The 112971-nt window shown below is 40.1% G+C and overlaps 3 protein-coding genes and 1 long non-coding RNA gene across 6 annotated transcripts; 1 reads left to right on the plus strand and 3 right to left on the minus strand.

The window, feature by feature from the left end:
* Window positions 1-601: 601 nt before the first annotated feature.
* Window positions 602-48762, minus strand: PARP15 (poly(ADP-ribose) polymerase family member 15). The gene is made up of 12 exons (XM_047875613.1): window positions 48539-48762; window positions 29471-29587; window positions 25832-26068; window positions 24631-24852; window positions 23355-23433; window positions 20356-20505; window positions 17194-17256; window positions 13928-14095; window positions 10931-11137; window positions 6459-6592; window positions 3082-3256; window positions 602-2770 (listed from the first exon to the last, which is right to left on the minus strand). The coding sequence occupies exons 1-11, from the start codon at window positions 48539-48541 to the stop codon at window positions 3215-3217; spliced, it is 1422 nt and encodes a 473-aa protein (XP_047731569.1). The 5' UTR covers window positions 48542-48762; the 3' UTR covers window positions 602-2770; window positions 3082-3214.
* LOC125175234 (uncharacterized) lies at window positions 30028-41994 on the minus strand. The gene is made up of 3 exons (XR_007155711.1): window positions 40902-41994; window positions 39375-39607; window positions 30028-31932 (listed from the first exon to the last, which is right to left on the minus strand). It is a non-coding gene; the product is annotated as an uncharacterized LOC125175234 (long non-coding RNA).
* An 8370-nt stretch (window positions 48763-57132) lies between the features above and the next one.
* On the minus strand, window positions 57133-64638 carry DTX3L (deltex E3 ubiquitin ligase 3L). 3 transcript variants are annotated; one of them, XM_047874696.1, is made up of 4 exons: window positions 63860-64638; window positions 60530-62068; window positions 59888-60105; window positions 57133-57501 (listed from the first exon to the last, which is right to left on the minus strand). In XM_047874696.1, the coding sequence occupies exons 1-4, from the start codon at window positions 64097-64099 to the stop codon at window positions 57432-57434; spliced, it is 2067 nt and encodes a 688-aa protein (XP_047730652.1). In that variant the 5' UTR covers window positions 64100-64638; the 3' UTR covers window positions 57133-57431. The 3 variants fall into 3 exon arrangements, with proteins under 3 accessions (XP_047730652.1, XP_047730654.1, XP_047730653.1); XM_047874698.1 differs by having other exon boundaries at window positions 60530-62605; window positions 63860-64637; XM_047874697.1 differs by having other exon boundaries at window positions 60530-62694; window positions 63860-64637.
* A 675-nt stretch (window positions 64639-65313) lies between these two features.
* On the plus strand, window positions 65314-101095 carry PARP9 (poly(ADP-ribose) polymerase family member 9). The gene is given in 11 exon segments (XM_047874699.1): window positions 65314-65516; window positions 65518-65964; window positions 70786-70819; window positions 72649-73496; window positions 77116-77343; window positions 79456-79674; window positions 84543-84603; window positions 88538-88918; window positions 93000-93136; window positions 93753-93927; window positions 100268-101095. Coding segments are annotated over 11 exon segments (3003 nt in total). The 5' UTR covers window positions 65314-65423; the 3' UTR covers window positions 100648-101095.
* Window positions 101096-112971: the final 11876 nt, after the last annotated feature.

Raw genomic sequence — 112971 nt, forward strand, 5'->3', positions numbered from 1 at the left:
GCTGACAGCTTGGAGCCTGGAGCCTGCTTTGGATTCTGTTCCTCTCTCTCTCCGCCCCTCCCCTGCTGACACTTGGTTTCTCTCTCTGTTTCAAAAATATAATAACTATGTAATAATTGATTGGCCTATATTTTGTTTCTCAAGAAACGATCACAACTTTAATAGCATGGGTGTATTATATTCAAGACTTCTATGTCTTCTAGTGAAGTGGGAGTATAGCAAAATCAAGTGGGGAGTCCTTGAATATTGGAGGAAACAGAAGACAGCAGTTTACACTGCAAGTCAACTGCAATGTAGTTGCAGTACTACTACCTAACCTAAGTAAAAAGAGTCCTTCCATGTTTCAACCTGGCTTACTAGGATTCTACACTGGAGCTGGGAGCCAAGGCCCACGTAGTAGCAGAGCGTTATTTAACCTTGCTTTGTTCTCTAGGTCTTTATTTCCCTCAAGAAGTTCAGGAGGTGGTGTCTCATTGAAGGTAGATTATGGTCCTTTGCACCTCATAATCCAACCATATGTTTCTCTAGAAATATAGGGCACCCTACTTTGACCTGAGATTTATGTAGAAACATACAATGAAATACTATACAATCATCAAAATTATATGTAAGATATTTAATGACATGGGGGAAATAATACAGATATATTACAAAAGAAGAACTGGATTATTAAACTATAAGGAAAGACTATGACATTTTAAGACTTTATAATTATATATACATAGAAGGAAAATATATAGTGGAATAATTTGGCAATTAAGATTATGTTTATAGTGAAAATTAATAACATGAGAGTAATACAATGTTAAATGAAAAAAGGTAGATGCAATATTGTATAATTAAGTAATTGAATAAAGTGTGATTTTGACTTTGTTGAAGGTGGATGTAGAAGAAACTAGAAGGGAATGCATAAGAACGTTGGCAGTGGTTTCCTCTGAATGTTGCAGTTATGGGTGATAGAGTATGGTGAAGAGTGCTGTTTTCTTTATACGTCACTCTTTTTAATGTGCATGTGCTTATTTATGATATAAACCCATCTTAAAAGTCTTCAACTCTTAAAAAATGATGCTTCAGGATAAATAAGCTGCTAAACATTTCAAGAATTTGCCTAACTCCAATAGAAGGAAGAGATGAATCTGAAGGGCCACCATCTGTAAAAAGAATGAGATATGTACTGCGTCCTCCAGAAGGTGGAACAGTGATTAGCAGGCAATAGATTCAGAAGAACAGATATCAATTCAATGTAAACAAGAGTTTTCCAATAATTAGAACTGTCTCAAATGGAATATCCTTAAGATGTGGAGTGTTAGAAGCGGTCAAGCAGAGGCTAAAGGACTTTTGGCCCTGGGAGTAGGAGAAGGTGAGAGAGAAAGATGAGAGGACAGTGGGCCTAGATGGCCTCTAGAGTCCTTTTCACTGCTAACATTTTATCAAAGTATTAGTCATTCACTCATTTATACAGCCTCTAAGATGGTCCCCAATGATCCCTGCCTCCTGGTGTCCATACCCTTGGGTAATTCCCTCTTACACTGAATGAGCTGATCTATGTAACCAATAGGTTACTGTAGAAAAGATGGAGTATGACTTCAGAGGCTAGATCATAAAAGATATCATGGCTTCTTCTTTTCTCTCTCCTGAATTGCCGACTGTAGAGTAAGCCAGCTGCAAGCAGTCTAGAGAGGAGAGGACTCCTGCCAACAACCAGCAAAAGCTGTCTAGCTATTTGAGTGATTCACCATAGAAGCAGATCTTCCAGCCCCAGTCAAGCCTTCAGATGACTGCATCCCCTGCCAACATCTTGACTCAACTTCCTGAGTCAAGAGACCCTAAGTTAGAATGACCCAGCTAAGCCATGCCTGAATTCCTTACCCAAAAAGCCACTAAATTTTGTAGTAATTTGTTATGTAGCATTAGATAATGGTACAACACATTTTTGCCTGATTTGTTCCACAACAGATTTGAGGTAATACTCTTTGATTCTGTCATTAAAAGCTGAGCTATTGCTAATAAGCTATTAGCTAATAAGTATTCTTGCCTCTTAAGGAGGCAAAATTCACAGTTATTACAGATGCACAACAGCAGCCTATTCATTTAATAGTACAGTTGAGCTCAACACAGTTTGATGTCTTAACATGTTCTGTAAGGACAACAGCTTGGTTTTAAAGTGATTCATCTTAAGTCTTCTCTGCTAGAAAAAAGTAATGTGCTCTTTGTTTTCCTACAGACTTGCTGTCTGTAAATAGCTGTAGCTATAATTGTGTCATCTACATTTCTTAGCTTCCACCCATCAATGTGCTCTGAAGAGAGGTATGCTGCAAATTTCAATAGAGCATTTTTAAAAGGCTGTTTTCAGCATTTTAGCACCTGACAGATTTTTATCTATAAAAACAGGCCAAAGGCAAAGACAAAACCCCTATAAATTGTTTTTATGAATAGACGACTAAATCATCTCTTTGAGATTAAAAAAAAAAACCTATTTTTCAACACCTAAAAGTTATGAGATATTCTGGGTAAGCCTGATTATCAGAGAACACCACAAATAGGCTTGGATGTTGTACATTGTCTGTGACAGAGTCAAACAGATCTGTGGGATTGTGAGGGTTCTTTGATGGAGGGGTAACTAATCCTGCATATCCAAGTGTGTAGACTCCTGTAAGTACTCGCACAACATAAATATGCTTTCTCCCATTGCTGTCTGGTCTGGAGTACTTATCATTAGCAGAATAACTGGCATCAATAGCAAAATAAGTTCCCTTTCCATAGGCTGCAGCTGTAAAGAGAAACACAAAAGCCTTTCTAAGAACATAAAATTATCACAGTATGTAGAACAAAGCCCAAACCTGACACAAAAAATTTTTAATGTAGTTCTTGCCCACCAAAACCACTTTTCATCATTTCTAAAATTTACTCCATCTATCCTCAGAAGGTTGCCATCCTCCTTTCTGGTGACACACAATGAGCCTTATCCTGACAATGACAATATGGCTGCCATATATGGTTCTACACTGCTTGGGTGTGAATAGTCAACGCTAGAACTATCATTCACCTCATTCTGGTTGGCCAGATTACTCACTTCCTTACCATTCTTCCCAGCATAACTGCGATTGAAGCCATGCTGATTGACATATGGCACTGAGTCTGCAGCTGTCCCATGATATAGGACTCTCTCATTATCTGTATGGCCATTCTTGATGTCCATATGCTTTTTCTTTATCTAGTAGCTCTTCCAGAGCCATATATTCTGTATCCTCTCTATCTGCAAATGACAAAAAAGCAGAACATTTTGAAAATGACTTTAGAGCTCAGTATATTGTGTTTGTTGTGGATTTTTAAAAAAGCAATTTGGAGGAGAAGCAGGAGGACTGGAGGAAGGAAATGAGAAGGAAAAGAAAAATAAAATGCAAATAAACAGCAAATTCAGAGAATAGGTAGCTTTCCACCTTTAGAAAAAGGCTAGGTTAAGAGTACCTATACTTTGTAATAGTGCTGATTATTATCTACTTTATATAACAGAACTTATAACTTACATAAAAATGTTTACCTGGAATTCCTGGAGATTTACTAACATTCAAATTCCTACTAAAAAATTTGTCAAGTAATGATTTCCTTAACACCCTCTGATCTCTAAACCCATTCCATTGGCTTCTTCCAGTAACAGTTTTCTTGTATTGCTCTGATTATGGTCACAAATGACCTCATAACTGCCTAATCTAATGACTATTTCTTTCTAGACCTTCAATAACATTTCAAACCATAAATCATCCCCTCCTTGAAATTTTGTCTTTCTTGAAAATTTTTTAAAAATATCATTCCCTACAGTTCTATTTCCTTCTAGAAAATGAACTTATTAACATACATTCAGTAATCATCTATTGAACATCTACTATGGATCAAGCACTGTGTTGGATCTCTGCCCTCAGTCTAGTGGGGGAGAAACACAAGAAAAAAAAATCACTACCTCCCAGAGTGATAGGGATGGGTTAGGAGAATACACATGGAGTATGAAAGCATAAGAAAAGGATCCAGATAATCTAGGTCTAGGGAGAGAGGAGGGAATCTGAAAGAATGATGTTCTAGAAACAAAAGAAGAAGAGAGTTCAAGAAGAATCGAGTGCACCCCCATGTTCACTTCAGCATTATTCCCAACAGTCAAGATATGGGATCAACCTAAGTGTCCATTGATAGATGAATGGATAATGAAGATGTGATATATATATATTTTTTTCCATAATAGCATTCCATTATATATATAATTCCATTATATATATGTATATAATTCTATTATATATATAATTCCATTATATATGTATATTCTATATATAGGAATATACTATATATATATATATATATATTCATACTATAGGAATATAGGATCCCTATATTCATACTATAGGAATTCATACTATAGGAATTCATACTATAGGAATTCATACTATAGGAATAGGAATACTATTCAGCCATTAAAAAGCATGAAATCTTGCCATAGACCTTGAGGGCATTATGCTAGGTGAAATAAGTCAGACAGAGAAAGACAAATACCATATGGTTTCACTTACATGTGGAATCTAAAACAAACAAAACCCACAAAAAACAAACCAAAGCTCACAGATACAGAAAATAGATTGATGGTTGTCAGAGGCAGGGGCTGGGGGGGTAGACAACATGAGTGAAGAGGGCCAAAATTTACAAATTTCTAGTTATAAAAGAAATAAGTATGGGGATGAAATGCTCAGAATGGTGACTATGTTAATAATACTGAATTGCATATTTGGAAGTTGCTAAGAGAGTAGATCTGAAAAGTCCTCATCACAAGAAAAAAAAATTTTCATAACTATGTATAATGATGGATGGTAACTAGACTTATTGTAGTAATCATTTTGCAATATATACAAATATCAAATCATGTTATATACTTGAAACTAATATATTTCAGTTATTCCTCAATTTCAGTAAATAATTAAAAACAAATACATAAATAAGAAGAATGGAGTGGTAACGTGTAGCAGATGTTGAGGAGAAGCCAAGTAATAAAAGCAGGAGGGAAAGTTTTTTTTTGAGACAGATGAAGACCTCAAGGAGAGTGTTGAAATTTTGCAATGGAGAATGCGTGAGGGAGTTGACTGGAGGAAGCAATAAAAATTTCAGGCACCCGGACAGTGCTGCAGAGGTTGGGGACCATGAATTAATAATGATTTTATCCAGGGGCAGCAGGAGAGAAAGTAGGCTATGGAATTAATCCAAAGTTGAGGTGTTTCAAAATGGATATGATAGAAGGATAAGAGCCAAGAAAGTTGGAGATATTGGGTAAACACAATTGAACGAGGTTCTTGTACTCTCAACATCTTTTAACATCAATGAAGCATCTCTTCCTTTAAATTCTCTCCTTTCTGCAAGAGTCTCCCTCTTTTGATTCTCTTTCTTTCTCAGGAATTAAGTTCATTTAGTAGGTACTGTGTCCTACAATATGCTAGCTACCGTGCGATGTACTAGGAATGCAACTCCTACCTTAAGAAGCCCACTGTCTAATGGAGCAATCAGGCATGTGAAAGCTTATGAAAGCACAATTTCTTAAGTGCTATAATATGGTTAAGTACGCTGTTGTATGGAAGTAGCAGCTAGATTTTTAAATGACTAGGATGGAAATATCAATTTCCATACCCTGCTCTGACATACATGGTATGATAATGACCTAATAAATTCCTGTACTGGCTAAAATTTTTATGCAGCATAGTGGATGTTGTGAGAATCTGAACATCCATTCCACTTCATTCCCGTTGTACAGCAACTCCTGATTGGGTGGAGATGGCCTCACTTACAGCTCCCAGGTGCAGCCTAATTGGGTTTAACTAATCTGGATAATCTCATGATGGGATCACACAATGATGGCATCTGATAGCCCAGGTATAAGCCAGTCAGCACATAGCACTCTCCCAACACAGACTAGCTGTAGTGGTACATTCAACACAAAGCCTGGGACTCTTATCCAGTGGCTGTATCCCTTCCATGGTATGTGAATGGAGGACATAGAGACCCCCTGATTGCCACCAGCAGCCATCCCACAATTATGAAGGGAGTCCAGCCTTCGGATGAAGGTGACAAAGCCAGAGAAACTGGATCCAAGACATCACTGAGTCACTGGATTCAACTGTTCCAAAGACCATCCTACTTCTGGACTTTCCATTAATTTCAAATACATTTCTTCTTGTTCAATCAGTTTGAGTGAGTTTGTTTGTAAATTGTTAAGTGAAAGGATCCAAACATATATATGTCGTTTTTGGGAATCTTCTTCATTACTGCTAAGGAAGGAACCATGAGATTTGAAGTCTAGGAGCTTGAGTGAGTCAAATTAAAATAAATCTAGTAAGGCATAAAGGAAGGAAGAGTGTTATTGTAAAAAGATATCTTTGATGTTAGTTCTTCAATATTTGAAGGAAGTAATTTTTTAGGCGCAATATTACCTTCTCTATTTTGTAGGAAAGACAAGTCTCGGAGAACTTGTCCTTTACGGTGTCGTATTCTGACTGTCCGGGTTGTAGTTCGATCACACAGGACAGCTGCTGATTCATGTCAGTCCAGTGTTCAGGAATATTATCTGGAAAGTTAACATTTGGTGAAAACACAATATCCATTTCCAGGGACCATTGAAAATCAGGGCACTTCCTATGCTCTTTTTTCTCATTCATCTAATCCTGGTCTTTGAGAAAAAACAAAACAAAACAAAACAAAACAAAAAGCTACACATTTCATCGTTGCTTCTTTTATCATCCTCAATTTGTCAAACACAGATGAAATGAATGGTTCTGACGCTAACATGACATATATTAATGCCTAGCTAAAATATTTAGGTAAACTTAGGTTCACTATAGCTTAAAATTATAATTTTCCTAGACAGCGCTGTGTAATTAATTCCATAAGAAACTGATTATAAACATGAAACCCGATTTATTGATGTCTTCATATTTATCAATTTAGCATGGTCCTTTATTATTTTTATTTTGAAACATGTACCTTGCCAAAGTTATTTAAAATACATTGTTTTGTACCCTATCTTCTACACGAAATAGAGAAAGCACTATATAAAGAAAACAGTGGAAATTCTAAGTGAAAGCTTTCATATAAGATGATGATGCTCAAAATTTTCCTTTGCTTTCCAATGGCTTCCGGAACCTTCTAACACATTGAGGCTACACACCAAGTTGCTGAGATGGCTTGATGAATAGAAATATGGACAGACTGTAGTAGAGAATAAAATGCCAGAAAATGGCACAATACCACAGATAAAGGCCAAAGGATTTCTCCTTACAAACAAAGCCAGAATTTGCTCATTGTTAGTGAAAGATATAATAATCCAGGAACTCTTCCTGTTTAGCGAGTCCATCCAGGGAATGAAGTTCTGATGACAAAAGGAAACATCAAACCCTAATCTCGAAGCTCTTTTCAAATTCTGCTTTAAATACTTAAGCAACAGAGTGTGTTGTTTCTGCAAATTAAATTCTTTCCTTTCTCCCACTGTCCACTCCCTCCAGATCTTTTGGCCTCATCATGTCTAGTCCTAGGTCTTAGAGTCCTCTTGGACCTGCTACATTCTTTTCTCTGAATACAGCAAGCAAGACTGGGAAGTAAATAAAGTTTTTCTTTGGGCTCTCTCTTCTTTCATGTCATGAGTTTGCAGAGCAGAAAATACCAGTGCTTGGAATCAGAAGACCTGATCAGCCTCAACCTGTGACCAGCCATAAGACATGGAACAAGTAATACCACTTCTGAGTGAATTTTCATGATCTCTTTTGCAAAATGGAACTGATACAATCTGCTCTATCACCTCATGGGATTGTTTCAAATTTAAAACATAATGAAGGGTGTGAAAGCACTTTTAGGGAATGCCAAGTCCTTTATTAACATGGTTATTATTCTCAAAAAAACAATTAATCTTGATCTTTCCTACATCCCAGAGGTATATTAAAGAGGGAGTAAAGCTTATGGAGAGCTACAGCTTAAGTCACACACTTAAACCACACCAAACCGTGCTACCTTACTCTGTGGACAAAAGATGACTGTGGTTGGACAATTTAGAGATGAGAAAACCTAGTCCCAGGAAGCCTGAATATTCACACATCCATTGTTACATGGAAGGCCTCCATCCAAAGAAGGAACAGAATTGTGTTCTATTGACTTGCAGCCCAGTGCTTCATGGGAAATAACACGATGGCTCTTTTTCTTTTTTTTTTTTAATTTTTTTTTTCAACGTTTATTTATTTTTGGGACAGAGAGAGACAGAGCATGAACGGGGGAGGGGCAGAGAGAGAGGGAGACACAGAATCGGAAACAGGCTCCAGGCTCTGAGCCATCAGCCCAGAGCCCGATGCGGGGCTCGAACTCACGGACCGCGAGATCGTGACCTGGCTGAAGTCGGACGCTTAACCAACTGCGCTACCCAGGCGCCCCTCTTTTTCTTTAAGTGTTTACCATGCACCAGTCACTTTCCCAAGTGCTTTTCCTATAAATCTCTTTTAAAAGATAAATGTCACTCTACTTTCCCATTCCTGATGTTTGGGATAAATGCCCCCCTGCACCTCTCCTTGTGCACCCTGCCTCAGTTTCCTCTCCACAGGTGGAGGTGGAATTATACACCAAGAATCCTGGCTCTGCTTTCAGCCTTTACTCTCTCCACCTTCACAGCCTCCATGGATAATCCAGTCCACACTCAATGGCTTCAACTCCCACCTACTTACATGACTCTCAAGTCCATGTCTCTAGTGTCTGATATTCAGCTGGTGCTCAGTAAAAGCTCTCTGAATCAATCAAAGCTTTAATGTGTATTGGAAAAGCAATTGTGGACCATCGGCTCAAATGCAACTCAAAGTTGTCCTCTGTAAATTCTTTTTTAAAGAAGTCCACATGATAAATTCTTACTAAAATTCAAGTTTGTGTGTCTGCCAACAAACTTCCTTTTATCTGACATTTTATCTGCATTATTACTTTCATCTAAAGATTATGTGAGGCAGTTTTGTTGTTTGTTTTTGCTCCAAGTGCCATAGGGTCACTGGTCTACTCATTTTAGTTAGCTTTTATTTGCTTGTCTCTTTAACTTTCATGTCTATTTTGTAAATTTCATAAGTCAATTTAAATTCTCGGTGTAAGCAGGGAATGGATGAACCAGTTTCTCTTAATTTTTTACTTTACTGATAATGACTTATTGCTCTTGTATTTAAATGCAAATTTTCCTCTACAAAGACCAAAGTGGGGGGCATGTTAATTTATAAATCCCTAGATACTCTAGTAGGTATTATAATTTTTAACTATCCAGCAGCCTTTTCCCCTTCTTCTGATAAAAGCATCCTGAATTTCCTTTGGTGAACAACCCTTCCCCATTGCTTCGGAGAGTGATCCCTTTCAGTTCAAGTATAGAGCATATAGACTCTGTATTGCTAATTAGTGTAATTCCAGTTCCCTCGCTGCAATCATTACCTAAGCTGATTCAATCAGAATTTCAGCTATATGTGAACACCTCTGTTCCCAGGCATCATGTTCCTGATGATAAGTATATATTGCCACAGGATATACTCTTTCCTGTTGGACCTGACCATACAGGGATATGAGCCTGAAGCTGCTAGCAGCCATCTTTCACCATGTGAAACCTAAGCCTAAAGACAACACAGCTGACAAGAGAGTGAGAGATGAAGAAAGTCAGGGTCTAGATTATATAATATGAGCACCTGGATCAAACTGGACCTGAAGCCAGGTATGAGTCAACTTTATAGTCATGTGAGCCAATTAATTCCATTTTTTTGCATAAGCCAGTTTAAATTGGATTTTCTATTATTTGCTATTACAAGAGTATTAACAGATCCAACTATTATTTTCATTTCTGTTTAGTGCATGCGTGTGTGTGTGTGTGTGTGTGTGTGTAACTCTTACATATGCTGTATGTGGAGGCACATTGAGAAGAACAGTTGTCAGAAAATAGGTGTAGGGGTGCCTGGGTGGCTCAGTCGGTTAAGTGTCCGACTTTGGCTCAAGTCATGATCTCACCGTTTCCAGTTCCCAAGTTCGAGCCCCGCATTGGGATCTGTGCTGACAGCTCAGAGCCTGGAGCCTGTTTCAGATTCTGTGTCTCTCTCTCTGTCTCTGCCCCTCCCCCACTAGTGCTCTGTCTCTCTCTCAAAAATAAATAAACATTTAAAAATTAAAAAAAAAATAGGTGTAGAGAGAACTGAAATTCCTACTGGTAGTGTCAGACAACAATTTCCAGTTTAGGGAGGCTCCTGATGACAGGTACATTTCATCACTAGTGAAACTCACAGTGCTCTATGAGTGAGTGCTCCAAATAAACAAAAACAGTGATCTCAAGAGGAAGCTCTTTTTCTAGGCAGTACAGAAGCCATAAAATGGGGGACAGAAGGGCAGGTCAACACAGATGCTTAAGCATAATGCATACACACACACCTTACAGAGAAGCAGCTGGGAATCTGCCTGCTCATGAAGTAGCACAACCAAATGACCCTGACCACTCTCTTCTTGCATCTGCTTCTATTCCCAGGCTAACTTGTCTGGTGGTGGATAATCAATAAACCAGTACTGGTCCACTTGTTCACAGCTACAAGGGACACTGAGAGTAACACTAATCAATAAGTATATAATGAGACAACTAGCTAGGATTTTCAAAGCCCATCCTCCTCCTCTTCCTGCTTTCTCACTTCTATCCTCTTCCTGTTCCTTTGCTATTCCTGTTTCCCCAGGAGTAATTTTGCCCCGCAGAAGAATAATCAGCTGACAGGAGGCTGCGTTCCATAGTTCGTGCACTTTTCCCATATATTATAGGAGGCTGTCTGTAAAATCCTAAAACTGATAAAACACTGAGCATTAATATCTAAACATTTGCTAAGTGATATGAGAGAGAACCACATGATCTTTTTAAAGAAGAACATCTTACATGCAGTCTCGAAGAATGTGGACTGAAAGACGGGTGATGCAGAATTTTCTCTCTTTTTCATGTTGTCATAGAATACATTTAGCAGTTCAGACAGAAAGATGACAACTTTAACTTTTTTTAATGATGGCGTGGAATGTTTCCAGGCGAAGTCTACAATAGCACTGATCATGTCATCAGCAACTATGACTGGGTTTTTTCTGGCGTTGCCTGAAAAAGAAAAAAAATTTAGATGACAAAAAGAAGCTTTAGCTGGTGTTAGTCAAGTGATAATATTTGGCAGATGCAGTTTTTGGTGCCAAGAAAGAACGCAGCCCCTAAGAGCCAGAACAGATCTGGCGCTCATAGCTAGGTGTTGGCGTTCTCTGGCTGAACTCAAACAACTTCATAGAACAGCATCAAATGTAACCACTCTGTGGCTGTGATGAGTCAAGTCAAAAACCACCACTGAATAATCATGTCTGACCACAGATAAAAACATGAACACCAGCCAAATCACAAAAATGGCCAAACACTCTCCATCTTGACTAATATGAGCAAGTGCTGCCTCATTTATAATCATGGCTTCAGCCACACTTTCTCCTGTTCCAGGTAAGATACCCAGTCATAGAACTATGTCTGCTTCCTTCAAGTATCCAATCCAGAGCAAAAGCCCATTTACCCTAGACTGCCAGAAAGTCAACCAACACAAGCTCACATCCCTCAATGATTCCTTAACAACCCCTTGGTGAGATGCTGTGTGGTTCTTTACAGTGCGTGCTCCTGGTGGTCTCTGACTAAAGGGCTTTGGAAGCACAGAGAAAGGAACAGGTGATTTGGGTGCAGAAGATCTGGGTTTATGCCCTGGTTCTCCACTGATTAGCTGTGTGATCTTGTGGAAGTCATTTGATCCCTCTTACATTAGTTTGCTACGGATGCCATAACAAATTGCCATGACTGGTGGCTTAAGCAACAGAAATGTATTTTCTCACAATTCTGGAGGCTAGAAGTCTGATACCAAGGTGCTGGAAAGATTGGTTTCTTCTGAGGCTTCTCTCTCAGGCTTGTAGATGGTGGTCTTCTCCCTATGTCTTCACGTGGTCTTCCCTCTGTACCTATGGGTGCTCTAATCTCCTAACAAGGACACGAGTCGTATTGGATGAGGGAGAACCCTGATGACTTCACTTTAACTTAATTACCTCTTGAAAGACCCTATCTCCAAATACAGTCAGGTACAGAGGTTAGGGCTTCAACATATGAATTTGGCCAGGGGAACATAACTCAGCCCACAACACCTCCAAACTTCAGTTTGCTCATCTGTAAAATTGGGATGATAATGAAGGTAATAGCTAAGAGACATAAGGACGTGGCAGCTAAGAATATAGTAATAAAGGGCAAAATGGTAACAAAACCCACATAACATAAAAAAAATGTAATGGTTGCAATGTAAAGACCAGATTTCCTGGATTTGAACCTAGTTACACTGCTCACTAGCTATATGACCTTGTGCTTTAATACTTTAAGTTCTTATCTGCAAGATGGGAAAACTAGGAGTCAGGGGTGGGTCCAGGTTTTGTAGGATTTGAAACTTATACATCTTGGAAAACAAAACAAAACAAAATAAAAATATAAAATTATGCATATAAGTGAATATTTAGACTAAAAAAAAAGAAATCACAATAAAGTATAAATTTTAAAATGTTGAAAATCATATTCTCAAGTCAACTTTCCTTAACTATATTCCAAAAATGCTTGCAGCCTCTCCAATGCCCAGTGCCAGGAAAAGTCTGAGGAGTCAAAGTGGGAAGAAACGGTGATCCTAACCCACAGTGGTTAAAATGCCTTACTTCTGAAGCTTTACTAAATCATATAACCGTGTGATGGCTTCATTAGGGCCCTCTCAGTCCATTTTAAAAAGCCTGTGTAGGGGCACCTGGGTGGCTGGGTCAGTTAAGCTTCCGACTTCAGCTCAGGTCATGATCTCACAGTCCATGAGTCCAAGCCCCATGTCAGGCTCTGTGCTGACAGCTCAGAGCCTGGAGCCTGCCTAGGATTCTGTGTCTCCCTTGCTCTCTGCCTCTCTCTCTCTCTCTCTCTCTCTCTCTCAAAAATAAATAAATGTTGACAATTTTTTAAATAAATAAATAACCTGTGTAATTGAGCACGAATGAATCATGGGGTGGGTCATTAGCATCACCTTCAACTGAGAAGAAATTACTGTATGCTATGATAGAGATGGGGGAGGAAAGTGTTCCTCAAAACTGTGAGCAAGACAGACCTGAACTTGTTGCTTAAAGGATGGCGACTGCATCCTATTCACTGATTTTATCCCTAGGAATTTGCAGTGGGCCTGGGAAAGAGCATTGCAATCTAGTGAATGTGCCAATGAGGAGCCAGTGAGAGATGCTGCTGTAAACCCAATGGGGGAGGTATTAAGGCTTTGGAAATAAACAGGAAGGCTGAAACAGAACAACCCCTGGAAGATTTAGTAGAATGTGCTGACTGTGCAGTCTGGGGGCACAAAGAAGCAGGGTACAGAACAGCTGGGGGCATCATGGCACCCCTGCAGGAGGAAACCAGGAAATTATGCAACTCAAGAAAAGTGGCTGTTTGCAAGGGATGATGATGTTGAATCTGGATTCTGATATAAAGTTTCCGGTAACAGAAATCTCCCAGAGGAGATCTGGGAGAAGGAGAAACGCTGATCTGAGAGTCAGTGCAGAAAAGGCAACTGATATAATAAGAACAAATAAATCCCCCAAAGGAAAAAAAATGAACAATAAGAAAACCATGAAGTTAAGGACCAAACATGGAAAGATACTTAGGGAACATACAATTAAGGACAAAGATGTATGAGAGAGGCATAGGCCCCATAGATGGCCCTCAGGGTCTGAAAGTTTGCCTACTCTGGTTTAATATCACTATCACTGCCTGGACTCAGCATGGAGTTCATAAACAGTGAGCCTAAGTCTAAAGGAATCTGGATTATTCAGAATCTCTGAGTGATGAGAGGCTGCAAACCTGTTCCGATGGCTGGAAAGGAAACAGAAGTGTACTTCCTCTGCTCACACTCTTCCAGAACAGTGGAAACCGTTTTTCTGACATCATTTTCCCCAAGAACATGAATTATTATCTTGCACATTAAGTATCCACCTTGTGTAATTATAAAATCTCTGTGAGGCTGTACAGCTGGAACAAAAGAAAGAAGGAAACACATAGCACATTACTTACAGGAAGCAACACGATGACCACTGAGAAATGAAAACAGCTGAACTCAGAAAAGCCGTGACGATTCCTGACCAAGTCCAGCCTCCCTCCATCTAGCTAGTTTCCCTCACTGGGACTGTGACAGGCTCATTTTATTTACAATCAGGATTCTTCCCCCCCCCCCCTTATTATTATTATTTTTAAATTTATTTTTAGTCTTAAATTTACATCCAAGTTAGTTAACATATAGTGCAATAATGATTTCCCGTAGATTCCAGTGATTCATCCCCTGTGTATAACGCCCAGTGCTCATCCCAACAAGTGTCTTCCTTAATGCCCCTTACCCATTTAGCCCATCTCCCACCCACAACCCCTCCAGCAACCCTCAGTTTGTTCTCTGTATTTAAGAGTCTTCTATGTTTTGTCCCCAGCCCTGTTTTATATTATTTTTGCTTCTCTTCCCTTATGTTCATCTGTTTAGTATCTCAAATTCCTCATATGTGTGAAGTCATATGAAACTTGTCTTTTTCTGACTAATTTCACTTAGCATAATAACCTCCAGTTCCATCCACATTGTTGCAAATGGCAATATTTCTTTTTTTTTCTGATTGCTGAGTAATACTCCATTATATATATATATATATATATATATATGTATATATATATATATACATACATACACACACACCACATCTTTATCCATTCATCCGTTGATGGACATTTGGGCTCTTTCCATACTTTGGCTATTGTTGATAGCACTGCTATAAATATTGGAGTGCATGCGTCCCTTCAAAACAGCATACCTGTCTCCTTTGGATAAATACCTAGTAGTGCAATTGCTGGGTCGTAGGGTAGTTCTAGTTTTAATTTCTTGAGAAACCTCCATACTGGTTTCCAGAGTGGCTGCACCAGTTTGTATTCCCACCAGCAGTGCAAAAGAGTTCCCCTTTCTCTGCATTCTCGCCAACATCTGTTGTTGCCTGAGTTGTTAACTTTAGCCATTCTGACTGATGTGCAGGATTATTTTACTCAACAACTATATTGTTGATATTTGGGGTGCTTTTCAAAAGCACTGTACCTGCATTAATCCACTCAGTCCTCAAAACAAGGCTATCAGGTGGGTACTGTTTTCTCCATTTCACAGGTTAAACAGAGGCTCAGAGAAGTAAGGTCCATAGCAAAGGTTGCCTGGGATTTGAACCTAAGCAGTCAGTGTCCAGAGCTCTTAACCCCCAAGCTCCTGTCCAGAAGAGCAATTTATGTGCTCATTTAGCTAGATTAATTTTTCTAGGAGACAAAAGCAATGTATTCATTGGTGTGGAGGTGTGAATGGATGAAAACTCCTCCCTCTCTCTCGACCCTGAGAGCTCTTGAACACATGGAAATCACCAGAGCTTGTTTTAAGGCACTGAGTAAGTACCTGAGGAAGGCGGGCCTCTGGCAAATACAGGAGGAGGAGAGTGGGCCCACCCCGCCCTGCCCAGGCACTCGCTGCTGCCCCTCGGGTGTCCCAATGGCTGTCCCATCCCAGGCAGCCTCAGTTTCCAGCTTGTTCGATACCCTGCTTCATTCTCTGCTTCTGCCTTCCAAGGTACAGCTAGCTTTTCCAACCCACAAATTCCTGCTAATATCCTCATGTTAGTGGTCAGTATTCCCTTCCTCTGACCCCTCTCCAGGAATACATTCATTCCAGAGAAAACGTCTTAATCAGAGGAGAGCTATCAAGATAGAACTTTGAGGCACAAAAGCAAGTCAGTTGTGGGACTGTTTGTCAAACATGAGACCTTGTGACTTTTTAAAATCACGCTCGTAGCTGATAGTCTCCTTGGCAAGACATGAGTCCTGACTTTGAAGGATAAATAGTTTAGCATCACTCTTACAGATTCCCCACTGTGGTATAATAAAAAACAAATATTTGATCTTTGTTCATGGTTCTTGGCTCAGAGTTCCTCAAACACTTTGGAATCTCCTGAGTAATAAGTCTTTTGTAAGTAAATGAGAGGACTCTTGAGGGTTGTGAGGCTAAATAGCTTCAGAATGGGGGCTGGTCTTCAGAAAGACCAAGCCATGGTCAGAGTCCCACCCTCTGACCTTTGCAGACCTCCATCAAAAACACAATGATTTAATTAATTGTGACCACATACGAAACCTCCATAAAACTGCTAAAAAACAGGATTGGGGAATTTCCGGGTTGGTAAACACATCTGGGTACCGGGAGGGTGGTGCATCTGGAGAGGGCAGGGAAGCTCTGCGTCCCTTCCCATATACTTTCCCCTTTGCATCTCTTCCATTTGGCTGTTCCTGAGTTGTATCCTTTATAATAAACTGGTAAATGTAAAAAAAAAAAAAAAAATTGTGTTTTCTTGAGTTCTATGAGTCATTCTAGGGTACCGCCAGACCTGAGAAGGGGGTTTTGTGAATGCGTGAATTTATAGAGGATGAGTGAGAAGTACAGGTAGCCCCTAGGACTGGCGACTGGTGTCTGAAGTGGGGGAGTCTTGTGGGACTGAGCCCTTTACCCTGAGGGATCCAATGCTAACTCTACAGGTACATAGTGTTAGAATTGGAGAATTGGTTGGGGTCAGAAAACACCTCAGACCCACCCAAGCTCCACATTTCTTCACAGCAAGTAGATGTGGCGCTATAGGAAGTAGAACAGGGTTGGGAAAACTGAAAGATAATTTATACAGCACTTACAGTTTACGTAACTTTTCACACTCATTGTCCTGATCCTCACAACCACGTGTGAGCCAGCCATTACCATACCCCTCCTTAGTAGAGTCATCTTACAGATGAGAGAAACAAAGCTCTGACAGATTAGATGGCATGCCCAGGAGCCCTCAGTAAACGGTTGAGCCTGGACCGTTGGGACCCAGTTCTTTTTAATAGTCAGGAAGAGACAGGTGAGATGGTGGGAGAAAGGACGTCTTCCACACGGCCACAGTTACACCACCTGTATCTGCTCTCCCAGGGAATCGACCTTTTTCCAAAGCACTCAACACTCCTCCCGTAGGTCCTATTAGAGTACTCAGCCCTCTAATTTGCAGTAGATTGTAGCCAAAAGTAACATGTGACCATACCTTGTACAGCACATTCACTTTCCACAGCTGGTCCGGCACCTTCCAAAACTGCTTTTGACACCCCTAAATAAGACATGTTAGTGGTAAAAAGCATTAGTTAAAATCCAATACAAGACTGTAGCTTTTGTACCTTAGACTTTTATTCAGCTCGCCCCTTAGTGTGTAATTCATGGATACCCCCCACAGAAAAACCCACCTTTTCAATAGCAACCTTCATTCAGTAGCTGATCAATAAACAATCTGAGCTGCAGCATGATGGCGCTGCCCAACAGCCGACAGTCTCCTGTGTCTGCAGCTTTACAGGCTCCATTTGTACAGGGATAGTTCTGCGGTTATGTGAAATTGTTTGCATTCTACCCTTACTATCTGATAAAATGAAAAAATATAAAAATGAAAGTTCTGATGCTAATGGGAAGCATGGATCTCAAAACTAAAATAAAACTGAGCATTTTGCATAAGCTTTTTGGTTTTAATTTTTTGTTTTGTTTAGCTTTGTTTTTCACAGGTAGGCAGCTGCCTTCAGGCCAGTGAATCTTCCAGTCAAGGTTGTGGCTTCACCGCTTTGGTCACCACTAATGACAGCCAAGTTGAATGGCTGAAAACACAGACTATGCATTTTGACAGACTGTTAGAGTTGCCTCCACCATTTACTGGCTAATATGTGACTAGTCACTTTCTCACCTGTTATACAGAGGCTAGCACAGTACTTCCCTCACAGGGTTATTTGAACATTAAAAGAGGCAATGCATACAAAATGCTTAGCTTGGAATCTGGTACACAGAAAGCATTGAATAATTATCAGTTATTTTATCATTTTAACAATCTATCTTCTATCCTCTATCTATCTACTGTGTCTCTTTGATTCTGTGTGTGCATTATAAATTGTCTCTTTTTTAAAAATTCCTTTTTTCTTAGTATGTGTGGGTCTCTGACTTTGCAATAATGGAGGTGTTCTTCAAATGTCAGATGATCTTCACTAGTCCATTCATGTTTAAGAGTGAGTTTGGGAGGACCATGTAAACGACGCTTGCTGACTAGTAGGCTTTAGTGTAAGGTAAGCAGGCAGTAAATACTAGGCTTTAAGGCAGCCGGTTTCTCCCCAGAAGGCTCCGCCGATCTCATGTCTTGGAGGGCAGAAGCCGGTGTGCTGTTCTGGGAGCCCCACAAGGACAGGGGCTGGGCACTCATGGTTCAGTACAGAAACTCACTTGAATACTATCCAGCTCCCCCTTTCATCTCACCTGTGCTTCCTGCTCTAAGTCCAGAATCTCTCTGGTTCTGTTTCTCCAGAGAATAAACCTCCCATCTCTGGCCAAGGAAGAGCAAGGGAAGTTACTGGTGCATCGGATGGATGGAGGATAGAATGAAGGATGTGAGTGCTACTCATACAGAATTACACCAATTCTTTTTTTTTTTAATTTTTTTTTTTTACATCTATTTATTTTTGAGAGATAGAGACAGAGTACAAGTGGGGGAGGGACAGAGAGAGAAGGAGACACAGAATCGGAAGCAGGCTCCAGGTTCTGAGCTGTTAGCACCGAGCCCGATGCGGGGCTCAAACCCACAAACCGTGATATCGTGACCTGAGCTGAAGTCAGACGTCCAACTGACTGAGCCACCCAGGCACCCCAGAATTGCATCAATTCTGTTTTCATGTCTTTACTTGTCCTCTGCCTTCCCAGGTACCTGCTGCCTCCAACTCCTGTGTCTCTAGGGTCTACCATTCTCTCCTGCTGATGCTAAGCTTTCACCACTCTGCTTCTCATATTCTAAAAGTACATTGTTGTCTCTTGTTCATTATTGGTCTCCCTCTGACTCTCCCTTTCCTTGTGGGTTTATGCCCTTTTATTTCCTTTACTGATGCTTTTTTTAAAGTTTATATTTATTTATTTTGAGAGAGAGAGAGAGAGAGAGAGAGAAAAGAGAAAGAGAATGTCCCAAGCAGGCTCCTCACTGTCAGCATAGAGCCCAACATGGGGTCCAGTCCCACGAACTGTGAGATCATGACCTGAGCCAAAATCAAGAGTCGGACGTTCAACCTACTGAGCCACCCAGGCGCCCCTCCTTTACTGTTGCTTCAATAGAATTTTCCAAGGAAGCAGGAACAAATGCATATGTTCAATTTACCATGTTTCACATAACTGAATGTTCTTTATGTCTACATTTTGAATGACCAATACATTGGATGGATATTCTACATATTCACTTCCACATAGTAAGTTCCATGATATTTTGCAGTTTCGAAAATGTTTAAACTTCTATTTCTATTTATGTATTATCTTACCCTTTTAATCTCAAATTTAATGCTTTGTATTAAAAATATATTAACATAAGCTTATATGTATGTAAGTTATAAACAAATAGACGTGGAGAGGGCATGCTCAGAGATGTTACATCAATGGAGGTGGTCAGATATTCCAGGAAAAATCAAGAAAAGGCTGAGTTTCATTTCTGGATCAGTGTGACATAGAGAAGGGAAGAGTTACAAGAGGTGAGATATGAGTGCCAACTGAGTTACATAAAAAGAGAAATAAAAGGGGCACCTGGGTGGCTCAGTCGGTTAAGCATCTGACTTTGGCTCAGGTCATGATCTCACAGTTCGTGAGTTCAAGCCCCGCGTCGGGCTCTGTGCTGACAGCTCAGAGCCTGAAGCCTGTTTCAGATTCTGTGTCTCCCTCTCTCACTATACCCTCACCCCCTGCTTGCACTCTGTCTCTCTCTGTCTCAGAAATAAACATTAAAAAAAATTAAAAAATAAATAAAACTTTCTTAAAAAGGGAAAATAAAAATAGAACTTAAGCTTATTAAATTAGAAGTGTGGCATTTTGATAGGGCTAAAGTGGGGATGAGAGCTAACAGAGACTAAATCTGACATGTCAGTTACACCTCACCTTTACATGGTTACACCCTGTCTAATCCTCCTGTGGGAAATCAACATCTGACAGGCAGAGAAACTGAGGCTCAGAGAGGTTAAATGATATTTCCAAGGCCACACAATGGTAAGAGGCATAGTAGGGATTCAAACCCAGGTTTTTCTAATTCCAGGGCTTACCTATGTTCTGCTATATGCTCCATCTACTGAGGCAACATTAGCCACAATTTCCCTCCCAGGCGCGAGTCATCTTAATAGTTACAGTCAACTACATTGCTTAAATAAAATACCTGATTTCAGATTAAATGTCCTTGTTGTTGAGTTTACAATCACATCTGCCTTTTCTTTGGTAATATCTCCAGTAGCAATCTGGAAAGTAACTGCACCAATTTTCATTTCATATGCTATGAACCCAGGGTCGGAGACAGTCTTGAAGATTCCTGAAAAGAAAGCAAGCAAATGAAAGAGTGGATGGAGAAAGAACAAAAAGAATGGGGCTTTATTCTCTTCCCAGTCCTCTTTCTTTCTCCTATATAAACCCAAACAGTAACATGCCTCCCAGCCTGTTAAGCTGCTGGGTTGTTTGTTTGTTTGTTTGTTTGTTTGTTTTGAGGAAATTAGAAAATAATGTTTTGTAGCAGTAGGAGTATCATTTTCTGAGTTAAATAGGATGAGGCAGAAACATCTGATTGGTCCATCTGCCAGTCTGCAAAAGTTGCTGTAACATTATAAGAAAGGCAAGAGGAAGGATAGAGGGCAAAATGCTCCCTCGTGTCATCCCTACACCTCTTGGGGACTTTTTTTCAGCTTTTTTTGAAGTATGATTGACAAATAAAAATTGTAAGTATTTAATGTGTACAATGTGATGTTTTGACATTCACATACATTGTGAGATGATTATCCAACTGAGCTGGTAACATACCCATTGCCTCACACTTTGTGTGTGTGGGTGAGTGTGTGCACATGCATGTGGGAGAGGTGAGAACACCTGAGATCTACTCTCTTAGTAAACTTCAAAAATATGAAACATTAGGGGCACCTGGGTGGTCCTGTTAAGTGGCCAACTCTTGGTTTTGGCTCAGGTCATGATCTCACCGTTCATGAGTCCAAGCCCTACATCAGGCTCCATGCTGTCAGCACAGAGCCTGCTTGGGATTCTCTCTCTCTCCCTGTCTGCCCCTCCCTCACTTGCTCTCTCTGTTTCTCAAAATAAATAAACTTAAAAAAATTGATTTAAAAGAGTATGAAACATTATTACTAACCTTAGTCCCATGCTACATATTCGGTCTCAAGAATTTATTCATCTCGTGACTGAAAGTGTGTACCTCCAATGATTCTTTTATTGCCATTTTATAGAAATGGAAATGGTCTCAGTGGCTAGGTCATTTGTCTCATGTTCAACAACAGCTCACTATCTCCAAATATGAGCTTTTCCTGTTGCCTCACATCTCCCTGGGGTAGCCATATCGAGGCTGCTTGGAGGAAATTACCTTGACTGTGTTGGCACATCACCGTCCACTCTACACTCTGAGGCTTTACAACTTAGCTGCGCCATTTATACCATTTATACTCATCCCTTAAGCTCTTCAGGTCTCCCCTTCAATATGACACAGTGGCAACAGAACCACCTGCCCAGGCAGCCATTGTGTAGATTAAATAATATATATGAAGGGGCACCAGGTGGCTGAGTTGGCTAAGCCTTTGACTCCTGATTTCAGCTCAGGTCATGATCTCACGGTTTGTGAGATCAAGCCCCACATCTGGCTCTGTGCTGACAGCACAGAACCTGCTTGGGATTCTCAATCTCTCTCTCTCTCTCTCTCTCTCTGCCCCTCTCCCCACTCCTCTCTCTCTCAAAATAAATAAATAAACATAAGAAAACTTTAAAAAAATATATGAAAGCAATCAGTGAAGTTTAGGGTGTCGTACGTATTTTAGTTATGTATGCGTGTGTGTGGTTCTTCAAAGGCCTTTACTGGATGAGTCCTTCAGAGTGGGAGGACACAGGCCCAGGAGGCTGTGGGCAGGTCCTGCTCCCAGCTACCCACACCTCAGTGGAATGAACTCTAGGCAAGGCAGGCTCCAGCACATTCACTTCTCCAGGGGCACGGCCTCTTATCACATACATGTGCGCCAACAGCACGTGGAGGCAAGAGCAGTGCTTCAGGCTAGCACGTCCAGGGCATCCCCCTCAGCGTACTATGCCTGCAGCAGCCCCAGGTAGGCCTCCCACTTGGTGTGAGGATTTTGCTGCGGGTGAAGCAGCACACAGGGATGATCAAGGAAGCCACGGAGTGGTCGCCGGTCCCACCCCTGGCCTCTGTCTTGCTCCTCCATCTTCAATTATCTTTAATTATCATACCTTAGAAACCCTGGCCTCATTACCAGGGATTTGGTTCGTATCCTTATGGTACATGCTGGATAGCTGGTTTGTGCAAGCATCCCCTGAATGGCCCTGTTAATCACTATCTTGAAAATGTAGAGGGGTGCCTGGGTGGCGCAGTCGGTTAAGCGTCCGACTTCAGCCAGGTCACGATCTCGCGGTCCGTGAGTTCGAGCCCCGCGTCAGGCTCTGGGCTGATGGCTCAGAGCCTGGAGCCTGTTTCCGATTCTGTGTGTCCCTCTCTCTCTGCCCCTCCCCCGTTCATGCTCTGTCTCTCTCTGTCCCAAAAATAAATAAACGTTGAAAAAAGAAAATGTAGAGATCCTGTCCTCCCTCTACATTCCCATCAGGCAGAATGTGCAGAAGAGCATGTTGTTCAGTGTTCAAGGCCAGGGGCTGGTTGTGGGGCGTTGGCCAACGCTGAATGTCCTCTTATAATGAAGAGTGTCCAAGTGTCAGGCCTTGATCTCCTTGGAAATGCTGGCCACACAAGGAGGGGAAGGGCCACTGATAGTTGCTAGGGTAAGTTGCTGTGATATGAAAACTTGCTGCATATAGATCCCAGCAGCAGAGCCTTTATCCCGTCAGCCACTCCCGGACTCCCTGTACATAAGTTTCCCCAGTAAAGCTATGTCTCAGTTGGTGTCTCTTTTCTTTGGCCTCACCGGACCAACACCCACCCTAGGCTTAGAGTTTGCTGGGGTGCAGTAGCACAGGGTCTGTGTGATTTATTCTTTGTGTGCTCAGACAACAGAACATGCTCTAACACATGCTCTAATACCCTCTCCATCACTGATTTGTTGCTCATGTGAATTAGCTTTGCCTCCTTCTGTTGGCCCTAAGCTACCACTGAAGAGCTACGAAGCAGAGGGAAGTAATTTCCTCAGCAGAACAACTTTGCCAGACCTTGGCCATCTCCAGCCATGAGAATCCTGTCCTTGTCAGGATTTCCTCTTGACCATTTAGTGAATTCATCTAAAAATGCCTGGAAATAGAAATATAGTTACCGACTACAACAATATTCTGTAAAAATATTAATCCAATTCTTTGGAGCATTGATCACCAAACATCATTTAGGAACAATAGTTCTCCCTAGATTTCCACTTACCCAGAGACTTTTTAATTAAAGGATTACAGTTCAACCTAGGAATTTTCACAGTATATATCAGTGCTGATTTAGTTTATTTCAAGGAAAGCCCACAATTCTATCTCAGATACCTGAGAATAACTAAGAACTTAGAAAAGAACACTATATTTGATATCTTTTTAAAGTACTCATGTTAGTAGTTTATAGCAATAGCCCTTAAAGTCAGGTAACGAAAAGATAATAATAACTACTTCTGCAACCAGTTTTGATGCTTGCTATATGCTAGACACCATGCAGAACATTTCAAATACATCTTCTCTTAATTCCCTCATCAACTCAAAAAGGCATTATTGTCATATTCACTCTACACATGATAAAACTGAGACTCAGAGAGGTTGCCTCACTCAACCTTTAAATGGCACAATTGAAATGCAAACCTAGCGGTATCTTTCTTCTTTATACTTTCATATTGTTTGCATTTTTGCTATAACTAAGCACAATTTATATAAAATCAATATAACTTTTTCAAGAGTGAAAAACAGATTTCAGTACTCAGAGTGGACCAATCAGCTAAGGAGTGCATCTCAAGGAATGTCACCTTACAAGGTCAGGTGTCAGGGGTTAAGTACTTACTAACTGTGCTTTGACTGCTTCTCTACTACTGAATACTCTACTGATGTTTCTAGCTTAAGACCCTCATAGATTTGGATAGACTGGCTATATTCTAGCCCAAAAGCAACAACACCAACAACACCCTAAATTCTTGAGGTTTCTCTCAGTTGGTCTTTTCCCTATAAATAAAGCCATGACTTAGCTTTCATTCAGTCAGTGTTAAAATGCCTTGGCCAATTTTATGCCAATAGCTTTCTGCTTTTTCCTAAGAATTTATTAAGTACAAATTATCTTGCCTCTTGCTAAACTATCTGGGAAGGATTGTATGAGTTCTCAGTGTTATAAGTCTTACGACAACTCCCTATCAGTAACCAACACTTATGGACAGGGAAGTGAAAACATTATTATTTATAGATCTACAAAGACATCTGACTGCACTTAGGTTCACTTGCCCGAATGACCAGAAGAGATACGTAACCGTACCTGATGGATTTCGTTATCACCTGGATGTATCAGAAAGTGAACTTCTTGTAAGGTTTTCAGCCATGCACTGCTACTAAATTTGAACACTTCTGAAAGGATTAGTTCAGCAAAAGTAGCTTTGGGAAAACTCAAATTTCCTGTTCCAATCATGGGAAATGTGATTGATGAAAAAGATAACTCTTCCATAGTTGTCAAACATTTCTTGATTATATTTGCCATGATCTGAAATGTACAAAATACATTTCTGTAAGTTAGGGCGTAAGCTGGTGAGAAATAGAGAGAGCTACAGCTCCAAAAACTCTGACTAGGGCTTCTCTGCTATTCTTGGCTTTGTCTGGGTCTAGGGTGTCAGAAAGGGAACCTAAGAGGGAAGAGGACATTCCAGGGAGATTCTAACTCATGCAGGAAGAAGGTTCCAATAGTATGGGAATGGTCACATAAACAATGGTGTCTTGTTGCAATTAAAAGCGATGTTTATGAAGAGTTTCTAACAACACGGGGAAATGTTTAAGTAAAAAAAAGCAGGACTAAAAAAATGTTTGGAAGGGAGTCTCAACTAAGAAATAAGTATGCATAAAATTGATTCAAAGGGATTGCAATAAAATGTTCACCAAAGTTATCTCTAGATGGCTGGATTATAATTTTTATTTTTGTCTTTGTACTTCCTATATTTTGTCCAATGTACATGTATTACTTTTATATTCTAAAAAAAAGAAAGTGGAAGTTAAACTGGGAATAGAGGTGAGAAGTCGTCAAAAGAAGGGCAATGACCCTTCATCCTTTACCACAGCTCTAGCTGCATCTCTGTTATACTGAAGGATCATTACACTAATTTTCAGATATCATTCTCAGAGAACCCCAAGGATTGTTACTACTTTCAAGGTCAGTTATACTGTAATAACTGGTAGCTGTGATGGACTGTTCATGGAATGTAATAAAGATTTCAGTAAATTGACAAGGCTCAGTCAATACCAGGGTTTCTCAACCTGGGCCAGAAAAGTCTGTGTTATGAAGGTTCATGTATGCTTTGTAGGAGGCTTAGCAGCATCCCTGGCCCCCACTTCCTAGCTATCAGTAGCCAGTGTAACAAGCCAAATGTCCCCTGGGGAATAAATTCACTTTGCTTGAGAACCACAGATTATATCCTGCCAGAAGATTACCAGAGCTATCAATGTAGCTGAGAACTAAGGATTTTCTCTACCTGCTGAGAAGACCCTGCTCCATTATCCCAGCCTGGTGCCACGACATGGAGCACAGCTTTGCAGTTCAGATTGCAGCCACTTGTCATGAATATGCTACCCACTTTCTCCTCTGTTCCCTGCCTGGTGGCATATAACTCTTCCTGGAGCTTTGGACCAGCTTTCTGCAAAAGAGACTGAGATAGTGGTCCTCCTCCAAGCTGAAGATTCATGGGAACAGTGTTGACAATGACATCGGCCTTAAGGAAAACAGCAACATGTTTGTTAGAGATCCAATCCATAGTTTTTAAGCACCTATGACTTGCCAAGTATTATGAGGTAATGCACAAGATACGTTTGTCTATCATACTGACCTCCCAGCCCTACCCTCAAGGGGCTTACAATCTGTTGTTAGTACTTAGATATTGTAATGGGGTGAGCCCCAAAACTTAGAAATTAAGGAAATATATCACCCACTACTGTTAAGTTAACATATGATAAGTCAGAGTAGGGCTACGAAAATGAGCAAACAGAAAGGAGAGTCAGAATGAAAGGTAGAAGCGGAAACAGAAAGATAGCTAGACAGATGGAAACAAAAACAGAACTCTGAAAGAGACCACTGAGGAAGAAAGAGTATGTTTTAGGCTGGCAGGAACTGAGAGTAATTGTTTTGACTTGATTAACATACCTAAAGAAAGAATGGGTCCATCTGAAGGGCGAGGGCAAGGAGGGGGTGCAGATTCTGGTCTAACAAAGGCCTAAAAAAGGTCTAACAAAGCCCTAAACAAAGGAAGGTCATTGAAGTGAAGGTAGGCAGTGTCCACTCAAGCCATTCCAGGGGTATGGAGATCTCCAAAGCTTGCTGAGGCCATCCCCTTGGTGAGATGGGGTCATGACCTGATGCCAACAGATGTTAAATATTCAATTCATCCAATTCTATTTATTCCTATTTTGTATTCAAATTTAGAGGGCAGAATGCTTTGCTCGTGTGGATTTTGAGTATTCTGGTTCCTTGGGAGCTCTTCTTCATTGTAAATTAAAAGGTGGATATGTCTTTGGGCCACATAACAGTTATATTTCTCACTATCATGGGTCCACCTCAGTCTTGTATGAGGTTAGTTAACATAAACTAATCTCAGGACCTGAGAAGCTTCCTGCAGGGAAAAGTCAGTGAGCCTTCCACAGGGCAGTTGGTTAAGCATCTGACTCTTGATTTCAGCTCAGGTCATGGTCTTACAGTCCATGGGATTGAGCCCTACATTGGGCTCTGCACTGCTTGGGTTTTCCTCTCTCCCTCTCTCTCTGCCTCTCTCTCTCTCAAAATAAATAAATAAACTAAAAAAAAAAAGTCAGTAAGCTTTCCAAAAAAACAAGATTCAGCCCATTTTCACCCTGCTCCCTGGTTACTGATTCCTACACAGTTTGGAGAAGCAATATATTAACATGTAAAACAGCAAAATAGTCTTAATGTTTGTATCAGTTCAAGATAATCAAAAGAAACTGTGTTAAAAATACAATTAGTAATTGCTATAGAATTTCAAAAAAAAAGCAGGAATCCTTTAGACTGGACTGGTTAGTAGAGTCTTTACAAAGAGGATAAGGGATGAATCTGGGACAGGGGAAAAGAAGGCAGTAAGCATTCTAGGTGGGTAAATATTTAAGAAAACACACAGAATTGCAAAAGGTCAGAAAGCAGTCCAATTTAGCGAACGGAGAGTGTTAATGGTAAGAAACAGGGCTGGAAAGAGATTTGGGGCCAGATGATGTAAGACTTCGTAAGCTCACACTTTTTTGGGCTTTATGCTGCAGGCAGTAGGGAGCACCTGCTAAATATGCATCAAACAGCTATGGAGAGAATAGACAGGAGGGTGAGAGGGGTGACTGGGGGTGCTGAAAGACGAGTTGACTGTGGGAATGAAAAGGAAAGGGCATGTACAAGAGACAGTGTGCAAGGAGGCTGGGAAACCAGTTGGATAGGGAAAGGAACTCAGAGAAGAAAGATTTAAAGGGCTCCAAAGTTTATATGGCACCATCCAACCATGAGAATAGGTATCCTGACAGGGTTGGCGAGAGTTTATCAACAGACTATGTCGTGAAAAGACCTCAGTTTCCTCATCTATAAGATGAGAGTATGTAATATCTGTCTCAGATTGTAGCACTGATTGGGTGAGGTAAACTTTCAAGTGGTCTGTCCTAAGTGGATAATGATGATAGCTATCATTTTTTGAGTCTTCACTATGTGCCAAGAAGGTGCTAAGTGCTTTGTGTGGATTATTTTACTTGACCTACTGCACAGGAACCCTAATATTGTCATCATCCATAATTACAGGTAAGGACACTGAGACATAAGGGGGAATGTTGACCAAGATCAATGGCTGGTCAGTGGTAAAGTGGGATTTGAACCCTGCCAGGACTAACTTTGGAGTTGGTCTGCATAACCACTACACTATGCCTTCTAGAGTGAAAAAGAAACTTCCTATACTTTTACATGAGCCAGATGTTTTCTGGTCTGAGTATGCTCACCAAACAATCTCATAATAGGCAGCTACAGAGCTCTCTATTACCCACAGCCATGGCAATTAGCTTCCTCTTTGCAAATTAAATAATTATAATTCCAGTTTTATAAATAAGTCTTCTGAACTTGATTAGTGCCACCTTTCTGAGTAAAATTATAAGATTCAAATTTTCACCTTGAAGCTCTGAGTCAAGGTCCTGAAACCATGTGACAAAGAGAAGGACTCTAGCTACTCTAGAGAACATGAAGAAACTGGCTGGCTGCCTCCCTGCTGCTATCTCATTAGATGCAGCAAAAGCAAAGACTATTTCCAATGGCTTATAATCCATGAGTCTCCAAATTTCTCAGAAGAATTCTCCTTTCATTAATCTTGAGTGTATGCCATCTGGTAAATATCAAGTGTCAAAATGGTGGAAACTACAGAATTCTGAAGAAGAATCCACATCAGTAAATCTCTTCATATTAGAATCACTTTGAATTCTTTTAAAAACTACTGATCCCTCCCCCCCACCACATACCTGACCAATTAAAATCAGAGTCTCTAGGGGTAAGTTCTTGGCATCTATAGTTTTAAAAGCTTCCCAGATGATTCTGATGTGCAGCCAGCACTGAGTATCATGGATGTCAACTACAGATGGGATATAGTGCCTGCACCTCCTGCTAATTGGTGATTCCAAGGGGAGGGGAGGGGGAGCAATAGAAGGGGAGGCAGCAAAAGCCAGGCTGAGCATTTAGTACCTGTACTGGTAATCTTTCTCCTTTCTCATTCTGCCTGTGTCTCAGAAAGTGCTCAGACAGGAGCAACAGGGTATTTGTGAAGGATATTATAATAGGATGTGTATATGTCCTCCCCATAAATGCCGATTGGAACAGGAGAGAAAAAACAGAACTGGGTTGAAAATAGGTAAAAATAAGTTATAGAGAAATAAAAGAGGTGCATATGCACAGCCTGGTTTGTGGTCAACTTGGATCTCTTCACATGAGAACACATGGAATGCAGGGGATGGTGAGTCTAATAGCCCTGCTTGAACCTCGGGTGGGTTTAACTTCCCAAATTTATATGGTCTTCATCTTTGACCTTAAATCACAGAACCAGTTAATTAGACGCCATTGTTTCTTGATGGATTTACTAAATAATACCACTTGCCTGGAAATAAATAACATCTCCACTTATCATCACAAGCTTTAGACCTTCTTTGGTTTGGGTTGAGGCTATCACATGTCTGTTGGAAAGATCATTTTTCCAGCTGGCTTGGTCTCTTGACTGTGGAGAAAACAGTAAAAATAATTACCAGGCAATGCTATCTGGAGACTTTCCTCATAGGTGTCCAAACAGAACCTATTAGATTCATCATCTCTCTGACTCAACTCATAACCCAACCCTAAGATTCAAAAGCAAATAATGTATTACCACAGTGTATTTAACACTTCAAATGTCAGTGAGCTCTTTTACTTATTCCCCCAAGAATTCTAGCTTAGGAGACCCTGCTCATATCCCCTGGCTCTTACTATTTAAGGGCACTTGGTTGGGTCTTATTTCCAGCTGTATTTCTTTTCTTTCTTTCTTTTTTATTTTTTTAATGTTATTTATTTATTTATTTATTTTTGAGAAAGAGAGCAGGTAGGAGAGGGGCAGAGAGAGAAAGAGAGATGGGGGGGGAGTGGGGGAGACACAGAACCTGAAGCAGGCTCCAGGCTCTGAGCACAGAGCCTGACACAGGGCTAGAACTCACGAAACTGTGAGATCACGACCTGAGCCGAAGTCAGACTGAGCCACCCAGCCACCCCTCCAGCTGTATTCCTTGTCAGAGGAGTTTCTGTAGTGCCAAAGCCTGCTTTGCTTGCAGGTGTAGCAGAGAGGAATTGCAGGTAAATTAACCAGCCCTCCCACCACCCCCTCTCAAGTCCTCATCCAATGATTGATAGGAGTTCCTGTAAAACCACCCCAGCAACCTTGCCTTCCAGGTAGGCCTCACTCTGAGTTTCCCCAGTGGGACTAGTGGTAATGGATTTGAAAACACACCATCAGTATCTTTTACTTCCCTATTTAGATCATTTGCACTTGAATCCTGTCTCAGGTTCTCTTCTGAGGGAACCCAAACTAAGACACACCCCTTAGTTCTCCACAACAACGCATTTATAACTTGACTATTCATCAGTCATAGAATTTTAGAATTTAAAGGGTCATCACAGATCATCCAGTACAGAAACTTCATGGGCTGGGAGGGGGAGACCAGTGTACAAAGAGATGAAACCACCTACTTAAAGTCAAATTATTAGCTGATAAAGGACACAATCCTTGAATCTGCTCTTCACAGAATCTGCAAGAGGAGCTGATCTGCCTGACAGTATTGTCACACTTACCAATGGTAAAAACATGGGATACATCACCACCCCATCCCATAAACCTTGTCATCCACATCTGTCACAGACATTAATTGGTATCAACACTCTTTCTCAATCAATGCAGATAGTTTCAGAATCCTGCTCAACGCAGAGCTCCAGGCAACAACTGTCGTTTGATCAGAGGTAACCCATGAAATGAAATGTATTTTCCATGTCTGATCTAACTCAGAAAGGATGTGACTTTTCTTTGCTTAAAATAATCTTAGAGAATTTTCCACACTCTACTTTCTATAACAAATAGGAAACTCCAGAAGGACTGGAAATGGGCTTGAACAGTCCCCTTCACTTGCTCAAGAATTTCATTTTTTATACTCTCCTGCATGTACTGTGGTATGTTTGCTGCAAGCATTATCAATGACCTCCCACCCTGGTGAGCAGTGGGATAAATGGGTATTAAGAAGGGCCCTTGTTGTGATTAGCAATAGATGTTATATGTAAGTGATGAATTGCCTAATTCTACTCCTGAAACCAACATTACATTCTGTTAACTAACTAGAATTTAAATAAAAACTTGAAACAAACAAACAAAAAAATGACCTCGATCTCCCACCCTGAGAATTCCTCGGGTATAGACTCTTTCAAAGCACTGATATGAAGACTAGAAAACCTTTCAGAAGAACCAGCCACATTCTCTATCAAATTTTGTTTTTTTCCTTTTCAATGTTATGATTGGTGTCTTGTGTTAAATTCTTTTCACATCCTCCAAACAACCTGTTATTATGACCACCTCCTTGACTATATCAGACTCAATCGAAGTCCTATCATCCTCTATGCTGTTTTTTATGTCTTCCCATACTGCTGGTTTCATATTCAACTCGGTGACTTTATATTTAAAGATGACATGGCAGAAGTTTTTAGAAATGTCCTCTTTCCAAGTCTTGATGACATTGATCTTTGTTCTTCTTTGAGTGAGTTCAGTGGTCGCAGACCTGAATGTTACCTCTAGCCTCTTACAGTTGACTTGGTGCCATGTTACCTCAGAGTGTCACCTTCCCCTTTTATAATTTATCATTCCAATCAGGCAATGCTTCTTCTGCATGATCTTCCATATGAGAGGATGCAGAGCCACCCAAAATGGTGCTAGCAACTTTCTCAGGGGCTTCTCCTTTCCATATAAGGCTACGCCCAAAGTCACATAATATGGAAACACAGTAATGGGCCTTTCATTGAAGACAAGCTTTTTGGCCAAGTAGGTGTCCACCACTAAAAAAAGAAAAAGCAAAAGGTAGGTATTCAGACAAAATCTTTGGCACAAAAAGAAATCCTGATACTAATGAGACTCTGCAATATAGTATATCTCCCTAAAATGGTACCACCACTGTCAGGCAGCTCAATGAAAGATGTGACATTCATGAATGCAATGGACCCAATTCGCACTGAATGAAATAGATCTATTCCATTCATGTTTACTTTGTAGTGAAGGTCTGTACAATTAATCTGGTATTCCCATTGACATTCATTACAATATTGGGGAGGTGATTTTTTTTCTGAAAAAACAAACAAACAAACAAACTTGGTTCTTAAAGATTCAATAAATACATACAATTATGCATGAGCAATTAAAAATGAACTGTTAGAAGTAAAGCCAATACCATTTTTAAAGGAATAGTTGTAATAGTCAAAAATAGTTAAAAACAATTGCATGCTGTAATAAAAAATTTTCATAAAATTCTTCAGATTCCCTAGAAGCAGAGCCTGAGATGAGGATTCATGTGAATTATTAAAGTTGTACCCTCAGGAGAAACCTGTAGGATGTGAGAGACAAAGACAGAGAATGTGGTTCAGGTTAAGCCTGGCTTCTGCTAATCCTGCAAGGAGCTCTGGAGTATATAAATTGCATCATGGTGTTATCCCAACCTTGAGACAGGGAGCTGGGTTTTAGAACCTCATACCAGTCAGTTATTGTCTACAGGTCATCCTGGTTGGGTGATGAATGTAAATTCCCAGATACCTCCAGTTCCCAGGCCTTTAGTCTCCTGAAGGCAATCCCTCTGGAGAAGGTTGTGAGTCCTTCACAGCAATACCTATAGCAGTTGAATTATGAAAGAACCTAATAAATAAAAGAGACCCCAGGACTTTTGGAGAAGCACCAAAAGAAAGGAAGGGCACTAAGAAAAGTCCAAAGAATAACTGCACAAGTTTGGGAGAAAGACAGTGTGGCTTAGCAGCTAGTATAAAAACATCTAAGGGATTTCGGTTGACAGTAAATTCTGTATAAATCAACAGTGATGTAGGTGTGTTTAAGAAGGAAAAAAGGGGGCGCCTGGGTGGCTCACTCGGTTAAACAACTGACTCTTGATTTCGGCTCAGGTCACGATCTCACAGTTTCATGAGTTCGAGCCCCGCATTAGGCTCCACGCTGACAGTGCAGAGCTTGCTTGGGATTCTGTCTCCCTCTCTCTGCTCCTCCCCAACTCGTGCTATCTCTGTCTCTCTCAAAGTAAAAATAAATGTAAAAAAAAAAAAAAAAAGAAAGAAAGAAGAAGAAAAAAAAGGTCACCAAATGCTGGGAAGCACATGGAGCAATAGGAACTCTCATCCATTGCTGATGGGAATGCAAAATGGTGCAGCCACTTTGGAGACAGTCTGGCAATTTCTTACAAAACTAAACATACTTTTACCATATGATCCAGCATTTGTACTTTATGGTATTTATCCAAATAACTTGAAAACTTATGTCCACACAAAACCTGTAAATGAATGTTTATAGTAGCAATATAGCTTTATTCATAATTGCCCAAACTTGGAAGTAACCAAGGTGTCCTTCAATAAATGAATGGATACATAATAGATATGATGCCTCCATAAAACAGAATATGATTCAGAGATAAAAGAAATGAGCTATGAAGCTACAAAAAGGCATAGAGGAAATATAATGCCTGTTGCTAAGCAAAGGAGCCCATCTGAAAGACTACATATTATATGATTCCAACTACATGACATTTTTGAAAAGACAAAACTGTGGAGACAGTAAAAATATCAGTGGCTGCTTGCAGTTTGGAGGAGGAAGGGAGGGGTGAATAGGTGAGCACAGGGGATTTTCAGGGCACTGAAATTATTCTGTATGAAACTATAATTGAGGACACATGACATTATGCATTTGTCAAAACCCAGAGAAGCATCCAACACTAAGAGTGAGCTCTAATGTGATGGAATTTAGTTAATAATAATGTAGCAATACGCTTTCATCAATTGTAGCAAATGTACCACACTAATGCAAGATGTTAATACTAGGGAAAACTAGGGGTAGGAGGCATTCTCCTTACTTTCTGCTTAATTTTTCTATAAACCTAAAATTGTTCTAAAAATAAAGTCCATTCATCTTAAAAAGGGTAGTAATGAGATTTGAGGCTATAATTAAAAAAAAAAAACATAGTAACAAGAATATGTATGGTGAATAAATAACCCTATTCTACTTTTGACTGGTAAAAATAGGCAATACCTGGGGTATGGTACTTAGTTTAAGGTGCCAAACATTGCAAAGGGATTATGAAAACTAGCTATGGTGTTCTGAAGAGGGAAACTGATGCTGTAAAAGGATTCAAAACCACATCACATGAGGATATATAAAAGGAACTGAATATATTTAACTTGCAGAAGTACAGATAATAAGTAGATGAAGGGAGCCGCACGTAATAGTTGTCATTAAACATTTGAAGGATTATCTTATAAAGGATTTATTTCTACAACTTTAAAAGGAATAACAAGGACTAATAAGTAAAACATATTTGGGCTTCATATGCTGCTAAATTTTTTTAATAATTAGAACTGTCCTAAGGAAGAATGGGTCAACTTGGGGACAATGAGTTCCTAGCCAAGCAGAAGATGGACCATCACTTAGGGATGTGATTTTACATCTAAGACAACCATTTTTCTTTTTGGGGGGGCAAGGGAGATTTTTCTCTAAATTAAATTCATTAGCCTATTTCTTTTTCTTCCTTCCTTCCTTCCTTCCTTCCTTCCTTCTGTCCTTCCTTCCTTCCTTCCTTTCTTCCTTTTTTTTTTTTAGAGAGAAAGAGAGCACACAGGTGTGCAGGAGCGATGGGGGGCAGAGAGAGAGGGAGAAAAAGAATTTGCTGTGGGGCTCCATCTCATGACCCTAAGATCTTGACCTGAGCCGAAATCAGGAGTTGTATGCTTAACCGACTCAGCCACCCAGGTGCCCCGACTAGCCTATTTTCAAATACATGTTACCCAGTAGAAATAGTTTATTACAGTACTTTTATGTCAGAGGTGATAACAGTATCAAAATGAAGGACACTGAACTATTCAAACATCACTTAATAATAGCACTTTATCCTGTAGCAGCTGAGACCTACATTTATCTAGAACACAATTCATATCTATTATTTCCCATCAAATTAGTAACTTATGCTTTCCATTCTTTCCTAATTTGATAGTTGTAATAACTTTATTTATTGAATACCTGGTTTGTGTCAGGCAGTGTACAAATATTATCCTACTTAATCTTCATAACGACCCTGTGAGATAGGTTTTATACCCACTTTAAATGAGGAAACAGAGTAAGGAAGTAACATTGCTATCACTATCCAGCTAGTAAATTTTAGAATTTAAATATGTATCTTTGGGATTCTAAAGGCCAGTGATGCTCTATTTCTATATAGAAGGCTTAGGAGTGACAATCTGGCTAGAAGTAGGGGGCAGTATGTGGAACTTGTCTTAAAGCTGTATTTCCGGGGCGCCTGGGTGGCACAGTCGGTTAAGCGTGCGACTTCAGCCAGGTCACGATCTTGCGGTCTGTGAGTTCGAGCCCCGCGTCGGGCTCTGGGCTGATGGCTCAGAGCCTGGAGCCTGTTTCTGATTCTGTGTCTCCCTCTCTCTCTGCTCTTCCCCCGTTCATGCTCTGTCTCTCTCTGTCCCAAAAATAAATAAACGTCGAAAAAAAAATTAAAAAAAAAAAAGCTGTATTTCCTTGGATTGTGTAAGTAAGATGGCACCAATGATCCCTGATAATCATGCCTTTCTATAATTTCCTTCCATCTTGTATCAAAGTTGGTCTCTGTGACCAACAGAATATGGCACAAGTGATGCTGTGTCACTTCTGACGCTAGATGACAAAAGGCACTATAGCCCTTGCCCCCTCCCCTGCCACCCTCTCTCTCTCAGATAACTCAGTCTGGGGGCAGCCAGCTGCCACATCATGAACAACCCTATGGAAAGGCCCTCAAGGCAGGGAAGTGAGGCCTCTGGCAGCAGTTATGTGAGTGAGCCTAGAAGAAACTCTCCAGTCCCCATCAAGCCTTCAGATAACTGCAGCCCCAAATAACAGGTTGATAGCAACCTCATCAGGAGTCCTTATCAGAATCACCCAGTTAAGCTGCTCCCAAATTCCTCGCCCTCAGAAAGTAGGATAATAAATGGTTGCTATGTAAAGCCACTAAATTTGGTATGGAGCAATAGAAAACTAACACAGACTGTATGCTTATTTAGGATGGCTTGAAGAGGCAGGCTGGTGGAGACAGAGGGGATAAGGTTAAACCCCCTACTCCCTAATCCTTTGTGTCAAAGTCATTGCTGAATGCCAACCTCTGATAACTATGCCAACAATATGAATTTTAAGGGTCTTAACAAAAAAATATAAACAACAACAAAAGCCTCAAAACCCAACCAAACAAAAACAAAACAGAATATAATAGAAAACAGAGTATAACAGTATAACAGCAAGAAATGCATGTTGCAGCAAAACTTTTTTTCCAAATTGCAACAAATGTTTTTGTTTTTACATAAGGTATGGGTTGGGATATAAAATACCTATTTTTATGGTGCCCCATGGTTTACAAAAAGTTTGTAAAATGCTGCACTACACCCTATATCACTCTGCCTCTCCTGATGGCTTCTTTAGCTCGCAATGGTTGGAGTGCAGACTCAGGCTTTTAGCTAACCCAACTTGCACATTATCTCCAGAGACACTGACTGTGCTTAGCCACTAACCATTTACCAGAGTATAACCATAATTAACTGTTAAAAAAAAAAAAAAAGCTCTTCAAATGTCAACACTAGCTAAGGACTAGGTGACAAGTATGCAAGAGAGATGGGACCTTCATATTTTGCAACTTTGGGAGGTTAGTATGAGTCCTAAGAATTATACCGTTTTAAATGTAGAAGTCTGCTAGGTGAGGGCTACCCACACTAAACATTTGTCTTCTGATAAAGTGTCAATTAAAAATGTCCAGTGGTATGGGGTGCCTGAGGCTCCAATGGTCAGGTGTCAGACTTCAGCTCAGGTCGTGATCTCATGGTTCGTGGGTTCAAGACCCATGTCGGGCTCTATGCTGACAGCTCGGAGCCTGGAGCCTGCTTCAGATTCTGTGTCTTCCTCTCTCTGCCCCTCCCACACTCGTGCTTTGTCTCTATCTCAAAAATAAATAACCATTAAAAACAATGTCCAGTGGTATCAATTCATTGCTATATGAAGAATCAGATATTATTTCAGTCTAGTCCTAAGACTATTAGCTTCTTAAACTACTATTGAAAGTTAAGCTCCTTTTCCTTCTAGAGAGGATCTCAATTTTTGGCTTTCCTGCTTGACTGGTTTCCTTCCAAGCTATGTGAGAAAGATCCTAATTTTTGCTTCTCTTCTCTTGACCTCATTCATTTCCATCCCCCAGCCTTCTATCTCCACCTACAGTTTCAGGGATATTTTTTTGCTTTAGCAACTCTTCCTAAGGATCATAGTTAGGAGGGGATGTGCAGATGAAATATGGCCATTAATAATGGTATTTATTTAGTCATATTATCTAAAATATAAACTACTCTGTGGCATAAGCTCTTTGGGAGTTTGTTACTACCTTTAAAATGGTTCATTTAATTTTCCAAATTCTTATCATGCTCTTTGAGAAGTGATCAGATTATGAATACATCTTGAACCTAGAGTGAACAGGATTTCCTAAAAGACTAGGTGTGGGATATGAGAGACTCCCAGGTTTTGGCCTGAGCAAAAAATGATGAGTTTTTGAGGTTAAGTGCGGGGGCGGGGGGGGGGGTTGGGGAAGAGGGCTGGAGCCAATGACCAAGAAAGAATTCTTGAAGACGTCTTCAGTGCAAAAGGTGATGTTATTAAAGCACAGGGACAGGACCCATAGGCAGAAAGACCTGCACTGGGGTTGTGAAGAATGGCTGGTTTTATACTATTGAGTTGGGGACGTAAAGTCAAAAGGGAGGCCTCCAGAGGGACTTTGATAGGCTAAAGAGGACTCCTAAGATACCTGAGGCCTTGGTATTGTCAAGCTGTGTTTTCCCTCTACTAAGGCATTAACATTAGGATGGTAGGGGGTTCCAGGAGAAATGCTACACTCTGTATTTGCCTTAAGTATTTGTCAATGGGCTGCTGGTTATAAGGATATTCAATTTTACCTGCCATTTTCTTCTTGCCTTTGTTTCCCATATCACTATTGAGGGGTGATGCTGGGGCTCCAGGAAACAGAGTTTATAGGTTTCTGGAGATTAGTCTATTGACAAGATTGCCTTTTTCTTATAATTTACCAAGACATTTGTAAACTGATGGAGACCCATGTCCTATATGACTGTGATCTCTATCAGTTAGTCATTTGTTTTCTTTCCTCTCCTTTGTCCTAGGGTAGCCAGGAGTGCCTGAGGAATATCACACATGTCCCACCTAGGGTGTGTGTGTGGTGTGTGCTAGTCTGTATTTTGCCCTCAGCCTGCCTCAAGCTCCCTCATCACTAGGAGGATGGAACTGCTATCAACTGAGATGGGAAAGCCTGTGCATAATGCAGGTTGGTGGCATAAGGTGAGAAGGACTAGGAGTTTTGTCTTGGACATGTTATATTTATGTCATATACTTTTAGGCAACCAGGTGAATAGGTCTACTAGCAGTGAAAATTGACATTGGAGTTTATGAGAGAGTCTTGACTGGAGACATGAATTGAAAGTCATGGATACATAGACAGTATTTAAAGCCACTAGATCTCCAAGGAACTGAGTGTAGACAAAAAGAAGTAAAGAACTGAGCTCTAAATTAAAAGTTGAAGAAAAGGTAAAATGAAGGAAGAATGAGAATTAGCAGCTACCGAGGTAGGAGAACAAAGTGTGGCATCCTAGCAGCAAGTGAACAAAGTGCACTTAGAAGGAGAGAGTTATTTATCATTGAGTCAAATGCTATGAAGAGATCAAGTAAAATTAAGCCTGAAAACTGGTTCGTAAATTTAGTTTAGGAGGTCATTGCTGAACTTGACGAGAGCAATTTTGATGGAATGGTGGGGGTAAAGCCTCCTCTCAGATGGATTTGAGAAAGAGTAAGAGGAGAGAAAATGGGGATAAGTAATGACAAACTCACCTGAGAAATTTTTCTGCAAAGGGAAACAAAAAAATGAAGCAGTAACTGCAGAGAAATTGAGGTCAAGAGAAGTTTCTGTTTTCTGGGGTTTTTTTTGTTGTTGTTTTTTGTTTTTTTGGGTTTTTTTTACTGCACAAAAAACAATTCTTTTATCTAGGTCTTCACAAAGACCTATTCAAAGCCTTGAGTTAATTCATGGCATATTCCAGTAAGAATGGGTGGCTTTGATGGTTTTCCTAACCACTTGTGTGGCTTCTAATTTGACTTCATTTGTGCATGAAATGGTTAATAATAACTGTAAAGATTTAGAAAGAAGAGAATCAATTACCTTGGTAGTCAGAAAACTCAACCAGGGCTGAACTCTTCTCTGGGAAAAGCTGTGCATTGGTTACTCCTTCTCCATTTGTGGGGTTTTCCAAGAAAATTGTTATGTAATTTTATCAACATGAGGTGGCAGATTTTCAACCCTAATGGTTCTTGTCAGTTCCAGAAGTCTTGGGAAAATCTGAAATTGCTGAATTCTATAGTGTCTGACACAAACATTAACAAATGCCTTGTCATCTACAAATAAAAATCAGTTTATTGGTACTATAATCTCATTTCATGGCAAAAGAAAACAGATTTTAAATAGTAACTTGATTTAGAGGCCATAACTAAGAATTAAAATTTAGATACTATATTTCTACATAAAGTTAAATTTCACAGTATCAACTTCAACCTATCCCATGTTGCTTACCGAGAATGCATGAGTGCACACTGGCCTCCACTTAAGACCGTTTTGGGAACATGTATCAACAGCTGTCTCTCTAAATGAAATCAAGTATGTGCAGCCATTGTGTAAGCTGATAATAATAATGATTATAATATGATATTGTTTCCTCACTCTAATTTCTCTCTGCCCCCCCCCCCCACCAATTTCACCATATCTTGGTCTCTATTTGGACATGTCATTGTCATAAAAATAAATTTGTTTATGCTCATAGGAAATTTGAGGGCATAGTCACAGTGGTTAAGAAAATACACTCAGGGGGTGCCTGGATGACTCAGTTGCGTGTCCAACTCTTGATTTTGCCTCAGGTCATGATCCCAGTGTCAAGGGATCGAGCCCTGTGTCAGACTCTGTGCTGAGCATGGAGCCTACTTGGAATTCCCTCTCTCTTTCTCACTCTCTCTCTCCTTCTGCCCCTCTCCCCTGTTCATGGTCTCTCTCTAAAGTAAAAAAAGGAAAGAAAAAAAAAAAATACACTCAGAAGTCAGAATGTTACTAGCGGTGTGACTGTGACCAAATCATTTAATTCTCTCTAAACCTAGATTTCTTTATCTGTAAAATGGCGGTAATAACAGTACCTATCTCATAGTGCTATATGTTTTAAGAAGAAGCAAGTAAAAATTTAGCACAGTGCTTAGCATAGAGCAAAGCACTTGATAAATGCTAGTTATTAGGAGTACCGGAAATAATAATACATAATCCTTTGCAATTGTCTTACTGGGAGTTAGAAAGAGCACAACTTTTTTTTTTTTTTTTTTAATTTTTTTTTTTTCTTCAACGTTTATTTTTTTTGGGGGGACAGAGAGAGACAGAGCATGAACGGGGGAGGGGCAGAGAGAGAGGGAGACACAGAATCCGAAGCAGACTCCAGGATCCGAGCCATCAGCCCAGAGCCTGACGCGGGGCTCGAACTCACGGACCGCGAGATCGTGACCTGGCTGAAGTCGGACGCTTAACCGACTGCGCCACCCAGGCGCCCCAAGAGCACAACTTTTAAACAAAACCCACTGTGAGATGTCTAGAATCTCAAAGTAAGATACAAACGCAATTCGCAAATGAAAGGTTAAAAGATATTGTCTGTCTTACCAGCATTTTTGAGAAAAGTCATGACAGCAACTTTAATATTGGGCATTATTTCCACCCTGAAGTCACCATTGGCTTCTGACCGGCCACTAATCAACTCCACAAGCAAGGAGAGCACATTCTCAGGCATGGTGTCTTAGATATTGTGAAATGCAATCAAAATGGAGGCTTGTAAAGGGTATTTTGAAAACTCCTCTATTTCATCCTCTTCCATTTCATCCATTTTATCCACTCTTCTGAAAAGTATTACTTTTATACTGAGGTCTTCCAACTTAGCAATTTTTAAGGAGACAGAAATGTTTAAGATGTTAGAAAGGCTTTGGCCTTTATATTACTTTCTGATGTTTCGGAAGAAAATAGATTTCACTCATTGCCTTATAGGAAGGAAGGAAGGAAGGAAGGAAGGAAGGAAGGAAGGAAAAAGAAAGAAAGAAAGAAAGAAAGAGGAAGGAAGGAAGGAAGGAAGGAAGGAAGGAAGGAAAGGCAAGGAAAGAAGAAAGAAAGGAAGGAGGAAGTAAAGGAAAAGAAAATAGTAACTCTGGCTAAATGATCATGTAAAATTAAATATTATTCTTTGTAAGGTCAGATCTTCTCACCAAATCACAAGGAAAAAAAAAAACCACACAAACATGACAATAAATGATGGTGCTCATCCGCTGACATAAATTACTAGAGCTATAACTTGTTACTGAAAAGAAAGAAGTTCCTGTTACTGCATAATGAAAGGGCAATCTACAGATAACCAAAGTACAAAAATACTACATATTCACAAAGAAGACTGGGTATGGGGTAGACATTTATGGGGAGAATAGAGACTATTGCTTTCATTTTTCACTGTTTTTAACCCTTGAAAGAGAAATAAAGGAATTTTAAGCATGATAAAGAGGCTTACTCTGAACTCAGAAGTTAACAGTATTCACAGTGAAGAAACATGACAGTCACTCTCCTTAGAAATGTGAAAACCAAAATAAAACAAAAACTAAAAATGTGCTCCGTTACCACTTCTATTTTTGATATATTTTTCAGAATTCTTCCTGGTCATCAAAATAAGGTAGTGAAAAGAAATGAGGATAAATATAGAAAGGAAAAGATATCCAAAACAGTCATTCTTTATAAATACTACAAACACATATTATGAAAAAATTTTAAAATCATCAACACCATGAAGACAATGAAAAGACAATCCATAAAATGGGAAAAAATATTTGTAAATAAGAGTTGATAAGGGACTCATATCTAGAATATATAAAGAACTCTTACAACTCAATAATAAAAAAGCAAATAATCCAATTTAAAAATAGGCAGAGGATTTGAACAGATACCTCTCCAAGAAAGATGTATATATGGCCAATAAAGACATAATAAAATGTTCAATCGTTAGTCATTAAGAAAAGGCAAATCAAAACTGCAATGAGGTACTACTCCACACCCACTAGAATAACTAAAATTTAAAAAGACAGACAATAACAAATGTTGGCAAGGATGTGAAGGAATTGGAACCCTCATACCCTGACATACCCTCATACCGTGGGACTATAAAATGACACAATCACTTAGGAAAATACTTTTGCAGTTCCTCGAAAAGTTAGAATTACCTTATGACCCAGACGTTTCACTCCCAGATAAGAATATACCCAAGAGACATGAAACCTATGCCCACACAAAAACTTGTTCACAAATGCTACGGAGAGAATGTGTGCCCCCAAAATTCAGGTGTTAAAAATCCTAAATCCTTGGGGCACCTGGGTGGCTCAGTTGGTTAAGCGTTCGACTTCAGCTCAGGTCATGATCTCACAGTCTGCAAGTTTGAGCCCTGCATCAGGCTCTGTACTGACAGCTCAGAGCCTGGAGCCTGCTTCGGATTCTGTGTCTCCCTCTCTCTCTGCCCCTCCCCTGCTCATGCTCTGTCTCCCTCTGTCTCAAAAATAAATAAAAACATTTTAAAAAAATTTAAAGATACCAACATGATAAATTATAAAATTTGACAAAATGAAAGCAAATATAACTTAAAAAACAAGATAATACCAAATGAAATGATAAGGGACTTTGGCCTGCTACACTTTAAAATGCATCTTTCCACAGCCTGGAACAAAATATTTGCAAAAGACAAAACTGATAAAAAAAAAAAAAGCTGTTATCCAAAAATATAAAGAACTCTTACAATTCAACAATAAGAAAACAACCTGATTTTAAAATGGGCAAATATTATCATCCAACAGTGTATCACTGGACATTTTAGGTAAATAATACTCCTCAAATATTAATCAATAGCCTCTTCCAGTGATGAGTGATTTACCATGTCTATGATCCTAGTTGCCTTCTTCTCTTCTAGGAGTAATTAATCTGAGTGTGACAACTTAGTTTAGGCCAGAACACTAAGACATTCAATCTAATGGACTTAAATTAATTAAAATAAGATTTTGACTCATCATCAGGGAAATACAAATCAAAACCACAATGAGATACCACTTTACACCTGTCAGAATGGCTAACATTAACAACTCAGGCAACAACAGATGTTGGCAGGGATGCGAAGAAAGAGGATCTCTTTTGCATTGTTGGTGGGAATGCAAGCTGGTGCAGCCATTCTGGAAAACAGTATGGAGGTTTCTCAAAAAACTAAAACTAGAACTACCCTACGACCCAGCAATTGCGCTACTAGGCATTTATCCAAGGGATACAGGTGTGCTGTTTCGAAAGGACACATGCACCCCCATGTTTATAGCAGCACTATTAACAATAGCCACAGTATGGAAAGAGCCCAAATGTCCATCGATGGATGAACGGATAAAGAAGATGTGGTATATATATACAATGGAGTATTACTCGGCAATCAAAAAGAAATAAATCTTGCCATTTGCAACTATGTGGATGGAACTGGAGGGTATTATGCTAAGTGAAATTAGTCAGTCAGAGAAAGACAAAAATCATATGACTTCACTCATATGAGGACTTTAAGAGACAAAACAGATGAACATAAGGGAAGGGAAACAAAAATAATATAAAACGGGGACAAAACATAAGAGACTCATAAATATGGAGAACAAACTGAAGGTTACTGGAGGGGTTGTGGGAGGGGGGATGGGCTAAGTGGGTAAGGGGCACTAAGGAATCTACTCCTGAAATCATTGTTGCACTATATGCTAACTAATTTGGATGTATATTAAAAAAATAATAAAAAATAAAATAAAAAAATAATAATATTATGGGGGGAAAAAAAGAATAGATGATGTTACGGGAAGTATACTAGAAATTCCGTATATACTAACTTTATTCATAACTGCCAAAACTTCGAGGCAAGTAAGATGTTCTTCTACAATAGGTAAGTGGATAAATAAACATTGGTACATCCAGACAATGGAATATTATTCAGTGCTAAAAATAAATGAGCTCTCAAGCCATGAAAAACATGGAGGAAACTTAAATGTATATTACTATGTGAAACAAGCCAAATCTGAAAAGGCTAACAAATGATTCCAACTAAATAACATTTTGGAAAAGGCAAAACTATGGAAACAGTAAAAAAAAAAAAAAAAAGCAGTGGGTACTAGAGATTAGAGGAGAGGGAAAGATGAATGGCAGAGTACAGAAGATTTTTAAGGCTGTGAAACTATTTTGTATGGTACCATAATGGTGGATATATGTTACTAAACATTTGTCAAAAATCATAGAATGTAGTATACCAAGAGTAAACTCTAATGTAAACTATGAACTTTGAGTGATAATAACATGTTAATGTAGACTCACCAATTGTAACAAGTGTACCACTCTGGTGTGAGATGTTGATAGTGGGGGAAATTGAGGGGGGCCAGGTGGTATATGGGAACTTTCTGTATCCTCTGCCCAATTTTTAAAAATGTATCTTTAAGTAGTAATTATAAAGCTAAACAGTTCTAAATTAATAATAGATGATGTGATGCAGGCAAAAATCTCTTTGATCTTGGCTGCAGCAACTTCTTACTCAACACGTCTCTGGAGGCAAGGGAAACAAAAGCAAAAATGAACTACTGGGACCTCATCAAAATAAAACACTTCTGCACAGTGAAGGAAACAATCAGCAAAACTAAAAGGCAACCAACAGAATGGGAGAAGATATTTGCAAATGACATATCAGATAAAGGGTTAGTATCCAAAATCTACAAAGAATTTATCAAACTCAACACCCAAAAAACAAATAATCCAGTGAAGAAATGGGCAAAAGACATGAATAGACACTTCTCCAAAGAAGACATCCAGATGGCCAACTGACACATGAAAAAATGCTCAACATCACTCATCATCAGGGAAATACAAATCAAAACCACAATGAGATACCACCTTACACCTGTCAGAATGGCTAACATTAACAACTCAGGCAACAACAGATGTTGGCAGGGATGCAGAGAAAGAGGATCTCTTTTGCATTGTTGGTGGGAATGCAAGCTGGTGCAGCCATTCTGGAAAACAGTATGGAGGTTCCTCAAAAAACTAAAAATAGAACTACCCTACAACCCAGCAATTGCACTACTAGGTATTTACCCATGGGATACAGGTGTGCTGTTTCGAAGGGACACATGCACCCCCATGTTTATAGCAGCACTATCAATAATAGCCAAAGTATGGAAAGAGCCCAAATGTCCATCAATGGATGAATGGATAAAGAAGATGTGGTATATATATACAATGGGGTATTACTTGGCAATCAAAAAGAATGAAATCTTGCTAATGCAACTATGTGAATGGAACTGGAGGGTATTATGCTAAGTGAAATTAGTCAGAGGAAGAACAACACATATACCAGGTGCCTGCATGGCTCAGTTAGTTGAACATCCAACATTGGCTCAGGTCATGATCTCACGGTTCATGAGTTGGAGCCTCGCGTCGGGCTCTGTGCTGGCAGCTTGAAGCCTGGAGCCTGCTTCAGATTCTGTGTCTCCCTCTCTCTCTGCCCCTCCCCCACTCACTCTCTCTCTCTCTCTCTCTCTCTCTCTCTCAAAAATAAGTGTTGAGGGGCGCCTGGGTGGCGCAGTCGGTTAAGCGTCCGACTTCAGCCAGGTCACGATCTCGCGGTCCGTGAGTTCGAGCCCCACGTCAGGCTCTGGGCTGATGGCTCGGAGCCTGGAGCCTGTTTCTGATTCTGTGTCTCCCTGTCTCTCTGCCCCTCCCCCGTTCATGCTCTGTCTCTCTCTGTCCCAAAAATAAAATAAAACGTTGAAAAAAAAATTAAAAAAAAAAAAATAAGTGTTGAAAAAATTTAACACAATTTTTTAAATGTTAATTTTAAACACTCCAAAAGTAATAGAATAAAGGTTCTATACTTATATATTTCTATAAATATATAATATATAAATATATATCTATACTGTAATATCTATAATGTATAATATAGATCTATAATGTAATATCTATATATAATGTATAATGTATAATGTATAATCTATACATTATAATGTATAATCTATAATGTAATATCTATATATAATGTGGTATCTGTAATCTATAGTCTATAATATTATTAATTTCTATATAGATTCTACATTTATATATTTATATGCTTGTAAATATAAGAACATTTATTCTACATCATTTGGAGTGACAAATAGATTCATTAAGGGGAATTAATAATCCTAAGCATGTGTACAGCTAATAATAGATTTTTTTTTTTTTAACGTTTATTTATTTTTGCGACAGAGAGAGACAGAGCATGAACGGGGGAGGGGCAGAGAGAGAGGGAGACACAGAATCCGAAACAGGCTCCAGGCTCCGAGCCATCAGCCCAGAGCCTGACGCGGGGCTCGAACTCCCGGACCGCGAGATCGTGACCTGGCTGAAGTCAGACGCTTAACCGACTGTGCCACCCAGGCACCCCTAGATTTTTAAAATATATGAAGCCCAAACTGATAGAACTCCAAGGAGAAATAAATCTGTAATTATACTTGGGGATTTCAGCATCCTTTCTCAATTACTGATAGAACAACTAGTCATAACATAAGTAAGGATATGAAGACTTGAACAATATTTCCAACCAACCTAATCTAACTGACATCAATAGAACACTTAACCCAACGACCACAGGATTTATCAAGATAACCATATTCTGTCTAGAAAACAAATCTCAGTATATAAATTTAAAAGGATTCAAATAACACAAGCATGTTCTCTAACCACTGTGAAATTAAATTAGAAAGCAATAGCAAATTAGTGATAGTTTCAGCTATGTGGATGAAAATCAACTGCCTTATGCTAAGTGGAAGAAGCAAGGCTCAAAAGACTATGTGCTCTATGGTTCCACTTATATGACATTCTGGAACTATCAGCACCAAAATCTGACCAGTGTTTGGCAGGGACTCACCTTGAGTGAGCTTGATTCCAAAGGAACTGGTGGGAATTTTCGGGGGTGATGAAACTCTTTTTTCTATCTTTCTGTCTTTGTATCTTTTATATCTTTTGGTTGCCACACGATTGTGTACATTTGTTAAAAAACAGACTGTATACTAAAAATTATAAATTTGCTGTATATAAATTGTACCTCAATTTTAAAAATGAAAGGATGTCAATAGCATTCATATACACAAATTGAAGATATAATGAATGAAAAATCTCATTTACAATAGCAAAAAAAAAAGATAAAGTATTTAGGAACAAACTTAACAAATATTCTATGTAAAAAAACTATACACACTCTTTAAAGACACAAAAGTAAACCCAAACAAATGAAATGATATCCTTTGTTCTTGATAGAACATCTCAACACTATCTCAAGATGTCAGTTGTCTATAATTTATAAGATTAATGCAAATCCAGTACAAATCCCAGTGAGCTTTTTTTTGACACTGATCATAAATCAGAAGTCAATCCTAAAGTTTATAAGATAAGCACATAAGAATAGCTAGGAAAACAGCAGGAAGGAAGAGCTCTTAGGGGAGCTAGCCCTGATATTAAAATATATAACAAAGCCTCTCTGCAGCAGATGAATAAACATGTCAATGGAATAAAACAGAAGTTCTAGAAACAGCCAAAGTACATATAAAAATCTGGTATATGATAAATGTTGTATCTCAAGTTACTGAAGCAGTGCTAATCTTTTTAATAAATAGTGCTGGGACAAGTGGATACCCATTTGGGAAAAAGATAAAAGTTTTATCCATTCCTCAAATCATAAACAAGAATAAACTCCAAATGTATCAAAGATCTAAATGTAAAAAATAAAGCATTACAAATAAAATGCGTGACTATAACCTGGGCGATGAGGAAAGCTTTTAAAATATGCCCCAAATTCCAAATGCAATAAAATAAAAGATTGGTAAATTTTCCTATAAAAATAAAAACCGTTTGCATGGGGGGGAAAGCCACCATAAGCAAACTCAGAAGACAAATGACAAACTTAAGGTAATAGTCATAACATTATATTAGTGATAACATTATTATCACAGATAAAAGATTAATATCCCTGATTTATAAGGAACTTTTGAAATTTGAGAGCAAAGAGACCAAAGATTCCCAGGAAAATGTTGCCCGACACTCTACTCTCTTCCGAAACAAGTCGCGGCGGTAAGCTCCTTCCTAGGAAGAGAGGGTTCGAAGGCCGAGCAGTCTCCGCGACGCCTGGTGGTGCTGTGTCGCGCGCCGCCCTCCGCACCCCCTCCCGTGGCGCCCCTCACCATTCTCCCGGAGGAAGGGGGCCAGGAAGCGAGTCGGGCTGCCGGGCTCCCGGCCGACCTCGGCCTCCCGGCCTCCCGATCGCTTGGGTTCTGTTCGCACAGCCACAAGTTGGTGCGCAAGTTCTTCGCGTGTCCGGGCCCAGAGAAGCACGGCGCAGCTCTCCCCAGCTTCGCGGGTCCACCGTCACCGCCCCGGACCCACCCAACCGGCGTGTGCCTTTTCTTTCACTTTCTTTTCTGTGAAAAGCACTTCTGTCTTCCTTGTGGTCTTGAGGTTGCAAACAGCTGCCTAAAGATTATATCATCCATTGGGGACAGACATTGCTGTCACAAATTTGGTGGCCAGGTTCTGAGCTCTGCGATTGGTCAGGTGTGGAACCCCAGTTGACTCCACCTGTTAACAGTGGGCATAGCTACTTTATATTATCATGGCGATTAAATGAGGCAAAGTATGAAATACTCTTCGAATTTCTTTGCATTAGAAAGAAATGTAAGTGTGTCATAAAAGCAAAGTGTCTGTAAAGGTGAACTTTCCACCTGGGTGGCTCAGTCCGTGGAGCATACGTCTTGATCTCAGGGTCTGGAGTTCAAGCCACAAGTTGGGTAGGAAGCCTACTTGGAAAAGAAAAAAAAAAAAAAAGGAAAGAAAGAAAGAAATAGAAAGAAAGGAAGAAAGAAAGAAAGAAAGAAAGAAAAGAAAACATTAAAGGTGAGCTTTCCAAAAGGGGCTCGGGCCACGTGTATACTCAAAATGGGTAATCGAAGAGAGTTTAATAAAGTAATTACCTATATAGGTGAAGGCAAGGGGTTAAGAGAAATCGGTGAGAAATGTTGAAGCAGCCTCACCCTCCCCTTACCATCTAGACTGAAGGGACAAGGGAGGAGTGTGTTCTACACCTGTTACAGGAACCCAAGTTCGACTGCCCTTGGTTAGAAAGGCCAATACACAAGAGAGGAGTTTTGACTGAAAAGGAATATAAGCTTTATTCAGGAAGCTGACCACCTGGGGAGAAGGCAGACTCTTGTCTGAAAACCAACTTCAAGGTTTCTGCCTGGCCGATAGATTTTTACAGGAACTTTAGGGAAGTTAATCAGTAAAAGGAGAGCATAGTTGTCTGTAGTCTGTAGCAATTCTTATTTTATTTTATTTTATTTTATTTTATTTTATTTTATTTTATTTTTACTTATTTTTGAGAGAGAGCATGAGTGGAGGGAAGGGCAGAGAGAGAGAGAGAGAGAGAGAGAGAGAGAGAGAAGGGCAAAGAGGATCCAAAGGGGGCTCCATGCTGACAGCTGAGAGCCCGATGCAGGGCTGGAACTCAGGAACCATGAGATCATGACTTGAGCTGAAGTCGGAAGCTTGTGGGACCCAACCATCCAGGTGCCCCTGTAACACTTCTTGGTTGCATGCAGACTCAATGGTGCCAGCTACAGAAGTTCTCATGGTGGTTGTGTTTTGGTGTGGGGGCTGGGTTGTGCAAGAGGGTTTGGTTCCAGTCTTTCTAGGAAACAATGGATGATCTATAGATATACCAAGAAAGATTTAGTTAATCAATCACACGGGCTAAATGTACTTGCTAAAACTTAGACTACTAAGTTGGCCGGAGGGGCAGAGGCAACGGCTTCAAACCTGGTAAGAGCCATATACCTACAGGAGAGAGCCATTCCAGGGGAGCCATGGCTGCTTTCCAGAGACAGCAAGGGAAATAAGTCCCCCAACCACTAGCTTCCCCTACCTTCCTATCTCTTTCTGGTACTTGCCATTGTTGAACCTAACCAACAATCAGGGCACAGAATGGAGTTGATGCAGTCCCAAGGTGGTGGATTTTGATAGCACATCTGTATTAATAAAGATAGGTATAAAGTATTAGGAACACAAGGAAATAGGGATTTTGTAATTTGAAGACAAGTTTGGAGGAAAGTGTTACGGAACCAGGCTGGAATGCTGGCAGAAAAACCAAGCGGCACTCAGAGCTCTTGGTGGATCTGAGATTTATTTAACACTGGCGGGCTCAGAGGAGACCGTTTCTCCAAAGATCTGAGCTCTGAATGAAGGGGGGAAGGGTAATTTATAGTTGTCAGCTTCCATATCTATGGCGAGTTTTCGCGCATGGCAAACAGGGCAAGAAGAACCTGGAAGAGGGGTCTCTAAGCTAGAGACCAGAGCTTGTTTTAGTCCCATAGGCCATCTTATGGTGTAAAACTTTATTCATTTTCCCAACATTCCCCCCTTTGCTGCCTTTTTAAAAATCTTTTATTAGGCATCACTTTTTAGCTCTAGCGGTTGGTACCCTCAAAGGGCTAAGATACATGCTGCAGTTTGGCGAGCGACAATGTTTTAAATAAAACATACCCGGGTATTTAGTATACAGGGGCCAATGGTCACAAGTAAAATTATAGAAAGGAGGGGCCCTGCCAGGGCAGGGAGCCAGGGTGCCCAGTCTGTGAGATTCCATCTTCTCCACTGACTGATACTTTCCTGTTGTCTATGTTGAATTCTTTCCTTGAGTTCTTTAACCTTAGTCCTGACTATTCCTGATTGGCTTACAAAATAGCAACATTCCTCCCCCAGAAAGATACAAGTCCCTCCTTTTTCTGAAGTGAGGAGATCGAGGGCTCGCCTATTTTGGAGGGACACTGCTGCCAGGGAGTTTATTTGGCTTTGTCAGGTTACCAGGGAGTCTGCTATCCGTTCCATGTCCAGCTTGTTGGTGCAGTCTCTCTCAGTCCAACAGCAAGAAGCAAGATCAGGGCTATGACACCAGTAAGGGGCAAGGGCTGGCAGAGTTGCATCCGAACCCCTGGGCTCAGTCCACACGTTGATTCCTCAAGCTTCTGCCGTGCACAGGTCAGCCAGCTTCTGGGGTGTGGCTGGAGCAGGGCTGGAGATCTCAGGGTCCAGTGTCTTTTTGAGGGTCAGTTTAAGCGGGTTGATTGGATCTGGATCACTTCTCCAGGTTGTGGATTCCCCTGAGTTGGCCTTCTTAACTCTGGAGTGATGGACCCATGGGGTGATAACCTGAAACTGAATCCTCTATTTGGTTGTACATCTGTAAAGTCCACCTCCAAGTCTTCGAAAGGGGTGGGTTTCTGGTAACTGTCAGATCAGGTTTAGGGAAGATATGGTTTGCATATTTAGAGATCCATCCTGTTTTCTAGTTGTTTAAATAATCATATGCCCATGGGGTCTTATTATTATCCCCACAGAATAACAAGCACAGATTGTCTATACATGAAATACTGTAACAATTTTTCTGAAATTTACCTCAAGTTGTCTAGTTTAGGCAAACAACAAACATTTAAACACAATCATAACTAGAATTTAATATCCATAATGGTGCATTGTTGAAACATAGTTTTTCTCTCTAAAAACCCCCCTTTCCAGAGATAGCCAAATTGAGACCAATGCATTTGTAGAACAAGTCCAGTCTTAACAAACTTGGCCTAATTATTTACGTAAGCCCAGCAAGAATAGCGATTTATCATGAGGATCTTTTAAAGTTTGCTTTTCTGGAACCTTTTATAAAGAATCTCCAGGTTGAACTTTTAGTAGCCTCTCCAGGCCAGAAGCCAAGCCAAATACCTGCCATCAGACAGGCCTGCAATACCTGTAGAATTGGGCGAATTCCTCTTCATGAGGTCCCCAAGATATCCTGAGGTTCCTGCACCTGCCAGGAAGTGACCTTCTTTACTCACCTGGTGAAGCCGCTGGGAACTCTGTAAGCAAGGTATCAGGTCAACACTTCCAAGGGGCTTTATGGCTCCACGTTTCATAAAGCCAACCATAGTTCCTTAAACCTGTCTGGTCATATCTGAGTCTATGAATGTCACTCTGAAATATGACATTCCAATCAAAGCCTTGGTAAAATAACCAGTATTTCCAATGGTGACCTGTTACAAGATGAACAGATTCTTATTGAACTTATGCAAACAATTGTAATTGCCATGAAAGAAAGAATACTCACTGAGAGTTTTTGAATTTCAGGGGAGTTATGTAGAGAGAAAAGACAAATGCTTCAGCTTACAAATGAATACTTTATGACATTTCTGTATATCATAGATATCTTAAGAGAAAGTTTCCTTAATCTGGAAGAGCAAACATTAGACAACCAGCAATATTTTCAACAAGAATCACAAAACTATAATCTTCCTTAGTTCATTTAATCCTATGTTCCTAATTCTTGTTCAATTTGAATTCAGCTTTTTAGTTCTGGAAATTCTTACCCATTTTAGTATTAATCTTAAAGATGTCGAATACCTGTATTTGTCCCCAAATTCCTTTTTATAAATCTCGTTGAAGAAGAAACACATTTTTGAGAGAATACAAACAATTATAAATGACAAAATCTCGGGGCTCCTGGGTGTCTTGGTCAGTTGAGCGTCTGACTTTGGCTCAGGTCATGATCTTGTAGTTTGTGAGTTTGAGCCCTGCATTGGGCTCTGTGCTGACAACTCAGAGCCTGGAGCCTGCTTCAGATTCTGTGTCTCCCCCCTCTCTCACCCTCTCCCCTGCTTGCGCTCTGTCTCTATCTCTCACGAATAAACAAACTTAAAAAAAAATTTTTTAATACAATAAAATAAATGACAAAATCTCAGACACAGACATTGTTAAAGATCTGATGAGAGTTCATTATGATGCAATTGACAAAGAAATTTGGTTATTTCTGTGACACATAACATTTCAAGTAATCAGAATATTAAGTGATGGCCTTATACCAAAACATCAAATAACTTTAGGACTTGAATATATATTTGGGCAGTTACAACATTTACCTGTGCAATACAACCTAAGGTTTACCATTGTATGACAGTGCTTTTCCAAGTAACTTAGCATCCCAAATAAAAGGGCCTAATTGGTAAAAAAAAAAAAAAAAAAAAAAAAAAAAAGACTTCATTTACCATTTAAATCCTGGGAAGTTTGTTAAAACCTTAGGAAGTTATAAGTACATCCCAAATAGGATTACAGATCATTACAAATCTTAAAACTTTATTTATTCTATCAAGGTGAAAATAAAAGATCCTAATGGTGAATGTATAGCATTATATAGTTGTTACCAAAACCTAGCTCCTTTAACATTGAGAAGTTTTAACTAAGTAATCAAAGACCTGATAAAGATACAACCTAAAACTTTGGTTTTCCTGGAAGACAAACCTTTGTTTGCATTGTTTTATCAAGAGCAGATCAACAGTCCAAGAAAACTTTGTCATTTGAGTGAGAAAAGCAGAATTTCAACCTTATACCAGTGTACTTGTAAAATTCCATTCATCTCAACCTTAGTCCATCCTGAGCACACATAAAATTCCTTTCCAAAGATTTCCCTTCATGAACCTTCTACAACTTTGCTTTGCCTTCAAACTTTGTCCCAAAGCCATTTCTCTCCAAATAACCAGTCTCATTTAGGACAAAATTACTTTCTTCTACCCTCAACAAAAATGTATTTCCATTCCTTATATCTTTCTTAACATACCTTCTACTTTCCTACATACAGGGTTGCTTTCTTTATTTCCATCAGTCTTAAGTACACTTAGCAGAATTTTAACTCTTAGGAAACCTTAGTCTTCAATTGAGGACTTAGTAACCAACCATCAGAATTTTTTTAGATGGTAAATTCATGAACCAATTAAGTACAAAGCATGTTTTCCAATAGGTTCAAATAGCCTTAATTTCTCTGCAATAAGAAGTTAAAAACACAAACCTATGTTCAGTAATCAAAGCTTTAGCAATTCATTCTATTTGGAAAAGACCTATATGTCCAAAGGGGTGCACTTTACTTTTTGACCTTGAGGATGGGAGGAGGAACCAATGGTGCCTGAAGCACTGAGGGGGATACAGGACCCAGTTATGTAGACCACATCCAAGTTGGTGCAGAAACAGCAGGCGGAGGGGAAGGCAGAAGAGGCAAGGTGCCAGTAGAAGGCAGAGAAGGAAAACCTAATTCAAAACCTTAACTCAGACAGAGGAGCAGACGCCATGTTTTTTCCACCAAAGTGGAAATATGGAGTCCACATCAGGCAAGAGAAGGCCGGGAATTTCCCCGAAACAAATGGAGTTTCAGCAACTGCTTAAGCTGCTCTACCAAATTAACTGAATCCAAGAAGAGGGTCATGGAGAACCAGAGATTTATAGCCCTTCAGTCAGAAGCACAGGTAACATCCTAGGCTTGCTTTTGGCATCTGAAAGGGGTGGGGGGGGGGGGGGAAGTCCTGTGGGACTGAGCCCATAGTCTGGGGAATCTGATGATGTCTCTGGGTAGAGAATGTCTGAATTGAGTTGAGCTATAGGACACCCAGCTGGTGTCAGATAATTGCTTGTATGTATGGAGGGAAAACCCACACATGGAAATTGGGTGCAGAAGCTATCTTTAGAAAAACATCAAATATCCTAAAAAAAAATTTTTTTTAAATGTTTACTAACTTCTGAGAGAGAGAGAGAGAGAGAGAAAGAACACGAGTAGGGGACGCGCATATAGGCCTGAGGCAGGGCTCGAACCCACAAACTGCGAGATCATGACCTGAACCAAAGCCGGACGCTTAACTGACTCAGCCACCCAGGTGCCCCAAAACATCAAATATCCTAATACTATTTTCAATTCTTTCCTAAGGGAAAAGAAAAAAGGAGTAGGGAAATAACACAATTTGTTCCTAATACGTGTATATTTATTTATTTGTTTGTTTATTTTGAGAGAGAGAAAAAAACAGCGGGGGAGGGGATGGGGAAGTGGGCTCCATGCTGACAGCAGAAATCCTGACACAGGATTCATGACATGAATCGTGAGATCATGACCTGAGCTGAAGTTGGAGGCTTAACTGACTCAGTCACCCAGGCACCCCGTATATAACTTTATTTAAAGCAGATACAAAAAAATAATGAAGCAGACACAGATGATAATACCATCACAGAACAAGAGCGGTAATCCAAAGGCTCTCCAACCGCTGGCACCATGAAACTTGCCTTTGAGCACACATTGCAGTCAAAGATCCAGAACTTAGCAGGAACCAAACTTTTGCTTTTTTGAAGCAAATTTAGCCAAAAGTTCTGTAGACACAAAACAATCCTAATAGTAAAAACTGGAATCATCAAAAACTAAATGTATAATTTGATTTTTTTAAAAAGACCTATCCCTTAACTCTCTGGACAAAGGAAACGATTCTGGGTTTTTAAGTTCTTCATATAGGACCTCCTTGGAGGAAATCTTCTTTGGGCACTGTGCAGGAATCCACTTCTGAGAGAAGCCCAGAATCATGGGACTCCTCAGCTTGCCCAGTTGGAGCAGGGTAGCTCTGGGGTGCAGAAGCCTTGGTGCCAGACTACCTTCTTCAAATCCCAGAACTACTTACAAACAATGTGACCTTTGTCAAAGTACTTATCCTCTCTATGCATCAGTTTTCTCAGTTATAAAATGGGGATAGTAATAGTATTAGTCCCAGGTATAAAGCCCTTAAAAAGAGGATAAAATAAATCTATAATAAATATTAGCTAAGCTATTACCATCTGATTATAAAAAATGTATATGTGTGTGTATGTGTATCTTTAGGAAAAGAAAAAGACTTCATCTTTTTTGGAGAGGGGCTGGGACATGGATAACCAGATAATTTGCTAGTATAATTTTCTTCTGACTTGGAAAACCATTTAAAAGTGCATTTTGACATGTCATATATCAATAGCAGGCTCAACTTGCTTTGTCTCTGTCCAGAGATAGTACCAGGGAGAGAGATTTTAAGGAAGAAAACAGGACTTGGTGGGACTTAGTAAAAGAATGGAAAAACTATTATGGGGGCTACATAACTGAGAAAATGATAGTCTGTGGAAACTAAGGAAAGGTTATTTATCTGGAAGCAGGGTATACTTAAAAAGTATAGTGATATCCAGAGGAAAAAATGTTCAGAAACATGTAGCATTAGTACGACAGGACAAATGCACCCCATATGGCAGATTATTAAACTCAGGAAGGAGCAAGGACCAAGTTAGAGGACTGGTCAGAGTTCAGAGTTTAGAGGTTAAGTGTTCTGGACTAAAGAAACTCAGTTTTCCACATCAGTAGTAAGGTCTCCAGATATGGCTTCTTTACTCCTGCCTCTGTCAAAGATTCAGGGAGCATATAACCCTCTGCTGGGTTATTAGTAACCTGAGTCAGGCAGCAAAGCATTATGAGGCACCAACTGCATACCAGGCTCTGTACTGTGAAAAATAATAGACTTATTCCTTTGTTGCCCAATCTCTGCTTCTGGCCACTTTTTTGGCCATGAGGGAGGGAGGAAAATGTGTGTCTCTAATTTTCCATAACCAAAGCCCTTTCCTCTGCCACTCATACTAGGATTTTACTTTTAGGGTAAAGAGAAAACAAACAAACAAACAAACAAACCCCAAAAGGCTATGTCAGAGACAGCAGTAGAAAGAGGATCAATTGACAGCTACTATTTCAACTGAAGAACACAGATTATTTCAGACCCCCAGTACTCCACTCCCTACTCCACAAAGAAGACACAAGAATGAGGCACAACACCTCTGCAGCAAAATCACATTGATTTTGGAGCTTTCTTTAATTTTTAATTTTTTTAATGTTTATTTTTGAGAGAAAGTACAGGGGAGGGACGGGGGTGGGGCGGAGAGGATCTGAAGTGGGCTCCATGCTGACACAGAGAGCCCAGTGTGGGGCTGGAGCTCATGAACTGTGAGATCACAACCTGAGCAGAAGTTGGATGCTCAACCAACTGAGCCACCCAGGCGCCCCTGGAACTTTTATCTTCCATAAAAAGTAACACTCCAGAAATGACAGACTAGTAGATTCTTACTTCTAAACAGACCACTTCTTGAGATGAAAGAAAATGTAAAGATGTTTCTTCAACTGTGTCTTTTGAAAGCTTGGCTCAAGACATCCTTCCAGCAGTTTTCTTACTCAATTCCTTTATCTTTCAGCTCTTGTTTAACACGTTTCAAATAACCAGGATCAGGGTAGCCAAACCTGCAGAAGGAAAAAGCCCTTTAGCTTCTTCACAAATGGTCTTAAGAAATCTGTACAGTAGATTCCTGGCATTAACATTCAGTGTTGCAAACATGAAAACAATCTTAAAGACAGATGACTTATAATCACTTGTAAGTGTGTAGAGGTGAGTCATTTAGCTGGTAAGTGAGCCTAGCTATCTGCCCAGGATCTGCCTTCCAACAAGATGTTTTCATTTTCAGCTCATTGGTAAGCAGTCACTTTCCTAAAGTCATACTATACTACATTTTTATGGAGAATAATAATTTTCTACAGGAGAATTTTCAAATTTTCAAAAGTCTCAGGATGCATTCCTTTTTTTTAAAGTTCTTTTTTATGTTTATTTTTGAGAGAGGGATAGAGTGTGAGTGGATGGGGGGGGGGCAAACACACACACACACACACACACACACACACACACACACACACAGAATCCAAAGTAGGCTCCAGGCCCCAAGCTGCCAGCACAGAGTTACTAGCACAAAGCCCGATGCGGGGCTCGAACCCATGAGGAAACTGGACAGCTATATGGAAAAGAATAAAACTGGACCACTTTCTTACACCATACCCCAAAATAAATTCAAAATGGATTGAAGACCTAAACATAAGACTTGAAACCAAAAAATTTCTGAAAGAAAACATAGGTAGTAATCTCTTGGACGTTGGTCTTAGCAACTTTCTTCTGGATATGCTCAGGCAAGAGAAACAAAAGCAAAACTGAACTGTTGGGATTACAGCAAAATAAAAAGTTTTTGCAATAAAACAAAAAGGCAAAATACTGAATGGGAGATGATACTTAAAAATGATAAATCTGATAAGAGATTAACATCCAAAATACATAAAGAACTTATTACAATTCAACACCAAAAAAACCCACACAAATAACCTGATTTAAAAATGGGCAGGGGACCTGAATACACATTTTTCCAGAGATATATAGATGGCCAACAGACACACAAAAAGGCACTTAACATCACTAATCATCAGGGAAATGCAAATCAAAACCACAGTGAAATATCACCTCACAGTTGTCAGAATGACTAGTATCTAAAAAAACAAGAAACAAAGTGTTGACAATGATGTACAAAAAAGGGAGCCCAACAGGTGGGAATGTGAACCGGTGCAGGCATGATGGAAAACAGTATGGAGGTTCCTCAAAAAGTCAAAAATAGAAATACCATATGATCCAGTAATTCCACTGCTGGGTATTTACCCAAAGAATACAAAAACATTAGTTTGAAAAGATATATGCACCCTATGTTTATTGCAGCATTATTTATGATAGCCAAGATATGAAAGTGACCTAAGTATCTATAGATAAATGGGCAAAGAATATGTGATATGTATCTATATCTATCTATATGTATATACACTCTATAGCTATGTAATAGAATATTACTCAGCCATAAAAAAGGATGAAATCTGCGGCACCTGGGTGGCTCAGTTGGTTGAGCACCCGGCTTTGGCTCAGGTCATGATCTCACAGTTTGTGAGTTCAAGCCCCACATCGGGCTTGCTTATGTCAGCACACAGCCCTCTTTGATCCTCTCCCTCTCTCTTTGCCCCTCCCCCACTTGAGCTCTCTCTCTCTCTCTCTCTCTCTCTCTCAAAAATAAATAAATATTAAAAAATTTTTAAAAAAGGATGAAATCTTGCCATTTGCAACAACACAGATAGACCTAGAGATGATTATGCTGGGTGAAATAAGTTAGAGAAAGACAAATACGCCATATGACTTCACTTACACGTCAGATCTAAAATACAACACACACACACACACACACACACACACACAGAAACAGTGTCACAAATACAGAGAACAAATTGGTGGTTGCTGGAGTAAGGGAGGCTGCTGGTTGGGGGAGATAGGCAAAAGAGGTGAAAGGGACTAAAAGGTACAAACTTCCAATTGTAAAATAAATTAAGTCACAGGGATGAAAAAAATACAGGGAATATAGTCAGGATATTATAAATATTACGTCTATAATGTATATAATATACATTATATTATGTATATAATATATATATTGTATATATATGTAGTTATTATATTATAATAATATAATATATAATAATATATATTACAGAATTATTATATTCTGTAAAATCAGAATATAATAACAACTTTGTATGGTGATAGTAACTAACTACACTTGTGGTAAGCACCACCTAATGTACACAATTGTGGAATCAACAGCTGCACACCTGAAACTAATATAACATTGTATATCAACTATACTTCAAAAAAAGACTTTATTGTATCCAATCCCACTGCTATACAGTCTCCTTATAGCCACATCCTCAAATTGCCATATTTTATAACCTCTAAATCCTATTTAGCAATCATTATGTTTCAGAAGGTTCTCACTTTTGCGGGCCCCCAAAACGGGATGTTTTGTGGTGGATGTCATTCCATGTAATGACATCTGAGATTCCTAATACTCGAGACTCCCCCACCGTAAAAATCAGCTTTTGGTTAAAGGCCCTACGAAGCAGTCTCAAAACTTCGATTCCTTCCTCATTATTGGGCAGGTATGCTGTTCGTTGTATTCCAGAGTATGCCTTTCCTGGGTTTGGGTGCTTTTCCTGTATGAAGACAAGAAAATATCACCTGAAAACACTCCCATGTCTAAATTTTACTCTACAGATAGACATGCTCATTTGTAGATAAGGAAAATCAAAAACAAACAAAATATTAAAGGTTTGTGCATATTCCCAATAATTCATATATCTCCTCTCTCCCTACACTCATGCTGGAAACACTATTCATCTTCTGATTTGCACCATTCTAACACATAATCACCACTCACTCTTTCTCTGCCTTAATAGACACAGAAGATACCTAAGTTATAAGCAAACATTGCTACCTTTATCACTATTTAAAGCCCTTGCATATATAACCATGAAAATAATACCCTGGGAAATCCAGTAATTGGCAAGAGAACAGTCTCTTGCTCTGTAATTCTGGAACATACTGGATAGAAACCCATGTACCTCAAGAAACACTTACTGTTTGAATGCCTCCTTTCATGTTATAATTAATCACAATGGAGCCACAGGATTCATAACCTGGAAGTGAGTCTCCTAGGACAGTGACAGTCATGGTTCCCTCTGGCTGATTGCCTTTCTGGATACCATAGGAAGTCTGGCACACAGGACAGACCGGTTTATAGGCCATGGCTTTGTTGATACAAGGGGAGCAGAATGCGTGCTTGCACTTGGGTAGCACTTCTTTGTTACTAATCATGTCCATGCAGATGCTACATATGTCCTCTTCCTTGTCCATGCCTGACGCCCCAGAACCAGCAGAGTGCTGGAATGTGGGTGAAGCTGTTTTTGAATCATTACTGTCATTGTCCATGGATGTTTCATGGTCCTCATTCCATTTGTCTCCAGCTAATGGGGACATCCCCACTTTTTTAAAGATATACTGCTTTGCCTTTGCAAGGTGATCTGGCAATCCAATCAAAGTCATTGACTCTTGATTCAGTACAAAGTGTACATTTGGATGCTTTTTCCTAAAGCCATCAGCAAACTTGGTCCCATGTAAGTGCATTCTCTCTTTGCCCAAAGGTTTCAGCGAAAGAACTTCTCTCATCACCTGACATGACACATGTTGACAGACATCAATGAAACTTGCATAAGCATGGGCAGACAGATCTAATTCCTTGTCCTTAGGTTCAAATAGGATGCAGGTTTTCTCAGTGTTTCCTGAAACCTTACATTGAGTGTCATACTTTTTTTCTATCTTTGGTATCTCCTGGAGTATTTCAGCTTCTAAAAGCTTATACTGAAAAGTATCAACTTCAATTCCATTCATCATGCTTCTGGGAGTTGATATTTTCACAGGTCCCATGACAAGACTTTCAGAGTCTTTCAGAGGAAAAAAACATCTGGCAGCTGAAATGTCATCTTGGGTCCCAAGGAGAGTTAATTCTCCTCCTTTCTCCTTTATAAGGAGCTTTGTAAACCGATGACTCAATTCCTGTTTGATTTTATTTGCCTGCTTACTGTCTGCGAAAGCAACACATTGTTGCTCCAGAAGTCCTACAGTTTTCTGAAATTCACTGACAAAAACCTCCTGAGCTGCTCTGAGGTCACCTGGTTGATTCGAGGTGAAGTCTAAATAGACTATGTTCGAACTCTGCTGGATTATTATTTTTACACCAAATCTGTTCTGTATTGAGTCCATTTTATCAGGATAGATAAATTGGAAGTATTCAAAGAAAGGCAAGGGAATTTCAAAATGGCCACTTTTTTCTTCTGCCCTGTTTTTTGGTTCAGGGGAATAAGGGCAGCCGTTCTGGTGCTGATGGACTGGCTCCTTCTCTGTTGTCAAAGAGGAAGATTCATGTTTCTGCCCCCTTTCCCGGAGTTGCTTATTCAAGAAGTGATGTATTTTTTCAATATCTCCGAAGGTACCACACACCTTCTCAATTCCATTGTGCCCTTCCATCTTTTTGATGTTGGGGCAGATGGTGGTTATGTGTTCCCTCTGCTCTTTAGAGAAGAGGTCACAGTTCAGGTCAGCTGTGACACTAAGAAAGATCTGAAATTTTAAAAGGAACAAAAAAAATCTCTCAGACATCAGCTCAACAGTCTCCTGTCAGGACAGTGTCTAGAGACCAGACAAATAGCTATTATGTCTTTCCTTAGCAGAGAGGGTGACTTCTTTCAAACCCTTTTTGCGGAGGATGCCGTATGCTACAGCCCAGAGGTTCTCAGCTCTGTCTGCACATTAGAATCACCTGGGGAATGAAAACAAAGCAAAAGAAAAACAAACAAACAAACAAACAAACAAACAAGCCAAGGACCAGGTCCATCTCCAGAGAGTCTGATGTAACTGTAGAGCCTGGGCACGAGGCGTATTTAACAAGTGAAGTGGACAAGAATTCCGGATTCTAGAGCCTCCCACTCTCTCCGCTATTGGGGAATGGAGTGAAGGGAAAGTACTTCTGCTCTCGGGCCAGCAGCTGTGGTTCTCACAAGAGTCTGTGAGCTTGGAAGGGAGTCGTAAATCTGAAAAGGATGTTTTTTCCTATTCTTTTTTTTCCTATTCAGTTTTTTCACTTCTTCAATTCCCCTCCTTTTTAAAAACAGAAACAAAAACAAAAATTAAACACTTAACTGCATGCAGTATTGCTGGGCCCTCTAAATCCTGTCCTTTGAGAAGCTCTAATATAGGACAAAAAAACAGCAGTTAAGCTAAAAAGGACAGAGGTAAATTGAATGTAATCGAAAAGCCAGATTTCTATGATCTGCTCCCCTCAAGGTTTTTGCATGTGCTATTTCCTCCACATGTAACATCCTTCCTCCAGATCTTCTTTCAAATGTTTCTCTGAATGCGGCCACTTCTTACACCTCCATCAGGACCACCCAGACTCCAAGCCACTGTCATCTTGCTCCTGGCCTGCTGCAAGCCCTCCTAACTGGGCTCTCACCTCCTGCTTCTGCTCTGGCCCCTTCTGAGGACACTCAGTCCTCCACACAGCAACCGTTACATTACATTTAGAAATGTAAATCAGATCACCCTACTCCCCTGGTTCAAAATGATTGATCAGATGAATCCCCTAATATTGAAGTTAAAATCCAAAGTCCCTACCTTCATCCCCCCAAAACCTGACTTCTGGCTACTTCTCCAAATTCCTTTCCTGTCACTCTCTTCCTTGCCCACTGCCTTTTAGTCACACCTGTCTCCCTCCTTGAAGCCTTGGGGTTGAGGATAGAAGCTCCTGTCTCAGTACCTTTGCACTTGTGCTTCCCTCTGCCTCAGACATTCTTACCTCACTTAGTTAGCTCCCTTACTTCATTCATGTCTCTACTCAGACACTATCTCATTTGAGAGGTTTTTTCCTGATATCTTATTTACAACAGTGGTCTCCAGATCCTGTGACAGTGCCTGGCACACAGCAGGCAGTTGATATTGATTGGTTGAATGACTGCATGCCTGGCTCCTTCTCATCACTCAAGTCTCAGGCCAAACGTCATCTCCTCAGAGAAACTGTCTCTGACTTCTGGTCAGAAGCAGCACCACTCCCTTCCCCTTCCTCACCCTGGCCCTGTCACCCTCTAAGGCAAAACCCTATTATATTTTCTTCATAGCACATATCACTGCCTGGAATTATTTTACTTATCTTGTTTACTTGCTTCTTGTCTTTCTTTGTACCTCCCCACCCAGCAGGGACCTTGTCTATTGTGCTCACTTCTATGCCCCAAGGCCTAAAAGAGTACCCGCCTCCAAGTAAGTCTTCAGCAAGTGGTGGTTGGATCAATAATGAAAGATATGGTGAATGGAGAAGAAGGTGCAAGAACATACCCACCTCCTTCTTTCAGTCCTCACCTTTTGGACACAGGAATCCACGGCATTAGGAATATGTTCTTTGTTTGGATGCCTCTCACCAGAAGCATCTTGTGACTGTGCCAGCGAAGATGTTCTGGGTCTTGCATTCTTCTCTGTTGGATTCTCAGTGGGCTCCAGAAAAACAGTCACAAGTTTGTTGTCAACCATAATTTGATGCTTTTCTTTCTTCAAGACTCTCTCTTTAGCTTCAATGGAAACATTTAACACATACATACACATGGGAAAGGCTTCAAATAAACCTCTTATTCGTGCATCTGTACCCTGCCCCAGCAGCTTCCCAGGAAGGCTGCTCCCTGCATCCTGGAATGGTGGACTGATGACAGGGCATCTGTGCAGGAGCTATTCAAACTCTAACGGGGGAAGCTGTAGAAATGAAAGCTCATGATAATGGAATACAGTCTACTCTTTAAAAGTCGCGTTTCTGAAAATGTCTCCAACTTCCCATTTTAATGATATGGAATAATATTCATTATATAAAGTTAAGTGAAAAGAGCAAGAATCAAAAATAGAATTCCTAAATGACAAGAGTTTACAGGTATCTAGGGGAGGGAAAGGTGTTCTTCCCAGAGCTAAGAAATTTGAGTCAGGATGAGGATACTGGAAAGCATCAACTTTAAAATGCAGTCTGATCAGGGGCCCCTGGGTGGTTTACTTGGTTAAGCATCTGACTCTTGGTTTTGGCTCATGTCATGATCTCACGGTTTCATGAGTTCGAGCCCTACATCGGGATCTGTGCTGACAGCACGGAGCCTGCTTGGGATTCTCTCTCTCCCCTTCCTCTGCCCCTCCCTCTGCCCCTCCCCTGCTCATGTTGTCTCTCTCATAAATTAATTGATTAATTAAAAAAAATGCGGTCAGATCAGATCACCAACCAACTGGGCACTACTGGGCTCTCGTCTCCCTGTTGGGTTGCATCTTTGGGCAGCAAGAGGCCCTCCCCCACCATTCCTCTCCCCACCAGACAGTGTGTAGCAAGCAAAACGGAGTCTCTTATGTCAAACAGGGGCCTGGGTCAAGCAATGACACAAGTAGTTAAAGGTACTGCAGCTAAGAGACATCGCTGGGCCCAGCATCAGCTGACACCCCAGAACTGATAACAAGCAGAAGCAGAGGAGGTCGGCAGGGGCCCAAGACCAATTAAATCCCTTTAAAAAGCAGGAGAGGATTTTTGCAGCAAACTGTCAGACTCTTCAGACATGACCTCTCTATGTCGGACCACTTAAAAAAAGGCAGCTGCAGAGGAAGGTCCTGCCCGACTGATCTACGAAGAGAGCTGAGATCCTTCACCGCTTGAAAATAATAAGCAGTAAGTGCTGAGAGCTGACCCCAACGAGAGAGAGGCCTTATCTCAACTGCGCGCTCACAGACTGATTTCACCTTTGGTTCATTAACTTCCTACACCCTTCTGTTACTTTGCTGTGTGGCTCGTCTTCTGTCCCGCCCCGTGTGCTGTGTAAGAAGTGAAGTTTAATCACATGGTGAAATGTCACTGAGTGTGGAATCCTGAACCTGCTTTATAATTGTGGTCAACTTTGCTATATATATGCCGAATAAAGCTGACCCTTTGTGGAAAGACACAATTCCTGTGTGCACCTTCACCCCGTGCTCACGACCCGGTGCTGTGCTTTCTCCCGCCCTCTGTCTCCTACGTCACCTTGACCTGGGTCTGCTTGGAATCCCTCAGGGCCGGGTCCCTTTGCACCCGCAGCGGCCCGATGCTCACCTTCCCTTTCCATGAACGTCACCTGGAAGGTGACCTGGTCCCTGGGGTCGAGGGGCTGGACGGTGCACTCCCCGCCGCCAGAGTTCTGGCTCTGGAAGTAGATTCCCAGCTTCAAGCGTGTTCGGGGGCTGGACTCGGACACCCGCACCAGCAGCGGGGACGGAGAACGGAGGGTCGAGGCCATGGCTCTCGACGTCGTCGGGCTCCGGGGGTGCGTCTAGGCCGGGGCGCGAGCGCGCCGCGCCCCGCCGCCCTGGGCCGCAAAGTTTCAGTTTCGCTTTTCCGGAAACCCCTCCCCGTTTCTGCAGAGTCGTTCCCCCTCCTCTCTGGGCCGCCCTCCCTGCTGTGGTCCGCCCGCCGGGTGAGTAGGTCCAAGCCCCCCAGCCCCTGACCCGCCGCCGGCCTGGGGTCGGGGGGCGCTGCCGCTTCTCTCCTGCGGGCTCGGGCGTGGTGGGGGTGGGGGTGGGGGTTCCCAGGGCCCTGCGTCCCCTTGTGAGGATGGGGACGGCGCAGGGCTCTACGTCAAACTAAGTTTCTCCTGTGTTTATGATTCCTTTTATTAACTCTTCTTGTTGTTACTATTATTTGCGGCGAAAATGTAATTCACATTGTGAATTCGGGTAAAACGTACCTACATTTCTTTTAAAATTTGAATTTGTTTACCTGCATTATGACAAGTCAGCAGTTCTCTCCCTCCAACTCTATCCTTTAGAGTGGCCCTTGGGACTTGTGTACCCTGAGGCCTCGATTTGGCTAACAGTACCGACCTGGGTAACGTCCTGCATACCAAGGAATAAAGATAAGAGCAGAGGCCCTGACCTCAGGGGCTGGGAAAGGAAGGTGGACTTGTGAATAAAGAAGCAAAATCTTTTGGAGGCCTCCAAGAGTAAGTTGGAAGCAGAATCTTAATTAAGAGTGAGGGGTGGGGAGCATCTGAGGCACTAGGATCCCTGGGTCTGAAGCACAGAGGGAGGGGCACTTGGTCTTGGAGGAGGTGACATGGGACAGAGGAAGTGTCTGGGTCAATGCCGACCAATAGAAATAGGATAGGAGGTGTGTAGGTAATTTTAAGTTTTTTTAGTACCCATATTTTTAAAAGTATATGCTCATTGATCAGTTAACACCTGTGTCAATTGACCTCGGTACAAAGTTGTTCTTTACAGCCTTTATTACAATAGCAGAAGATTGGGAACTCCTTAACTATCCATAAATAGGGAGACCTAGAAGTTTAATAGCTTATAGTGCATCTATACAATAGAATGTAAAAAGCAGCAAAAAGAATGAAGAAACCCTTTATGTGGTAACATGGAAAGATCTCAAAGATACATGACACGAAAAAGGCAAAATGCAGAAGAGTGTGTAAAAGATGCTACCTTGTGTGTAAAAATGCCTCTGAAAGGATCCAGGACAAGCTAATAACATTGATTGCATCTGGGAAGGAAGCTTAGGGGTACAGGAGGGAGACTTTTAAATTTGTTGTAAATGTGAACCAGTAAATATTATACCTGCTCAAACAATAAAATGTAAACTTGAATACATTTCAATCTTTATTTTCTTTAAGGTTATTTATTTATTTTGAGAGAGAGAGAGATTGCACACGCACGCACAGGAGGGAGAGAATTGCAAGCAGGCTCTGTGCTGACAGCACAGAGCTTGATGTGGGGCTTGAACTCACGAACTGTGAGATCATGACCTGAGCTGATACCATGAGTTGGATGCTTAAAGCTTAACTGACTGAGCCACCCAGGAGCCCCTACATTTCAATCTTTAAAAAGAATGTATTGCCTCAAAGCAACAGGCTCTGAGGCCCTGAAATGAAATTTTGTCAGTGGGCAAGGAGAGTAGGGGCAAATGTGAAAGTAATTTAGGTGGTCAGGACCCAGTGATGGTTTGAATATGGCACAATGGAGAAGATTCTAGATTTCTGATTTGAGTGGGAAAATGGTATATCACTTATCGTACTGTGGAATCCAGGAGATAATGTGTGGATTTTGGAGTGGCTGGTGAGAACAGTAGGGGTTAGGGAGTAGGGAGGGAGAGATTATGGGTCCAGTTTTGCAGAGGCTGTGTGTGAGGGGACTATGGGACATCCAGGTGAAGTTGAAAATTGAGGATCAGGAGAAGCATAGCCTAGAGATAGGTATGGAAGTCATATTTGTGACTGGTGAGTTGGAGCCTTGAGAGTGGATGAGATCACCCTTGGAGAGTGGGTCGAATGAGCTGAGAAGCACCGGTCAGACAGATTTCTGGGGCATTCAATTAAGGAGTAGACCATGGAAGTGAATCCAGGCAAAAGGCCTGTAAAGGCAAGGTGAGAGGTAACAAAAGAACCCAGGGAAGTTGGCATAGGAGAAGCCAAGAAGGCAGAGTTTCAGGAATCAAAGAATGAAATGCTATAGAGAACCGTCAAGTAAAGATTAAAACAAAAGATAGACTGCTGAGATTAACCATATGGAGGAGTGCTGGGGTGAGATGGAGAGCCAGACTACAGTGTGCTGAGCGTGCAGATGGACAAGAGGAGAGTCAGCTCCTTCATACTACCCATGGAGAGAAAGAATAGGAACCATTGATGGAAAATCGGGAAGGCATTTGTTCTAACTGTTGTTTTTAAATTGGAAGAGACTGAATGGGGCAATATGTTCCTTGTTTCTAATTTCTTTGGGCTTAAGTGAACCCCACTCCCACTGCCAAGTCTATCCCTAGGTCTTCAAGGAAAATCCCTAGATCTGAAGGAAAAACAAGTACAACAGCATCTAAAGCAAAAGCCCACTGGAAGCCCATAGCCAAGCAGACACTGAAGCCATCCTTCTTTTGTGAAAACAGCAGTGCCCTCTAAAGGCAGAAATGTATCTTGTCGTTGCATTTTGGGATTCTATTGGACTTGCTGCTTTTCCTGATTCTTAAGAATGATTAGTGCTCTGTGGAGGGGGGTGGGGGGTGGGCGCCTGGGTGGCTCAGTTGGTTAAGCATCCAACTTCCACTCAGGTCATGCTCTCATGGTTTGTAAGTTTGAGCCCCACGTTGGGCTGTGTGCTGACAGCTCAGAGCCTGGAGCCTGCTTCGGATTCTGTGTCTTCCTCTCTCTCTCTGTCCCTCGCCTGGCTCATGCTCTCTCGCTCTCTCACTCTCATAAATAAATCAGTAAATCAATAAATCAATAAAAGAATGATAGTGCTGTGCTGCTGTCGATAGTGCAACAAAAGTTTTCTGCAACAGAGGCATTAGAAATCATTTCAGAGGCCTGAAGGCAACTATGTGGGCAACAAAGGTGAGCAACTGTATCTTCAAGCATTGCCATCATCATTCTCCTAAAACTTGCCAGTCTTTAATTCCTCCCTATTAGAGGGACAATTTTTAAGATACATTTTTTGAGAGTTTCTGATTTTTATCCAGAATATCCCCCCCCTTTTTTTTAAGTCTTATTTGTTTTGAGAGAGACCACAAGTGGGTGAGGGGCAGAGAGTGAGAGAATCCCAGGCAGGCTCCATCCTGCCAGCACGGAGCCCAAGGCAGGGCTCAATCCCATGACTGTGAGATCATGACCTGAGCCAAAATCCAAGAGTCAGCCAGCCGCTCATCTGAATGAGTCACCCAGGCGCCCCTGACATTCCGCTTTGTACTTTGATCAAGGATATTTATCACAAACTTAGTAACACACACTCTTCACTGGCACAAGCACAATTTCTTCTTTCTTCAGATACCCTTCAGGCGTCTTCATGCACTCGTAAGTCCGGTTTTTCCTCATTTTTTTTTCTTTTGAATGCAGTGCTCAATCCTACCTCTTGGTTTCATCCTCCTCTCCTAGATATGTAAAAGCTTGCTCCATGTTTCAAGGCCTGGCTCTGCCCTTGCCTCTTCCCATAAAGGTTTCCCTGCTGTTGTCCACATAGCTCTTTTCTTTCTCTGAACTACGGGGAAGGTTTCAACTGGAACCTCTCTGTGAAGGATAGAAGGCGAACAGCAACAACAGCAGCAGAAACAATGTGTGCTTCTTCACCAATGAAATTAAAAACTACTCAAGATCAGAAATCATATTTAGTCTTCCTATGGTGTATTTTTACCAAATTCCCTGAGAAACTAGTCCATGCTTATTTCATCGTTTCTATTCATTCCTAGAAGCAGGCAACCATATTTGGGAATGACAAGTTTATGCTTGGAAACACAAAACAGAGTATAAACGGTTAAAGATCCCAGGGGCCTAGAGGATGGACTTTTCCAAGGTAGAAAGTGTAAGTATCTACACATGATGAACTTTGATCAGCACATGAATAGTTTTCCCTGTAACAGAATCCTGGGGTCTTTAGTTCTACTTGGCATTCTTCTTTGGTTTTAATAGCCCAATGAAAGTTTTTACCTTGCACCATGTGAGAGATGGGCAATCAAGAATGTGCTAATGTAAGCAACAGAGTCAACATGAGAATGGGTGTGGTTTGCTTGTTTGTTTGTTTGTTTGCTTTTTAGACAAACGGAGCTCAACGGGGCTTGAACTCCTGACTCTGAGATCAAGACCTGAGCTGAGATCAAGAGTCAGACACTTAACCCACTGAGCCACCCAGGTGCCCCAAGTATGGGTGATTTTTTAAAAAATGTCATCTCAGTATCGTTTTGATTCTATCTACTCATTCAGCAATTCTGCCTTTGCAGGATGAGTTGGGGAAGATAGGAGACGACTGAAAATCAGAGAATAGAGAAAAGGCACCTCATGTGTTTAAACTGAAAATTCTATGTTCAGGCTTGTGTCCTGAAATAAACCATTGAAAGTAGGTTCTTACTGGTAGATGGGGAGGTGTAGCTGATGAGGTTCATGTGCCCATGTCTCCTGTTTTGTCTAGTGAAACCCCGCAAACCTTTGGAGATTGGAGGCCTCTCTGGGAATTTGGGGTCATTTTGGTTTGTGACCTTTGGACCTTTTCATGTGTTAATCTCCAACCCTTTATCTCACCCTGAATTAGAAGTTCATTGGCCTTCAGGGAAGTAGGGTAGGGTCAGTGTTTGCTGGGACATTTAGTATTTCAAGTATGTCAGGTACACAGATTAAACAAACACGCGTTCCCCTTCCCCCTCAAACTTAGTGCTTTTTTGTGGGGTTTTTGTTGCTGTGTATTTATTAGGCTGTAATTGTTATCAGTAATTCTGTAGTCATTCATTTGCAATTTTTTAAAAACCATTTTATTTATCACAGGGTCCTGGAGCAGTGGCTTACAGTGAGAAATCAGGTAGGATCACCTCACTCTTGTTTCAGCGGATCTCTGCTTAGGCCTTTCCTCCTTGGAGAAAGGGGAATCTAGAAGCAGAATGTGTCCTCCCTCCCCAGGTACTCAGGTGTGAGAGGACATCATGGTGACCCAGCACATTCCTCAGAAGGGAGACTGCTTCAGGGGCAGTGTGACACCAGCAGGCGTATTCTCTTAGTGCTCCCGTTGATTTTTTGCTTTGCCCACCAGATGTGAGACTCTTCTGACCACAGCCCCAGAGCTGATAGTGGCCAGAAGTGACCCACTGATTGTCCTTGTGCTTAGCAAGTTGTATGAGCCGAATGGAACCTGCCTAATCACAGGAGTGGCCCACGTGAGATTTTTGACCAAAGCACAGGCCAACTTGATTTGACTATTCATATGCTGCCACCAGAGACTGAGGCCACCAGAGATCTTTCTAGGTGGCTCAGATTAAAAATGGGAGTTGAAGTAAAATGTAATTACTTACTATTTTATCTGTTTTGTGACACACATTTTTTCACATCTCTGAAATAAGGTTACTCCCTAACGGTCCGTAGAGTGCCTTGGCTTAACTGGCATCATTGTTTCCTCTCTCAGTGATATGTGATAATGATGGCTTAGGCTTCATGAAATACAGTGTCACAGGTTGGTTTCTCCAGGAAGCAGAGACTGAGATGGAGTTAGGGGTACACAAGGTTTATTGTGAAAGGAAAAGAAAAGAAACCAGACTGGGTGGTGGAGACTATGATGAAAACCTGGCAGAGCTCTGCCAGCCTGAAAGTACCCATTACAGAAGCGCTATGTTGAACGTGAATGACGGGGCTCAGCCGTTGATGGGTGCCACCCTGAGGATGCTGTGACCTTGGCTGGAAAGCTGACATGGACCCTGAGGGACGACTAGCAACTGGAAGCTGTTACCTTACCCTATTCCTCCCTTCATAACTGCATTGAAGTTTGGGGGAGGGGGGGTCCGAGCAGCACATCTTATCTGCCACATACAATAAAAATACTTCTTAGGTTTAATTCCACCAGAATTGTGCCATGAAAGTAGAGTATGATGAAGAATCATTTACTGTAGCACTATCAGTGCTCCACACACTTGCTGGACCGTGCCCCCACAGAAGCATTCTCAACCCGTGACTGATGGAAGTTGAATAAATATCAGGTTTTACCCCTCTGGTGGTAGAACTGAGACACATGATCTGCACTGCCCCCTAGTGAAGTGAAACTTCATTTGCTTTGTAACACACCCTGTATTCATTTCCTTCCTTGCAGGTCTTACTTCCTTTTCACTCCGCCTTCCTCATCCTCACCCACCCCTGGTGTTTTCTAGGGTCACCTCCCGAATAAACTTACACTCAAATCCTTATTTCAGAGCCTGCTTTAAAAGAACCCAAACTGAGACACTGACAAAAGCAAACAAGTTAGGAATAAAGCCTCCATATATATTTGACTCATAATTAGGTCCTTTCCCATACATAGGCCTTAAGCATGGGTTCCCAGAATCACCGTATTTACATAGATTTTAAGAATTCGGGAGTCCCCATGCACATAGTTTTCTCACCACCATCACTGTAACATACCATTTACTGAGTACTAACTGTGTGCCAGACACAAAACTAAGCACTTTATAGGTGACCTCTCATGAACAACTCTTGTATATCCGTGGCCTAGTTACATGTCTGGTTGAAAAGGAGAACCAGGAAGGGGGCGAGAGGAAGTTCATCTCTTTTGCACGTGGGAAGCTCAGTGTCCTGGTGTGAAATGGAATTACATCCTTTGCAAAGGAACCCTTGCTCATTTATTTTTTATTTTCTCTCCTTTTCCAGAGACTGCCACTCTTGAAGAAGGCTATGGTTGGCAAATTCCCATTGATCACAATGCCTTCACAATTTTAAAAAATAATGAGAGTCAGCTGTGTGAAGTCCTTCAGAATAAATTTGACTGTATCTGTACCCTCATCTCTCCATCCCCAGAAGGTAACAGTGAGTCTCTGCAAGTCTTCAGACAAATGCTCATTCCTGGGTTGGAGTTATCTGTTTGGAGGGATGACCTCACCAGACACACTGTTGATGCTGTGGTGAACGCAGCCAATGAAGAACTTATTCACGCGGGAGGCCTGGCCCAGGCCCTGGTGAATGCTGGAGGCCCTGAAATCCAAGAGGAGAGCCGAAGGTTTATTTCCAGATTTGGTAAAATACCAACTGGTAACATAGGTATCACAAGAGCAGGGAGACTTCCCTGCAAGTTAATTATCCATGCTGTTGGGCCCCGGTGGGTGGCAAAGGATCGTCAGAGATGTATCTGTAAGCTGCAGAAGGCCATTAGAAATATTCTGAATTATGTCACCCTTACCGAGTCAGACGTTGAGACAGTAGCGATTCCAGCCCTGAGCTCTGGGATTTTCCAGTTCCCTCTGGACTTGTGTACACAGACCATTGTGGAAACTATCAGTTTTTATTTCCAAAGGAAGCAACTGGCTGGTAATTTGAAAGAAATTCACCTGGTAAGCAATGAGTACCCTACTGTTGTTGCCTTTAAAAATGCTTCAGAAGTAATCCTAGGGGTGAACAAGCCAGGATCCCGGGTGAATCAAGAAGCCACCCCACCTGTCAACACGATTATTGTAAACAATTTGACTCTCCAGATTGTCCAGGGCTACATTGAACAGCAGGAGGTAAGTCTTTGTTTCTGATCTCTTGCCCTGCCAAAGGAGATCCCTGATTACCTACCAAGTATTTTTTTTTTAATGTTTGTTTACTTATTTTGAGAGAGAGACAGGCAGGTATGGGGAGGACAAATGGGAGAGGGGCAGAGAGAGTGAGAGAGAGAATCCTGAGCAGCCTCTGCACTGTCAGTGTGGAGCCTGACTTGGGCTCAAATTCATGGGCTATGAGTTCATGGCCTAAGCCTAAATTGAGAGTTGGACACTTAACCAAATGAACCACTCAGGTATTTTTCTTAATACATACTATTTCAGATGCTGTTTAGAAAGCATCTTGTTAAGGCTAAGAGTATGAACTTCAGAGACAGTCCCTCTGGATTTGAATGCCAGCTGTGCCATTTGCTAACTGGGTGATCTGAATCGAGTTCATTTATCTTTTGGTCCTGGGTCTCCTCACCTGTAAAATGAGAATAATCATAGCACTTATATCTTAGAGCATGAATCAATACACATAAAATGTTTAGAGTAGAGCTTGGCACATGATAACTATTTATGATTATTATTGTCATTATTCTTAGGTAGCATGAGGAAATGGAACAATCTTTGATTCCAAGGAACTTGAAATCTATTATACTTTTAAAAAATGTTTATTTATTTATTTTGAGGGGGAGAGAGTGTGAGTGGGGAAGGGGCAGAGAGAGAGAGGGAGAGAGAGAATCATAAGCAGGCTCCACACTTAGCACAGAGCCTGATGTGGGGGTCAATCTCACGACCGTGAGATCAGGACCTGAACGCATATCGAGAGTCAGATGCTTAACAGACTGAGTCACCCAGGCGCCCCTATTATCCTCTTTTTATCTAAGAAAAAAATTCTCTATTTGAAAAATCCCATTGGGGAAACAAACCATCTGAACATTTCTGAAGCAACCTATCACTATTAAACAAAAAAGTCTTAATACAAAATAAATTCTCAGTATTTAAGAGTATGTAAATTTGTGACAAGAATGTAGTAGACCAAGAAAGATTACTTCAGGACACATGGGTTTTGAATTTGATCTCAAGTTATGATGGGTATGAACTGATGAGAGTGGCAGCCTGGCTGCTTAGAATGACTTGATCAGAGAGACACAGAAGTGGTGACAGACTGAAAATAATGGACGAGACAAGTCAGGACTGGTCAGGACCAGTCAGGAGATCTGGGTGAAGCTGTAAGTTGTATACTTAGTATACTGCTCTGTGTCAGGGGTTGTGGAGAATACAGAGGGAAACTTAGCATTTAGCCAGGGCTCCTTGGGCACAAAAGTGAGGGCCCTGGCAAGGAGGAGAGAGAATCAGGGTAACCATGAACCTGGATATTTCTGGGTTAGTGAAGCTCCCCTGTTGGGCAGAGCACCTTAAGGATGGGGATCATGACTTGTTCATCTCTGTGGCCCCAGGGCCCAGTCTGGGCATGCATGCATCTAGGTGTTCAGCAAATTATTGATGAAAAAGTTAAGGGGCAGCAGGGAAGAGGAAGAGAAAGAATATAAGGCTATATTCTTTTTATTTCTGACCAGTGATGTCACACTTAAGTTTCTCCTATGGCCACAATCAAATAGACTTAATCATAAGTGAGAAAATACCCCAAATCGCCAGCAAGACAATTAGAGAAGAAGACTGAAGGGACCCACCCCACAAGATGAAACATTTATTCAATAAGTCATTAATATGCCACTTAAAAATTTTTTTTTAAGTTTATTTATTTTGAGAGAGACAGAGACAGTGTGAGCAGGGGAGGGGCAGAGAGCGCGAGGGGGAGAGAAAGAGAGAAACCCAAGCAGGCTCCGATTATCATGCAGAGCCCGACGCAGGGCTTGAACTCACGAAACGGTGAGATCATGACCTGAACTGGAACTGAGAGTCACATGCCTAACCGACTGAGCCACCCAGGTGCCCCATTAATATGCCACTTTAAAATTAAAGTGGAGGGGCGCCTGGGTGGCTCAGTCGGTTAAGCGTTTGACTTCAGCTCAGGTCATGATCTCACGGTTCATGAGTTCAAGCCCTGTGTCAGGCTCTGTGCTGACAGCTGGGAGCCTGGAGCCTGCTTCGGATTCTGTGTCTCCCTTGCTCTCTGCCTCTCCCCTGCTCACACTCTGTCTGTCTTTCTGTCTTTCACAAATAAACATTAAAAAAAACTTTTTTTAAATTAAAGTGGAGATATCCTAGTTGAATAACTTACCCCTTTCAGTTTACTTTTATTTTTATAAAAGTAAAATTTTATTCTATTTACTTACTAACAGCACCATTAAGGACCTTAAAATTTTATTCTATTTACTTATTGCCACCACCATTAAGAACCGTAAAATTAAAAAAAAAATTTTTTTTTGATGTTTTATTTATTTTTTGAGAGAGAGAAACAGAGTGTGAGTTGGGGAGGGGCAGAGAGAGAGAGGGAGACACAGAATCCGAAGCAGGCTCTAGGCTCTGAGCTGTCAGCACAGAGCCTGACTTGGGGCTCGAACCCACAAGCTGTGAGATCATGACCTGAGCCGAAGTCAGACGCTTAACTGACTGAGCCACCAAAGCGCCCCAAGAACTATAAAAATTTTAAAGGGTGCCAGTGCCCCCAGATTGGAAATTCCGATCGCACTTTCAAAGCGAAGCATTCATTAACATCCATGAAAAGTACCTGGGTTGCCCGCAAAGGGGGCCAAAGCCATCAGGATGATTTAGGAGGATTTGAGCATGAGGGGAAATAAGGCCACCACCCCCTGTCACACAGCTCTCAGGGCTGCCTAGGAGGTGATTTTACTGAAAATACAGCCCATGTGTATGTGCAGCTCATTGCTGAAAGGACAGACGAAGAACTGGTAAGAGCAGTTGCCTGTAGGACAGGTGGGTGAGTGAGGCATCCAGGGAACCCAGCACGAGGGAGGCCTAGTTCCACTGAAGACTCTTTTCAACTCATTTGTACTTTCTTTAACCATGTACTGCTTACCTTAAAAATAAAAAACATCAAGGGGCGTCTGGGTGGCTCAGTCAGTTAAGTGGCCAATTTGGGTTTAAATTATGATGTCACAGGTTTGTGAGTTCCAGCTTTGCTGCTAGCCTGGAGCCTGCTTCAGATTCTGTGTCTCCCTCTCTCTCTCTCTCTGCCCCTCCCCCACTCACACTCTGTCTCTCTCAAAAATAAATAAACATTAAAAAAATTTTAAAAATATAAATAAAAACATCAGGAGGTAGAAATTTGCTGAGAAATTTTATTTCTACTCTCTGTAAAACAAAACAGACTTCACACAAAAATAGTAAAATGGGGCAGGGAATGAAACCATTTCTTGATAAAGGTTAAAGCAAATCACAGGAGATGCTTAGAATCTTGGAATATAGGGGGTATAAGGCAGCAAGGAGCTGACAGATGTTTGCAATAAAAATTGTATCATTTATACATTTTACCTAATTTCTGAATCGGACAAATGGACTCATGGCAATCAAATGGTCATTCTTTGGACTTAAGAGTTTCTATCCACTGTCAAATGATATTTTGTGAATTTAGGGTCTTCAACAGTATTTTTAAAAGCTCCTCAGCAAAATAAAGATTTAAGAAAGAGTAATTTAACAAAGATTCCTGTCCATTTTTTTTTCTTTTCAGACAGATGTAATTGTTAATTCTGTAAATCCACTGTATGGTCTTAAGTTCGGACCCGTGTCGACATCAATTCTACAACAAGCAGGAGAAGAAATAGAATTGGAATTTAACCAAAAAATTACTGAGATACCTCAAGAGTCTCAGTTGGTACTGATCACAAAAGGATTTAAATTGTCCTGTCAATATGTATACCATGTGTTATGGCATTTAAGATACCCCAAACTGACAACAGTAAGTGCAAAATAAGTTTCTCTTTACATAGTTCCATAGTCTGTGTAGTCTTTCTGGATTTCCATCATGTCATTACATTTATGAAACGTTGTTAAGTGGGATAGTCCTCATTTTCTACCACCCTGAAATATGGAAAAGGTGTTGTCACAAGTTATCTTAAGAAGTTTAAGGGACGCCTGGGTGGCTCAGTTGGTTAAGCATCCGACTTTGGCTCAGGTCATGATCTCACGGTTCATGGGTTCGGGCCCCACCTTGGACTCTATGCTGACAGCTCAGAGCCTGGAGCCTGCTTTGGATTCTGTGTCTCCTTCTGTCTCTGCCCCTCCCCTGCTCATGCTCTGTCTCTCTGTCTCTGTCTCTCTCAAAAATAAATAAACATTAAAAAAATTAAAAGAAAAGTTTAATTTAAAATGTTACATAACCCATGTCTAGATTGTAAGTGAGCAAAGAGACATGGGAAGAGCAGGGCTCCCTCAGTCTACACACCCACTCACCTCACCACACCATGACCCTGTCGGCCTTTTCCTAAGAGGGCCTGGAATTCAGCCTTTCCATATTTCCCTCCATCTGTTAAATGCCAGAAGGATCTGGGATTTCCCTTCCAGCATTATTCCAGGTAAATCTATTACCTAAGGTATCTTCCCACCTATGCCTGCGGTAGAGAGAGATTGGCTTTCTGGCCAGCTCTTCACCTGAGGCACATACAATGTACACATTAAAGAGTAGGGGGATGGGGTGCCTGGGTGGCTCAATTGGTTGAGCATCCAACTCTTTTTTTTTTTAATTAAAAAAAATTTTTTTTTAACATTTATTCATTTTTGAGAGACAGAGACAGAGTATGAGCAGGGAATGGACAGAGAGAGGGAGACACAGAATCCGAAACAGGCTCTAGGCTCTGAGCTGTCAGCACAGAGCCCAGTGCAGGGCTGGACTCACGAACTGCGAGATCATGATCTGAGCCCAAGTCCGACGCTCAACCGACTGAGCCACCCAGGCACCCCAGAGCATCCAACTCTTGATTTCAGCCCAGGTCATGATCTCATGGTTTGTAGGTTTGAACCCCACATTGGGCTCTGTGCTGATAGTGTGGAACTGCTTGGTATTCTTTCTCTCCATCTCTCTCTCTGCCCCTCCCCTGCTCTCTAAATAAATAAATAAATAAATAGGGGCGCCTGGGTGGCGCAGTCGGTTAAGCATCCAACTTCAGCCAGGTCACGATCTCGCGGTCCGTGAGTTCGAGCCCCGCGTCAGGCTCTGGGCTGATGGCTCAGAGCCTGGAGCCTGTTTCGGATTCTGTGTCTCCCTCTGCCTCTGCCCCTCCCCTGTTCATGCTCTGTCTCTCTCTGTCCCAAAAATAAATAAACGTTGAAAAAAAAAAATTTAAAAAAATAAATAAATAAATAAAATTTAAAGAGTAGGGGGTACCCCCTCAGATGTGGAGAAAGGCAAACAGTCCCCTTCTCTGACTTTATTTTGTCACCATTTCTGGTCCTTTGACTAAGAGCCCTCTAAACCCAAACTGGTTCTCCAGTCACTCTCTACCCCTCAGTTTTCTGAGGCTCTTCCACAGACAACCTTCCTGTACTCGTATTCAGTCTGGATGTTGAAACGTTGATGGAAAGTTTAAATGTGCCCAATATATTAGCACTTCTTGAGGAGAAATCACATAGGACATTAGGACATATCTTAAAGACTCTGGATAAAGCTGCTTGCTTCTTTTACCCTCTGTCTCCTTTATTAAACTTCCAAGAGCTCTTTGTTTTGACCTGGAAGTGGCAGGTAAGTGGGGATAAACTGATGTTTGGCTCTCTGACCTGACCTGGGGAGATGGGCAAGGCTACATTAACTGGGAGAAATCACGGTGCCCAAATGTCCTGAAGAGGATAAAACAGACCCTTAATTATTTCTCATCATCTAACCTCTCATCATCTCATCATCATCTAACCTTATGGCTGCAATAGGTTCCCCATGGAGTGGGGCCTTTCCTGCTCTCTGAGGAGGCATGGACATGATCCTGAGGGAGAGTGGGAGGTTGGCATTGTAAAATATGGGGGAATCAAGGGGTAAGTGAAATTTTATTTTGACTCAAAGGCTGATCTGTTTTTCCTACAGACACTGGGAATGGCAGTGAATGAATGTTTGCAGAAATGCCTTGAATTAAATAGCACTTCCATTTCCTTTCCTGCCCTTGGGACTGGAAGCATTGGTATATGGATGAATATAGCAGCTAAGATTATGTTTAATGAAGTTTTAAAGTTTGCCAAATGCCATTTGAAAAAACAATTAACCGTAAAGTTTGTGATCTTTCCAGAAGAACTGGAGGTCTATAATGTAAGTTAATATCTTAGAAATGTCTTGTAGTTTGTTCATTCATTCATTCACTCAGTAACATCTGTTTAGTATCTCCTGTGAAGACATGAGCTAAGCACCTGTACAACACGGTGATATTCTAACTTGGTGAATTTAATTTTTGTAAATTGCCCACCTCTGACCTAGTAAAGAATGTCATTACAGAAGCCATCTTTTCACTGCTACCTAACTTCCCTCTTTTTCCTTTGTTGGAATTTATTCTTCCCTCTGCTCCTTAAAGGTAAGCAAGTTTCTAGTTTTAGTATGAGGTCCTCTGCTCCTCTCTCTTCTCTCTCCCTACAAGAACACAAGTATTCTTACAACTTCTACCATAACTTCTGCAAAGTCCTGTCTTCTGAGTCACCTTCAGACCTGTACACCTAAGCCTCTCTCATTTCCATTTGGTTATCTGATTGTCATCTTATATCCAACATATTTAAAACAAATTCTATCTTCTTCTCTCCAATCAACTTCTTTGGGCAAGTTAATTTGCTTTTCTGTGCCTCAATTTCCTTATCTTTAAAGTGGGATAATAGGGGCCTCAATTTCCTTATCTTTAAAGTGGGATAATAGGGGCACCTGGCTGGCTTAGTTGGTAGAGCATGAGACTCTTGATCTTGGGGTCATGAGTTTGAGTCTGTAGAACTGGGCGTAGAGCTTATTTGAAAAAAAAAAAAGTAAAATAAAGTGGGAATAATAACTACCCTCGTAGGGAGCTGTTGTGAGCATTAAATGAGCGTATACACATAAGACACTTAGAACGGTACTTGGCATACAGATAAGTCCTTCATGAAGGTCAGCTGTTGTTGTATCAGCTGTAAGGAGCTGTGACACACTGAATGCTGAACTGTATACTAAATTAAATGACTCGTTTGCTATCTTTTTTCCCCAATTAGATTATAAATTCTTTCACGGCACAGATATATTTGGCAGCTTTTGCCATGTCCTTGGTACTGTCCCCAAATTCAATCTGTTGTTTCTTAAGTTCTATGTAGATGACCTCAGAGGGAAATTGGTTGTGTTCTGATGCAAAAGGGAGGGATGTGTGTGTAGGAGAGTGTGTCCATGTGTCTGAGTGCAGAGATCTGTGTGTCCAGCTTCCTTTGTTTTCACTTCAGCTCAGCTTTTTGTTTTAGAGTGGCCAGATTAAGCTGAGTTTCTAACCTGTGAAAAGTTCCCTGATATAGTCAGCATAATTAGTATATAGTGCTGTGCTGTTCTGCCTTTAAAGTACCGTCTCTGTGCTTTATTTTCGCTTAGCTGGCACTTTGAGAAGGGACTGTCATGATGTTAAGGAAGAATAAAAAAGGAAGTGAAATAAGATACAGAAACTTAAAATAGGTTTTCAAGACATGTTTTTGATTCTGCCAATAGCAACATCCAAGTGCTAGTGCAACTTCCCAGGCGTGTGTCTGGGCTTTGGGTAGAAAGGGCCTTGCTCAGTTCTGGCAGGGAGAGTGGCTCCAAACACTAGTCCTCTGACTGCTCACTCTTCCACCTCCCAGCCTGTCTCCATGTGGGTGGTTGCCATTTTATCTCTCCCTACAAGAAAACGAACTTATTCTTATTCTAGCTTGCTCTTTCCTGGAACAAATGTAAATGTTCTTATTTCTTTTGCTGCCTGACTAGACACAGGGAGGTTTGTAGCATTTGCTGATATTCGTTGCCGACTTCAAGCTCTGAATGTGAGATCACTGAAGGTGGAGTTGGGAAGAGATGTTCAGTGAGCTCTTGTGAGCCGATGTCAGCCAGCTCTAGTATACCACTGTGTCTCATCCACAGCTGACCTGCAAGGTGGCGGAGAGTTACCCAGCCAAGTAGCCTGCCTTCCAGGCAAAATGAATCATCCTGTCTTTTAAATGAAATTCCCCCTAAAAGCAGAGCACTATCAGTGGGCCCAGATAAATGCCCCAGCCATATCCCTGAATTGCTCATTAAGTATCATAGCCCTACAAGGGGAATTAACTGCAGTTAGAAAAGAAGGTTCATTCTCTTCAATACACAAACAAGAATGTGCATGGCGGTTCAAATGAAGTAGAGAGGTCAACCACAAATTGAGGGCTCTCCTAAGGATTAATAATAAAAATAGCTGCCATGTATTGCATTAGTCAGGTATTATGCTAAGGAGAAGCTGTCTCATTTTATCCTCTCCTCAATCCTGTGATGAAGCCACAATTGTCACCCCCATTTTACAAAAGGGAAAACATACAAAGAGGTTAATAGGCACACAGCTAGGCAAGTGGCAAACCAAGATTTCATCCTGGGTCTGTCTCACCTCAAAGCCTATATGTTCTTTTTTTTTTTTTTTAATTTTTTTTAATGTTTATTTATTTTTGAGACAGAGAGAGACAGAGCATGAATGGGGGAGGGGCAGAGAGAGAGGGAGACACAGAATCGAAAGCAGGCTCCAGGCTCCGAGCCATCAGCCCAGAGCCTGACTCCAGGCTCCGAGCCATCAGCCCAGAGCCTGACACGGGGCTCGAACTCACGAACCGTGAGATTGTGACCCAAGCTGAAGTCGGATGCTCAACTGACCGAGCCACCCAGGCGCCCCAAAGCCTATATGTTCTTAACCACTAAACAAAAACACAGAGAGGGGCACCTGGGTGGCTCAGTCGGTTAAGCAACCAACTTCCGCTCAGGTCATGATCTCGCGGTTTGTGAGTTTGAGCCCCGCATCGGGCTCTGTGCTGACAGCTCAGAGCCTGGAGTCTACTTCAGATTCTGTGTCTCCCTCTCTCTCTGCCCCTCCCCTGCTTGCACTCTGTCTTTTTCCCTCAGGAAATGAATAAACATTTAAAAAGTTAAAAAAAAAAACAAAATAACGTGAGAGATGATACATCTTTCAGTTTTGTGACTCAAATGAGGAATATCTTACACAGTAATTTATATTATACCCTGAACATTGATCATTCCTTCAGGTTTTCGTCAATATTATAACCATGTTGGAATATGACTTGTGCATACACATATGTAGAAACCTCTGGCCTTCTGATAAGCACCTATTTTATTCCTAAGTAAGCGTTTCAATGAGGGGTGTGTTTTCGGAAAGAGCAGAGAGCAACTTACACAGTTTCTTATAGGAGGCATTACTTTGGCAAGGTCCCTGCATTCTAGAGAATGGATTTGTCAGACATTTAGACTTGACCTGACTCAAGAAGATCAACCAATACCAAACTTCCAATAAAGTGACTTACATTCACACACTTAAGAAATTTCCAGTTCATGAATGACAGTGAGTAAATGACTCCCAAGCTGACTGAAATACTCATATCTACCGGTATTTCATGATGATAAGGTTTACTGGATGGAACCGAGTATCTATAAAAGTCGATGGATCATCATTCCTTTGGCTATTTAACAAATATTTATAGCATATCTACTTTGCGCCAGACACAATGTCTCAGAGTAGGGAATACCTTCTCTAGGGACATGCTGCTGACATCCTTCACGTTAGGTGCTACGGACAGTTGCTGCAGCCCTGAATCTGCCAGATTCCTGCTGTCTGGGTCCACTTTTCCAAACCACTTGCAGACCATCTGCTTGTTATTCATACTTTCTATGTTATTGACATTGACTTAGTAACAATTTTCTTTCACATTTAGTTCAAAAGCGTTGCCTAGTTGTTTCTAACCCTGTAATACATCCTTACTTTTTTTTTTTTTTAACTTTAGAGAGAGAGAGAGAGCAGGGGAGAGGGGCAAAGAGAGAAAGGGAGAGAAACTCAAGCAGGCTCCATGCTTAGTGCAGAGTTAGACGTGGGGCTTGATCCCAAGATCCTGGGATCATGACCTGAGCTGATATCAAGAGTCAGACGCTCAACAACTGAGCCACCCAGGTGCCCCACATCCTGGTATTGAAAATGACTTCTAGAGAGAGATGTTTTTTATTCATTTTACACATGACAGATGTTATATTTATCAGCAGATAATGCTATCCCATTTGTTTTATTTCCAAGTCCTTGGACAGGGATGCAAAGGAAATACCCTGTCATGACCTCTCCAGGTACTAAATATGGTACGACTGAGGGCTTTTTGCTCTGGATATAGCAGCTGCAAATACAATTGATGAAGAAAATGTCCTACAGATTAAAGTTCAGGTGCAAAGCCAAATCTAGTCTTTACCTCATTATTTACCATCTTTCCAATGAAGTAATTACTGCCAATTGAATCAACTTTAGATAAGGAAGACTGGGTAGTGGCTCCAAACCCTTGCAGAGATTAGTTTTTTAAAAAAGACACTCTGTTAAAGGATCTGCGTGGCAATACACACAAATTTTTGTCTATAGAATTATGTAATAATAATTACAACAAGAGCTAACATACATTGAATGCTTACTGTGTGCCAGGTAGAGTTTTAAGCACTTTACAAGAATTGATCACCTATTCAGTCTACAGACAACGTGTGTGCATATACCTTTTTAAAATGAATTTATGTTTTGTTAATTATAAGAACATTTACCTATGTTTCTCTTCTTGAGTGACACATCCACAGCTTTAGTTCAGTGTCTAACATGCAAGAAGCAGAGCATGAGTGTTTGTGGAATGAATGATTATATTTCGCCTTGGAATACACATTCTTTTTTTTTGATATACCAGATTTTGGTTTTCTTTCCAGCTTTTCTATTCTTGTTTCCCCAAGATATTCTAATAGATTGTGGTACTGCATAATTTGGAGCTGGAATTGCTATTCTCTAGCACTTACCAAAAGGCTGCTTTAGATTTGTGGCAGTGGGAATGGGGATTGACAGAGTGGATGAGGTTAGGTGTGGTATGTGCAGGTGGACGGAGGGATTTTGATGACAATGGCTGAAAGCCCCACTTATGACTCTCCTGTTTTTCTTCTTACAGGCTTTCAGTGCTGAAATGGCAAAGAGTAAGTCCAGGCTACGGGGTTTCAATAATTACAGTGGTGAGTACGAAATTCACAGCCTTAGAAGTAGAGTCTACCCACCAGAAATTCATTCTCTTCTTTATCATCTGAACTAATGGAAGGGAGAAGAAAAAATAAGCCAAATATATTTCACTATGCTCCTGCTTGGACACCAACCTGCTTTATATCTGATCATGATTCTATTTTTGCTCAGGCCAGTTTCATGATATGAATAGAGAGAAGCTAAGCCACAGTGGGTAATCCACAGTGTGGGTAGTCCATTCATAGATAGCTGTCTATACTTTTTCCCTAAGAAAAAGTTCTGCCCTTCATAAGATGATGAAGCGAATTACTCTTTCTGCTCTGAATGGGGTTACATCTAAATGGAGATACTCATTAGTCATTCTAGAAAACACATCTAGGTAATACCAAATAGTAATAAATGGATTAAGCTGATGCTACCCAAACTTGGGTAATCACTGGGATCATAACAGAAACTTTAAACAAACAAACAAACAAACAAAAATATGTATAGGCCCCAACTGTGTAGATTCTGATTCAGGAGCTCTGGGTCTGGGCCAAGCATGTATATTTTTCAATGGCCCCCTAGTCAATTTTGCTGCTGAACTAGGTTTGGGGATCACAGGACTAAACTAATCCTGGTTGGTGTTAGAGAAAGATTAACTTTGTCTCATAACTCCTTTTCTTTAGTGGAGTTTGAGTTGATGGAGTTAGAATTGCCTTCTGACAGCTAGGATGTATACTTTGGAAATAGTACACATCTACAGTATTCTAGAAATAGTATTAATCTACAGTATTCTATAAATCTTAAAAACACTAGACATTCAACCAGCAATAGAAACTCTCAGGCTATTTCCCAGTAGGGTCACAATGGTTTGCTTACACCCTTTAACAGAAGAGTTTGCTTATGGATATGCTGTGGTCCAGCAGTGCTGGAGAGCTGTGGTCTGTGGCTGTGCCTCTTAGGAACCTGCTTATTTATCTGTAAAACGATAATGACAGACTTTTGTGAGGATAATTGGAGATCATGTATGAAAAATGTTCTGTAAATGCAAAGCGTTAAATAAAGGCCATGGAATAATGAGCAAGAGGATGGACAGACAACCCAGGTGGCCCAGAGGAGGGAGAGATTCCTTCTGACCGGAAGGGATCAAGAATGACTTCTCGGACAGGTGGATCTAAGTTAGGCTTTGAGGATGGCAGATTTTCAATGGCAAGAGCTGGTGGGGTTGGGCACCCGAGGTGAAGAAAACCCACAGAAGCAAATAAATGCAGTGCATATATGGGGAACTTCACTGAATCTAGGAAAGGTAGCTAGGAGTCTTAGATGAGGATAATATGGAAAAGGAACATACAAATGTCTCTATGTCATTAGCCTGAATAGTAGGGCCAGAGGTTACCAGTTATTTCAGTAATTTTTGAGGGCAACTATAAAAGAATTATGATAGCACAGGACAATAATTGACATTTAAAATGGGTTAATGGTGATGATCTCAGGTTATCAAGGAAAAGTTAAACAAGAAAGGCAGGGATATGTGTTTTCATTAGAAATATTTAAGTAATTAAATAAATAATTTAGCTAATAAATAACTAATGTGTTTTGGTGCTAGAAGAGTATCCCTTAGTGATCTGAACCAGTAGTTACCCAGAAGAACAATTCTTTTTTTTTCTGGTAGTGATGAATAAATGAAATATCACCATGTATTACTTCTATTTTCTCCTAAAAAGTAATATAAGCTCCCAGGCAGAACAAGGGTTAAAAACAAACAGACAAGCTCCTATGCCTCCAATTTAAGAACTCTTGTCACTTCTTTAGTCTAAGACATTGGATTTTATTTTTATTCAAAGGAAGCCACCCTCCCTCTCTTACTTCTAGGTCTGTCTTGGTACTATTTCATAGTTCCTGGTACCACCCAACTGTTATGTAAAGGTAAAAGAAGCTAATTACCGCTACTAACCTGGGATCACTCCTGGGGAGGCAGACTGCCCACACCTACTAGCTCCATGACCACCACTTACTAGTCCTATAGCCATGGGCAAGTTACTTAATAACTCTGAATAAGTTTCCTCATTTGTAAGAGGGGGCTGTTAATAGCAGCCTCCCCTATCCTGTAGGTTGTTAGGAGTGAACAAAATAATTTATATGAAGCACTTAGAGCAATGCCTAGAACATGGTAAGTGCTCAATTTACTTTTACCTTTCAAAATACGTTTTTGAGATTCTTCTGAATAGCTGAAGTTCACTCCTTTTTATTGCTATAATAATATTCCATTGTTGAAGAGCAATTGAGTCATTTCTAGTTTTTTGCTGTTACGAATGAGAATGTGAACTTTCTTGTACATATCTCCTGATACACACATGCGAGAATTTCTTTGCAAGATATAATTATAGGAGTGGTTGTTCCAGTTTTACATCCGTCACGAATATATACAGGAGCCCCTGCTCTATATCCTTCCACAAACTTGGTATTGTCAGGCTTATGAATTTTTGCCAACCTGGTGGGTAATTTTTCATATCCCTGATTACCAGTGAAGATGAGCATCTTTTCACACATATAGGGGCCCTTTGTGTTTCCTTTTTTGTGAAATCTTTTGCCTGGCTGGCTACTAGGTTCTTTCTTTTTCTTGATAATTTGAGAGAATTCTTTATGCATTCTAGATACTGCCTCACCTATCAATTTCCTCTCAGTCCATTGCCCCCTGAGTTGTTTTTTTTTTTTTTTTTTTTTTCAGTTTGGGTTCAGGGTCACTCTAATCCATCTAAGAGATTCTTCTTCTTTATATATATCTTTGCTTGTTATGGAGGGGGGTTTTAGAGAGGGGTACACATGGGTACCCCCTTTATTCCACATGGGTTGGAATAAAGTTCCATTATCTTTTCTGCTGGGATATACCATGTCAAGCAATAGGAAGTGCTAAGCTCCAGATTCTGTGGAGGTATAACATGTCCTTTTCCATACAGGTGATATATAAAAAGGAATCCCAGGTAGTAGAATTATGAGTAGTTCTTCCTTTCATTATACTTGGGTAACTTTCTAATTTTTCAAAAATAAATGTACTATTTTTACAATCAGAAATACTCACTCATATTGTTCAAAAAGAATTTTCACTCTTTAAGTTCTGTGGCTTTCAGAGATGTTTGATTTCAAACTCAGTAGTAGCAAGAGGTTAAGGAAACTCCCAGTCAGCAGGAAATAAAGGCTTACCTCATTTTATTGAGCTTCACAGATACTGCTTTTTTTTTTTTTTTACAAATTGAAGATTTGTGGTAACCCTGCATCGGGCAAGTCAGTTGGTGCCATTTTTCCAACAGCATTTGCTCACTTTGTGTCTCTGTAGGACATTTTGGTGATTCTCACAGTATTTCAAACTTTTTCACTATTATTATGTTTGTTATGGTCATCTGTGATCAGTGATTATGACTCACTGGAAGCTCAGATGATGGTTAGCATTTTTTAGCAACAGTGTTTTTTAATTAAGGTATTTACATTGGTTTATAGACATAATGCACACTTAATACACTAAAGTATAGTGTAAACATAACTTTTATCTGCACTGGGAAACCAAAAAATTCATTCGACTCACTTTATTGCAGTATTCATTTTATTGCGGTGATATGGAATCCAAACTGCATGTATGTCTATAATAGTTGGTTAACATCCAGGGTGATATCAAGGTGAACTCACCTGTGAATTGACAAATGCAACAGAGCAGCAGCAAGACATGAGAGAGCCAACCCCTTACAGGCTCCACCGTTCTCAAGGAGACTGTAAACCACACATTTAGATTTCCTTTGTATCCAACACAGCTCTCAGAGCTAGGCACTTAATTGAAGTTGCTGCTGCTGGCCAGTGGTCACGATATCCTCGGGGCAAATATTGGCATTGGTGTTTTGTTCTGCTCCGGTTTAAAGCCCACCTGCCTTCTGTGGTTGTTCATGATAGTCTTTTCAGTCCCCCAGTTGACCAGAGAGGAGAAAAGAGAAAATGGGCTCAAAAGTAAATCTCCTGCCATCAGCCTGATGGGACGCAACATGGAAAAGATGAAGGAGGCCCAAGCGTGGATCCGAAGGATACTGACCCTCCAGGACCACCACATCATTGAGAATTATCATATACTCTACCTTGGAAAAAGGGAACATGACATTTTGACTCAGCTTCAGAATAATTTAAGGGTCTCTATCTCAGAGATTATCAGTCTGGAAAAGGTAATTTTAGAGATTAAAGGAGCCCAGGCTAGCCTCGTTGAGGTGGTTATGAACATTGAACATATGCTGTGTGAAGTTCAAGAGGAAATGGCAAGAAAAAAGGAGCTAGCCCTTTGGAGCTTGTCAGGTGAGTAACTTCCAATTGAGTTGAAAAGTCGGATCTCCCAACTGTTCCTTCTTATGGGTGTGAGTGCACCTGTATATATGTGGGTAAGATATAGCATGGGAGAGAGAACAAACCATGCTGGTTCTGTGTTAAGCCATAAACTTTTATAAGTTTTTTGGCTCTCTTTCTACCAGCAAGGTTAATTAGAAAATCAACACACACACACACACACACACACACACACACACACGCACACGTACGTGAGTGATTGGATTTACTTATGATGAAATGGATTGCCTAAGAAGCAGTTAAATGCCTAGCAGTTAAAAGCCTAGGATAACATAAGCCCAGGCTCTGGGGAAAAAAGTGCATCCTTAATTCTACAAATGGAATGTTCAAATTTAGACAGACACATTACACTTGATTAATTAATTTCTTTGAGTTCTATTGCATTTATGTATTTGTTGCTAGCAGCATTAGGAACCCTAAAATTACTTTGAGCTCTCTCACCAAAATAAATTATTCATTCTTACTGTGAAGTACACTCAAGTATCTCCCATGCAGCGGGGCAAAATTCATCATGATGACTGGGAATTTGGGTTCGGAGATATCCTTTTAACATAGCCCTAGAGCTAAGAAATTATACCATTGAAAATGCCACCTTGAGAAACAGAGACTTATTTCATTTATTTATTTGATTAATGTATATTGTGTCTATGGTATGTGCCAAGCATTGTGCTGGGTGCTGGGGATACAGTGATAAGATGGACGCTGTTTCCACTCAAAATCCAAGTAAGGATACTGAGAAGCAAGCAGGTTAGTTATGAAAGAGGAGGGTTAAAGTGCTCTGGGAGCACCTCGGAGAGGCACTGTGATATTGCGATTTATAAGATATGTTTGGTCATTCAGATGACCAAAATATATGGTCATATATATACATTTGGTCTTCGTCAACATTTCTGGCTTACAACTCTCAAAGCCCTTGGATTTCCTAAGTGTTGAGAGTGATAAAGATGTCTTTTGTTATGTTAAAGAGGTGACTCTGGAAAGCCCCTAAGAACGGGGACTGGTCACTAGGACACCAAACCCTGTGGTTGGAGGATTGGAACTTTCAGTGTTCCCCCACCCAACCTCCAGGGAGGGGGCTGGAGGTTGAATCAGTTGCCATTGACCAATGATTTAATCAGCCACGGCTATGTATGGACCTCAGTAAAAACCCAGAAGGACAGGTTCAGAGAACTGCCAGGTCATCGAGCACGTAGAGAGTTTTAGTGCATATAAGTTGCATGTAGGGAGAGTGGCTTGCTAGGAGAGAGCATGGGAGCTCTGCACCCTGTCCCCATTCCTTCCTTGCCTTATGCATCTTTTCTGTCTGGCTGTTCCTGAATAATATCCCTGTATAATAAACCAGTAATCTAGTACGTAAAATGTTCCTCTGAGCTGCTCTAGCAAATTAATTGAACCTGAGGAGGAGATGTTTTGACCAGCTGGTCAAAAGTACAGGTAACAACCTGGACTTGCAAATAGTGCCTGAAATCCACAGAGAAGGTCATTGGAATCTCTAGTTTGTAGCTAGTCAGTCAGAAGCACAGGTGACAACCTGGCTTTTGACTGGTGTCTGAAGTATGTGTGTGTTGAAGAGCAGTCTTGTAGGACTGAACCCCTAACCTGTGGAATCTGATGCTATCTTTGGATAGACAATAGCAGAATTGCTTGGTTGTACATATGGGAAACCCTCCTACACACAGAGACTTTGAATTTGGTCTCAGAATACCAATTTAGGCACTTAGCCCAGACTTGGGAGGTCAAGGGAAGGCTTCTCAGAGAAGGTGTCATAAATGGAGAATGAAGAATAAGTAGAGAGGTTCCTGGGTGCCTTAGTCAATTGAGTGTGCTGCTCTTGATTTCGGCTCAGGCCAAGATCTCATGGTCATGAGTTCAAGCCCTGCTTTGGGCTCTGCACTAGACGTGGAGTGTGCTTGAGATTTTTCTCTCTTCTCCCTCTGCCCCTTCTCTGCTTGCTGTCTCTCTCTCTCTTTCTCTCTAAAAAAAAGAAAAAAAGAATAAGTAGAAATTAGTAAGGTAAAGAAACTTTTCAAGCAATCAGACCATAGCAGGGTCTAGATTATGAAAGACTTTATAAATCACATGGAAGAGTTCAGAGTTTTTCTTGAACAAATGGGGAGCCTTGAAGGATTTTAAGCAAAAATAAGGTCAGACTTGTATTGTAGAAAGATCACTGTGATGTTGATGGGTTTGGTGCAAAAATTCATATGTGAAATTTTAAAGGGCACCTTATTTTCACTTGTGTTTGTAAAAATAATTCAGGCAGATGTGGTCAAAGTGAGTGGGAGTATACAATAAGTGTTTTATCCACATTCCCCAGAAAAACCAGTGTCAAAGAACATGCACAAAAATAATACACAAGGATAAGACCAAAGATTTTAATTTCTACTTAGTTTGAATTGTAATGACTGTGGATATTTAAATTGACTCTGATACTTTCCAAGAGAACAAGAGGCAAAAAAAACACTGGCCTATAAAACTTGTGACATTACTTTAAACTAACTGCATTCATAAGGTTGATCCACTCTCCCAGCAGTTGGCAATTTAGTCATGTGAGTCTCATGTTCTGGTGCAAGGTGGCATTTTTGATAGGTGATGACTAAGCATAGTATTCCACAGCAGTGTTTCAGAGTTTCCTACAGACTCACCCTCTCTTAATCAGATTAAGACCTTCATTAACAAAATGGGTACATTTTCAATGAGTTATTACTACAAGAAACATCAACTATCCGTCAGAACAATAAAATTTAAATAATAGAAGTTAGGGATTTCCTCTTTTATGCTGCTTTTTAAATCCTTCCTAGTGAGTGCTTCTTTGGTGCCCAACCCAGGGCCAGGCATATAATAGGAGCTCAGTAAATGAGTTGCTGAACTCAAGTGAACTGAATTCTATTACTATACTTTATTAATGTCAGCTATTGCTCTTGAGATTTAATTTACAGTCTCTTCCTTAGAAATTTCCTGGGTTTGGAGTTTCTCTGCTATGAAATGTTGTCCTTCCTGCTTTCCAGATTTACAACTTGGCCCCTCTAGTGACTTTCTTAGGATTTATTATCTGCTTTTTTGTGGTTAAATTGAGACCACCCAATTAAATAATGTGCTGGGAATTTTGTCATTTTTGTATACTTGGGTTTACGTCAAACTGAAAATAAACTGAAAGAAAAGAAGTCTTTTTGGTAGTGGTGGTGGGGTCCATTTGTCCACCTGTGTATTTTGTCCAATAAGGAGTTGCTGGGCAATAACAGGTTGTCCCTTGAATTTAAAAAGGAAGGAACGAAGGAAAGTTAAGGGAGAAGGCACAAAGGAAGAAAAAAAGGAAAAAAGGAAGGAAGGGAGGAAAGACAGGACACCATAGACTCTGAATCTCCAAATTTTACTCTTTGTGGTTGGGTGGCATATGAGTGATACATGTACCAAATATTCTGCCTTGCCACTTACAGAAAGCACTAATGAAAGCCAGGTTTATACTCCTGGGTATGTACTTATTAGGTATGTGATATCGGGCAAGTCACTTCTCTGGGTTTCAATTTCCTTCGTTGTAAAAGTGTGTTAATTATAATTATTTCAGTGGTGGTGTTAAAATGCTCAAATGAGGTTGAGATATGAAATCTTTTTGAGAATCTTGAAGTTATGTTAATGTCATACTGTTTTTCGTCATTCCTTAATGTTTTGTTATGCCTGTATCTTTTTGTTGATGAGCATCCTGGCTAGAAATATAAACATTACCTATTGGCAACACAATTCTATATCATCATTACAACATCGATGGGGGAAGTATATACTAATGCTCTTTTTTCTCTCACCCCCTCAGCCTCATAATCCAAATCATGTGAGGACAAATTTATTAGCCCCCTCTCTTATCCTATGACTTCTCATTATATGATACTCTCCTTGCATGCCTAAACATGTAAGGCATACAGTGTAAACTGGCTAATCTATTCCTTTAAACATCTATAATTTGTTTCATTGCATTTCTTTACAAACCTTTTTCATCTCACAGAGTATTGAGACCAAGTTTTGTGTTACTCGTTTTTAGGACAATGGACTGATTGGCAACCAAAAAACCAGGATGAAATGAAAAGGAATACAGTTCTGAAATGCCTAAAGCTTTCAACTGAGGAAATTCAGAATCAGAAGAAACAGTTTGAAAGCTGTGGTTTGCAGGTTATAAAGGTATACTTAATCAAGGGAAGGGTTTGACCTGTCGTGGGTCTATAACCAAAAGAAGAATTCACCTGCTGATGACTCTAAGCCAGCTGCTCATTGACCTGGAACCCTGGGATTAAGACTGAAAGTGGGGCAGGGATGGGCACCAGGAGGTAGAAATGATGTCAGGATATACAGAAGCACCGATGAAGATTTGGGGGAAAGTTATCTGCCTATCTTGAAGCAAAGTGAAAGAAATGGAATAGCATATACCACACTGTATTATAATTGTTTACCTATTTTTACCTCTCATTAAACTGTGGGCTCTTAAGAAGGCCAAGAATGTGTATACACTGTTGACCAATTCGTTACCACTTCTTGGCACATAGTGAGTGCTCAGTGAATTTTTATTAAATGGATTTATCAAAGAAGGGACAGGGAGTTTTGAAGAGACAGCAGTCAAAGTAGGAGAGGGTTGGGGCTTGGAGAGACTCTTTAAAAACTTGATATAAAAAATAAATTGCTTGCCAAGTAATATGCACATAAGAACCATTATCTTTGAAGTGGAGTATCAGGCACTTGAAATACGGGTTCTCACCCTTTTTTTTCAGTTTTTTCAGTTTTTCATATCCTTGGGTCATAGGTGGAGGAAATTGACAATGTGTTTCTCATGGCTGTCTTCCAAAGAAAGAAGAAAATGGTGGAAGAAAGAACACATAGGGATCCTGTGAGCCACAGGTTGTTTCAGCAAGTTCCTTACCAGTTCTGTGAAGCAGTATGCAGAGTTGGCTTTCAAAGAATGTACTCGATGCCCTGTGGTAGGTATTAGCCCCTCATCACTGGGGGGCTCTATATGTGGGAACTGGTAAGCAGACATCAGCAGATGACTCACCACTAATAGTATTTGTTGCTGTGGTGAGGGGATCGCTTGTAATTGGGATTTTGTGGTAAAGTCATTTGGAAAGGGTCATATTTTTTATTTTTCCTTCATATTTTTTATTGCTGATGGGTTTAATGTTGACGAAAGTGAACGGTGAGACTACAGTTCACTGTTTTTCTCTTTTCTGTGGTCATGTGTTTTATCTGCAGAGAGCACCCTGAAGCTCTTCTCTCTCTCTCTCTCTCTCTCTCTCTCTCTCTCTCTCTCTTTTTGGCTTATTTCCACAAAATTATTATCAACATTACCAAACCTCATCCCTTAATTAAAAGAGCACTTTCCTGAACTTCATAAAGTTGCTCTTTTCTCTTCCATCCTCTTCATTTCCTGTAGGCTGCTAGTGAATGAATTAGATATCTGGCAGGGGAAGTAAATAACATCTTAAGATCCTTTTCAGCTATGGGGCTTCTATGTGTAGCTCTCATGTCTCTTTTCAGTTGTACGAAAATATTGGATACTTAACTGCTGTTTTATCCCCTTCAGATGTCTCCAAAGGAGCCTAAGAAGTTTAGTGATGATCGTGATGGATACCTAACAATGAGGCTTGATTTTGCCTGATCTATTGACTATGTTCTTGATCTTTATCTTTCAAAATATATAGCATGACCCTTGCTGTGAAGCTAACTCCAACTCTTGATTTCTAGAAAGCAAAGGGTCTAGAAATCATCTTCTCTTTGCCACAGAGAGAACATAAGCAATACCTGGAGTAAAAATTGAACATGGAAAATTTCTGGGGGTAAAAACTCACAAGTGAATCCCCACCAAGAAGTCTTTGATTATAACTAGAAAAGTTATATTGGCAAAGTCTTAAAAATTCACAACATCCATTTGCTCCTAAACCCATTGTAACTGGCCTTCTCTGCACTCCCCCTCCCTACCCTTACCTAAACTATTCTAAGACCATCACTGTCCTATTTTTCAAATCCAGTAGTGCCTTCTTTTCAGTCCTGTGGCAGACACTGCTAATTGCCTGCCTGACATCTGTACATGTCTTTTTCCCTAAAAGACACATACACCACCTCCCAAGGAAGACAGCCTCCAAATCTCATCTTGTCTCATCATCAGCTTCAAATACAGAAAGTCCTCTCTTAAAGCTTAAAAGCAAAGTAATTGCGCTAACCCACTTGTTATATAATGAGAGGAGAAGGAGCAGGAAAATTGCAATAAAAACTCCAATTTCTAGGGGTGTCTGGGTGACCCAGTCAGTTAAGCATTAACTCTTGATTTCCGCTGAGGTCATGATCTCACATCGTGAGTTCGATCCCCGCATCAGGCTCTGCACTGACAGTGTGGAGCCTGCTTGGGATTCTCTCTCTCCTCTCTCTTTGCCTCTCTCTCTCTCTAACAAAATAAATAAACTTAAAAATAAAACCCCTCCCATTTCTAAACGGTAGAAGGAAAGTCACTGGTCCATACCACTAATCATGCTCCTGGATAGGCATAGAGAGTATTCTCTATTCTGGGAGTGGTAAGACCCTTGTTTTCCACTCTGGGAAGAATCTTCCTTATGTGTTGCCACCCTTGGTCATTTCTAGGCCCTCTGCCTATCAGGGTTCTGTGGATTGCCTCAGGGACTAGAATGCTCTCAGGCTACTGTAGCCAGGCTTGCAGTTTCTTCAGCAATACAGTTCCTTTAAAACCTCAGCAGGCAGGAAACCTGTTTGCTTCTGGTCAAGTTTGTGTCTTTATAACCCAGCTAAAGGTCTTGTCTCCATCTAGTCTTTAAGCCTTAAGATTCTGGTCTTTTACCTACTGGCCTCTGTGCTCTGTCCATGTCCCTAGGTCTTAGCTTAACACCCACTGCCTGAGGCAGTTCAGATGATTAGAGTCATTATGCCCATAATGTGACTGTACCAACATGTCTGTGGGGAGCATGCTTCACCAAAGGTGCTTGAGAAACACAGGAGATATTTTATTACCCCGAAGTTGTTTTGCAACTCTTTTTTAAACCTCGTTTTTTTTTTTTTTTTTTGAATGTATATTCTGAGACAGAGAGAGAGAGCGAGCATGGGCAGAGGAAGGGGCAAAGAGAGAGGGAGAAAGAGAATCCCAAGCAGGCTCTGCATTGTTAGCACAGAGTCTGATGTGGGGCTTGATCTCACAAACCGTGAGGTCATGACCTGAGCCGAAATCAAGAGTGAGATGCTTAACTGACTAAGCCATCCAGGTGCCCCTAACCTAGTTTTCATTTGGACTACAAAGTCTTTTTTACCATGCAAGGTTCCAAATTATGGGACTCTTGGTCAATTCAGATGGCCACCTATAGGCACAGGGGCTTCTATTAATGAAGTTGTATGTATATATTTTCTATATTGCCTTGTATTCCAGCCAGTTCATCTCTTGCTCGTAGGGCTTGGCTGAATGTAGCAAGAAGGAGAATACATGCTTGCAATTTTTTTTATTGGGTTCATTCATTCATTCCACAAGTGTTTCTTAAACACGTTCTATAAGTCAGGCCCTGTGCTAGGTGAGAGGAATACCACAGTAAACAGAACACACAGAGTTCCTACCCTTAAAATTTATAATCTAGTGAGTCCATCCGTTGCCCATTCTTTAAATGTTCGTGTTTTCTGGAGTTCAAAAGGAATCCTTCTCTTTTGTAACCCTACAGTGTCACCCTGGGTGATTGCACCCATTCCTATGGCTTCAAACTCCTACCTCTATGGATGACTTATGAATTTGTGACTCTGACCCCCTACCTCTCCCCTGACCCGCAGGTCCATATTTCTGACTGTCTTTTGAACATTTCTGCCTAGATGTTCCAGAGCCACCTCAGACTGAACTCTTTTCTTGGCCATACTTTACCCTGAGAAATACGCTTCCCCCCTCCCCCCCAGTGCTCCCTAACCTGACTAATACCATCACCATCTATCTACTGGGTCTCCTAAGCTGGAAACTCTACCATCTTCTACTTCTTCCTTCCCCTCATTCTTATGTCCAGGCAGTCACACAGCCCTACTGGTTCTCTCTCGGTGACCTTTGCAGCCCAGTCTCACCTTTCTATTCCTACTGCCTTTGTTGTTCTTCCCCTGGGCCTGGACAATCATCAGGTCCTTTCCTTGCCTGAAAACCAACCCTATCCAACCTATCCTTTACTCCGCTACCAGAATTATCATCCTAAAAAAATACACGTGTTGCAGGGAGTATGGCCGGAGTTGCAAAAGATGAGCCTGCAAACAAAGTGCAGTTAAGTGAAGGTCCTCATACTCGACTCGGAATGAGGTTGGTCATTAGAAAAAGGATTGGAAGTGACTGGATAGGCAGTCTTTCATTTAACATGAGTGGTAATTTTTCAGGTAAAGGAGGGGGGTATACTTTATTGTAAGGAGGGGCAGTGGCCTCCAAGTTATCATTTGTGAGTGGCGGTAGAGGCCATTCTGGTGAAGTGTCTTCCTCAGGCGCTATAGCCTTGATTTCTTCAGAAGAAGACTCATCCTTAAAACTATCAGATGTAAAATCCGACTCATCTCCTTCTTCTTGATGAGTTTTTAACTTAGGTGAACTTATATTTTGTTCTGAGTCAGACTGTAAAGGCTATAAAGCCATCTCAATTAAAGAGCATAAAGACCAAACTTTTAAAGAAATGATATCTCCATTTTGATGAGTGTGCCTAAGTGTTTTCATAATCAATCTCCATTGTTTAAGGTTTAAAAGATTTTTTCTAGAAGGGTTAAACCAATAGCAATGTTTTTTAAACAAGTACCAGAGCTCATCAAAATACATGCTTGTTTAATATCTATTTTTCTAGTCGCATACAAGGTAAAACCCCAAACCCCTTAGCAAAGCACGTAAGGCCCTAGCCCCACATTATTCACCCACCTTGTCACTATGTTCCTCAACACTTCAGCCATGAACTGCTTAAGGGTTTCCTAAATGTGCTGGAGATTTCCTGCCTTTATGCCTTTGCATGTGGAATGCCTTCCTCTCTCATCCTTTTTTAGCCCGCAAAGTCCCATTCTTTCTTCCAGACATAGCTCAAATGGCATGTCCTGGTTGACACCTTCCCTAACTCCTGCAGGCCCAGGAACTTGCTTCCTCTTCTGCCCTCCTGCACTTCTGGTATTCCTTTGTTACCACATCTGTAACTCCAATAAGTATCAAAATTTACAGTTCCACAAAACCTGGGTGTGGGTCTTGTCTTCTTTATTGCTGTAAAATGGAACTTTACCTACATCTCATGCTCCCATGTCTGCAGATGAGGAAAACTCTTGATGGTTCAAGATGAACTCAGTCATTTTCAGAGTTTTCTTAGTCCCTTTGGGGTTTAAACTCAGTTCCTTCAAGGTGTTCCCCTTCTTCTCTTCTGAGAGTGCTTTAGATTACGGGACAGGCATTTGTGAGGAAGGTGGTTTGGTGCATGGTCTGCATCTATCTGTTCTCTGCCTCCCAATGTCCTCTGCTAGATAAGCCATCCTGGGCATCAGTCATTAGCACCCTCCAGTGCTTAAATTCATGGTGCCCTTTGCTCTTAGTGTCTCCACAGGGCACTCTGTTTTTCATGCTGAGGGAACTCCTTTCCAAGCCAGTGTCTGTGCCTGTCCTAGAGCACAGGAAATTTTTGAGTGTGCACATCCTCCAAGCTGAAGTGCAAGGTCGTCTATAGCAGTCCTCAACTGTTCTGGACATCTTCCCCAGCCATTGCTACTTTTCACTTAGATGCCAGACTGGAGGAGGGGGTTGTACCCAGTAGAGTCAGGCAATGGTTCCTTCTACTTTAGAAGTCCCCCTCCCTGTTTTTCCAAGATTCTTGTTGTTCTGCCCCATCTCGACTCCCAGGGCTCTTTTGAGGGAATGGAGCAGTGAAGTGAGCCCCTTCTCAGAATCCCCAAGAGTTCTAGTCATGTCCTCTCTGGTTCTTCTCTTCCTACCAGGTGAAATGAAGAATTTTTATTTATTTTGAAGTGAGAAAATTATTCTGAGAATATCTTTCATCCTTCTCTCCTCTGTTACATATGGCATAAACACCATGCTATGAATTCTTTAGGTTTTTATTAATTTTTATTTATTTTTAAAGTTTATTTATTTATTTTGAGAGAGACAGAGAGAGCATGAGTGAGGGAGGGGCAGAGACAGAGGGAAAAAGAGGAAATCCAAGCCGGCTCCACACTGCTAGCACAGAGCCTGATGCAGGGCTCAGACTCCCGAAACCATGAAATCATGACCTGAGCCAAAACAGAGTCGGATGCTTAACTGACTGAGCCACCCAGGCACCCTGAATTCTTTAGGTTTTTAGATTTTTGGTTCAAAAAACCCTTTTCTCTCTCATAAAACCTAACTTTCAAGACCACAGTCTCTGCTTTGATTAAAATTAATTACATAGGATATAATTATACACACACACACACACACACACACATACACACACACACACACACACACACAAACACACACAACTGACCTTATTCTAAGCTCTATCCTTTTTTCCCTGAGTAATAAGTATGAAGAACTCAATGGGTGGAGGAATCAAGAGCAAGAAGAAACTCCCAGGAAATAAATCTTTGATTTTTATCTCAAAATATTTGCTCTCCACATAAAATTGTGTTTACATGTGGGGAGTTCCCTTTGTGAATTGTTGAGACCAGGGATCATGTCTTAGTCATTTTTTTAAGCCCTAGAGCTGCATTGTCCAAATGGTTGCCACTAGCCACATGTGGCTATGGTGCACTTAAAATGTGGTTAATCTGAATTGAGACATGCTCTAAGTGTAAATTAATTACACTTGATTTTATTTATTTATTTATTTTTAATTTTTTTTAATGTGTTTTTTTTTTTGAGTTGGGGGTGTGTAGGGGTAGAGAGAGAGGGAGACACAGAAAGAATATGAAGCAAGCTCCAGGCTCCAGGTTCTGAACTGTCAGCACAGAGCCTGACTTGGGGCTCGAACTCATGAACCATGAGATCAAGACCTGAGCCGAAGTCAGATGCTTAACCAACTGAGCCACCTAAGCACCCCAATATATACTGATTTTAAAGACCACTACCAAAGAAAAGAATATAAAATATCTCCTTAATAATTTTTATATTGAATTACATGTTGAAATGATACCATACTGAATATAACAGATTAAATAAAAATAATTACATTAGTTTTACCTGTTTCTTTTTACCTTTTTATGTGGCTACTAGAAAATGTAATAGGACTAGAGAGAGTATACATGTTAGTACCCAAATAGGCAATATGATTCAACAGATCATAATGATCTTTTTTTTTCTTTTATCAGATCCAAAATATGGAGTTGGTATATACTTCACCAAGAATCTGAAAAACCTAGCATACCAAGTCAAGAATACATCTGCCACAGATGAACTGATCTATGTGTTTGAAGCTGAAGTACTCACAGGCTCCTTCTGTCAGGGTCATCATTTAAATATTTTCCCCCCACCGTTGAGTCCTGGAGACATAGATAGCCATGACAGCGTGGTTGACAATGTCTCCGACCCTGAAACCTTTGTTATTTTTAGTGGCACACAGGCTATGCCTCGATATTTGTGGACTTGCACCCAGGATCATGTACAACCACAGAAGGACTCAGCAGGACCAATGATGCTATCTTCACAGCAGCCTTGGGAAAGATTCTCAAGTGGTAGCTCTGTTGATTAACCTCTGTTGATTAACCTCCACATCATTTTGACAACTGGCATGTCCTTACTTTGGAGGAACTGTCCAAATAATGACCATCAGTAAATCAGAGTGGCTTGAATATGTCAAATGGGTTGTCCATGTGGACTGATTGTGTTATTCAAGGGACCCACCACATCCTCATATCTTAGTTCTTTCATCTTTGTCTTCATCTCTTGGGATTGAGGTGGATAGATCCCAACTAAAACACTCTCAGGACCATTCCCTCTCCTTCAAGTTGTCCTTTCACCTCTTTTACTATAGGTAACAGCAAAAATGTTTTACATGTAATGAAGGGACTTTTCTAGCATACAATCCAAGACTTTTTAGTTTCTAAAATGGATAGTGTAATAGCAGGATGCTTTTGCATTTTCCAGATAATCTTATATAGTGTTTTAGATATCAAAATAAATCACCTTTGTCTGAGTAACTGGCTTTGAAAAGTTATATGTAAAATGACATTATTCGAAGTGGAAGGACATCAAAAGGCTGATATTCTACTGATATCATATTTGGATTCAGCCATATCAAGCAATGCCATTCAAGCATCATGAGGCCAAATGATTAATTCACCAAATATTTCTTGATCATCAGAGGTGTTTCATTTTTCTGGATACTGGGGACATGATGCCAGACAAGACAAATATCTTCAGGCAGCTGGCAGCCTGAATAATCAGAAATGCAGCTGTATGATTGAGTATAATAAAAGAGTATTTACAGATTCTTTGGAAAAATTTAAGAGGGAGAGGAATAAATTAATCAGGGGTTGGGAGGAAGGCCTTCTAAAGAAAGTGAAACTCAAGACGAAACCTGAAGTATTTGTAAGAGGTAGGTGAAAGAGGGATGCAGCAAATCAGGAGCAGAGATGGAAGAATACTTTAGGCAGAGAGAAAAGCTCTTATCAAGGCTGAATCCACTGTGACTTTGCCCAAATTTGACTTCAGAGTTCTGTAATGTAAAGGCCAGCTAATCTCACCATTTATCTCTTGCCTATTCTGAAATCTGTATTTCCCTATGCTTCCAAAATTTCATCACCCTCATATCCTTACACAGAACACTTCTTCCTCCTCTTACTGTAACCAGCATTCTTCCTCTTTTTTTAAATCCCCTTCACCTATTTCACCAACCCCACCCACCTCCCCTCTGGTAACAATGTTTGTTCTCTATAGTTAAGAGTATATTTCTTGGTTTCTTTTTTTTTTTCTTTGTTTTGTTTCTTAAATTCCACATATCCGCGAAATCATATGGTATTTGTCTTTCTCTCCCTGGCTTATTTCACTTAGTGTTATATCCTCTAGCTCCATTCGTGTTGTTGCAAATGGCAAGATTTTATTATTTTGGGGGGGGGGGGATGAATAATATTCCATTGGGTATATCTATACCGTATCTTCTTTATTGATTCATCTATCAATGGGCTGCTTTCATATTTGGCTACTGTAAATAATGCTGCAGTAAACATAGGGGTGCATGTATCTTTTCAAATTAGTGTTTTTGTATTCTTTGGGAATAGTGGAATTACTGGATCATATGGTAATTCTATTTTTAATTTTTTGAGGAATCTCCATACTGTCTTCCACAGTGGGTGCACCAGTTTGCATTACCACCAACAGGGCATGAGGGTAACTTTTTCCCCACATACTTGCCAACATTTGTTGTTTCGTGTGTGTGTGTGTGTGTGTGTGTGTGTTTTAATTTTTAAAGAAGTTTTTAAATTCCAGTTAATTGTTTCTTGTGTTTTTTTATTTTAGCTACTCTAACAGATGTGAGGTGATATCTCATTGTGGTTTTGATTTTCATTTCCCCGATGAGTGATGTTGAGCATCTTTTCATGTGTCTGTTGGCCATCTGAATGTCTTCTTTGGAGAAATGTCTGTTCATGTCTTTTTCCCATTTTTCAATTTGATTATTTGTTTTTTGGGTGTTGGTTTATATATTTTGGATACTGAGTCTTTATCAGGTATGTCATTTGCAAATATCTTTCCTCATTTTGTAGGTTGCCTTTTAGTCTTGTTACCTTTGCTGTGCAGAAGCTTTTTATTTTGTTTTTCCCCTAAACCATGTCTCCACACTATCTACCTTCCCTAATGTGGCCTTTTCTCTCCCTCTAGTTGTGTAGTTTGCTCTGTCAGTATTCAGGTCGATTTTATGGGATTCAGAATGATTTGATAGTTATCTAATTGTGCTCTAGGGATGAGAGGAGTGTAGGGCCCCCCTACTATGCCCCACCATCTTAGCTCCTTAGAAGCTTTATTTTGATATAGCCCAATAGTTTATTTTTGCTTTTATTTCCCTTGCCTGAGGAGACATATCTAGAAAATGTTGCTATGGCTAATGCCAGAGAAAGTACTGCCTGTGCTCTTCTAGGATTTTTATGGTCTCAGGCCTCATATTCACATCTGTAATCCATTTTGAGTTTATTTTTGTGTATGGTGTAAGAAAGTGGTTTGGTTTTATTCTTTTGCACGTAGTTATCCAGTTTTCCAACCACCATTTGTTGAAGAGACTTTTTCCCATTGTATATTCTTGCCTCCTTTGTTGAAGATTAATTGACCATATAGTTGTGGGTTTATTTCTGAACTCATTCTGTCCCATTGATCTATGTGTCTATTCTTGTGTCACTACCATACTGTTTTGATTACTATAGCTTTTGTAGTATATCTTGAAATCTGGGATTGTGATACCTCCAGTTTTGTATTTTTCCAAGATTGCTTTGACTAGTCAGGATCTTTTGTCATTCCATATAAGTTTAGGATTATTTATTCTAGTTCTGTGAAAAATGCTATTGGTATTTTGGTAGGGATTGCATTAAATGTGTAGATTGCTTTGGATAGTATGGATATTTTAACAATGTTTGCTCTTACACTCCATGAGCATGGAATATCTTTCCATTTGTGTTGTCTTTAATTTCTTTCACCAATGTTTTATAGTTTTCAAAGTATAGGTTTTTCACCACCTAGGTTGTTTATTTTATTCTTTTTGGTATAATTGTAAGTGGTATTGTTTTCTTGATTTCTCTTTCTGCTACTTCATTATTAGTATATAGAAATGCAATGAATTTCTGTATATTGATTTTGTATCCTGCAACCTTACTGAATTCATTTATTAGTTCTAATGGTTTTTTAGTGGAGTCTGTAGGGTTTTCTATACATAGTATCATGTCATCTGCAAATAGTGAATCTAATATTTCTTCCTTACCAATCTGGATGCCTTTTATTTCTTTTTCTTGTCTGATTGCTGTGACAGTATTCTTCCTCTTGAAAGAAGCATGCTTCCTATCTCATATGGTACTGTCTTTGGATATGGGCAAAAGAGGCCCTGCCTTGAACCTCTGGTTTGAGAGGGCCCCACTCTGGTCTGCTTCTATGTGTTCTCATCTCTACAAGATAAGTAGTCTATAGGGTCAAGAGAATGTATCAATTATAAGCCTTCATACTTCACTTCTAAACCACCCACTAGGTACCTGGAACCCCAAACTTTCTTGACTGAACAGCTCCAAGTCTATTTCCAGGGCCTAACTCGACCTCTTTCTTGGTTCTGTCCTCTTGAGGGTGGACTGTGCCACAAGTCTTCATCAAGAATGGTCAAAGAGTGACTGTTTGGGTCATGGGCAGTAGGGCTGAAGCATTCGTATGCCTGGGGGTAAGCTTGCGACATAAAGCTAAAATAGTGCTTAAATTATCTATAACCTTAAAGCTTATATTAAGAAAAAATAAAGGCATAAATTAGTCAGCTAAGCATCCAACTTAAGAAAATCAGAATAAATTTGAAAGGATAAAAACAGAAAATAATGAAATGGATGCAAAAACATTACAACAGAGGGAATAAAGTAATAGCTATTTCTTTGTAAAGATTAAAATTCTTTTAAATGTTTATTTATTTTTGAGAGAGAGAGAAAGACAGAGCCTGAGTGGGGGAGGGGTAGAGAGAGCAGGAGACACAGAATCCAAAGCAGGCTCCAGACTTTGAGCTGTCAGCACAGAGCCCGATGCAGGGCTTGAACTCACAAACCGTGAGATCATGACCTACGCTAAAGTCAGATGCTTAACAGACTGAGCCACCCAGGTGCCCCTGTAAAGATTTTAAAAATATGCAAATCTTTGGTAAGATTGATAAAGAAAAAACAAAAGGTACAAATAAAGAATTTGAGGAATAAAAAGAGGATGTAACTAAAATACATTAGAGATCTAAAGGTAACAAGATAATGCCAGAAACAATTTTGTGCTAATAAGCTGAAAATTTAGACAAAATATAGATTTTCTCTTGAAAATATAACCTATCAAAATTGAAGAACTAGAAATCCTGAATTTTCTAAAATCTATTAAATAAATTGAATCAGCAATTGAAGTTTTACCTACCAAGTAAACAAATACAAGCTAAGATGATTTTACTAAGTGAGTTCTACCAAATCTTCAAAGAACAGATAATTCCAATTTTATATAAAATCTTCTAGAGAACTTTTTAGAGAAATGGGAACTTTCTCCAACAAATTTTTCAAGGCTAGTTTAACCTTGATACCAAAAATAGACAACCAGTATAGATATGAAAAATCCAGATACAAAGCACAAATCTGAAACTATTAACAAATATAGTTCAGTTCTGTATAAATAAATAAATCATGGTCAAGTTGGGTTTATTTCAGAAATTCAAGGATAATTTAACTTAAGAAAATCTGCTAGTGTAACTCACCATATAAATATATAAAAGAGTATGCTCATTTCAATGTATAGAAATAAGTCACTTAATAAGCAATTCATAAAAAACCTAGAGCATTATATTTCATAGTAAAACATTAGAACAATTCCCTGCAAAATCAGGAATGAGACAATAGATGCTTTCTATCACCACTTACCTTCTCCAATGAGTTAGAACTCCTGGCAAACACAGTAAACAACAAATGAAAAACATGACCAGTGGTGGAGAAATAAAAATGTCATTAATCAAAGGAAATATGGTTGTCTATAGGAAATCCAAGAAAGGAGCGCCTTGCTAGCTTAGTCAGTGGAGCATGTGGCTCTTGATCTGAGGGTTGTGAGTTTGAGCCCCAGGTTAGGTTTGGAGATAATTTAAAAATCTCTCTAGAAAAAAAAGAAAATCCAAGAAAATCTGGAGACAATTATTAAAATGAATAAAAGCATTCTGTGAGGTGCTAAATAGAAGTTATACATAAATCAATTTCATTCTTATGCATGAGAAACAATAAATGTAATGACTTTTTTTACCATTATAACAGCAACACCAAAAAAATAAAGTAACTAAAAATAAGTTTAACAAAAGATGTATAAAAACTTCATGAAAAACATCACAACATGTTTTGAAAGGCATTAAAGAAGACCTTATAAATAAATGGAACTATATACTATATTGTCATCGAAAGGGAGACTTAATATAATAAAAATCTCTATACTCTAAAAATAAATCTTATCAATTCAATGAAATTTCAGTCAAAATCATAAAAGTTTTTTTCATAGAAATTGATGGAGTAATTGTAAAATTTATATTAAATAAAAAGACCCATGAAGAGCTGAGGCAATTAAAAGAACTGTTTTTAATGCTTATTTATTTTTGAGAACAGAAGTGTGAGTGGGGGTGAGGGGCAGAGAGGGAGACACAGAATCCAAAGCGGTCAGCACAGAGCCCGACATGGGGCTCAAACTCATGAACAGTGAGGTCATGACCTGAGGTGAAGTCAGGTGCCCAACTGACTGAGCCACCCACACTCCCTAGCTGAGGCAATTTTAAAGAAGAAAAACAAAGTGGAGGTGACTTGACCTACAGCATATCATGACTTACTATACAACTACAGTAATTAAGATGTGTTACTGGTGCAGGGACAAACAGACCAACTGAATAGAATAGAAAGCTGCAAAACAGACCTATACCAATACGGAAATTTGAGAATATATGTATCTTGAGTGAATATATATATGTATATATATATATATATACACATATATATATACATATGTAATACATTTACAAATATATATCAAATACATTTATAAATAAATAATATATAAAATATATAAATATATGATATACATAAAATATATACAAATAAATTTATAAATATATGAGATAAATATATCTCAAGTTTATATATTATATATACTATAAAAATTATATATTCTGCAATATTTATGATATACTTTTTCACATTGCAGGTTTATGGTGTCCATATTTTTATGGTACATTTATAAAATTTTCCAGCAGATATTTGCAAGTAGAAGCTAAGTACCATTTAAAAGTCATAATTCAGGTGATAAAGAATACTGTTGATTTCTTATTCAATTTTCCATATGAAGTCAAATGGCTATTTGATGCTTGCATTTTTGCTCACTAGTTCTTATTTTCTGAGTGTCATGTGACTATATACATACTTTTCTCAGTATAGAGCTTTGAATATGTGTATATATATGAATGACAGAGGTAAACTTGTGGATCATTGGGAAAACAATAAACCAATCTTAACAAATGGTCTTAGACAACTAGTTAAGGAAGTGGAATAATAAATTTGGATCTTGTGGGGATTCTTGTTGAAGTGACTTATTGGGGGAGTGCTTTTGGGAATGTGGGAATCAAGGAGACAGCATAGGGCAGGGGAAAGCTAGCAAGAGTATAGTCTCAGCTGAAGACTAGCTTCAATATAATTCCAAGGGAAAGCTCTAGGGAAAAAATTGTACCGTTAGAGTAAGCTGAACACTGTAGCAGCAGTTGGCTTTTTCTTTTTTTAAGTTTATTTATTATGACAGAGAACAAGCAGGGAAGGGACAGAGAGAAGGAGAGAGAGAATCCCAAACAGGCTCTGGCTGTTAGCACAGAGCCCAACATGGGGCTCCATCTCACGAACCTCAAGTTTATGACCTGAGCCAAAATCAAGAGTCAGATGCTTAACCAACTGAGCCACTCAGGCGCCCCAAAAGTTAGCTTTTTGAAGTAATGTCAGTTGTTGGCCTAGGTCTGTCCTTGAGGGTGGGAGCGGGAGCCTTCTAGCAAGCTGGCTCCTATTAGGCTTGCACTTCTTCAAAGATGGCAGTTGAGAGTTACCTGCCAGCACTCACATCAGGTTGGGGAATGGGTATATTGGCCAGATGGAGTAGATTCATTTCATTTCCCCACCCGTACAGGTGGGGAAGAGTGACCAATTGTCCTGATTTGCTTGATCTTCCAGGTTTTGGCACTGAAATTCCCACATCCTGGGGAAACCCTCCCAGGACACACAAAACATCCTGGTCTTCGATGGGTGTGGAAGGTTGGGGGAAAATTACAAAACCCATCCATATGACAGCCCAGAAAATAGGAGCTGAAAGCAATCATGCTTCATGTCAAATAGATATAGCAGATTCTTTGACGTCTGTAATCACTATCAGTGTTTTTTCCCCTGCCCATTAATATTAGTAACCATGATTTGCAGTTCACAATAATTATCATCCATTGTTGCATTGTTCTGCGGAATATGACTTAAATGTGCAGTTTAAGTGCATTATAATCATAAGCATTAACAGTACACCTTTGGCTTTGCCTGTGGATTAACCGCTGTGCCTTTTACAAGTTGATTTTTTTTTAACATTGTGAATGTGGTGACCATATTTTATAAGAGCAGAGATAATGAAATGAGAATGATTATAACACCACCAACAACATGATCCAGACATCACTGCATAAGAAAGATAAACAACTATGTAATATTAATGACCAATGGAAGACAATATATAACTGGATTAGGAAGGTAAATAACAAAAACAGAGCATACTGCACAATATGCAGAAAGACTTTTGGATTGGCTATGGTAGAGAAGAGGATTTGAAAGCACATATGGAGACTGAATCTTACAAGTCTGAGATAAGACAGACAAGTACTTCAAAATCAAAAGTTTTTTAGTTTCTCAAAGATACCACTGCTCAACTGAAAATAGCAGCTGCTGAATTAGCTTGGGCGTATCACATGAACCAATGTGCATTATTGTATTGTACTTTCTACTGCTCTATGGAACTAAAAAAGGTTACATTTCCTGATTTAAAAAAAAACAAAAAACCAAAACTCTCCTCTAGCCCTTTAGCCAATTTAACCTGAAAAATGGAGTTTCAAATTGGCTTCTTAATGTTTATTAAGATTTTTAAATGAAACCATAAACATAACAAAGGGTGTTATATCTTGTCCAAAGACAAAGTAGCCTTGGCTCATTTATCTGCTTTCAGTGAAAATGTTAATTTGGACAAATTCTATTCAGTCTCCACACTACTTACCAAAGAAAATGAAACAATCTCATTTGCTAAACACCTTATACATAACAATACTAAAAAAAGGTGTGGTTTACTCACCTGTGATATGGAGGTTTTAATAATAGAAGTGTTTGCTCATTTCAGTTTCCTCAAAATATGCAGAAGCATTTAATTAAATTTTTGGCTTTATAGAAATGGAAGGAGTTAGCTACCTTAAACATGAAACATCTTGTAGGCACAAGATGACTATGATTGAGAGTACCTTGCTGGCTCAATTGGTAGAGTATGAGTCTCAATCTCAAGGTCATGAATTCAAGCCCCACATTGGTCATAGAGGTTACTTAAAAGATAGATAAATAAATAAAACCACATTATTAAAAAAAAGATGACTATTATTATTGTTAGCCATTAGAAAAGATGTTAAAATCCTGGCCTGCCATAAAATCATATTTTCATAGTGTGGAACAAGAAGAATGTCCTGTTCCAATTTGGAAATATGTTGAGGATGAGAATGGAAAGGACTACAGTGAAACAGAAATAAACATGCTGGTTCTCTAAAAATGTGTGATAATCTTGAAGAGGCCATAAGGAATCTAGAAAAAGATGAACCAACTGCACCTGAGTTATTCAGTGTTATACTAGGTTGAGTCAAAAACTCCAACAGATTAAAAAAAAAAGATGAATTTTCTGGAAATAAAACTGTTTCAGAACTTCTTAAGAAGTACCCCCACCAAAGGCAACCAAGTTAAACAGAACTTTCTGAATTTCTTTACTAAAATTGTAAACTTACTTGGAAGCTAACTTCAGTTTTCACAAGTTTAAATTACTTCTGTGCTCTAAAGCCATTTTCCCTGGAGAAGAGTTTAACTTATGATGACATACAGTGTGCTTCAGAGTGTTTTTTAAATGATGAGGATTTTAGATATGGAGAGCTCACATGGTTAATTTATACATGCAAACACCCTGATTGACAAACATCTGGCTTACCAAATCAAGTCCATAGATACAAAGCAGGTAGATACTTTGGAGAGCTGGAAATGAATCCCTATAAATTTAGAAATGTGCTGTGCTCGTAAATAAAATTCTAAGTATTCTGTGCTCACTTTTTGATAGAATATGTATTCACTTTAGCTATTATGTAAAAAAGAAAGAAAGACCTAAAGACTCCAGGCAATTCAGATAAGTAGTAATGGAAAAGGAAACAATGAATGAAAAAATTTCCACTGTATCATAGAACAAACATACCATTGTTATTTTTAAATTTAATATAGGTAGTATCTGTTTAATTAGTCCTACTGTATTTACATTCTCCTTAAAAAAAAAACTCTTACATTTATGTTTCTTAAGAATATACAATAGTAGATCACATGATACTCTATTTGGAAAACCCAAAAGACTCCACCAAAAAAACTGCTAGAACTCATCCATGAATTCAGCAAAGTCGCAGGATATAAAATCAATGCACAGAAATAGGTTGCATGTCTATACACCAATATTGAAACAGCATAAAGAGAAATCAAGGAATCTATCCTATTTACAATTGCACCAAAAATCATAAAATACTTAGCAATAAACCTAACCAAAGAGGTAAAAAATCTATACACTGAAAGCTATAGAAAGCTTATGAAAGAAATTGAAGACACCCAACAAGGTGGAAAAACATTCCATGCTCATGGATTGGAAGAACAACTATTGTTAAAATGTCGATCCTACCCAAAGCAATCTATACATTTAATGCAATCTCTATCAAAATAACACCAGCATTCTTCACAGAGCTAGAACAAACAATCCTAAAATCTGTATGGAACCAGAAAAGATCCCGAATAGTCAAAGCAATCCTGAAAACAAAAACCAAAGCTGGAGGCACCACAATTCCAGACTTCACGCTGTATTACAAAGCTGTAATCATCAAGACAGTATGGTACTGGCACAAAAATAGACACACAGATCAATGGAACAGAATAGAGAACCCAGAAATTGACTCACAAGCATATGGCCAACTAACTAATCTTTGACAAAGCAGGAAAGACTGTCCAATGGAAAAAAGATAGTCTCTTCAGCAAATGGTGTTGGAAAAATTGGACAGCAACATGCAGAAGAATGGACCACTTTCTTACACCATACACAAAAATAAACTCTAAATGGATGAAACACCTGAATGTAAGACAAGAAGCCATCAAAATCCTGGAGGAAAAAACAGGCAACAACCTCTTTGACCTTGGCCACTTCTTACTTGACATGTCTCTGGAGACAAGAGAAACAGAAGGAAAAATGAACTATTGGGACCTCATCAAGATAAAAAGCTTCTGCACAGTGAAGGAAACAATTAGCAAAACTAAAAGGCAACTGACAGAATGGGAGAAGATATTTGCAAATGAAATATCAGGTAAAGGGTTAGTATTCAAAATCTATAAAGAACTTATCAAACTCAACACCCAAAAAACAAATAATCCAGTGAAGAAATGGGCAAAAGACATGGACAGACACTTCCAAAGAAGACATCCAGATGGCTAACAGACACATGAAAAAATGCTCAACATCACCCATCATCAGGGAAATACAAATCAAAACCACAATGAGATACTACCGCATACCTGTCAGAATGGCTAAAATTAACAACTCAGGCAACAACTGATGTTGGTGAGGATGTGGAGAAGGAGGAACCCTTTTGCACTGCTGGTGGGAATGCAAACTGGAGCAGCCACTCTGGAAAACAGTATAGAGGTTCCTCAAAAGATTAGAAATAGAACTACCCTATGACCCAGCAATTGTACTACTAGGTATTTATCCAAAGGTTACAGGGGTGCTGTTTTGAAGGGGCACATGCACCCCAATGTTTATAGCAGTGCTATCGACAATAGCCAAATTGCGGAAAGAGCCCAAATTACTTGGCGATAAAAAAGAATGAAGTCTTGCCATTTGCAACAATGTGGATGGAACTAGAGTGTGTTATTCTAAGCGAAATAAGTCAGAGAAAGATAAATATATGACTTCACTCATATGGAATTTAAGATACAAAACAGATGAACATAAAGGAAGGGAAGCAAAAATAATATGAAAACAGGGAGGGACACAAACCATAAGAGACTCTTAAATACAGAGAACAAACTGAGAGTTGCCGGAGGGGTTTTGGTGGAGGAATGGGCTAAATGGGCAAGGGGCATTAAGGAGGACACTTGTTGGGATGAGCACTGGGTGATAAGTAAGTGATGAATCACTAAATTCTATATCTGAAAAAAAAACCAACAAGTTCTTTTTAAAAAAAGAGAATATACAATAATATAGCTGACAAAATTTAAATATGCAAGAAATAGTTAAAAGAGTTAAAATAATTTCTTGCACCCAAGGACAGAAAAGAACATAAAAATATTATGTTAAAAATATTGTTATATTTTTCTTACACATATTATTTACTTAACTGTCATTAGTCCTCTTATTACGAATTACCACTTTTGACTAGTCCTGTTGCTATTTTAAGTAATAGCATTTATGCAACAGAAAAGAAATATAACAGAATATATAATTTCAAGTAAATACCTATTTTTCATGTTTTTATGTTAAAGTGATAACATGAGTATAATTATATTATTATTTATTTTCACACCTATAAGATTGAGGAAAAAAAAAGCCAGACATTTTCAAATGGTAGCAAGGATATTTAGAAGAGAAACTTATATACTGCTTGTGAGTATAAATTGGTACAACCACTTTGTGAAATCATCTAGCGATATTTAGTGTATTAGTTTTCTATTTCTGTGTAACTAATTACCAGTAAAGCATTTTCACAGTTCCTGTGGCCCAGGAGTCTAGGCTTAGCTGGTTTGCTGGCTCAGGGTCTCACAAAGCTGTAATCAAGGTATAATCAGGGTGTCTTCTCATCTGGAGGCTTGACTGGGGAAGAGTCACTTCTAAGCTCTCTAAAGTTGTTGGTAGAATTTATTTCTTCATGGTTGTAGGACTGAGGGCCCTGGCTGCTTTTGGGTTGTCAGCTGGAGGCACTTAGGTCCTAGAAGCCATTAGTAGATCCTTGCCACATGGCCCTCTCCTTAGGCAGTTCACAGCATGACAGCTTACTTCTTCAAGCCCC

Source organism: Prionailurus viverrinus, chromosome C2, assembly GCF_022837055.1.
Source record: "Prionailurus viverrinus isolate Anna chromosome C2, UM_Priviv_1.0, whole genome shotgun sequence".
In the NCBI taxonomy this organism is placed as follows: Eukaryota; Metazoa; Chordata; class Mammalia; order Carnivora; family Felidae; genus Prionailurus; species Prionailurus viverrinus.

What these genes read in the sequence shown, in the direction of transcription:
- PARP15 (XM_047875613.1), bottom strand. An exon ending in GAGCAGGGTCTTCTCAGCAG is followed by an intron (nt 24,853 to 25,831) that starts GTAGAGAAAATC and finishes TGTACATTTCAG; the next exon opens with ATCATGGCAAATATAATCAA. An exon ending in GACATTTAATCTGAAATCAG is followed by an intron (nt 17,257 to 20,355) that starts GTATTTTATTTA and finishes TGTCTTATTTAG; the next exon opens with GGGTGTCAAAAGCAGTTTTG.
- DTX3L (XM_047874696.1), bottom strand. Translation starts at nt 64,099, where the DNA reads ATGTGTATGTATGTGTTAAATGTTTCCATTGAAGCTAAAGAGAGAGTC. An exon ending in TGGATTCCTGTGTCCAAAAG is followed by an intron (nt 62,069 to 63,859) that starts GTGAGGACTGAA and finishes TTAAAATTTCAG; the next exon opens with ATCTTTCTTAGTGTCACAGC. An exon ending in TGAAAGGAGGCATTCAAACA is followed by an intron (nt 60,106 to 60,529) that starts GTAAGTGTTTCT and finishes GTCTTCATACAG; the next exon opens with GAAAAGCACCCAAACCCAGG.